Source organism: Podarcis bocagei, assembly GCF_964188305.1.
Source record: "Podarcis bocagei genome assembly, chromosome: 6".
NCBI classification, from domain to species: domain Eukaryota; kingdom Metazoa; phylum Chordata; class Lepidosauria; order Squamata; family Lacertidae; genus Podarcis; species Podarcis bocagei.
Genome location: NC_138130.1, coordinates 29759961 through 29904139, shown reverse-complemented (window position 1 = coordinate 29904139; position 144179 = coordinate 29759961). Strand labels below are relative to the sequence as shown.

Sequence of the window (144179 nt, the reverse complement as noted above, 5' to 3'; positions counted from 1 at the left end):
AGGTCACCTATCCCAACAGGCTGTTCACTTCAGCAGCAGTTACCACGGTGACAGCATGTCGCCGTTGCCCTGGTGTCCTTCTAGGTAAGGTGGAAACCAATGCATCACTGCCTTTGATGGATTTGTCAATAATACTTAGCAGGGGAGGGGAACCACTCACATAACATTGGCAGGGCCGCAGTCCCTAAGCAGTTTGGGGGTGATTTAATTGTTTGAAGGGATGTGTGCTTCTGCATATATGCAGGGGCTAAACAGCGTCCGTAGAAAGCAAGGGGTAGGCCATTTGAATGGCTGCCTTCTGAAACCTTGGGAAAACACGGGCCTGTCAGCAGCAGAAGTGGCCAGCCTGGTGGTACATTAACCAAGATGCCGCACAAGGGAGGTATAACCTGGAAATCTGTGGACTGCAAATTTATTATCTACAGAATTCTAATGCATTACTTATGAATGGCTGTGGTATTGTTTATTAACTCTCCAGGATCCGGGACAACATTTACTTACACCTTCTTATTTCCTGTCTGTCAGGCAAGAGGGTAACCAATTAAATGTCATCAGCAGACTTTAGTTCCTCTATTAGTTTTGACTTTCTATCACCTGCTAAAGATTGGCAGTTAAGGCGGCATCCCAAACATGCTTACCTGGAGTAAGTCTCCTTAAAATCAATGGGATTCCCCCCCCCAGTGTCATCTTTCACAAACAGACATGGTTTACTGCTTGACCAATGGCCAGTGGTCTTTACAATAATATGGGGAAAGTAAATAAAATACACCAGCAACAAAATGATAAAATCTTGTCCTATTAAAGCCTATTAAAACAAGTCTGATTCAGTCCCTCCGAGATGGTCTACCACCGTAGTCTTTGCAGGGCATTTCTCAGTTTTTCAGCAGCAAAAGCAAATTTGCTTTTCAAGTAAGCAGGTTTAAAATGGTGTGTTATGATTAATCTACATGGGTTTGGGGAAAGCATACACACACACACACCCGGAAGAAACCCTGACCACTGATTTGCAGTGGGATGAACTTTGCAGAGGGTGAATGAATTACCTGCTTTGGAATGTCACCTGGTCAAGCACCCATACGTTTGAGTTAGATATATTGCTGGTAAAAATTAGATATGTGTGAAGTTAGCTGGAATTCTGGAGAACCTCAAGCCCTGACCACAGACAACTGGTCTAGTAAGCTGCTGTGGACTGAATGTGCTCAGCACTGAGTAATTGTCAACTAATATGAGGCTCCTGAATTGGCCGCATCTGGTATCAATAGGAGACTGTCATACAGAGCAGTACTTCTTGCTTCGAGCTTTATGCAATATATATTTCAGGGATCCTAAGGTGGAGACCATTCTGGTCTAGATTTAGGTCTCACCATCCATGCTTCTGGTCTGGGCAGCTCAGTAATGGAGGGTTGAAGTTACTAGGGGACAATCCTATATCTGCCATGTTTGGGGTAACTAAAGACTCCAGGAAGAAAATGCAAAATTATATGTGGAAGAACTTTGAACTTACAAGCCATGTCTATGAAGCATTTTGTGTTCCCAAAGCTTACCTTAATGCAGCAATGAAGGTATTGTAGAGGAGAAGGAAGAATTATGACATATATGTGGATTCAGAACAAGCTCTCAAGAGATCAATACAATACTTGAAATCAGTGGTGGCTGGTGGCCATTGAAAGTGGACCACACACCTACCCGCCATGAATTTGTCTAAATATCTTTCAAAGTCTTCCCAATTTGGGGTCTTCATTGCATCTTGTTAGAGTGAATTTCATAGATCAGAATCGATACAGAAGTTTGTGGTGTTTAAATGAATAAGTAATAATAAAGCAGTAAGTAACCAATAAGACTTATGTGAAGAGAAGGACTAATTTTGTTTGTAGGGAGACAACACTTAATGTAACTAGATGGGAGCGTACCCAGGAAGTGTAAACAAGGGCATGAACCCAGGGGTGATTGGGTCTGCTGATATGGATTCCCCCCTCAAAAAAACCCCCATAATGTGTGAATTGGCACTTAGATAGGGTTGCCATACATCCGTAATCTCCTGGACATATCCAGAATACTGCAGTTGGCAGCAGTGTCTGGGCAGAAATTGGCAAAAATATCTGGGAAAATCCAGATGTATGGCAGCCCATGTCGGCAGTGCTGTTTTTGTCTGGATTTTCACTGTTTGAAATATGGCAACCCTAATTTAGGATGATAGTGATGTATGGAAGTGAGAGCTGGACCATAAAGAAGAATTGATGCTTTTGAATTATGATCGCCGAAGAATTGATGCTTTTGAATTATGGTGCTGGAGGAGACTCTTGAGAGACCCATGGACTGCAAGAAGATCAAACCTATCCATCCTTGAAGAAATCAGCCCTGAGTGCTCACTGGAAGGACAGATCCTGAAGCTGAAGCTCCAATACTTTGGCCACCTCATAAGAAGAGAAGACTCCCTGGGAAAGACCCTGATGTTGGGAAAGATTGAGGGCACAAGGAGAAGGGGGCGACAGAGGACAAGATGGTTGGACAGTGTTCTCAAAGCTACCAGCATGAGTTTGACCAAACTGTGGGAGGCAGTGGAAGACAGGAGTGCCTGGTGTGCTCTGGTCCATGGGGTCACGAAGAGTCGGACACGACTAAACAACTAAACAACAACAATTTTGGATGAATTTACACATGACAATCGCAGGACCTAGCAATTTCACTTATGTGACCACATAACACCGGTTCTGAGAGATCTGCATTGGCTCCCAGTACGTTTCCGAGCACAATTCAAAGTGTTGGTGCTGAACTTTAAAGCCCTAAACGGCCTCGGTCCAGGATACCTGAAGGAGCGTCTCCACCCCCATCGTTCAGCCCGGACACTGAGATCCAGCGCTGAGGGCCTTCTGGCGGTTCCCTCATTGGGAGAAGCCAAGTTACAGGGAACCAGGCAGAGGGCCTTCTCGGTAGTGGCGCCTGCCCTGTGGAACGCCCTCCCAGCAGATGTCAAAGCAATAAACAACTATTTTACTTTTAAAAGTCATCTGAAGGCAGCCTTCTTTAGGGAAGTTTTTAATGTTTGATGCTGTACTGTTTTTAATATTCAGTTGGAAGCCGCCCAGAGTGGCTGGGGAAACCCAGCCAGATGGGCGGGGTATAAATAAATTATTATTATTATTATTATTATTATTATTATTATTATTATTATTATTATGTGTGAAACAAGCCAATGCAGATCAACCACACCAGACGGAACTTTCATGCCCTCTTACATCACCTCCAACACGAAGCTTTTTTAGCTGGGATGGTTCACATATACATCAGCAGATCTATCAGTGACAAATCACCTACTGAGGGATATGCAACCTGGAGCTTAAAGAACTCTCCTATCCAAACGACCAGCAAAGTGGGTGTTCAAACAAAGCAATGCACTGCATCTCCTTAATTGCCCTGACTCTTTGCTCAGTTCCTCCAGCTATATTATGAGAGTCAGCCCCCCCTCCCCATCGCCGTTGCAGCCTTCTCATTGTTATTAATTGTATTCCTTTTTAAATGTAATGTCATATCGCTGCTGGCTGAACTAATGAAACATCCCCATATTACTAAAATAGGCATATTTCTTTTCTCCCTCTTTTTTCTCTCTCTACGGCACATTCTATCAGACCTGTCTGCTAAAGACATCCCGTTAAAGACCTTTTCAGAGAGTAATACAAAGAACATCTCAGGCACTCCAACATTTCTATTACACGATTATTAAAATGCCCAGGAGGACCAAACAATATGGTGTGAATTCAGCTAGACTTTAGAAAGATGGGTAATTCCTGCCATTGATTTTTAGGTTAATATTAATGCCCGATTACATTGCGAGGGCTCCCAAACACAGCAACCACATACCAGTTTGCACAAAAGGAGGCACTCAGCTCTGTTCAAGAGCCGCACTCCCCTGTTATAATGAAAATCTGAATTATTTATCTCAGCTTCTTCTATGGTAGGTCACTTGACCTGACTCCCCTTTTCTGCTCTGTGGTTCATCAGGCATGAAAACAGCATTTTCCACCACAAATATCACCAGTTCTGGGCTTTTTTTTCTTTCAAAAAAAAGAAAGAATAGTCAACATGTTTGCACTACGTCTCCCGCAGGCAAGGAGAAGAGAACCCAGAACCACCGGCTTGAACATCAAACACTGACATTGACCTGCTTTAAAACATCACTGATACAACAAGTACAAAACTGAATCATGGCAGCAACTGCCCACTTTTGATGATCCAAGAAAAAAACTAATAAACATGTATCTATGTAGAAAGAAATGTTTCAGGTCTAATCTGAAGCCAGAGTTTATGAAGAGTCAGTCATCAAATCTATTTCCAGTGTCTTAGTTCACCCTGAAAAGGAAATCCCCGCAGCAAGAGGTGGTCGAGGTCACTGGTATAAATGCTATTAAAAAGAATCGGAGAATAGGTCGATCGTAAGCGGCCAACAGCCTTATGTAGGGAATCTTTGGCCCACCAGATGTTGCTGAACTGGAACCCTGGCTGTTGGTGATGCTTTCTGGGGTTAATGGGAGTTGTAGTTCAGCAATATCTGGAAGGCCAGAGGTTCTCTACACCTGACTTACACAGATCCTTTTCGTATAGAGAAAGCCTGACCTAAATGAAGTTTGGAATGGGTGGGGTCTTCTCAACAGACCAGATGATTTACAGCTGGCTCCCTTATCTCTCCTCCAGAGAAAGCTGACAGCAGGAAATGGGAAATGCTGGGAGAGGCATTTCAGCCAGGAAGTTGGTGCTGCTGGTGCTTATCTTATTGCACTAGACTACCATTCCTATTCAGCCCTGATCACTGGCCATGCTGGCAAGTAGTGGGTGGGGAAGAATTTGCAATTGCAATTTGCATTTAAAGTGAAATAGATCAGACTTGCACTTTTCGAAACAATATGCAAACTGAAACACAACAAATCTTCAAAATTCGTACTTATCTGAATTTTGCGACGCAGCTCGGCAGCCAAACAATGCTTACAAAAATGCACGTATTACATAAAAATATGCATTTGTTAGGAGACATTTGCACTAAAAAGGATTTAAAAAATAAGTAAATCACAGATTACTACAGAGATGTGGAGAATTGAATTTAAGGTGGGGGGAAATGAGAAACTGTGAGAAGAGAAATTGATCAGTCCTTCCATCCCTCCTGGGTGGTCCTGATGGGAGTTGTAGTTCAACATCTGGAGCGCCACAGGTTCCCCATGCCCAACTATTGCTTAGCCTTTTCTTCTTCTTAGTGTTCATATGAACCCTGAGCGTTGGGTGACAGGGCAAATTAGAACTCTAAATCAATAATGACTCTTGACCTTGAGTTCAGAAATCACTTTGCATCTATCAAAATTGGTACGGTTTACTTCCTGCTATTTAAAACCACTTACCGTATTTTTCGCTCTATGAGACGCACCAGACCACAAGACGCACCTAGTTTTTGGAGGAGGAAAACAACAACAAAAATATTCTGAATCTCAGAATCCAGAACAGCAAGAGGGATCTCTGCACAGTGAAAGCAGCAATCCCTCTTGCTGTTCTGGCTTCTGGGATAGCTGCGCAGCCTGCATTCGCTCCATAAGACGCACACACATTTCCCCTTACTTTTTAGGAGGGAAAAAGTGAGTCTTATAGAGCAAAAAATACGGTATATCTTCGCTGGATAAGAAAGTGCAGCCTCAGCATTCAATTTAACAAAATCTAATTTCAAACACTGAAACATGGTTCACAATCTGAGTGATTTCAGATACATCTGGGAATATCAAAACACTATTACCCTCAAACTCAATCCTCATTTTTTTAAATTAAACATTCTTGTCCCATTTATGTACCTGAGAACTTAAAAGGCAGCAGAAGAGACAGCTGATTTTTTTTTTCTTTTTTAAAGTTAAGAATCTAATTAACTTACAGGACAGTTCTGTAAGGAAATGCAGTTAGTAACACGTTTGGGAACTACTGCCAAGGGCTCAGATTTGTCCTTTATTCTGTACTAGTGAGAGTTTAAATAAAAACTTTGCTGTTTTATCTTAGATTCATTCATTCATACTCGTCATCACATTAGATTTCAGGCTATTAAAAGAAACAACTGAATAAAACACACTATTTTCCAATTACAATTCTGCAAATCCAAGTTGTACAATTACAAGTGATTGGGCAATCTTGCACAACAAACCTGCTTCACATAAATTTTAGACTTTTGCAACAAGCTGATACGAAACTGCACTGAAACATGTGGGGTAACACTTGGTGGATGCAATGTTATCTAGCCTCCCCCTAAAATCAGGTTGAATGCCTGCTAAACAGCCAACATTGTTTAGCCTTAGAATCATAGAATCATAGAGTTGGAAGAGACCACAAGGGCCATCGAGTCCAACCCCCTGCCAAGCAGGAAACACCACCAGAGCACTCCTGACATATGGTTGTCAAGCCTCTGCTTAAAGACCTCCAAAGAAGGAGACTCCACCACACTCCTTGGCAGCAAATTCCACTGTCGAACAGCTCTTACTGTCAGGAAGTTCTTCCTAAAGTTTAGGTGGAATCTTCTTTCTTGTAGTTTGGATCCATTGATCCGTGTCCGCTTCTCTGGAACAGCAGAAAACAACTTTTCTCCCTCCTCTATGTGACATCCTTTTATATATTTGAACATGGCTATCATATCACCCCTTAACCTCCTCTTCTCCAGGCTAAACATGCCCAGCTCCCTTAGCCGTTCCTCATAAGGCATCGTTTCCACCAGGCCTTTGACCATTTTGGTTGCCCTACTCTGGACACGTTCCAGTTCCTTCTTGCAGACAAAATTGGATGAATGCTCCATAATCAGGTCATCTGGAAGAGCACCCACAGACCAAAAATAAAAACAATAGATAAACCTCAAAAACATAACAAGAACATGACTAGTACTATTCACTTTTGTTGTTGTTTAGTCGTTTAGTCGTGTCCGACTCTTCGTGACCCCATGGACCAGAGCACGCCAGGCATTCCTGTCTTCCACTGCCTCACGCAGTTTGGTCAGACTCATGTTTGTGGCTTCGAGAACACTGTCTAACCATCGCGTCCTCTGTCGTCCCCTTCTCCTTGTGCCCTCAATCTTTCCCAACAATAGGGTCTTTTCCAGGGAGTATTCTCTTCTCATGAGGTGGCCAAAGTATTGGAGCCTCAGCTTCATGGTCTGTCCTTCCAGTGACCACTCAGGGCTGATTTCCTTAAGAATGGATGCGTTTGATCTTCTTGCAGTCCATGGACTCTCAAGAGTTTCCTCCAGCACCATAATTCAAAAGCATCAATTATTTGGCGATCAGCCTTCTTTATGGTCCACCTCTCACTTCCATACATCACTACTGGGAAAACCATGGCTTTAACTATACGGACCTTTGTTGGCAAGGTGATGTCTCTCCTTTTTTGGATGCTGTCTAGGTTTGCCATCGCCTTTCTCCCAAGGAGCAGGCGTCTTTTACTTTCGTGACTGCTGTCACTATCTGCAGTGATCATGGCGCCCAAGAAAGTAAAATCTCTCACTGCCTCCATTTCTTCCCTTTCTATTTGCCAGGAGGTGATGGGCCCAGTGGCCATGATCTTCGTTTTTTTGATGTTGAGCTTCAGACCATATTTTGTGCTCTCCTCTTTCATCCTCATTAAAAGGTTCTTTAATTCCTCTTCACTTTCTGCCATCAAGGTTGTATCATCTGCATATCTGAGGTTGTTGATATTTCTTCTGGCAATCTTAATTCCGGCTTGGGATTCATCCAGCCCAGCCTTTCGCATGATTAATTCTGCATATAAGTTAAATAAGCAGGGAGACAATATACAGCCTTGCCGTACTCCTTTCCCAATTTTGAACCAATCAGTTGTTCCATATCCAGTTCTAACTGTAGCTTCTTGTCCCACATAGAGATTTCTCAGGAGACAGATGAGGTGATCAGGCACTCCCATTTCTTTCAGAACTTGCCATAGTTTGCTGTGGTCGACACAGTCAAAGGCTTTTGCATAGTCAATGAAGCAGAAGTAGATGTCTTTCTGGAACTCTCTAGCTTTCTCCATAATCCAGCGCATGTTTGCAGTTTGGTCTCTGGTTCCTCTGCCCCTTCGAAATCCAGCTTGCACTTCTGGGAGTTCTCGGTCCACAAATTGCTTAAGCCTGCCTTGTAGAATTTTAAGCATAACCTCGCTAGCATGTGAAATGAGTGCAATTGTGTGGTAGTTAGAGCATTCTTTGACACTGCCCTTCTTGGGGATTGGGATGTAGACTGATCTTCTCCAATCCTCTGGCCACTGCTGAGTTTTCCAAATTTTCTGGCATATTGAGTGTAGCACCTTAACAGCATCATCTTTTAAAATTTTAAATAGTTCAGCTGGAATATCATCACTTCCACTGGCCTTGTTATTAGCAGTGCTTTCTAAGGCCCATTTGACTTCACTCTCCAGGATGTCTGGCTCAAGTCAGCAACCACACTACCTGGGGTATACGAGATATCCATTTCTTTCTGGTATAATTCCTCTGTGTATTCTTGCCACCTCTTCTTGATGTCTTCTGCTTCTGTTAGGTCCTTTCCACTTTTGTCTTTTATTATGGTAATCTTTGTACGAAATGTTCCTTTCATATCTCCAATTTTCTTGAACAGATCTCTGGTTTTTCCCATTCTATTGTTTTTCTTTATTTCTTTGCATTGCTCATTTAAGAAGGCCTTCTTGTTTCTCCTTGCTATTTTTTGGAAATCTGCATTCAATTTCCTGTATCTTTCACTATCTCCCTCGCATTTTGCTTGCCTTCTCTCCCCCGCTATTTGTAAGGCCTCATTGGACAGCCACTTTGCTTTCTTGCATTTCCTTTTCATTGGGATGGTACTATTCACTTAAATATTAATAAAAACGCTACCATGACATAAAAGTGCATCTCATCCTAGTTTTTATTATTTTGAGGTGACTATCTTATTATTAGGGACGCGGGTGGCACTCTGGGTTACACCACAGAGCCTAGGACTTGCAGATCAGAAGGTCGGTGATTTGAATCCCCGCGACGGGGTGAGCTCCCGTTGCTCGGTCCCTGCTCCTGCCAACCTAGCAGTTCGAAAGCACGTCAAAGTGCAAGTAGATAAATAAGTACCACTCTGGCGGGAAGGTAAACGGCGTTTCCGTGTGCTGCTCTGGTTCGCCAGAAGCGACTTCGTCATGCTGGCCACATGACCCGGAAGCTGTACGCCGGCTCCCTCAGCCTATAAAGCGAGATGAGTGCCACAACCCCAGAGTCGGTCACAACTGGGCCTAATGATCAGGGGTCCCTTTACCTTTTTATCTTATTATTATATACACCTGCCCTGTGTTAAAAATGGCCATTTATATGAGCATTAATATGATGGGAACTACAGTGGTACCTCGGGTTACAGATGCTTCAGGTTATAGACCCTTCAGGTTGCAGACTCCGCTAACCCAGAAATAGTACTTTGGGTTAAGAACTTTGCTTCAGGATGAGAACAGAAATCGTGCAGCAGTGGCGCGGCAGCAGCAGAAGGCCCCATTACCTAAAGTGGTGCTTCAGGTTAAGAACAGTTTCAGGTTAAGAACAGACCTCCAGAACGAATTAAGTTCTTAATCCGAGGTACCACTGTAGATGCAATAATCATACTATTGCAGCCTCAATATTAAACATACTTCCTAGGGAATAGACTCCACTGAACATGGTTGGACTTACTTCAGAACAGAAGTGCATATTATTACACCATTGAAAGTAAGTCTGTGGTGCAGTAATAAGATTTGCATTGGCTCCCACACTTTTTCGTTAAGCTTTCGGCACAAATAAACAAATAAACCATCAAATATCTTGCATAATGTCATAATAGGAAAAGTCTGGTGATTGTCTTTCTTTCATCCACCTTAATCATATCAACCTGTGCGCTTGCTTGAGCGTAACCAATGCCAAAAAGCCTGCTGGCATCTCACTGCCTTGCCAGTTGGTATGGCCTGTATTTATGTCTGATTCCTTCCTGCCTAGGCAGCAAGGGATTTTGGGGAAGGCAGGCAGGGAGAATCCCTGGGGAGAAAAATGGAAGCAAGTTAACACGTTTTTGCTTGCTGAGGCGGACGGTGACCTCAGCTCTTGGGAGATGCGTTTAATCTTCGGAAACTTATTGCTATATTGAAGCCTCACCTCTGCAAAATCATCATGACTTCAGACAAATCTTGAGACACAGAGATTCAAGACACGTTGGAGGAAAAGCAGTCTCCATTTGAGTTGTGAATCCGGGTCCTCCTGAAGTTTTGGGCGCAATTTGGAGGCAAATAGAACTACAGACAGTACGCCTACAAGAACTATAACATTCTGCTTGCTATTTGAGGTAAATGGTGAACTGTGTCTGACAGTTCTAACTTCCACACAGAGGGAATTTTTTTTTTACCAGCGTTCTCTAGTCACAGGGTTGTGCCCAGCCAAGTCAGGCAAGGACTTCCGCTTCAACAACGGCACTTCCACTCCATCTTTCTCCCCGTGTGCTCCTCAAATATGTGTCTGCTGACTTGCCTACCAGAAGAGCTGACCCCCATGTACACTGTCTGCGTGCTAGTTGCAAGATTTCCAGGAAACCCCACAGGAAACTTCATGTATCTGGCACAAGGCAGATGGAGTTTCCTTTGGAGAGAGTCACACCCATTTGAGGTTCCTACCTAAAGTGTCAGCTGTCCCTCTGTGACCCCACATTTGGTGGGTTTTTCATAGTCACAAAACAGCTGATATGGGTGGGAGGGAGGTGCCAGGACTCCATACCAGTGAGTACCGCCACACACAAAAAGCCCTGCTCACCATCCCCAGAGGAAGTCCCTAAGTCCCACCTGATCCTGTGTAAGCCAATTTCCTTTTCCACCTCTAAGACAAGGGTGAATAACCTGTGACCCTCCAGATGTTGGTGGATTGGGGCACGCAGGGAAGGGGGCTGGTGCTTGTTGTTCCAACTAAAATTGCCTGACAGAAGCTGTTATTTAGCCCCGGGGGAGAAGATGCCATTGGAATAAAAACTCATTTTATCTAATAAGAAAGACAAAGAAGTTTAAAAGTTTGGCAAAGTTTTATTTTTTATATAAACACTGCTAACAATATCCAGACTGTTTGAGTGAGATATGCCAGCGTTTCAAAGGTTTGCTGCCTGCCAACTACCACTGATGACTGATGGTGAAATTTTAGATGCTGGACCTCCTGCTAAAACCTACAAAGAACAGAACTGGGGGTGGGGGGGGATACTTTATGGCAACAGCATATTGTTTCCCCAGCAGGGTGGTCATTGTTTCTTCTTTTTCTTTTCTTATTTTTTTTTTTGTTCTTTCTTTTCTGGTTACAGATATGCACATGTACCTATCTGTTGGTGGGAAATTAAATAAAAATATTACTCAATATATGAAAAAACCCTCACCTTTGATTCACTGGTGCTTGTGTGGGTGACAGTTTTTGAGAACCTGAAACCACTGGGAAGTTTAAATTTTGAACCTTGCCACACAAAAAACCCATAGGGGTAACTTGCGTTCATTGGGCAAACCAATGAACTCTTCTGGTAGGAGGTGGCTAAGCTGTGGTTCTCCAAAGGTTGCTGGACTCCAAATCCCATCAACCCCTGCCAGCATAGCCAATTGTCAGGAGTGCTGGGAATTGTAATCCACCAACATCTGGAGGGCTTCAGGCTCTATCCCTTCCCTAGTTGGTGGGATAAAGTTTGGCATTGGCATCTAGCTTAAATTCTCAACCATTTTTTTGAAGATCTGTATGGGGCAAAGGTCAATTGAAATGCTTAAAAATTTATTATTATTATTGGTTGTGTCAGATTATAAATGTGTGTTGTAAGATCTGCCCTACATAAGTCAGATCAAAAAGACACGTTCTAAGCACACACAGAAGGAATCTGGAATGTGGATAACTTCATGCCCGGTTTGTGTATGAGCTGCCAACACATCATAGACTAGAGACAAACTACAGGAAAAGAAGTGTTCAGAAGTGGGGAAATGAAGCAGCCGGGATATTTCCTTTTCATCCCCTAATATGCAAGAGACTCCTTTTTCCGCCTCCTGTTTCCTAGGGCTGCTGTGATCTTGTACGGCATCTGCAACCACTCGGAGCTGTTCTTACATGACTGTATTTATTATTAAGGTGCAAGCTGCACCTGAACAGTTAAGGCTGAGCAGAGAATATAATGGGGAATAAACGCAATGTTTTTGAAACCGCACGGGGAATATTCAATTCTCTTCACAGGGGAAGGGGGTTAGCTCTCTGATCTTTCAGAGCCAACCCTCCAGGTGTTTTGTGCAATATGTCCTTGATATAATAATAGTGTGCCAGTGGTGGGATTTATACTGGGCTATCCACAAACCACTCTACCTTATTGATACTGCAGTGTTCCCCCAGTATTACCACATTAAGGACCCCGGGACGGTTAAGTCCAGTCAAAGGCGACTATGGGGTTGCAGTGCTCATCTCGCTTTTCAGGCCAAGGGAGCTGGCATTTGTCCACAGATAGCTTTTCCGGGTCATGTGGCCAGCATGACTAAACTGCTTCTGGCGCAACTGGACACTGTGACGAGTGCCAGAGAACACGGAAACACCATTTACCTTCTTGCTGCAGTGATACCTATTTATCTGCTTGCACTTGCGTGCTTTTGAACTGCTAGGTTGGCAGGAGCTGGGACAGAGCAACGGGAGCTCACTCCGTCACAGGGATTTGAACCGCCAACCTTCTGATCAGCAAGCCCAAGAGGCTCAGTGGTTTAGACCATAGTGCCACCCGCCTCCACATTATTGCCACCTAGCAATCATAGCACAATGAAAGCAGGACAAATGAACAAAACCTGCCCCATAACTTCTGTGGAATGAAAAGTTACAGTATTTCAGCAGGAAGCTACAGGGCGTGAACTGAATGAAAACGAAGCATCATGCCCTTCCTGAAACCTCTGCAGGCACAAACAGTAGTGGAAGTGGGGATGTGTATAACTGCTCTGATACCATCATGTGCACAATTCATCATGGAGGCGCAATAAAAAGAACTTCTGGTGCTTCATTGGGAATGTACCAATCCAGGCTGCCGTTGGTGGAATGTATTGGTTAAATGCTCCTCAGTGAAAAGTGTCCCTGCAGATAGAAAATTATAATGTCTACTAGAGCTAGTGTTAGACCCTGACATTGGGTTAGTTAATCATGGGGTGGGGGATAAATTTGATTCAATTTGCAATTTTCATAGGAACCTGCCTAATTCACATTTCCCGAAACAATAATCAAACCAAAACACAGCGACTCTGGTATGTTCACACTTCCCTGCATTTTGTGATGCAGACCTCCACCCCAACAATCTATTTTTAAAAAGTATACGAAGGGAAAGCGTGCGTTAAATAAAATGCACATATTTGTGAAAATATCACACAAAACACATTATACAGCGGTAAAAGGTAAAGGTACCCCTACCCATACAGGCCAGTCGCAACCGACTCTGGGGTTGTGCACCCATCTCACTTAAGAGGCCGGGGGCCAGCGCTGTCCGGAGACACTTCCGGGTCACGTGGCCAGCGTGACGAAGCTGCTCTGGCGAGCCGGCACCAGCGCAGCACACGGAAACGCCGTTTACCTTCCCGCTATAAAGCGGTACCTATTTATCTACTTGCACTTAAGGGTGCTTTCGAACTGCTAGGTGGGCAGGAGCTGGAACCGAACGACGGGAGCTCACCCCGCCACGGGGATTCGAACCGCCGACCATACGATCGGCAAGTCCTAGGCGCTGAGTGCCACCCGCGTCCCCTATACAGTGGTACCTCAGGTTAAATACTTAATTCGTTCCGGAGGTCCATACTTAACCTGAAACTGTTCTTAACCTGAAGCACCACTTTATCTAATGGGGCCTCCTGCTGCTGCCGCGCCGCCGGAGCACAATTTCTGTTCTCATCCTGAAGCAAAGTTCTTAACCCGAGGTACTATTTCTGGGTTAGTGGAGTCTGTAAACTGAAACGTATGTAACCTGAAGCATATGTAACCTGAAGCATATGTAACCTGAAGCTTATGTAACCCGAGGTACCACTGTATTAGTCAAAACGGCTTACTAAAATGCTGGCGAATTTTCGTGAGAACATTTTTTAATTTTAAAAAAATTCGGAAATGGGTTGAGCGAAATTTAAGATCAGAAAAGTGAGAAACTGCAAGAAACTTAAACCAGCAGAATTATCCACCCCTGGCAACTACCAAGGTCCCAGCAGAGGCGGTTTAAGGGTAGTGTGACTAGTGTGGCTGCACCGGGAGTTGCTGGGCCCCCAAATTTTAGCATCGCACAAGGTGCTGCTAAAATTTGAGAGCCCCAACTCTGCCACTGTTCCCAGGGCCCTGGCAGGGTGCACTACTGATGTCTGTCCTGATGCCTGAATTCCGCCCACTGCCCTCAAGCAGCTTGAGATTGTCCACTGTGTCCTTGAGCCAGTACCACTCAGGGGCATTATGGGAAAGCAAGAGGGTGCTGCCATGTTGCCAGGTAAGTCCACCAGAGCCCACCATCAGAAGCGAGGACCCACCACTCTGCCTATAACCCCCTCAGACTTTGAGCCAGCTCTGCTGTCATAGAATCATAGAACTGTAGAGTTGGAAGGGACTCTGAAGAACATCTAGTTCTAGTTCAACCCTCTTCAATGCAGGAATATGCCATACAGGGATCGAACTTTCAACCTTGGCAGTGTCAGCACCGTGCTCTAACCAACTGAGCTATGCAGTCTGGCAATAAGAAGGACTGTGTGCTGAGCTTCTTCCCTGGCATGATCGATGGCTATGGGAGTTTTATGGGTCCGAGTACACACGATGCAGCATAAACCTTCCTTGTCCAGTGTGCGAGGGATGGGGGCAGTGGAGAGGAACATGCCAACTTCCAGCTCTCCTTTTTCCAAGCTGGAAAAATTGAGATCATGAGAAACATGGCAGCCGCAGAGAGCTGGCGGACACATTCTACGGGCATTGACATAGAAAGGTGTCTACCATCACTACGCTGCTTGTAATATACTCAACATTTGATGTGGCATCATCGCATTCTGACTTTCAGAGGCACACCCCTTGCTAAGAGTCACAACGTTGACAGGCTGGATGTGGAGAAACTACATCATGATAAAAACCACATCAGGTCAGCACATGCTTATTTATTTATTTAGACAACTCATCTGCCGCTTAATTTTGATCCACTCTGAGTGGTGTACAAGTTCCCCAACAATACACTAAAGACAAAATCTGTTATCAAACTATAAAATTGAAATTCAGTTAAAATGCCAGTTCTTTTTTTTTAAGTAAGGGACACAGGCAGCGCTGTGGGTTAAACCACAGAGCCTAGGACTTGCCGATCAGAAGGTCGGTGGTTCGAATCCCCGCGATGGGGTGAGCTCCCGTTGCTCATTCCCAGCTCCTGCCAACCTAGCAGTTCGAAAGCACGTCAAAGTGCAAGTAGATAAATAGGTACTGTTCTGGTGGGAAGGTAAACAGCGTTTCTGTGCGCTGCTCTGGTTCGCCAGAAGCAGCTTAATCATGCTGGCCACATGACCCGGAAGCTGCACGCCAGCTCCCTCGGCCAATAAAGCGAGATGTGCGCCGCAACCCCAGAGTCGGCCACGACTGGACCTAATGGTCAGGGTTCACTTTACCTTTACCTTTAAGTGAAGAAGTTGATGAGGTTGATGACCTAGAATCAGCTTATATTTAGATCCCCGTCCAAATGAAACTGCATCAATCTGAGTCTAACCTTACAATTCTCAATGAAAAGCACAAACTTCTCTCCCCCCCCCCCATATTCTTCAAACAATGCATCCCAAGATATCACGATGACCTCAAGGAGAAAACCCCAGATCTGTGAGGGTCATATCTGACTGTGATGAGTGAAGTTATTTTCTGTTTGTTTTTACTGAACCTTGAAAATTAGGTTTAAAACCAAACAGATACATATACCTATATGTTTGACTCTGTTTCCTCTTTACAGCAAATCCAAAATTGTCCCTGAGAGTGTTCAGAAAATTTCAAATTTTCACCCATATCAAACTTTAATCATTGTCTGCTATCAAGGAAAGGTACGGAAAGCAATATTTTCCCATCAGAGATGAGCAAAATGCAGTAAAGAGATGTCACTTCTCACATGATACACCATCTGCTGAAGTCCACAGGAGTTTAGCTACAATAGAAGCTGGGAGAAAAAAGATCCCATTTTAGCATTGAAAAATGTTATTAATTTTACCTTTCTCAAAGCAATTTCACTGACATGTGGGAGGGGGAGAGAATTTCCCTTTTTGCAGCTCTCTCTTTTCTGAGCTCAAAACATTTTATACTTTCATGAGTCTGTCTTCTAAGAGTGTGAAAAATCAAAAAGAGATGGACAGCGAGATAGTCTGGTTAAAAAGATGCGCCAACTTTATAAGAAAGTGTTTGCCTGCCTAAAGTTGTCTTTTATCATCACAATGACAATAATGTCTGCTCATATGCCTGGATTTGTAGAAGTGGTTTGCTTTTAATTCATTCACAAGATGATATCTGAAGGAGAAGGAGCTACGTCTGCCTTCTTCCCCAAAACAAAATAATATTACTAAACAATACATATTGCATATCGCTTCAGAATTCCAAACATGGTCACATATAAATAGATGGTTTAGAGCTAAACTCTCCCTGAAAAAAAAAAGTAATTAATTGGTGCAATACACAAAAGACTTTTTTTTGGTAACCAGCACAGCTTTAATTACAAGTAATTGTTCTCAAAACCCCGCTGTTCTCAAGTTCTACATTCTAGACAGTGATTATGCATCAAGACGCTAATCTATCACTTTCATTATTTTAGTCATCAGGGGTATGTTCATCAAAGTCCTGTGTGTAATCCAAACAAGAAGCCAGACACATCCCAAGCTCCTTTTTAAAATCTATCGGTTTTCAACCATTCTTAATGCTTATATAAACCAGATACCTTTGTTTTAAATGAAGACATTATGTTCAGTTCCCCTGTTCTTGATTTTTAGGGTCAATTTATTCATTTTTTAATATTGCCGTGTGTGTGTGTGTGTAAGACAATGAAGTCCTTTGGATTTCCCATGTATTCCACCTATACCCGAGTCATGTAAGTAGCACAAGATCTAATCCATCCATGTTTACTCTTGTGGGAGTAATCGCCATAGTTTAACTATGCGCTCTGTGAATAAGTACAGCGGTACCTCGGGTTACATACGCTTCAGGTTACATACACTTCAGATTACAGACTCTGCTAACCCAGAAATAGTACCTCAGGTTAAGAACTTTGCTTCAGGATGAGAACAGAAATCGTGTTCCGGTGGCACAGTGGCAGCAGGAGGCCCCATTAGCTAAAGTGGTGCTTCAGGTTAACAACAGATTCAGGTTAAGAACGGACCTCCGGAACGAATTAAGTACTTAACCCGAGGTACCACTGTACTTTATTTTGTTTGTCCCGCGTCGACCAATATTCCTATGGGGGAGGGCCCATAGGAGCCAACTCCTAGGAGCTGAGGTCCCTTTGGCCACCCTCAATAAAATTTGCCCCCAAATTGGATATTGCCATTCAAATGGTGTGGGTGTACCCTGTCATGTGATCGATTGTGAGAAGTGGGGCTTACCTGAGTGCCCCCTATTTTATTCAAGTTGGCACCCCTGGCTCCAAGATCTAGTATTATGAAAGAGGGGGAGAGAAAAATCTTTACCCACTTTTTCCATAACCTTATATACATCTATCATAACCCTATCTTACTCATATTTTTTTTTCTAAACCAAAAGCCCCAAACATTGTAAATACTGAAGGCTGGATCAGGGTGACATTTATGTCTTCCTTCAAAGATGTGAATTGTGGTGCCTCAGACAGAAAATCCATATGGGATACCAACCACTAAACTAGCACGAGGCCTAACCCTCTACAAGCCACATTCGAAGTAAAAAAATAGCTCCTGTTCCTTTCCATGGGGTTTGTGGAGAATAATTTCCTCATGGGTTGCGCCCCACAAATCAGATCTGCCTGTCTCATGCTCTGCTACCCTGAACGGCACCCCAAATCTGCCTTTTGAGGCAGAATGTAAAACTTCAAAGCTATGTTTGTAGGGGTGAACCGCATTCAGGGCATGGAAGCCAACTTTAGCTGAACTAAATTGTTTGTGCATGAGGTGTCTGTTAATTGATTCCATAGATAGCCTGATAACCCTTTTGATGTGAGTCAGAATTCATGGGCATGATACATCATCATCAGTCGTCATCAATAGTTTATTTGCATGCAGCTTTTCCATTGTAAAAACTATGCTCAAAGTGGTTCACGACAACATGCAGAAGAAAATATAACAACATTTCAACGTAATACAGGGATTGGTTGGAAGGATTCTTAAAACTGGTCCAATTCAGCAGAAAAAAAGAGGCAAGTGAGCAGTTCTGCCTGTCAGATCAGGTCCCAAATCCTAGATTGTCAATTAGGAATTATTTCTGAGTCCTAGGGTAGTAGCAAGAGAATGGGATTTTTCAATAGCAGCCCCTTGGTTGTAGAATGTTCTCCCCAAAGATACCCACTCAGTGCCCATCTTAATGTTTTTAGAGCATCAGATCTGCTCTGATGACACATTGCTGTGTGTTTGTTTCAGGAGGGTGTTGTGGACTCTAGACATCAGCCTAAGCTTCCTGAAGGTAGGGTGCAATACATAATGGAATCCATCATATTTTTGCCACTTTCTCTAGCTGTAGACTTGAGAGCACTTCTCAAATACACTGAAATCCAAATTACACACTCAGAAATATCAAAGAGTGCAGCCTTTCGTTGACTGTACCATTTCAGCCTACATACAGAAGATTGCATGCCTGAATTGCCAGTGCACTGGAAGAAGCAAAGATCACCAGTGTTGAAGGAATGATTCTTCAACATCAACTTTGTTGGACTGGTCATGTTGTGCGGATGCCTGATCATCATCTTCTAAAGCAACTACTCTATTCTAAACTTAAAAATGGAAAGTTTAATGCTGGTGGAAAACAAAAGAGGTTTAAAGATGCTCTCAAGGCAAATATTTTTAAAAATGCAGTATAAGCACACAAAAATGGGAAACACTGGCCTGCGAGTGCTCCAACTGGAGAACAGCCTTTACCAAAGGTGTCATGGACTTTGAAGACGCTCAAGCTCAGGATGAAAGGGAGAAATGTGCTAAGAGGAAGGTACACTTGGCAAACCCTCACCGTGATCAACTTCCGCCCGGAACCTATGTCCCCACTGTGGAAGGACGTGTGGATCCAGAATTGGCCTCCACAGTCACTTACAGACTCACAGTTAAGACTGTGTTCATGGAAGACAATCTTTCTTGGCTACGAGTGATCACCAAGAAGCATGCCTGAATTCTTTCCAAAGAGAAACCTCCCTGCTTGAGGAAAAGTAGCCTATCAGGAAAAGTGCTATTTGAAGTGCTAGAGCTTCAATTTGCAAGGAGGTTTACAGACTGGCCACTAGGTGACTGCACAAAGGACTATTTAACAAGTAGTGACCTCTCTCCTGCAGTTGGTGTTGAAACCCCATGGGGAGACAGTCCTCTCTAGCATCAGCAAGAGTGGCAAGGATTATATCATACACAGTCACCTTCGGTCTGAAATCTATAGGGAAGTGTGTGAGTGAATGCCACGAATGGCATGCCTTTCTCATGATTATGTCCAAATTATGGGGTAGTAAATGGTCAACTTCCGAGCCTTTTGGAGGAAGCTGGCAAGAAGGAGATCCTTGTTTCTTATATTAAGCAATAAGTCAGGGCTCCTGTGCCTTCAACACAGCTTCTTTCACCATCTTTTCATTTCGTCTTCTACATATATCTACGAAAAGCACAGGCTTTTCGTTTTGTGTGGATTCCAGTAACTTTACAGCCAAATGCCTATTTCACCGGCTACGCAATGTTACAAACAATGATTTAACAATGTCACACAATGTTACAAATGATGTGCTGAAAAAAGCAGTGTGGCAGACACTTGCCCCAAATGGAAAATTGGGATGTGGGGTGAATCTGTAGAGCAATTGTAGTCCATATCCAAACAGAGACATAGCAGCTGATTCCGACAGAAACTGGCTTGCCTAGCGATGCCCCAGAAAATGCATAGCCAATATGGCATAACTCCACTGGGCAAGCACCATTTCACTCTTCAAGCGCTCTCACTATAGTTCCAGAATCCCTCTATCAAGTGATTGTATGCCCTCCTCTATGACCTCCACACTCTAAGCCGACTTGCAGTACATCACAAGTCTTGAATCGTATCTCAATAGGAATGTCACTCATGTTTACAGCTCGGCATGGCATCTTTTACCGCTCACTAGCATTTTGTCAGACAAATATGAATAATCTGACATGTTTCTCACACTACAATAGAGCCCAAGCCGGTTCCTATTAAAATCAATAAAATGAGTACCGGGGAGGCGGGGTGACATGGGTCTCAGCCACTGTAAATGAGACACGAGTGCGGAGCAGGGAATTGTGTTGACTGCACAGTATGGATCCGACCTTCCGATGGTGTAAAAACATAAACATTATTGACCTCGTTGGGCTCTCTCAATTTGCAGTAGCTATCTGCACCTAGAGCTCTTTTCTTTTCCGTCGTTCAAAATGAGAACCATATGCTACAAAATAAAAGGAGATCTCTACACAACAAATTAAATTATTCACCCCACCCCACCCCCGCTCTGAAGTGCCAACCGTCTTTTATTATGGTTTACATAGCAGTTTGAGCAGGGCAAGCTCGGTGTAATTTTCAATTTCTGACATCATTTTAACCATTTCAAGAAGCTTTGCAGAATCTTCTGTGCAGAATCAATGTGTATTTTCAGAAATGAGTGCTGTGCGAAGCTGAGGGCTCCTCCAGATGGGCTCCTCACGATTTGTGCTCATGATGTTACCGGGCTGGTCAAACACAACCCCACTCTCAGAACCATTTGTGTCTGCAAAGGTTTCGGAGAGGCCATACGTCTTCATAGGTGGTAGCTGCACGTCCTGTAGTTTCCTGCTAAAAAACCTGTAACTTTTCATATCACAAAAGTTCCAGGGTTTGTCTGGGTTATTTTGTTCTGCTTTTGTTGCGCTGTGTCCCTCCACATGGCAAAAATGGGACAACATTTGGGAAGCATTACAGAGGAGACTCTTGAGAGTCCCATGGACTGCAAGAAAATCAAACCTATCCATTCTGAAGGAAATCAGCCCTGAGTGCTCACTGGAAGGACAGATCCTGAAGCTGAGGCTCCAATACTTTGGCCACCTCATGAGAAGAGAAGACTCCCTGGAAAAGACCCTGATGTTGGGAAAGATGGAGGGCACAAGGAGAAGGGGACGACAGAGGACGAGATGGTTGGACAGTGTCCTCGAAGCTACCAGCATGAGTTTGACCAAACTGTGGGAGGCAGTGGAAGACAGGAGTGCCTGGCGTGCTCTGGTCCATGGGGTCATGAAGAGTCGGACACGACTAAACGACTGAACAACAACAAAGCTCTAACAACTCTCAGCACCTTTAACAAACTACAGTTCCCAGGATTCATTGAGTGAAGCCATGAAAGTGGTATAAGAGAGTTTTAAATGTATGGTGTGGATGTGACCACAGACTCTCTTTGATAATGAAAGCACCAAATAGTCAGAGGAGACGTTGCTCCTGTCATTATTATTATTTTTTGTCATGATCCAATGTTCAAGATGCATGATATCCAGTGCAAGAAGAGAACCACCGCAGGTCAGAATAGCTTATTGATTCCTTCCAATGAAAGGAACTGATTTGTATGTGCATTCCTTACACACAGATCTACTTGCTCCACCAATGGAGACCTACTGTGCAGAGATTCATGAGCATGAATGAGCACTAACAGAACTGCAAATCAGGATGTCTGTGGTATATCTCAATCCCATACACAAAGCAGGGGTGGAACCGACGTCAAGAATCTTATTATTTCGGGTAAATGCAATTTTACAAGGTAGTTGATAACACATTTTTAAACTTCCTTTTCTGAGCACACGGAGAAGGGTGTGTGAAAATTGGACTGAGTGAACCCTCTGAGTTCTGTTGATAGTACTACAGTAGCTTATGTCTCATGGGGGAGAGATGGAAGGTGAGGAGAGGACTCTGAAATTAACACAGTTTGGACACATCCAATTTCATTTTCACACTTTAAAAACAACAACAATCGTTTCAAATTGCACAAATCTCAAAAAACATTAATTCATTATCAGAAGAGGGGGAGGACCCCCACCACAACCCAAAAGTGGCAAGTTGGATCTTATTAAAATGTTCAGCTAATTTAACAATTCACTTCAGGCATTTTGCAAGCTGTGAAAACAGAAGTGTTTTTAAGATAACAAATGCTGCATGTTTGTTAATGAAGTCCATATATACTTTTTTGCCATTTGTGTGGTGTGTTCTAATGGATGCTCGCACGTGATCCTTGTCAATTGATTTACCAGTCCCAAAAAGAGAAGGGATAACATATTTTCTCCACTGCACGTATAATTGCCTTTTATGCAGGTCTGGCAGATTATTGCTAGCTGTTTACAAATCCCACTTTAAAGACTTTGCAAGCAAAGGAGAGACACATACTTCCATTGTTTGCAAAATGACAGCTCTTAAAGGATCACATTAGCTTTCACACAAACGATGGAACCCTTCTCAGTAAATTATTATTATTTTTTTGTTCCCTTCTAGAATTTTGTTAGCTCTGGGATGTAGGTGCAAACTCCCGAGGAAACCTGAGCACACATTGAGGCTATTATAGATAATGTTTATTAAATAAGCCTCTGAGGATGTTTTTCTTGGGCCGCTCTCAAGCATTCTGAAGGAGTCATGTTCCATGTTTGAGGTCCCATGTTTCTTCCTCTCAAACTATGAGCAGCTGTAGCACATGACCTACTTCTGTAGATCTCTGTAATGATTTCCTTCCTTCAGTGGCTTCAGGAGTCCCTCTTTGCCCTGCAAAAAAAAGGGACAAATATTTTAATCCAAGCAAAATGCTAACGCAGGTTTTGTTGGTTTCAGGGAAGAAACTCAATACAGCTACATCACTGAGTGTAGGCCTCAAATTGGAACCATCTGGACTGCAGAAGCTCCACAAGTTCTTTAGGGAAAGGCATGGAGACTCCCCCACCTCTTGCCTTGGGCTGTAATTCCTACACCTGCGCGCACACACACACACACACACACACACACACACACACACACACAAAGGGTGGGGGAGGCTATAATGGCAGACAAGCTGGACTAATGCAGGAATTCAACCTTTCTCACACAACTAAAAAAGCAACAGTGGCTAAAGTGCAGAGGCTGAACGGATATATTTCATAAATGCAGGTTCCGTGCAGCGTGCTTGTCACAGAAAGTTTTGGATGAGTTAAGGTCATCCAAAAGATGACCTAAACTAAGCCCACGTCTTCTGGCCGTTCCTCACCAAAGCCACTGGGCCAACATGGAAGTCAAGGCAAAGGAAAGCTCATATGGGAACGTGCACAACCTAGGCAAGGAAATATTCTAGAGAACCCTTTTTTTAAACATATGAAGCTGTCATTGCTCCATCCTGCTCAGAATCATCTACACGGACTGGTAATGGCTCTCCAGAGTTCAGGCCAGAGTCTGTCCTAGCCCTGCCTATAGATGCTGGGGATTGAATCTGGAACCCCCTGGAACATACAAAGGATGTGCTCTACCACTGAACCACAACTCCAACCCATGAGGAGTCTGTTTCCTTAAAGGCTTTTGAGAATAGCAGCCCAATGGCACAAAGACGGAAAGATGCAGCCCTACCCACTATAGAGGAATGGCTGATAAAAATATTGGACTTGGCTGAGATGACAAAGTTAACATGCTTAATTAGAGAAAAATCATTATCGGCATTTATTCAGGACTGGAAACTTCCGACGGACTTTTTGCGTGAAAGAGAAAATGAACTTGTAATATTGGGATTTGAAGGTTGAAAAAATACTGGTTAACAGAGGTTGGATTTTAAGGAGCGAATACTATATTTAGCTGCGGGGCAGAGAACCAGAAATCCTTTTCTCTTCCTTTATCTCTTTTCTCTCCTTCTCTACTTTTGCTTTCTCTTTCTTTCGGTCTCTCTTTTCCTTTTCTTCTTTCTGCCTTTGTTCGTTTTAAAACTAAGCAGCTCTTTTATTTCAGTGTATTATAAAAAGATACTTTGTAATGGGTATGAACTTTTGTATATTTTTGAATAAGTATCAATAAATAATTTTTATATGTATATAAAAAAGAGAGAATAGCGGCCCAATGGTATTGCTGTGCTTTTTTGCTCTGGTGACTCAAAACCATACAAAGTTGCCCTTACCTTTCCCTCCCAAAGTTAAGTCACCATACAGAATCCTTTCCACACTTGGGGGCCTGAGTGTTTCTGAGACCCCTGCACTTTAATGAGCTAGAAATGGAATTATAACTGCGGTTCCACAGAACACTTAATACTTTCCTGTTCAAACTCTGCCCTTACAACAACAAAATCGGCATGGTTCTTTCTAATTATTATACTTGGTTCCTTCTAATTATTGTACTTTAATTTATACAACCGAGCTTCAGAACAAAACAAAGGCCAAATTATCCTAAGCTTCACTTGAAGGCCACAGGGACTGATTGGGTATATAAGGGATGAGAAAGTAATAAGAAAGATGGTGAGTTGCCTAACCCCAGATTGTCCCTCTAGCCCAGTATTGTATCTTTTATGGGCCACAGCCTCTCCAAGGTCTCACGCACCCGACTTACTACCTGATTCTTGTAAACAAGCTTCCACACTTGAGTGTGGCATCGCGAGGAATGGACAGACCTGTCCAGTTCATTTCTCTGTAGCTTTCATCCCCCCCCCTTTCCATCCATAAGTTGAGTTCTCCACATTTCCACAGCAATTTGCAATCTTAAAAAGAAGTCTCATGAAAATTTGTGAGCATATTAGTGTCAATTTCTCCCAATAAATATATATTTTTATGCAGTTTTGACTAATATACACCAATTTTGCAAGCAATTTCCCTGCTTTAGTGCATTTTGTCTGATATTTTCAATAATATGTGTTTTCAAACATGTTTTTCCCCAATATATGCATTTTCGTACATATTACTTGGCTGGAGAACTGCACCGCAAAATTCAGGGAAGTGAGAATTTCATAGGGTAGTTGTGTCTTGGTTTGCGTGTTGATTCAAGAAGTATGAATTAGGTAGTTTTTCATTAAATCGCAAAGAAAATTGAATTTCCCCTCCATCCCTTGTCTTGACCAATGCCTTGGCAATTCGAAACAAAAAGTGTATTGTGAACACTAGTACAGAAATAGCTTTTGCTTCGTTTTCATGAAATTCTAACAATTTCAGGCAAGGCTTTAGTGTCAAACAGGAAAGTGATGAGTGGGCAATATTAGTGTATGTAAACAAGTTTTTCTTGCACCACCATGGCCATTCTGACAGTCTGCTCCCAGAGGCTGCCAAGGACCATCATCAAAACAAATTTATACAAAGCTAACTAACTAACTAACAACAACAATGACATGTTCTTATAACAACCCTGTAAGAATACATGGGGTATTATCATTCCTCTTATGACAGATGTAGGACTGTAGTTGAGGAAAGTAGCCTATCTAGTGAGTTCATGGCTGAGGTGAGATTCTAACCAGCTTTTTGCAATTCACAGCGAAGGCTACAGTTCTAGACTCACTTGCCTGGGAGTAAGTCCCACTGAATTCAATGGTGCTTACATCTGAACCGACATTTAAAGAATTGCAGTTTAAGTCTCATGTACTGCAATCCTATGTACACTTACTCATAAGTAAATCCCCGAGGTGTCCAATGGGGCTTATTAACTAGCAAGGCGGCGGCGATGACAGAAGCAGCCTTTCCTACTATACCGCAGTAGTTAACATTTGTACTGTCCATTTTTTAAAAAAGCATTTATGCCTAAGCTATTCTTAACTCCCCTTCTTTCTCTATTCCACCAGTCCTCTTTTTCTCCCTCCTTGAAAAATAAGTCTGGGGTCCAGATGTTTCCCTTAATGTCTAGATATTTTCCTCTGACTTCCATCTCCACCCAGGTATAACTTTTGTTTGAGTAATTCTTTCAAGGGATATGTTTCATGAAGGCAAAGCTCTCTCTCTCTCACACACACACACACACACACACACACACATTATCCAAAGATTTCCCGCAGACTCCCTCTCCCCCCCCTTTTTTTCCTTTTGGTATAGTGTCATCCAAAGTAGTAAAGACAGCTTTCAGCTAAGAAGCAAGAAAGTGGTAATACACATAGCTGCTGCAGCGGGATTATCCTCCCTGCATTACGGAAGATTTGGTGGGCCCACGAACACTTTCTACCTGTTTTAAGATTTGTAACTGGGGGAGTTGAATGGATTACCTCGTGCACTTGATTTGCCTGCAATTCCTCTGAGCTCTGTTGACATGATTTATGTAAATCATAAAGCAAAAGCGGCGACCTCAATTGAGTTCTCACTTGATTTTTGTGTAATGTGGAAGGAGGAGGGGGAGGAATGCTACATACGGTGAGGTGCAGCGTTATTGTGCGGGCAGGCAAGATTCGCTTCACAACGAATGTGCTTTTCCACACAACTGGTTTACCGGCGTTGGCCTCCGATGTATGTTTTGCCTTCCCCCCTCCTTTTTGCTTTCGCCTTTCCTCTTCCGCCTTGCCCTTACTGTCAAGTGGACTTGTCAGCAACTCTCCTCTTCTCAGCAGGGGAGGAAGGGAGAGAGGTAGGGATGCAGGACAGCTACATTTGCTGCCATTTCCAGAACAATGCTTTGGCTAATGAACAAAGGAGCCTAACAAAGCAGAAGCCAGCTTTCTCCTCTGGCAGAAGCCGGATGTGTTATCCCTGCACTGTGCTTCTGATCTCCGTTCGAATAAGGGTGACGAGTCAGTTCCCTGGACATACGAATTCTGGCTGTTAGCACCGCTTACACCACCCCTGTTAGTCTTTGCAGATAATTTAATTTTGTTTTGTTGCTTATTTATCAGGGTTAAGGGATCTCAGACCTCTCGTTCCCCACCCCCTTTTGGTATTGATTATTAAAAGCAATGGGTTGTTGAATTCTGCACCCCCCTTCTCTTGAAGCCTTTTGATTGTATCCTTTCTTTGCAGGGGTCCATATGTTTGTGGCCTACAACTGGAACAAATTATTCGAAAGGAAAGTGGTCTGTGCTTTTCAAATGTGTTAGGTTTCTTTCCAGAAGCAACTTGCCTCTTCTCCTTCACATGTTGTTGCTATCCCCATGAAAAGGGAACAGGGGGCAGGCAGTTATGTAGGAGAGATTTATCGTCCTTCCTCAAATTTACTGAACTTTGCAATGTTTCGATTTAGCTTAGCAATACTTTCAAGGGTTCCAACAATGCGGTTCATCATGGATAAGTATGTCTTGTGTGTATGTATGCTGCCTTTCCCCCAAGAAAGACAAGAATTTGTAACAGACTTTTGCAGCAGGAATTTGGACCATTTCCAGACCACCATTCTATTTGGGTGGGATTCAGTCATGTATTGGCAAATTTGTGTTTGGCAACAGAAGCCGATTTGGAGATTTAGGTCAACAAATGGGCTTTCTGCAAGAAGGAAAGTAGTGGGGAAATGCTCTGGAAAGCGTAGGCTTAATACTTTCTTTAACTGAATGTCAGTTAACCTCTCCACACAAAAAATCAGAATGAAAGCTCATTAAATAGCCAACTTCATCTAATATCCCTGCAAACAAATCAGAATGATGAATGTTCAATAAACAGGTTGTCTGGAAATGCCCCTAGTCAAACAGCACTGTGGGGGCAGGAGAAACTTAGATCTCTCCAGAGGAGGAGTAAACACAGTAAGACTTTTAAAGATACCTTTGTACACTAACACATACTAAATAGGTCTTTTCCTCCTGGTACTCAAAGTTGATGTTGCTGCTGCTTCATCTTTATCTTCTTCACATTCCATAGAAATGGAGGCACTTTCTTTTATGCATATGTGTTTATTTATTTAAAATAGCTCTTTACAGAACTGAATGCTAGATATTTGCTCTGATCCAACAGAAAGCCACAACATTAGCAGGAGTAGGTCTCTCACGCCCCATTTACTTCTTTTATTAATTTATGGAAAATACTTTGAGGCTGCCTTTTAAGGGCAAAAGCCCTGTCAAACAGCCTACCAGATAAAAAATAATAATACGGCACAGCCACATGCAAAAGCCATGCTTAATAAAAACCAGTTACGTTTAAAAGATTAAAAAGAAAAACATGCCAGCCCCAAACCAATAGCTTTGCACACTTCCGACGCATCACACTCTTCAGAAATGTGCAGGATGAAGAAACACATGCAGAGATTTCACACCCACCTCAGAAGAAAAGGATAGAAATTTTGGAAGTGGAAGTAGGCAGATTCAGGCAGCAATTACATGAGAGGGAGCTCCACTTCACTCAGAGAGGCTAACTTCTGTAAAGGGTTGTAAGGTTGCACTGCTTGAAGGGGGGAAACCATTTTCACCCTAGGGGCTGCATTCCCTAATGGAGAACCTTTCGTGGCATTCCAGTGGTGGGTGGAGCCAGACACAAAAGTGGGTGGAGCAATGGATATGAACTTTGCCGTGCAAAAGCCAGATGTTCCAGGCAAGCAAGCAGCCTGATCACAACTCAGTTATTTATTTCTTTATTCAATCTAAAATCCACCCTTCCTCCTAAAGGTGCCCAGGACAGCAGTATACATTTGGGCAAAGCGAAAGCATGATGCTGGCAGGAAGCTGGCTGAGTGATGAGTGCAGCCTGGGAAGGAGAAATGTGGCCTGGGAAGGGCTGTGGTCTTAGGGCCAAACAGAGAAAAAGGTCACATCTGGCCCCCCGGGTCAGAGGTTCCACACCCCTTAGTGAGCTGGGAGAGTCTGTAGCAGAGAGAAACCCAGAATCAGAGGCAGAAGCTGAAGCAGAAAAGTGAGAGGAGGGAGGCCGAGAGGCAGAGGTGAGTTTGGTTGGTAAAGAGTCACAAGTATCTCCCCCTCCCGCTGTGACAAACTCCCCTCCCCTATTGTCTACCAGATCCAGAAGAGGCATGAAAAGGGCAGAGGAGCGGTTAGCTGCATGCAGGCGCAGTCTCCGCTTGCTTGGGGAAAGCCATGGAGAGGAGGGGACTGTGAGGAGGCAGGGACTTCTAGTCTCAGCAACTGATTCATGGGGCTACATGCTCTCCTCATTAGGTCTGACACTCAACCAAGTCTGTGGAGATCATGTTTTTGCTAATAAAGTGTTAACTCCAACTGTGAATGGTGTGATTTACTGCCAGCACATTCCTGTGGCAGCAGAGCGACAGAAAACAATTTTCCTCCACCTTCTACATGACAGCCCTTTCGGATATTCAAAGGCAGCTGCCATATCTCCTTTTGTACTTCCCTTCTCCGAACCAAGCACGGCCAACTCTTTCAACCATTCCTCATAGGGCTTGGTTTCCAGACACTTCCCCCCATCCTGGTCACCAGTTTGTCAACATTCTTCTTAACATGGGGTGCCACAGCTGGACACAGGAATCCAGATGTTGTCTGACCAGACTAGAATAGAATGGAACTATTTGTTCCTTTGCTGCATCAATTCACCACATGGATTGTGCAGGGACCTGAATCGCATGGAGAAATAGAGGAGACCCCTGCCCCTCACAGCAGACCTTTGCCTTCCAGCTTGTGAATGGCTGTAAAGGAAAGGAGACCCCTGACCATTAGGTCCAGTCGTGACCGACTCTGGGGTTGTGGCGCTCATCTCACTTTATTGGCCGAGGGAGCCGGCGTACAGCTTCCAGGTCATGTGGCCAGCATGACTAAGCTGCTTCTGGTGAACCAGAGCAGCCCATGGAGACACCGTTTGCCTTCCCGCCAGAGTGGTACCTATTTATCTACTTGCACTTTGACGTGCTTTTGAACTGCTAGGTTGGCAGGAGCAGGGACCGAACAACAGGAGCTCACCCCGTCGTGGGGATTCGAACCGCCGACCTTCTGATCGGCAAGTTCTAGGCTCTGTAGTTTAACCCACAGCGCCACCCGCGTCCCGGTGAATGGCTGTACACAGGAATAAAAGTGACATGCCAGAGGGGGTAGGGTTTGGCAGCATGCTCCCATTTCCCATCACATGACTGTTTACATGTGATTGCAGTGAGGGCCCAAATGGCTCATGATGCTCCGAGAAGCCCCCATCATTTTATTCCTTCCCTTCCCTCAGAAGTTTATTAAGATTATTTCCCCTAAAGTAAGGATAATCCAGATTTCCGTAGGATGAACAACAAAGGAACATAGATTTTAAAAACACACTAAAATTAACTTCCTCACCACAGAAAACACACCACAAATACATATTACATGTGTAGTTGGCTTGCTATTTTGCAAAAATTATGAGATCTGCACTCTGGCACTGGAGAGGAGGAGTATGTGTCCTTCAAAGAAGCTATGAAATAAAAATGAAAGCCAGAGCTTCACAGAAATTCAAGGCATTGCCACGATGGGAGGTGATCGCTTTAGAGGTTTCCCCCACTTCTGATCATATGTATCTTAAAAAGACCAAATGAATGCTTGTCAACTTCCCAGCGAATCCATCACTACTTCAGGCCAATTAAACATTCCTACCTGATGGTTAAGATCATCTTGTCTTAAGATGCCAGCATAAGGGAGCTTTCTGAGGTGCTGAGAAAACTAATTCTTTTGTGAAACTTACTTAAACATGGAAAGGAATTAGAAGATGTGGCATGAGCCTGTCTGTCCATGAAGATCATCTTGGGAAGCTGTTCTCCAGTTGCCTCAGCACCTCAAAGGTAGTGATGGGAAAATCTGTCAATTTCAGTTTCTCTCCGTTTCCAGTCTTCACTTCAGTACAGTGGTACCTCGGGTTAAGTATTTAATTCATTCTGGAGGTCTGTTCTTAACCTGAAACTGTTCTTAAAGCACCACTTTAGCTAATGGGGCCTTCTGCAGCAGCTGCGCCGCCGCTGCACGATTTCTGTTCTCATCCTGAAGTAAAGTTCTTAACCTGAGGTAATATTTCTGAGTTAGCGGAGTCTGTAACCTGAAGCGTATGTAACCTGAAGCGTATGTAACCCGAGGTACCACTGTACTCTACATTTTCAAAATAGTTTGTGAATCCCCCCCTTTTTTTAAGTCCTCATGAAAAATTGTCACTATTTTAAGTGCAAATTTCTCCCACGATACACATTTTTTCCCATACAATTTCCCCTAATATAATGCATTTTTTTAAAAAATGTTATTTTCATGAATATATACATTTAAAGCATGTTTCTTAGTTAAAGAACTGCATCGCAACATTCAGAGACACACGAATTTCAAAGGACGGTTAACGCTTCGGATCGCATACCGTTTCAGAGACTGCAAATTAGGTAAAGTCACCTTTAAATGAAGGCTGAATCTAATTCGTCCACACACACCCCTTGCCCATCCCTACTCAAAGATTAGACAGCTATTTCTAATGAGAAATTAGATTTTTAAAAATGAATTAATACTGCAGTTATTAATCAGCTACTGTTCTAGTCCTGTTTTATCTGATGGTGTAAAGCAGTCTGCCTTTCATGACTGTTCTGTGCCAGGAATATTTTGCACATGGGTGTCATGGCACTGCAATAGTACCCCTATCATATGACAGCAAGGGGAGTCCTCAGACCTTGTATTGCGCATGCTCAGAAGGAGGAAGAGTTGCTGAAAGAACACTCTTTCAGTGTTTATGTCTGCTGAGTGCTAGATCCATGAAATCCAATTCAGCTCTAGCTTTCTTGGTTGCACTGAATTTCAAAGCTTGAGAATCTGGGCAAAAATTGGGTTTTATTCCCTTTTCTCTCCCTCCCTCAATCTCTTTGGACACAGGCTTACCAAAACTTTCTACCTTAAGAACACTGTTTTACATTACCAGGTAAATTCCCTCCCACCTCTGCAAGTATGGAGAAACAGTGACATTCAGTGGTCAGTAAGATTTATGGCATCTTGGTTTTTTCCTTGCAAATCCCCGGGGTGTCAAATGCCCTGCGATAATCTTCTGTTTTGTTTTCAGCTCCTTTCATCTTTTGAGGAAGTGGGTGAAAAGGAAAGAGAATGAGAAGGAAATGCTTCGTGTTTCAGTAGTATAAAGTCACTCGAACATTAATTTCAGATTAGCTCAAATGTGTTTGTGTTGCATTTTTCAGGGGAATAAATGTAATGTAAGAAACGACACGCAAGAACAAAGAATCTCATGATGTTGCAATAAACCGCTTAGGCTTTCTTCTTGCCTGCTTCCAATCCCTTGTACTTGGAAGTAAAAAATGTATATTCAAGTCAAGGAAAGAATAAAACGCAGGGAATACTGTTTGGCTTTAGGCATTTCTATTGGGCTAAAAGAAAAAAGAGGCGCAATTATGCCAAAATGCAAGGAAGGGGAACAAATGTTCCCCAAAATGTTGTTCAACTCTGACTCCAATTAACCCCAGCCAACCTGGGCAATAAGAACAAAGGAAGTTGTCTCACACACTCAGACCATTAGTCCATCTAGTTCAGTATTCTTTACACCAAGCTTCCTCAAACTAGGCCCTCCAGATGTTTTTTGGCCTACAACTCCCATCATCCTTAGCTAGCAGGGCCAGTGGTCAGGGATGATGGGAACTGTAGTCTCAAAACATCTGGAGGGCTGAGGCTGATGAAGCCTGCTTTACACTGACTGGTCATGGCTCTCCAGGATTTCAGAGGCTGGGTCTTTCCTAGTCCTACTCTTACCAGGAGATATTGCGGATTGAACCTGGGTCCTTCTGCGTAAGAAGTGGATGCTCTGCAATTGAACTACAACCTTTCCCAGGAGAGTCCAATAGCGTCGAAAGGGCCACCTGTTCCACATCCCTGCCATTATTTATTTCTTTGCGGCATTTATACCACCTTCTCTAAGGAGCTCAAGGTGGCATACATAGTTCTCCGCCTCCTTCTTTAATCCCGCAACAACCCTGCAAGGTAGTTGAGGTGGAGAGGCAAGAAGGCCCATGGGCACCTATCGAGCTTCATGGCCAAGTGGGGATTTGACACACTAACCATTACACCACGCTGGCTCACAGTTAAGTATATATTAGCTGTAGGGGACGTTCCAGTCTCTGCCCTGTGCACTGCAATGCATGGGCTCAAATCGAAGCACATTCATGCAACTTTAGGCCTGCAAGTAACTTTGTGAGTGGAGGAGACATTAGTGGGGGGAAGAGATGCACTGCTGTGGAAGCAGTGTGTGTGTTTGTGTTTGTGTGTGTGTGTGTGTGTGTGTGCGTGCGTGCGTGCGTGTGTAGCACCACACATATGAGATAATGTCCCCTAAGTTTGCAGCTCTTTTCATTCTTAGTTGGAAATAAGGTGAACGATGACCAAATGAACTTGCTTCTGTGGAACGTGTTTAGGATAGATCTGTTGGGATATATATATATATATATATATATATATATATATATATATATATATATATGATGCTAAGAATGGCTTTTAGTCTATAATACATCATATGGTGAACATTATTAATGTGATCGAGAAAAATGGAGGAAAGCCATTTTGAAATTGGATATGCATTCCAATCAATGTAGTTTTTAATTCCACTTACAGATACAGGAAATGTTAAAAACAAAACAAAACGGTTTAAAGCATCATTTCTGAAGAGGCGTGGGCCAAACTGAAGACAGAAAATGATAGTATCGGCAAAGTATCCCCAGACAGACCAGATGAGGGGAAACAGAGTGGCTTAAGGCCCAGTCCTATGAGTCATACCAGTAAAATGGCAGTTACTGGATGCAATGGTCACTCAAATGGCAAAACATAACAAATTGATTCTCTGTCAGTAAAAAACTAGGACCTGATAACAGGTTCTCCATATTCTGGTTGTGTCTCAGTGACAGGGATGGCTCAAACTACAAACCTGTTCAAGTCTGGCCAAGTTGTGAGGGTGCTTCTGGAGCCATTACTGTCACTTGAGGCTCAGGTGGCCTCGGTGGCATGGGTTGCCTTCCATTAACTTTGACTGGTGCCCTAGCTGCAGCCCTGTCTTGACAGGGACAGCCTAATTTCTGTTGTATGTGCTCTAGTAACCACTAGGTTAGATTACTGTAATGTGTTATACATGGGGCTGCCCTTGAAGATGGCTTGGAAACGGCATCTGATGCAATATTCAGATTCCTGACCGTGGCAAGACATTCTGAGCATGTAAAGCCAAATCCGGCATGACTGCACTGCCTACAGATTAGTTTCCAAGCTCAGTTCAAAATGCTGGTTTTCGCCTATACAGGCGTAGGCAGCTCAGGGCCCTAATACCTCAAGGAACACCTCTTCCCACAGGAAGCAATCTGGGCTCTGCATTTGGCCTGTGTGTGGAGGATGGCAACATAAGAACTGTCTGAAGTGGGGAGTGTCCTGGATTTTTTGGGATTCCCTATGTGATTTGGGATGCGGGTGGCGCTGTGGGTTAAACCACAGAGCCTAGGACTTGTCAATCAGAAGGTCGGCAGTTCAAATCCACGTGACGGGGTGAGCTCCCGTTGCTCAGTCCCTGCTCCTGCCAACCTAGCAGTTTGAAAGCACGTCAAAGTGCAAGTAGATAAATAGGTACCGATCTGGCAAGAAGGCTAACGGTGTCTCCATGGGCTGCTCTGGTTCACCAGAAGCGGCTTAGTCATGCTGGCCACATGACCCGGAAGCTGTACGCCGGCTCCCTCGGCCAATAAAGTGAGATGAGCGCCGCAACCCCAGAGTCAGCCACGACTGGACCTAATGGTTGGGGGTCCCTTTACCTTTATGTGATTTGGAACCCAGGAAAACCAGGATTCTTAAATGCAAAGCCAGCCTCCAGGTGGAAGGAAAGCTCTCCTCTTCAGATTGTTGTACTCCTTGGGTTGGTGGACAATGAAAACAAGAAGGGCAGGGGGACAGAGCTAGCATGTTAGTTTCCACTGCCCTCCTCATATGTTTTCATAATGGTAGCGCCTGAAGAGGGCTATAATGGCCTTTGAATCTGGTTACAGCTACCGGTTGGAATGAAACTGACATAACGTGGCAAGACAGAACTGCTCCACTGCCTTTTAACAGAATGATGATGTAGCTATATTGATGCACTGTGGCAGCTATGCATATTTTTAGGATCTGGGTGCCAGAGCCATAACAGAGCGTTGACATATAGCTATAAAGGAACCTGCTTTGCTTAAACAGCAAAGAGCAAGTTCTGGAGTTTATGTTGTTCCTCTGTTTATTAAAAACGGATGGGAGCACTTGACAGAAAAATCAAACTTCTGGTCATGGCTCATTAATCTCGGTTGTATCTGTCAGATATGTGTGTTTAGAGTTTCAGCAAGGCTCAGAAATTAAGATTACTGCTGTGCTTTTGTGTTTGCTCTAATTCTGAATGGAGAGAAGCACTACCGATAGTTTAAAATGAGAGACAAGAAAAGGGGCATCTTATTAAACGAGATATAGCGAATGACATTTACAAGTTTAACTACGTTTGTCCTCAGTTTCAGAATCAGCTGGCACTTATGGCATATATTGACTGCAAATGGTGTTTGGGTAGATTAGGCTCTCTAAATATATAGCTATATCTCAAAAATTCATAATTGAAATGCATTCCTTTTTAGTAAGAATGTGATTTTCAATGACATTTCAGAAAGAGGTACCTGCATTTTCACTTCCTGCTTTCAACTATGATGCGGTCAATTATAAGCAATATTATTGGAAGACAACAGAGTTTCCCAAATAGAAACAGCATCATTATTGTTATCAGAGTTTTCAGGAGAGGTGGAAATAGCTTACTGGTGATGTTGCATTGCTAATAGGTAAAGGTAAAGGTACCCCTGCCCATACGGGCCAGTCTTGACAGACTCTAGGGTTGTGCGCTCATCTCACTCTAGAGGCCGGGAGCCAGCGCTGTCTGCAGACACTTCCGGGTCACGTGGCCAGCGTGACAAAGCTGCTCCGGCGAACCGGCACCAGAGCAGCACACGGAAACGTCGTTTACCTCCCCGCTATACAGCGGTACCTATTTATCTACTTGCACTTAAGGGTGCTTTCGAACTGCTAGGTGGGCAGGAGCTGGGACCGAACGACAGGAGCTCACCCCACCACGGGGATTCGAACCGCCAACCATGCGATCGGCAAGTCCTAGGCGCTGAGGTTTTACCCACAGCGCCACCCGCGTCCCTGCATTGCTAATAGTGGGAGCCTAATATTGAATGTGGAGAATATGAAAAGGCATGGGGCAAAAGGAAAAACATTGTGGAATTCCCCAAAACCTGTTTTATTCACCTTCTTCCCCCACTTTCTGGAATAATACTACAAGAATCTCAGAAAAATGCATAATCACTTTAATTACATAGGAGGCCACATTCAGGTACTTCCTCTACTAAAGAATCCATGCATTATTCCAAACAAATTATTTCCCCTTAGGAAGAAGACAGAAAGGTATGACACTATTCAGCCTCTGCCCCGAGCTGAGTTATATAGGAAACATTATTTCTCAGTGCTAACAATTTGTATGTTTGCCTGTTCTTAGGGAAATACCGAATGATTAGTGTTTATAGTGACTTTTTATCCTCCCATGGTAGAGAGTAGGATCCTGGCCAAATTGTGTCCCCTGCAATGACGCTATTCCTCAGATTGCCTCAGCCTCTTCAATGGATTGTATTTACCAGTGTGAAGGTGTTCAACTTACTTGCTGCTCAACTTAAAGCCTGCCGGCTATTTTCTTATTACAAGGTAAGTGGCATAATGGCCATATTGTCAACTGGAGGAAAATGCAGAATATTGAAGAAGGCCAATGTATGTTCCAGCCTTTGTATGTACATACCGGAAGAATGAGAAAGCAAAATTCATATGAAAAGGGTCTCAGAGCATGCTTGGCTGAGATAAACCACATAAACTATTGCCAGCTCACAAATACCCTTTTTCCATTCCAGTGGCATCCTCTAAACAAGAAGGAATAGGATATGACTTCATCCTCTCTTTGAATGTAATTCTAGGGTTCTTACATACTAACAGCAAACTCATTCGCTCAGTATGGATCCTTGCTCAAAATGGCACCAACCTTCCACATGAGGGAGGTGTCTGCAGGTTCAGGAGTGCCCCATGGTTTGTAGAAGTGTGAACAGAATATTATTTGGGAGGGGGGAGACACTCCAAAACAGCGCGCTTAATGAGCACAAAATGTTGCCTGATCATTGGAGGGAGGGAACTGAAAAATGGATGAGAAAGAAGAAGACAAAAGAGTGTCCTGGAAAAGGGAAAAACTGGCTGGCCGAAACACAGAACATTTTTGTGGCGGGTCCCATATGTACTTTGGAATGAGCCAGTCAAAAGAAGTGTGAAATTAGCACTTTTAACAGATTCTTTGGTGATCACTCGTAGCCAAGTAAGATTGTCTTCCATGAACACAGTCTTAACAGTGAGTCCGTAAGTGACTGTGGAGGCCAATTCTGGATCCACATGTCCTTTCACAGTGGGGACATAGGTTTCTGGGCAGGAGTTGACCATGGTGAGGGTTTGCCAAGCGTGCCTTCCTCTTAAGCACGTTTTTCCCTTTCGTCCTGAGTTTGAGCATCTTCAAAGTCCATGACACCTTTGGTAAAGGCTGTTCTCCAATTGGAGTACTCTGGAATGAATCAGTGTGGAATTGGCACTTTTATGGATGATACATACTTGCACTTACCAGCTCTCAAGATTAGTACACATTTTTGGATATAAGTGTTGAGAGGGGAGGAAGGTGAAGGAGGAGTTTGGGAACAAATATTTTTGCTAGAGCGTGTGCTCTAGCAGTGAGCTATTGCCCTTCCCTACAGTCCAGTACTGATAGGGCTAAAAGGAATAAAAGAGAGTTGTACTTCCTTCCCCTTTTGGTACCCATTCCTGGCAGGAAATACTGTAAGAAGCATCCTTCGTGCCCTGTGGTAACAGGGTCCTATTGGAAAACATCTCACTAGGAAACAGAAACAGCAACTGCAGTGGGCCTACCCTAGTTTTATTTGCTTTGACACTGCAAAATCCTCTTCAAAGTAACTCTAAATAAAATTTGTGGAGGTCGGCTAATGTATACCAGAAATGAAAATGGAATATTCTCTGAAATGTGTGAATACAGCTGATTTACATCTGGAAGCAAAGCAATTTTTTGCATCTCCCTTGTAATAGCCATGCATTTATATATATCAAAATGTGACAAACAGCAACAAAAAATTATAAACCTTGGCATGGTGAAAAAGAAAATCACAATAGGAATATTACCTAAAATGAAATAACATAAAACACCACACAATAAAACCCTGAATTTGTTTACCAGGGTGCAGACTTCTGATTGTTCTGACAATATGTATCTTTTTCTCCATGTCACATGACCTGGCTGAAGTAAGAACTTTGTTTTAAAAAAACAAAAACAAAATCTACCCCCAATTCATTTTTAACAAAATGAAAAAGCAAAGCATAAAATTTAAATGAATGCAAAAAGAAAGAAGAAAGAAAAATCAAAATATTTAATCCTTAAAATAGAGCCGGCCCAATACTATGAATATGTTTTGTTTTTATGCATTGATTTTATTATTTGCAAAGGTTCTCTTCATTTAACCCGAACACACACACAGATATGCTCAAAGGTAGAAGTTAGAAAATGGATGAGGGGGGGATATAGAGCAAAACATAATATAAGGAATTGTAGGGTCCAGAGTGATGCATAGATAAGGTTGAAGTAAGCCTGAAATCAAACCCCCTGACTGAAAACAAATGTCTTTCAGTGCAGCATTACTCAGAAGTCAATGGGTTTACTCTCAGGTAAGTAGGTACAGGACTGAAGCTTCACAGCTCATGTCTGGTTTCAACAAAGATGCATTTTGCATTCTTGCCAGCTGCATCCCCATTAAGTGTCCCAGACAGTTGAAATAATGTGGAAGCCTGCAAGCTACAGGGGCATAACGGACAGGGGAACCCACCACAGTCCGATGTCTGGGATAATGGGAGAAAATGAACTTTCAAACACCAGGACTGAATGACTAGCCTCTGCTGGTTCAGTAGATTTCACCTCCGCTCAGAGAGTTGCAGCAGAACTTATTAGCGCTGCACTTTGGACTAAAGAATGAGTTAGGCTGGTCTAAAAATCAGTTTGGGAACAGCAACAGGAAGAAAGAAGAACACTTTCCATGACTAAAAATACACGTGCCTAGAAATCATTTGCCAAGTAGCTAGCAGTCACTAAAGACATAGGCCCAACAGCTATGTTCCCCCGCCCCCTGGGTACAATTCCCTTTGAGAACAATGAGATGTCATTAAAAATTGCTCCCAGGGGATTTGCTCTATCCCATACAAAGTGGGCAAGAAAACCTGTGCTGTATCCACACTAGGCTGTGTGTGGCTGGATGACTTATTCTGAAGCTTTCTGAAAGGAAAACTTGAAAAAGAAAAAGACTCGGAAAATGCTGGAGCCCTTGGACCATCTCACTTCTAAAGTGAAGTGAAGTGGACTCATGGTCCTATGTGGGTCATGTTAATTTTTGTTAAATAAATAAGAAGTGGTGCACCTGGATCAAATCTGGCGAGTTTTGTGGATTCTTCCACCATTTCTAGTAACAATATAAAATGGAAATCTTCCATCAGCCTAGCACCCTGTAAGTGCTGCAACTTCTACTTTTGTCTACTTTTGTCAAAAAGTGAATGACTGGTTAGATAGATAGATAGATAGATAGATAGATAGATAGATAGATAGATATAGATAGATAGATAGATAGATAGATAGATAGATAGATAATTTATTATGGTTGGAGACCAGCTTATAAAACACACTTGGGGGTGCATTCCCAGAAAGAAAACAAACAGTTAAAACAATGTACAACAATAAATTTAAAATTTATAAATGCGATAAGCATATAGACACTTAAAACTTTAAGATAAGCTACCGCATAGAATGACTGGTTGAAAAACCATGTCCATCATCATGGCCTATGTACAATGGGTCAATGAGAGACAGAAGCACATGTACTCAACATAATATATACTGTACTTTCATGCGAGTCACCCTCCATGATATTGCTCCACCTCCAGATACCAAAGGACACCTTGGCAGAAAATGACACCACCCTATGGTTCAAAAGCTAGACTCTCCATAACACCACGCACAAATGAGCAAGATATCAAATTCTTCCTGGCTCCTGTTTCTCAATCCATTTTGTTGTACGCCTGTGGGCCTCCAACAGCAGAAGAGTTTGCATAGTTCAAGAGGTTATTTCAGGAGACCCTCAGTGTTGAAGCTGGGTCAAGAAGAGTCAACAACAAATTGGTTCCACTGTTCTAAAGGGGATGTTGCTTACCAGCCGAAAGAAATGACAAAAGTGACAATGTCAAATAAAAAAAACCTTCAAACTACCCATGATTCGCCAGGAGAAAGGTCATGTAGGAAGACAAGAGAAACTGCATCCTATGATTCTTAGAACAGCTGTAGGCCCCCTCTCTACTACAATGTTTATGACAATTGCAGGGGAAAGAGAGTGAAAATTTCCCCTGGTAGAACCAAATCATGCACCATCTGGCCACCACTGTCAGAGAAAACCCCATCAAGAAACTTCCAATGTAGTGTGAATAATCCCTCAGTCAGCATTCCAGATGCTCTTGCACCAAATTAATGATAATGGCTTATTGTAAACAGTGTTTAAATTTATATAAGGGGGGTGCCATTGAAATCCGTCCCCCCCAACTCAGGGCCTATAGAATATGCTGGCTAGGTGTCAACTTCTAGAATAGGAAGATTCTATTATACATGTGCTTGCACATGTTGGAAACTATTCTTGTTTAGCAGAAGATGATAATGCTAATTCACTAGTGATGAGGATGTGCTTTATGTGACTTATTATTTGAAATCACTTAGGTCAGAGGTAGTCAATATGGGGCTCTTCAGATGTTGTAGACTACAACTCCCATCATCCACAATCATGGGCTGATGGGAGTTGGACTCAACACAACATTTGGAGGGCACTACACTGACTACCCTTGATTTAGATGATTGCTCAGTTTATGTTCCAGCACCGTTGCATATTTCATGCTTAGAAAGGAATCCAAGACTTGGACTATATCTCTACTTCTATTATTTTATTCTGGTAGGACTGTGCTTTATGCACAATTTTTTTTCAGGGCAGCAATCTTATGCGGCACCCCAAAACACATGATTTGGACCACTGTGCCCGAAAAAAGTGCAGCCGGAAATTGTGTGAGATCACGACACCCATTTTTGCCACTGTCCTCTCACGAGAAAAAAATGGGATGTCCCATTTTCTCCGGGGCAGTTGAGGGGTATGTGACTCTTGGACCAGTTGCTGTCTCTCAGCTTAGCCTACCTCATGGTTTGTTGTGAGGGTGAAATGGGGAGGGGGGCCGAATCATGTATGCTTCTTTGACCTTTTTGGAGAAAAGGTGGGATATAAATCTAATAAATTAAATGCATAATTGGTAACATCATGGAAAGAGTTACCATACATCTTCAAAACTCCCTACACATTGAGAAAAGGAACTATTTCCCTTGCGGACCAACTCTTCCCTGAAATATCCTCAGACATTTTTTAATTATTATTATCCCATCACCTAAGAACCAATGCCATTATTTCAGCAAACACAGATTTGGGGACATGTAGTTTCCAGGATGTCTGGTAGTCTGAGGGGAAAATTAGGCATCAGTCGATATGCTGTTGTGTGGCCGTGGGTGGCTTGCAGTTATAAGGAGGGTGGAGAATCAAAAATCCATTATTTGGAGAGGTACTCACATGATACAATTTATCCCTAAAACTGATCCAAAATCTAGTTAAACATTATTTTTAAATGAAGGAGGAAGAGGAGGTAGCCGTTGTGCTTTGTGAATGTAGAGAATATTATCATGTGGACTAGTGTGCCTTGACTTTCCAACAACTAAACCATTGAGATCTATTTGTTTACTGTTATAGATATGAGCAGTATTACACATCAACATCGTGAGGGGTGAAGCATACACCTTCAAATCTCCCACTCCAAATCAAGAAAGAATGTAAATAAATCTATTCTTGTAAATAAATGATATTCTTGTAAAGAAGCTGGTAAAATGCGGTCTTGACTCTGCTACCACTCAGTGGATTTGTAACTGGCTGACTGACCGAACCCAAAGGGTGCTCATCAATGGTTCCTCTTCATCCTGGAGAAGAGTGACTAGTGGGGTGCCACAGGGTTCTGTCTTGGGCCCGGTCTTATTTAACATCTTTATCAACGACTTGGATGATGGACTCAAGGGCATCCTGATCAAATTTGCAGATGACACCAAACTGGGAGGGGTGGCTAACACCCCAGAGGACAGGATCACACTTCAAAACGACCTTGACAGATTAGAGAACTGGGCCAAAACAAACAAGATGAATTTTAACAGGGAGAAATGTAAAGTATTGCACTTGGGCAAAAAAAATGAGAGGCACAAATACAAGATGGGTGACACCTGGCTTGAGAGCAGTACATGTGAAAAGGATCTAGGAGTCTTGGTTGACCACAAACTTGACATGAGCCAACAGTGTGACGCGGCAGCTAAAAAAGCCAATGCAATTCTGGGCTGCATCAATAGGAGTATAGCATCTAGATCAAGGGAAGTAATAGTGCCACTGTATTCTGCTCTGGTCAGACCACACCTGGAGTACTGTGTCCAGTTCTGGGCACCACAATTCAAGAAGGACACTGACAAACTGGAACGTGTCCAGAGGAGGGCAACCAAAATGGTCAAAGGCCTGGAAACGATGCCTTATGAGGAACGGCTAAGGGAGCTGGGCATGTTTAGCCTGGAGAAGAGGAGGTTAAGGGGTGATATGATAGCCATGTTCAAATATATAAAAGGATGTCACATAGAGGAGGGAGAAAGGTTGTTTTCTGCTGCTCCAGAGAAGCGGACACGGAGCAATGGATCCAAACTACAAGAAAGAAGATTCCACCTAAACATTAGGAAGAACTTCCTGACAGTAAGAGCTGTTCGACAGTGGAATTTGCTGCCAAGGAGTGTGGTGGAGTCTCCTTCTTTGGAGGTCTTTAAGCAGAGGCTTGACAACCATATGTCAGGAGTGCTCTGATGGTGTTTCCTGCTTGGCAGGGGGTTGGACTCGATGGCCCTTGTGGTCTCTTCCAACTCTATGATTCTATGATTCTATGATTCTATGATTCTATGATTCTATGATTCTATTTTAATTACAGGTGATTAATTAAAGCAAGACACCAGAAAAACATTAGTTTTAAAGCTCAAAAGATATATCAGTCTAGAGACGGTCATTTTTGCCCTTTCGGAGGCTGCAGCATCAGCTCTTGAAGGTGATTAAAAGCTGTATTCCAAGATTAAAAGAATTTGTTAAAGGTATTTTATTGGGAGGGCTCTTATTTAAAGAGGTACTTCAGGAAGTAATCAGCTGTTTTACGGTTCCATTGAGAAAGCTATTTCTCTGTCAGTATAACCTCAAATAATAAGCATATAATCAGTCTAAGAAATGAGATGTGTATAATATTTCAGAACAAACTGTGTGGAAAGCATCTTGTAGAGCTGCATAATATGCCTGATTTTACACACACACACACACACACACACACACACACACACACTTGATTAACATCAGGAGTTAGAAAGCCATCACAATTTTTTCAGCAGCAAAAGACTACAGGGAAGGAATGTACAGCAAATAATATTGAATACAGAAAACATTAATTTCATGTTTCCTTTATATACATAATGTATAAGAAACAGGTTCTGATAGAGTTATCCACATTTATTTTTATACATACATATATTTTATAATTACTATGGTTGGGCAATATGTCCAAATATTTCATAGGAAAAATAGGCAGTTTTCATTCAAAATTAATCTGACTGGGTATCGGAGACATTACTGTTGCATTGCCTAAAGTGTAGAAAGCATAAGAGTGAAAGCCAAGGTCTTTAGGTTAGATAGATAGATAGGTTTGTATTACAAATCTTTAAACTTCTGCTGGAGAACTAAACAAACTGCAGTGACCTTCAAGATAAAGCTCATACTTATTTTGAGTAATGCTGATTCTAAGAATGCCATGCTATGTGATTCTGTAAATATGCATTTTGGATTTTCCATTCCATTCCATTCTGACCTGAGATGATTTTGCTAGACCGGTCCAGAAAAAACCATAGAGAGTCCTCTAATATTCTGGTGTAGCTTCCAGAAGCCAATATGAAGGCAGGCTCAGAAGTGCCAGAGAATTGGCAAAGGGTTAGTACCAGTGTAAACACTCGAAGGATTAAGTCACAGCTATGAGATCTGGACCTATGGCTTGTATGCTTCACTCCATTTCCCCCAGCAGGTAACAACAGCTTGGGTGTACATTAGAATGGGAAAATGGCACAGGGTATGTGTGGAATACTTTGGCCACCTCATGAGAAGAGAAGACTCCCTGGAAAAGACGCTGATGTTAGGAAAGATGGAGGGCACAAGGAGAAGGGGACGACAGAGGACCAGATGGTTGGACGGTGTTCTCGAAGCTACCAGCATGAGTTTGACCAAACTGCAGGAGGCAGTGGAAGACAGGAGTGTCTGGTGTGCTCTGGTCCATGGGGTCATGAAGAGTTGGACACGACTAAACGACTAAACAACAACATGTGTGGAATGGTTAAACCTATCTTTCTCCCCATACCCCCAATAATTGCTTAAGCAAACTGGCTGCCTACCAACAGTGGATGAACAAAAGGAAAATATTGGGAGATCTTATCATAGTTCTCCCACATCATGAGTGGTTTGGCTGTTAGACACCTTTCTGGAATGCAGCTTTAAACCCTATCAGATCACAAGACAAGTCTGGGTGCACAGTGGTTGCAATCCACAAATAAGCACTGAGGTAAGAGATTATCTGGAATTGCATCCTAAAAGCTCTATGGGATCTTAAGAAGAGTCCTCCTCAGGGACTCATGGTTACATTTCCAGTTCTCCTTCCCCTCTTTTATCTGAGAACTGCTGCTTGAAAATCGAAGTGATATATAGGTGAGGTTACAGAGGGCTTTCTCGGTAGTGGCACCTGCCCTGTGAAATGCCCTCCTGTCAGATAAATAATTATGCAACCTTCCATAGACATCTGAAGGCAGCCTTGTATCGGAGAAGCTTTTAACGTGAGATGTTCTGTTGTGGTTTTGTATATTCTGCTGGAAGCCGCCCAGAGTGGCTGGAGCAACCGGTCAAATGGGCGGGGTATAAATAACAAAATTATTATTATTAAAGGTAATCAGAAGCACAATCTACCTTTCCTAATGATTCAGAACAGGACTGGCAAAAAGAAGCACTTCTTCAAATAGCATATACAGTGGTACCTCGGGTTAAGTAGTTAATTCGTTCCGGAGGTCTGTTCTTAACCTGAAACTGTTCTTAACCTGAAGCACCACTTGGGGCCTCCTGCTGCCGCCGCGCCGCCAGAGCACGATTTCTGTTCTCATCCTGAAGCAAAGTTCTTAACCCGAGGTACTATTTCTGGGTTAGCGGAGTCTGTAACCTGAAGCGTATGTAACCTGAGGTACCACTGTAGTTAAGTTTTGGAATTTGCTGCCACGTGATGTAGTGCTAGCCACCAACGCGGGTAGCTTAAAAAGGGAGTTAGTGCAAATTCCTGAAGGATAAAGCTCTATGCCAGTATGCCTCTCAACACCAATTGCTGGGGAACTTGGGCAGAGAGAGTGCTATTGCATTCTGAAATATACTCGGAGTCGAGAGTGGATTCCATGCTCTTTATTCAGCTCATAGTGGTGAGGAGGAATGGAATTTCCCCCACAATATCTGCTTTATATGCATTATATACACAAGGGGCCCCATGTGATTGGCTAATTCCGGGATTCTCCTGTAGGCCATACAGGTTGCGGATTCACTTCCACCTGGAGCTGGATTGGGTGGCTCCTGCTGACCAATCAGACTGCTGCATTCTTAATCCTATTGTTCTAGGACCAATCAGACTGCTGCATTTTGGATCCTATTGTTCTAGGACCAATCAGACTGCTGCATTTTGGATCCTATTCAACTCAGTACATAACACATTCAGATCCTGCTTTTGGGTTGGCCACTTTGAAAACAGGATGCCAGACTAGATAAGCCTTTGGTTTCATACAGCAGGACTCATACAGCAGTTCTTAACGGCTCTGTCCTGTTGAAACGCCACATGCCTCCATGGCTCTATTACAGAAAAGACTAATTTGATCCAGGGAAGAAATGACACTATAAGAAAGTACTGCTATCATCCAATTTCTTATTTAGGAGTAAAGTACATGTCTCTGTTGTTGTTTTTTTATAAGGAAAATGCTGTAGCACTGTGAGCGGGGGAAAAGGAGATCATTATCAGGTGAAGATGAAGAAATGGCCCTGCCAAGATTGGAGGGGAAATTCCTGTATCAAGACAAGAGTAATAGGCCTATCAAGAAAAGTGGCAAAGAGACAATGGACGGAGATGTGGAAGGAATAGCCCCGCCAGAACCACCCTTCAGTCCCTCCTTATTCAAATGTCAAGAGAAAGCAGCAAAGGAAATCATAGGATTTCAGAGAACCAAAGTTACCGGTACAGATGGGGCATCCATACGACAGTATAACGTCATTATCAGAATCATACTGTTTTCAGAATGAGAGGCAAAAAGATTTGAGAATTGTGTGGGTTTATCATTTTGGCTTAGGATCTGTTTGGTAGAGAAGGGGCAAAGGCCAATCTACTCTATTTTTACTTCTCCGAACCTTTTTCTATAACAACATCTCCTACAACTCCCTTCATCCCTGACCATTGGCTTTGGCAGTTGCAGTTAAGAATCCACCAACACAGAAGCTGGAGGACCACAGGTCTTTCTCTCCTGCCGCTGTATGAGGTAGCTGACCTCTGAAATCAACAGTGACCTGCGGCTTCAGAATTCTAGAAGGGGCCAGGCACGGATTAGATCCAGAGAAGAAACTCGATGACCTCCAACACAAATTGGAGGTCACCCATCTCCACTGTTTTGTAGCCTAAACATCATGCAGGTTTTCTTTTATTCAGTGTCACAAGCTTGTAATGTTAGGTAAAGGTTAAGTGACTCCTGACCATTAGGTCCAGTCGTGACCGACTCTGGGGTTGCGGCGCTCATCTCGCTTTATTGGCCGAGGGAGCCGGTGTACAGCTTCCGGGTCATGTGGCCAGCATGACTAAGCCGCTTCTGGCGAACCAGAGCAGCACACGGAAACGCCGTTTACCTTCCCGCTGGAGTGGTACCTATTTATCTACTTGCACTTTGACGTGCTTTCGAATTGCTAGGTTGGCAGAAGCAGGGACCGAGCAACAGGAGCTCACTTTGTTGCGGGGAGTCAAACCGCTGACCTTCTGATTGGCAAGTCCTAGGCTCTGTGGTTTAACCCACAGCACCACCCGAATCCCTCTTGTAATGTTACATTTATGCAAAAATGATAAAACATTGTTCTTTTTCTGTGCCAAGCATATTTTTTAATTGTAATTGCTGTACACTTGAAACAGAAAGAAATCCTCTGATCCAGATATTGCATTCTTGATCATTAATTCTCTCTAGGCTTGCAATCCTAGTAGGGAAGAACCTGAAATTGAGGTCTGTAGAAAGGGCATTTGAGTAAACCAAAACCAGTGTACAGAGCTCACAGATAGGTGTGGTGTCATTTCTGAAAAGTCAAAAATATTCAAAGTAATCAAGGAAATTGCACATTGAATAAATGTTGATTTTTATCAGTGCATGCAAAAGAAATGGCAGTTTTTAAACTAACTACCTGCGTTTGAAATGTTTCCCATTAACACAGGCACATTTCAATTTGCAGCTGGCTTCCCTGGCAAGAGGGGCAGCCTATACAGCAATTGGAATGACGGAAGCGTTGCTGGATGTAATATGCGCTGGCCATTCTTTCTAACGGGAAAGAGGTTTGCACTCAACATCCCCAGACAGAGATTGTACACTACATTTAGCTGCAATTATGCAGTTAAGATGCCAACATCTTCTGGAAAAGGGAGAGTGAATATATTGGAAATGGTGACGTGGTATTTGGCTGTAGATTGGATAGCAACTGATTGTGGGGTTTTTAGATTTCATGTTACTGCTTCCCCATCTGTCTGTAGGTTATAAGGCATGTGCTCTCTGAGCCAGAGCCTTTGATTCATTATTTAACAGTGGTACCTCAGGTTACAGATGCTTCAGGTTACTGACCCTTCAGGTTCAGCTTAAGAACTTTGCTTCAGGATGAGAACAGAAATCGCATGGTGGTGTCGCGGCGGCAGCGGGAGGCCCCATTAGCTAAAGTGGTACCTCAGGTTAAGAACAGTTTCAGGTTAAGAACGGACCTCCAGAACTAATTAAATTCTTAATCCTAGGTACCACTGTATTTATTCAGTATATGCTGCTTTTCGACCTACAGGTTCCCAAAGCAGCTAAAGCCCAATAAAATTATTATTTTAAAAATCAAACAACTTAAATACATATGACGTCCCAGCAGATGGCACCATTTTCTGGAGGTCAAATCAGGCATTTGATTAACAGTCGCCACAACATTTTGGGCAGCATCTGACATGATTCATATACAGAGTAGATCTACTGAAATCAATGTTGGATGCCACTCATTGCAGAACTATGGATTCCAGAAGCATTTGTTCTTCACCTTGCTGCGGTTCCGTCTTGCAAACATGGATAAATCCAGGTCTTCTTAACATACCATCAGTGGTAAATTGTTTGAAGATTTTGTTTTTTGGAATTTTTTTGAAAATTTTGTTTTTTGCACTATACATTTACACACTATACACTGTACTATACACACTATACATGCAGTACTATACAAGCAATATTATACCACTTTATACAGTCATGGGTCCATCCATCCCCCTCAAATCCTGTAGTTTTTTAAGAGTGCAGAAAGTTGCTAGGGTCTCCCTCATCGCTCCACAGAGCCCCAATTCCCAGAGTTCCCTGAGCCGAAGGACTGACTGTTAGGAAGCAGTGTTGGTAATTAATGTTGAGTTACTATTAGTGGCTGTTTTTCCTTTTCAATGTTGCATCATGCAAAAAAAAAGAATTTCAACTAAGTGGGGAAAGATGCTGACCTCGTTACATTTGGGCATTTTCCCAGAATGCCAACTGTCCCCAAGAAGCACAAATGTTATGGTTCACGCAAATTTGCATTCTTTCTTGCACATTTCCAGGTTTAACTCAGTCCTATATTCCTAAGCAAGTGTGAATAAGACAGCAGCCTTAATTTACCTTTGTCCAGCCCCGAAACTACAGAGTGTGTATCCTAATAAAATGAACAATAGCAAGACATGAAGAAGCATTGGAAGCACGTTCCCCACCCCCTCAAAGAATTCTGGGAGCTGAAGTTCACCCTGCACAGAATTACAATTCCCAGCACTACTTAACAAACTACTGTACCTAGAAATCTTTGAGAAGGGGGGCAGAAAATGCGCTTTGAATGCGTTTTAAAGACACCGTGTGTAGGTAGACAAACCAGCCACCTGCAACCCTATCTACTTTTTTTATTGCAGAACTACTGAAGATCTAGTCGGTTGTCCATAGATGTCCCTTAATAATGCTGACTATCCTACGGTTGGGATACACAGCAGCCACTCATTATTTTTCTTCTAAACATCTGGCAACTGCGGACAATCCTGAAAAAATAGCAGCCTTTCCTCCTTCCTCGGGGTTTTGCGGCTCTCCGGGGTTCAAAACAGAAACAGGCAAGCAAAATATATGTACGCTGCTGCTCCCCTTCCCACTCAGACTTATGTTGCACGCGCCGCTACATAACTATTAATGGCTTTGCCGCTTGACAGCTCGAGAGTCACATGACTCCTCCTGAGGGCGGAGCGTCCTTTCTCCTTCCCTCCAACACTCCCCCCGCCCCCTCGCCGCGTTTTGCGGCCAATCAGGCGCGACGTCTCCGCCGTCGTGCTGCTGCGTGTGCGACAGTTGGAGGTCCGCTGAACGGAATACGGCAGATAGGGGAGGGGTCTCTCTCTGTCTGCCCCGCCCTCCTCTCCCTTAGCAAATATGGTAGTGGCGGCGGTTGGGCGCGTGCTGCTCGGGAGCCATGCGTGGAGCGGGGCGGTGAGGACGGGGAAGCGGTTGGCGGGGCCGAAGGTAAGAGAGAAGGGAGGGAGGAAGAGAGAGAGAGAGAGCGCGCGCGGGGAGGGGGGGGAGGGGATATGATTAGCCGCTTACGTAAAGAGCTGCCGGTTTCTGAGCGCTCGGCTGCGCATGCGCTGTGTTTTCTCTCCCATCCCACTCCCCCCCCCACCAAGTCCCATGTGAGGTAACTTCAGTCCCCGAAATCTTTGCTTCCTCAATGTTCAGAAAACGTTGCTCCGTAGCCCAAATCGCTTCTCTGCCTTCCCACCTTTCAATAGGGTTATGTGGCATGGCTGTGAAATCCCTGCGGTTGTACTTTGGCATTGAAGTCACTGCTCTCTCTACACAGACACACTGATACACACACTATATGTATGTGTATATATTATATACATATATATATATATATATACACACACACACACATTGTGTATGTGTACATACACACATATACATATATATATATATATATATATATATATACCATATATATATATATGTATATGTATGTATATGTATGTATATAGTCATACCTCATGTTTCGTTAGGTTCATGTTGCGTCTTTTAGGCTTGCGAACGTGGCAAGTGTATATTTCCGGGTTTTTCCACATGCGCAGAAACGTTCTGCGCACTTCGCACATGCGCAGAAGCACTATCGTGCTCCGCGCTTGCGCAGAAGTGCCGCTCTAGTTGAGGAGGTTTCGGGGTGCGAACGGCACCCCAGAACGGATCGTGTCCGCAGCTAGAGGTACCACTGTACACCCAGTCGGATGGGCGGGGTAAAAATAAATTATTCTTTACACACACACATACACATACATGGCTTCTGTGCTGTTAGGATAGGAGTTGGGTCTGCAGTCACATCTGGAAGACCATACGCCTCCCACGCCCATCATATTTTTATTTACAAATGTTGTGTAAATAAGGGATCCCTGTATTATTATTTTTTGTGCTGTGGAGCAACTTCTTCTTTATTTTATTTTATTTATACTTTTCAGATATATACATTTCCCTGATTTGACAGTCATTTTGACATTTTAAAACTTGACTTCCTTCCCCCATCTTTCTGCGGTTCCTTAAATTTATTTTTAATATCTTACGCATATCCAAATTAACTTATTTATTCACCTTCTTTAAATATATCCTCTTATGTAGCTGTAGGTTATTACAATAAGGATTATCGCAAGTGATTCCTGTAATTGTGCATTGCAACAATGTAAAATGATGAAATGCAATTAAACCATATAGGCTCATGCTAATGAGAGGAGGGTCACAGGCAGAAATGACACAGGTGAAGTTTGATCACTTTTTGACGATGTATTTAATAAATAATAATAATCCAACAACACTTGGATTCAGGAAAACTATTCTCAGTCCTAAATCAGGAGGGTTTGTGTGGTATAATGGGTAGGGTGTTGGATTATGACCAGAGAGACCCAGGTTCAAATCCCTGCCTAGCGATGAGCTCACTGGGCCACTGTCCTAATCTGCAAACCAAATGTTTTTTTTTTTTTTTTACATAAAATATTTATTAAGAATTTAAACAATAAAACACCATTCACATACACAACCCAAAAAAGAGAAAACACCATCACCGTCATTCAGTAAAGAAAGAAAGAAAGAAAAAAGAAACGAAAAAAGATATACAAAAAAAGACAAAGGACAAAAAATCATAAAAAAGGACATGAAAAATAGTTCAGTTTCATGAATAAAGTTTCCATAACCCTCTTTTCTGACTCCCTCACATCTCCCTTTTCTGTGTTCCCATTTACAAAATCTTATTCAGCAATGCTTCACCTTCTCTCAAAACTTATTTTAAATTATACGTTTCAGCTATTATGTCTCCAATTTTTCCCTTTGTTATCAAATATTTAAGCTTGACATAATATTATTCAAATTTCGCCTTTGTTCTTATAAATCAATTATTTCCATACTCCTTTCAGCTATGTCACTAATGCCATATTATCTTTATATCCTGCATCATTCTAACATTCATACAATTTACAATACTTTTGCAAATAGTCCTTAAATTTCTTCCAGTCCTCTTCCACTATCTCTTCTCCCAGGTCTCGGATTCTGCCAGTCATTTCTGCCAGTTCCATGTAGTCTATCAGTTGCATCTGCCATTCTTCCAGGGTGGGTGCAAACCAAATGTTTTTAAGGTATAAGGGCAAAGGTGTGTGCATGTTTAGCCCTGATTTAACTGGAAGAAGAATAAGGAGGGGAAACCATCATGAATCATAATGAATAATAAATGTGGTGGTTCTGTTTGTGAATATGTCTCAACTGTTTGAGTATACTTTGCTTCCAACTACAGATAAATTCTCAGCTGGGCTCTCCCATCAACCAGTTTCAGTTTTGCATAGTTCAACTGCCACCACACCGTTCCCTAGCAGGGTCAGGAGCCCCCTAGATCTAAAAAAAATTTAACTAATTAATGAATTATACCACCCTCTACCCGCAGGTCTCAGGGTGGTTCACAGAATAAAATCAAAATACAGTGGTACCTTGGGTTACATGCGCTTCAGGTTACATACGCTTCAGGTTACAGACTCCTCTAACCCAGAAATAGTGCTTCAGGTTAAGAACTTTGCTTCAGGATGAGAACAGAAATCGTACCACGGTGGCAGCAGGAGGCCCCATTAGCTAAAGTGGTGCTTCAGGTTAAGAACAGTTTCAGGTTAAGTACAGACCTCCGGAACAAATTAAGTACTTAACCCGAGGTACCACTGTATAAAACCATCAAATGCATAATCAAAATAGAAACAACAACCCAATAACCCCTCCCTCCCAAAACCCCCCCCACCACATTTTAAAAGGGCATAGGATCCATAAATCAACAAGCTGATTTGAGAAGAAAGTAGGGAAGAGTTGTAGGAGAGGAATCCCCAATAAGGTTCACACAAGAGCTATAACTAAACAACCAAATGGGTTTCCAGTAGTTATATGCAAAGGGTAAAGGTAAGGATAGAAAGTATAACCAAGAGTGGTCTCTTGAAAAAAGACTGAGTGCTGCCCTTCCAGTATAATAGGGCTTGTCCTGGATCTGCTGGCTCCTTTGAAAGCCGCCGCCACCACCTAGCCTTGCCAATTTCCAAAACAAGCTACCGTATTTTTTGCTCTATAACACGCACCCGACCATAAGATGCACGTAGTTTTTAGAGAAGGAAAATCCGTAGGCATGCCATCCGTAGGCATTCCCTCCATAACACGCACAGACATTTCCCCTTACTTTTTAGGAGGAAAAAAGTGAGTGTTATGGTGCAAAAAATACGGTAACTGCAGTTGAGAGCTGTGTTCTTCTCGTTTCCAGTCTATGTTGTAGAGGGAGCTTCCTTCTTGACAGGCAGCTCCTAAGGCCAAGCTCTCAAGCCTGCCAGAGTACTTCATTGCAACAGAGGAAGCATTTAATTGGAGCTATTGAGACATCTTTTTCTTTGGTTGGGGCTTTCTTAAATACAGGCTTCTGTCTCTTGTAACTGAAAAAGCAGGGGGGGACACCCATTTCAGGTTGCAGAAGGTGCAAGTGCAGGTCATGCCATTGCTCACCTGCACACCTGCTCCACTAGGCAGAGGAGAAGCCAGAATTATACCGCAAAGTACCAAGACCAAGTTTAGAAGCCAACTTTCCTTTGCTGCAATATATGGCGTCTATACAGCACAGAATAAACCTGGTTATCATTATGCAAAAAGGACTTGGGATAATCCAAGGTGTGAGACAGGAGGGCCTGTACTTGTATAGGGCACAATTGAACAACATGTATCATTATTTACAAAAATCACATTGCACAAAATAACAGCAATGAAAAACTATCTACTGTGTTAAAGATACGGGAATGTAATGAAGCCCACTATTTCACCTGATTTTAAATCAGACTTTGACATTTGATGCTGGAAAAACAACCTAATTAGATAGAAAGATTAATAAAAACCTGAAATATGATCAATTACTCAACAATTAAAAACTATTTGCATCCCGAGAATTTATTATGGTTTAAATACTTCATATACACTGTTGTTACATGACGTTTAAGAGATTCTTAAGAGATTTAAAATAATTTTATATTTAATAGGTTCTTAAGAGATTTAACAGTTTGAGGAGACTGTCCTAAAAAAGATAAAAATTGACTGTTTTGAATTTATTTTGTGAAACAGAGGTATGATTGTGAATGAGAACAGGTTGAGGATTACATGACTAAATGGGTGCGGGATACTGGAAATATGATCCCCATGGAAATCAGGAAATTGCTACAGCTCATTCTTTTTGTTAAATCAAACTATAAGAGAAAACTGCTTCAAAGTAATGTCAAGGTGGTATTTAACTTCAGTTGTACTAAGTGTGATGAATTAGGATAAGGAAGTTACTCACAATAACAATAACAGTTAGATGTTAATTTTGTAAATTTCTATGTTGTGAGTTCTTCTACTCTTGTTACTAAATTACACTTCAATCCGAAGAGAATATTTAGACTACAACTAATCTAGAGATGATCATTGCAGCAAGGATGTTGTTTTCCCAGAAACTGAAAACTCACCTATTGCCTCCTCAAATTAGAGACAGGATAAATAAGCTTTGGAAATTGGCTGTGATGTCAAAATTAAAATATTACTTAATATTGAAATAAACAGGATATGGACAAAACAATCTTTTTAAAGTTTGGTCCCCATTTTTACTGAATTGTCAAAGAAATTCTTGTCCCCCAACATTTCAGTATAGTTTTATATGTTTTAAGTTACGTATTAATGATAATGTAATTGTTCTGCTTAAAAATGATTTAAGAAGCTATATTATTTGAAATGTATGTTCAGAAGGATTGATAATGTTATTAATAGCATTATTGTTATCAGTATACTTCTCTTGTTGCGTTCTATGGCGCAAAAATGAGATGCTACTGTTCAGCCATTGCACAGCAAGTTCCCCCACCCTTACACGTGGGTGCTGAGGTGCTAGTGGAGAGCAGCCATGGGCAATATCAGGAAAATTGATGAAATGTAACAGTTCGCAAGGATGGGCTCTCCCAGTTTGCTACATGAAATGTTGCAGCCGTGTTCTGGTTTGAATTTAAACATTTAAGAACTCCTTAAGCTGGCAAATGGAATGTAACTCAGTACGTATTTCCCCTTGCTTGCTTTATTTAATTAATTTCTGTCCCAGAGCAGGGTCACCTAATGAAACAGAAACTTGTTGCATGCTGCTGTTGTATCACGTGGCCAACACTAAAATTCTCAGCATAGTAGTACCTAACTGTTCCTGCAAACACCACAATCAATACTGTCTGCACCTCCTCACAAGCCCTCCCTACCAAAAGCATCAACAAAGATATGAGCTTTTAACTGGTAGCTAAAACCAAATAAAATTGTTGTCCATCCCATTTGAGGTGGGTGGGAGGGAATTCCAAAACTCAAGTGCCACCACAGAAAGGCCACCACTTGTTTTTTACTTTTTTGTAATATGTATAGGCTTATATTGGTAGGATCTGTCTTATATTGAATCAGTCCATTGGTCCATCTAACTCAGTATTTAATAAAAATAATAATAATAATAAAATTTTATTTATATCCCACCCTCCCCAGCCAAAGCCGGGCTCAGAGCGGCTAACAACAATAAAAGTAACACAGCATTCTAAAATCAATTCATTTTAAAATCAGTTCAAAATCAAATTAATGGCAACCATTGGGCTAGAGTTCTGTGAGGATTACGAAAAGAGGGGGTCAGACTTTGCCTTGGCCAAAGGCCTGGTGGAACAGCTCTGTCTTGCAGGCCCTGCGGAAAGATGTTTGTCTGGGCTTTCTAACAGTGGGTCTCCAGGTGTCTTCACCAGCCTTACCTGGAGATGCCAGGGACTGATGCATGCAAAGCAGATGCTCTCCCACTCTGACTCTTCCCCCACTTAGATTTTGATTAATACAATTATGCCTTACATTAATGAATGGGTGCTTACAAATCTAGGAGCCATAACAATGCTCAAGACAATGCATTATACAAAACTGTACTACCAGGATGAACAGACGGGACACTGATCTTCAGTTGGTGGACTAGGACTTACTACTGGGTTGTGACTTGACCTAAAGTAGATTGCAACAGCAGTACTACCATCATACCAATATAGCCATATCCTAGGATTGCCACACGTCCGGATTTTCCTGGACATTACTGGGATTTCGGGGGGGGGCGCGGATTTCCGAAAGGCAGTGCTTTGTCCTGGATCTCAGGAGTCAATTGAAAAATCTTGGGTTTTGGCTCAAAAAAGCTCAACAACTTTGGGGTTTGTCTAAAAAAAAGCACAGCTACGCTGCTGATTTTCAACATAATTACCTGCAAATAATTAAGTAAACATCTCTTACTGTAAAATCCTATACTTGTCTACTCAAAAATAAGCCTCTTTGAGTTTGCTTCTGTTTGACTAAAAATTAATGTGTGTAGGTGGTTCCCTGTGTGGACAATTCACCTACAGGGGTCGGGTCTAAAAGCATGTGTGTGTATGACAGAGACAGAGCACTCTTTCTTGCCTATTCACCAGCTTCTAACAGTTTCAGTCTAGCTGGTGGAGCCTGTAGGGGGGAGCCACAGTTTATGCAAAATCTGCCTTGTGAAGGCAGATTGATCATCCTGCTAATGCTCTGCTTATATATTTCTAAGTAATGCAAATATTACAAATACACCATAAACCTCCAGTGCCCTTCTCATCCAAATCCCTGGTGTTCTGCCTCTTGAACACCTCATATCTTGGAACTAGGGAGCACATGACAATACTTAAAAGTAGCTGGGCAGGCTAATGTATTTATCTGTCATGGATGAAAAATACTATCCAGGTTAAAAGAGAAAAGCCAAGAAATCACTTTTCCCAGTACCATTTTCTATTCCTGGAAAGTGGGAAGAGCCCTGCCTCCCTAGGACTCATCATTGTCCTTGTTTCTGCAGTGGTTTTTAGGCCTTGAAAGCTCATACTTAACTACATAAAAGGTGACTGGGATATCACCAAAGAACTGCTCTTGTGTTGCATCAGGAGAGGATGCCATTGGTTCTATACCTGGGGCTTGCTTTTTATGACAGAGTGCTACTGGTAAGGGGTAATACAAGGAATTAAAGGAAGGACTCTTTATTTCTTTTGGCATGAGACCTTCGTTTGTTGCTGTTGAAAGGCCTGGATAGTTCAGATGGTTAGAGCGTGTTGCTGATAACACCAAAGTTGCAGCTTCAATGCCCATATGGGACAGCTGCATATTCTTGTGTTGTGGGGCATTGGACTAGATGATCCTTAGGGTCACTCCCAACTCTTAAAATTTTATGATTCTATGAAAGGCTATGGAAAATATTTCATATCTGAATTCAGCACTTCAGATATTGGACAGCAAAAAAGGCATCTCTTTCTTTGCCAGAAACTTTAGCTTGTGACTTGTTGGGAATAGGCTCTCTTTTGAAATCCTTGGGACTTTCTTTTGGGTAGATCTGTATAGCTAGACATGCAAGGCACAGAACTCAAACTGAAGTAAGAATATGTGTCACATTGTAGCCTAAAAGATTTGACCACTAGATGGCTAACTCCTTAAACTGCTCTCTAGCAAAACTGTTGAGTAGATCTACAAGATTTCACCTTCCAACTTCTTTTCCACACTCCCATTTCTTTTTCTTGTTTCTTTCCAGGGAGTCAACTCCAGTAATCTGTTTATGGAATAATTAGACTGCTGAGAAGCTTTGTTAATATGAACACAGGACAAATAAAGTAGTGCATAAGGATGGCTCTTTGCCAAGCTTGAGCCATTACTGCTTTGCCAGTGATTCTTCTGTTCCTTTGGCAGAGTGCTTGATTGAAATTACAGTTGTCTTACCCACTGATTATCTTGGTAAAAGAAAAACAAATCTGTCTAGCCATATCTTACAGGATTCCATAAAAGCCAGAAGATAACTGTCTTTTGGACCATTGTTTTGAGCAGAAATTGTATTCGCTAGTAGGCATTGATGGCAATCGCACTAGGGTTTTAAGAGGGAGGAAGTAAATTGCTCAGCCAAAACTGTCAGCCAGGCTTTTTAAATGGGCTGTCTTAGTCAATATGGTAGGCAAATATGCTAAAAAGCTTGGAGTCCTCATAATCTAAAGTTTTAAGAATTGGTCAACATTTACCAAGAACGGTGTAGAATTTCTTTAAAAATAAGTGTTTGCACGCATGCGTTCAATACAGTATAGGGTACTAAGACTGTAGTCTTGTAAATTAGTTACACTGAGTTCAGTGAGACTTATTCCAAGTAAAGGTGCTTATGAAATGCAACCTTAATATATTTTCAGTGCACTCAAGAAATATATATTTCTATCATCATTTTTTTTACATTTGTTAGCTAACACATGAAAGAGGATGTGAGCCAGATTGGATTTGAGTGTGTGAAATTTGGCCTCTTGGATGTCCTGAGTTTCACTCGCTTCTGAAAAACCAGGTGCATGAAAATATTGAAAATTAAGTAACCTGTTTTACTGAAGGTTTAGGCACATAGAATTCTAGAGGAGCGGACTCTCTTTACAGCTCCTTTTCTCTTCCTTCTTCCCATCCCACCCCTGTTTTATTTGCCAACACTTACCATAAGTGACCTAGACCTATCTTCCACCTTCTTTGTCTGTGTGCTTGCCAAAATATCATAGGAACACTTTACCTGATAAGTTATATTAGATGGGGATATGTAAATAAAATACGTCTTGTATGTTTAAAGGCAGGCATTTTGAAAAACAAACGATTGCTTGCTTCATTGTGACATCTGTCTCAGAAAACCAAGTTTCTTGGAAAACAATAGCCCCTAATGAGAATTTATTTACAGAGCAGATGCCAGATATTTACAGAGCAATAATTAATCTTGCCACGTCACTTCTTTTCTAGAATAGGGCTTTTCTTCTTCTTCATCTTCTTCTTCTAGAATAGGGATGTGCCCCTGCAGATGCTACTGGGCTATAAGTCCCATCATCTCTCCTGCTGGCCGATACTGGTGGGAATTGGAATCCAACATCTGGAGGATCACAAGTTTCCTACCACTATTTTAGAGCTTTATGTTTGAAAGGAACAATGGAATTTCACTCAGTTCATATTAATCACAAGCCCCAGATCCCTGGAAGTGTTCCAGTAGTATTTAATTGGAAAATCAAGTGGATTGTCTTATGTTAACATGTATTAAATTTTTAAATGTATTGGAGTTTAAGATGCATTTTAGCTCCACAGCAATAGCCCTGTGAGATGGGTTATGCAGATGGGACAGTATAATTTACCCAATAATTCAAGTGAGCTCACATCTGTATATGTGTTTTTCTACAGTTATATCCTGCCTATCTATCTTCTGTCAGTGAAATAAAGGTAGCATAAAAAGAGTTCCCTGGTAGTGTCTCAACCAGGCACTGAGGAGTCCAGACTGTCTTAGCTTTGGCACGGTTGCCGTATTCTGTGCCTTGATATAATATCCATGCTGTCCCTTTTATTTTGAGGTTTGTGATCTGTGTTTCCCTTCCCTAGACATTAAGACTGATCTGCACTACCACAACAGTGCAGAGGAAAAATGTTGCTGCTTCAGGACCTGAAAAGTACACAGAAGCTTTTATCAAAAAACAGACTGAAGATTTCAACATAGGAAAGAGACATTTAGCCAACATGATGGGAGAAGATCCAGAAACTTTTACCCAAGAGGATATTGATGTAAGTATGGTTGCTCAGTTGGAGAAGTAATTTACTGCAGGGTTTCAGAATTGAAAGCTCTTTGCTTCAGCATGAGCCCCTCAGCTCTCCGTGAATTTTAATCGAACTGTCAGCGTACAAGCGAATGCTACTATACATAGAAAACATTGCAACTGTGGCTCTGAATAGAGATTCTACCCCTACTACTGTGCGAGGTCAGACATCACACTGCAGAACTCTATACTATACCTTGCTAAAGCACAGCAGGTTCTTTTTAAAACTACTAATGGATAATCCCCTTGATCTGAGGTCGTAAGAACCACTATCAAGGTTTATATAGCATTTGGAAGCATTTACCCGTAATTTGACCTGCTGGGTATACTTATGCTGGGGTTTCATGTATGATACTATAACAGCTAGCATTGCAAGTGACCTTTTTCAACACTTAGGGCCAACACTTGGGTTGCAACTCTGCATGCTTAGTTTGGAGCAAGACCTACAGGAGGTTATTCAGAGTAAACATGCCTGTTCCGCTTTTGATTTGTGACTTCAAGTACATATTTGACATTGAGCTTTAATTCTTTCTGGTTGCCCCTGTGTTAGGTGCTTTGCTGATCAAATAAAATAAAATAAAAATTGTTGGAACTAATATTTCCTTCTTCCCTCCAATCTAATCTCTCCCACCCCACCACATTCTACCCTGTGTTATTTTTTTGATGGTATGGCACAAAATGTCCGCAGTTGTGAGCCATTGCAGTTTAATGTAACTTCCACATAAGGAAGCAGAATGTCTCTGAATACTGGGTGCTGCAACGAGCAAGATGGAAGCACATTGACTTACCTACAAATGTTGAAAAGCAGGCTGTGTAGGTGGCCATGTTAAAAACAAAATATTGCACAACTGTTCTGATCTAGCAGGGCAATTTTAATTCTCCTTGTTGTTTCAGTTTTAAAAAATAGTCTTATCTTCCCTTTTGGTCCTATCCTTTTTCCTGATTCTTTCCAGAATGGCACATGCACCTTGCTGGTTGGTTCTACAGTGTACAGCCAAAAGCTCTTGTGCTACTGGGACAAAGGGAGAGATTTATAATATGCCACCCCCCCCAGTGCAAATTTATTTATTAGACTGGTTCAAATTTTGACCTCCACATTGCATGCCTCAGCATGAAGCCATGTTTATATGGAGTTGCATTGATCTCTGAGCAGCTTTGATGTAAAGGCACACACTAGAGAGTCTGTGTCAGCATTAAAAACCTTATGATAAGCAAGTCAGTTCTTTAAGCTTGAATTACTTGCATTTCCTCATGTTTATTAACTTCGTTAAGGCTAACAGACCAATTCAATGCTTGTTGACCTCCCCTGAGATTGAAGGGAGATGGTTAAGATTTGGGGCACAAGCTCATGGCACAGATTTGGCTCTGGTCAATTGAAAATGGTGGGTGATTCTGTAAGCCCAGTGCCAAAAAATCTGGGACTCAAGACTCCTGTGCTACTCCTAACAATGCTGCTGGTTCAAAACACATACTGGGGTGCTTTTCTCTCTGATCCTAGGTAGCATGTGCCACAGCAGCCAGGAGGTGTTATTGATGTAGCCCAAACAAGTCAATGATGACTCCAACATTCTTTCTGCAGAAAGGAAGACTGGCTTGGAAATGAGGGTATAACAACTAATACGTAGGATGGAGAAGCTTTGATTTACACTAGCCAGGGGCAGTTACTCCAATTCATCCTGCAGTGGGAAATTTCAGCAGCTCAGACATAGTGATTGCCAGCATCCCTATCTGAATGCTGGGACTGGTAAAAATCAAAACAGAAAGTGTTACTTTCCCTTGTGTATTTGCAAAAACGGGATGAAGCAGTGGGCAAGAATGAGGCAGTTTAACTCATTCCTTGCCTGCTTTCTTCCCTCAGTCCCCTAACTTGGTTGCCTGCCTCTACCTCCCACCTTTGTAAGGGATAAGTTCTGATCTTGAAATCAGGCCAAGGAAAAAGCATTTGAGGAAGAGATCATTCATTCATTCATTCATTTTGCAGGGAGGAGGCATAGGTAGAGTGTGGAACTCTTTGCTCTTTTCTCTGCAAAAAATGATCTCCCCACCACGCTGCTGCTTTTATATGTATTTACTAGTGCCTTGTGTTTTAGAACACAGCTTGCCTCCAAACAGCCTAGTTAGATAGACTCTTAAACTCACACATGCCAGTTCTTCCCCAGCAGTTCCTTCCAATAATATTAGATGCTTTAAGGAGGGAAAAGTCACCTGACACTATATTGAGCCTTAATATGACATAATCTTAAGATCCTGAACCAAACCCCAACCTTGTGGCCAAGAAACACAGGAGGTTTTAGATACAACTTTGTGAATCAGGCGTTAGGCCCAAGTCTAGTTTATTGCAAACTACCTCCTCAAGAAAACTTTTCCTCGAGAAAAATTAGGTATATCCTGAAAAATCTCATTTTCTCCTTCTTGCAGATGTCAAGTATAAGACCAGTTCAACACGTTATCTTTTTTAAAAAAAGAGAAGACAACAAAGAACAACATTTTACTTAGCAAAGCATAGTACTTGTAATGCTTGTTCAAATAACATCAGGTGTTGTAAATACTTAGGCTGTATAACAGTGTCTGCTATGCATAATTAAATTTCTGTTATAAAAATATAAAAGCCGCTTAGCACTGGCAGCAGAATTATCAGGCTTTACACTTGGAATGGTAATAATTCCTTCTGATGAGTACTTATGCATCTCCTGTCGTCTACTGTTAATCAGTGTGTGTCGTACATTTCCAAAGTAGACATCCTAGGGTTCTTTTTCTTACTGGCATTTTGGATGTGTGTGTTTTGAAACAAGTCATACAGAGAAATATGTTAACGGGGTTGTCATTGCGTTCACGAGATTTTTTTTGCACAGAGTAGTGCTTTCCTGGTGGTTTTATTTTTCGGAAATAAAAAGTTAAGCTATAAATTACAACTGTGTGTCTTGGGGAGAGGCGGGGGGACTCCAGTAAATTGATATATAACTCTGCAGAAGTCTACCAATTGCTTTTTAATTGGTATTATAGACCGTGCTCTGAAATCCGGATGTTTTATTCTCCTATGTGTGAATATGCAGTATGAAGTTTCTCTAATTGATTCGCTTTGCCCATTCCATTTGATGTATCATTTTTCACAATATTTCATAATTTGTGCTCATTTCTAATGAACAGAGTCGTTAGGACAGGCATGTCTAAGTACAACTGACAGCTAACATTAGGTGCCAGATGCAGTTTATAAAGCTATGTAGAACTGTAGAGAACAGTTTAAATAAATTAGCACCTGTACATTAGTCTCACTTGCTGGTAATTTATAAGCGAATCAGTAGAGATGACATTTAGGTAAGTCATTGATCAAGTTAACAGCTGCATACCCGCTGCCCAGCTGGGATACCTAATTAATAGAGATTGCAGTCCTGACCTAGTGCTTTTCCCTGGGTTGAGAATGTAATCCTTTTATTTTGTGATTTCATTTTTAATGTATGGTGCAAACATACCTTAGCTTTGAACAGTTGGATGATATTAACATATAACCATTCAAAAAAAGGTAGCCCAACCAGTACCCAAGCCAACTTGGAATGATATTTTATGATCCATTAAATGCAGTCACATCATCCTGTTATTTATTTTGGACCTCTGTTGAAGACGGCTTCCTTGTTCAAAGCTTGATAAAGAAAGGTGAGAGTTGTTGGTATATGGGAGCGCTAAATAAGTTGGTGGGTATGGTAAGCCAAACGTCTGGATTGTACTGATTTGCAGACTGCCTGTAGCATTTCATGGAATCATAGAATTGTAGAGTTGGAAGAGACCACAAGGTTCATCTAGTCCAGTCCCCTTTTCGCCCATTGTGGGGCTAGAACCCACAACCTCATGCATATTGACCTAATGTCTAATGCATAAATGTAAAGCAAATGTTTTAAGAAACGAACTTCATTGACAAAAGGCATTTGCCTTTTTCCAAGAGGCAGAGCAGCGTAGTTCTCTCTGACGAATAATTTTATTGCGTAAAGCATATTTATTAAAAGGATTAAAAGGTGTAGGGAAAGCTTCCCTTGCTCCAAAAGAACATGTCTCTCCCCTGCCCCCCCCCTTTTTTGCTGCAAATCTACCAAGGGGGAGGTTTATGATACCTTGATTCTTATTACAAAATATAAAGTAGCTGTAGGTTGCTTTTGAATGGAGTTGGAAGAAAGTTGGAGGAGATGTTATAAAGCCTGTCAGCTAGAAAAGAATAAAACATCAGTTGAGAGACTCTTATAAGAAAGCAGGAAAATACTTAAATTTTTTATATATCGCCTATACATTTGGCTGGTAACATAACATCATTTTTTATACCCAGTTCTAAATAAAAAAATACTGGGGTTCATGCAGTTATGTCATGATATCACCTGGAAACAGAACATCATACCTAGTTTGTATTTGAAAACGAATTTTGTGTCTTCCTCTTGATAACATTTTCTTGAAGCCAAAGTATCTATTTTCTTTGCATGTGAGGCTATAGTAATTCCTGCTTCTTTCAGGGTCCATCAGAACATGTGATTGCAGCTCACTTAAAAAAGGGTGCCAAAGTCTACATTAATTTTATCCTTAACGTTTATCCAGAGTAACGTTTTTGTGTAATTTGGGTCCTGAATGTATGGGAATATATCACCTCCGCAGCAGTTTTACCTTACCTATTCATCTTTCTTTTCTGCTCATATTTGACTTGGCATGTATAGGTCCATTTCTCGAGATCCGCTTCAGCTCAATGTTCAGCATAGCATAAGCTGCTGTCTCCCCACCCCAATATCAAATTGGAATATAAATAATAATTATAAAGGAACACATTTTAATGAAACAAATCAAACACAAATTAGATGAGTACATATTACTAACTTTACAATAAAATAATATTGGGTCATTTAGAATTCTATAGCCCACCTTCAGACTTAAGATAAACTCTGCTGCTTGCACATTTTCCAAAGAAGAGACAGACAAGTAAAAAACAATCAGATTAATCAAAACTGAAAAACTGTGTTGCCATAGTTGCATACGAATCAAACTATTTTTTTTTTTAAATTGTGACTAGTATTGAATACATATGCGTTAAACATTTGGTAATTAATATTTTCAAGACACCTGTAATTTGGACTGGATGATTTCTTTCAGCTTCTTTAGTTGCTTGAACAGAATTATTTGAATGGTAGTCAACTAAGCCGTACTCAGTGTAGGCTGTTTCAATTTGTGTTAGCTGCCTTGAGTTCCAATGTGAGGAAAGGGTAGGATATAAATAAATAAAGTAATAAAATAAGAGAAATTACTGAACAAAGACTAAGTTAGGTCCATTAACAATAATAATATCTATTATTTATTTATACTCCACCCATCTTGCTCGGTTGCCCCGGCCACATTAATGGCAGTGGGATTACTTTGAGTAAATCTTAGTTGAATGCCACACCTTTTCTTTAAAGTCTCAATTAAAAAATAAATTAGAACTTTTTGGTGGAGAAGAAATGAGAGGTGAGTCATCAGGAGTTTGTTTCTTTTTCATAGAAGGAACAGACTTAAAAGTGTTATTTGTAAAGTGATGGTATGCATTGGTCAGCTCACCAGCACTGCTCTAGTAGTTTCAGGTTACTTTTTGGCACCTGTCTGCTACTGAAGTGCCGGCCTCTAACCTTGGCACAGGCACAGCGTATTTTGTCTCTTAGGACCCTAAGACACTTGGAGAAATACATGGGCCTCCAAAGATTTTCATCATATCAATACTGAACCACATTTGTAAAACAAAGCACCTTCTTAACTTGCGCTTGTGTGCCACAGTTTCTCTCTGATTTCATTCAGCATCAGTATCTTGCATTGCACCAAAGATCACAACTGAGGCTGCCCTGAGTTTAAGGAGTTAGCTGTGGTGAGCTGCTTCTGTAAAGCATGGTCTTCATATATACAGATGTCCACAAGAAATCAGGCTTTCTGCTGTGATTTTAAAAAACAAAAAAGTGTTGTGGTCTGAGGGCACCAATTGCAGTAGCTTTGCTGAAGCTAAGCTTCACCAGTGACTGGACTGCTTAAGTACCTTGGGCTTCATGACGAAACGACATGAATGAAAACATTAGAATTTTCATTGGAAGCCACATATTAAGATGAAAAGAGGTGTGGATCTGTAGAACAGTAACGGGGTTCTGACTTAAGATTTCAGCATCCTAATAGCACTGAGTCCTGATGTTGGCACATACTAGAGCAAGTTTTCTTATTCTAGCATTGCACAGTAAGTCACCTTTAGGTTGTTGTCCTTTAGAGTGCCATATGTTTGCATGCTAGATATGAGCAGCACTAGCAGCTGGATCTTCCTGTGCCTGCAGTCTAGATGAACATGTCCTCCTTGCTATCTCAGATCACCCCAAAAGTATTTTAAGGTTGCAGGTTAGCTCAGGATGAGCATGATAATTTTATTCTTTGAGCCCCATGTTGGGCAAAAGATTCCTGCATTGCAGAGGGGTTTGGACTAGATGACCCTCCTCTTCCCTTCCAACTCTACCATTCTATGATAAACCAACAGAAAGTTTTGCTGTTGTCGAATCTTTTTGATAGAAAATTTATTGGAAATTCCTTACTTGGAATTGCATGCACATGTGAATCCATTTTAGCCATTTGGTTTCAGTTCAGATTTTCAATGAGGGTCGAAGTGGATCTCTTACCATTCAGTGATGTGGGAATGCCACCAAGAAAGAAGCAGATCCTTGAAAAGTCTTGTGCAGAGCACTCATAGTTTGTGCTCATCATTGCCTTTGCCTCGTTTTCTACCTCTTTAGCATGTACACAGGCAATATTCTGTTCTACTTTAATTACAGATATGTAACAGTCAGTGTTTATGCTCTTGTAGCTGAAATTATTGTTTGAATCATCAAGCAGAAGCTGGCACTGAAGAGACTACTTAATAAGTATACATAGTCGGTCCCAGTATTCCATAATATATTCTTTTGATATGTTATTTTATATGGTGTTTAATATCCGTTGGCTTGCAGTGGGTTTTTCTATTGTCATTATAATTAATCCCCATTTGTTCACAAATGAATGTTCACCTACTCTGTATATGTACAATATCCCCATTGACTAACAAATGGGAATTCATCAAGTCACTAAGAGAATCAAAATACCATTCCAGAAAATCAAGTTAATCCTTTCTGTTTGCTGCTGAATTCTCAGAATTTCTGTTTGGAATGCCAATAGGGTATTAATAAAGTAATAGGTGAGGTCTTTATACACTCCACGCATATTAAGTGGGTTGATAGCGTTGACAAACCAATCTGTGTCCACAGAAAATATTATCAGTGTGTAATAGCCTTGAGTTAATGTAACCAGCAATACAACACAATTCTTCAGAGAGAGAAATATTAACTGCAGACTTCTTCTCATTGTAGACAAATTCTGCTTGCACTAGTATTTCTTTATGCAACAGTTCAAGGTTCAGAATCATAATGAATTTTATATAATTTTATGTAACCTCTGTGCTACGTTGTATCGCAGGTATGCTATATTAGATAGCTTTAAAATTATTAAGATGTCATACTGGATATCTTCCTGGCACACCAATGTAAACACATTAGACCAACTCAGAGCTTCATGCACTCTGCTGACATGGAGCTCAGAGCTATTACGGACTTCCTTGTTTGCTGAAAAGTTGGAAATAGCACTTGCAAGCGCTTTCACCTGCAGCCTGAACCAAGTGGGAAAAATGCATGCACGTGCATCAGACCTTATGCAGACTTGAGGTGTCACAGAGTTGGAGCTATTTTCTTACAAGTTGTTCTCAATGGGTTGGATCTAAACTGTTTGTGGATAGAACTCACTGGCAAAACCCACCTCCCACTCTTCATCTGGAGCCTCCACTGGTTCTGTGTGTCCTCCATGAAAAGACAATGTCTTTCCTATTTAAGGATGGGTGTCTGGACACAACACAGTGAAATGAGGTACTTCTTTCCAGAAGCACACACGCCAGTCTCTGAGCGGTGCGAGATTCCAGGGGTTCCTGGCGCTTACCCAGGATTTGGTTTCCTTGGAATGAGGGATAGCTGATACTGTGGTGTCTTTAAGATATAAGGTTTATTTACCTAAGCTTATGATGGAGGGGCTCACAGCATTAACATCCCAAGAGGGTCTTGCTTCTCTCATAGCTGCAGGCTTGGATTCAAACAGGAACCAGGCATGGTTCTGTCTCTCCCAGCTGCCTGGCCTGCAGAAGCTAGAAGCTTCTTGCTTCTAGCTCGAACACACAAATCCCAGCCCTGGCCTTTGCCTTTCTAACTACCAGTGAGTTGAGGGAGGGGGCTTGTCTGGCACAGAGCCACTTCCTTTGTTACCTTAATGGCCCATCCTTACTTAGATTTTAACCCTTGCTGGGTCCAGGAATTAGAAGGGACTGAGGCATATAGCCTCCCTCCCGCCCTGCAACTCACAACAATGCAAATCATAAAATTGGTGATGATAAAAATGGCAGCAGCCAGTAAGAGTGTATCAGGGCCAGTTATTTTGACCTGCTAGAGGTCACATGGTGATGATGTACTGATGTTTTAGAGCGGCGTCAGCAAATTTTTTCAGCAGGGACAGCAGTCCACTGTCCCTCAGACCTTGTGGGGAACCGGACTATATTTTGAAAAAAATAATGAACAAATTCCTATGCCCCACAAATAACCCAGAGATGCATTTTAGATAAAAGCACGCATTCTACTCATGTAAAAACACCAGGCAGGCCCCACAAATAACCCAGAGATGCATTTTAAATAAAAGGACACATTCTACTCATGTAAAAACACACTGATTCCCAGACCGTCCGCGGGCCAGATTGAGAAGGCGATTGGGCCACATTTGGCCCCCGGGCCTTAGTTTGCCTACCCATGCTTTAGAGAAAGTTGCCACTGATGTCAAGGCTCACGATAGGGCTCCTCTCTCTCTCTGGAAGCATAGGCCAAAGCAAAATAAGCTTGTCTGGCAAACTCCCGCTGGCTGTTGGTAAACGGCACTCTGTTCCCTTCTCCAGCATCCTAAAGCAAACAGAGGGTATTGGATTATACATGTTCCCAAATTATGAAGGTAGTGTATGAGTTTAACCTTGACAGTTAATATTATCTGAGTTGATGAATCGTAGGCAAATTTATGTGGCTGGCTGAAAAGAGACCATGATCTGCCAGTAGACCTCAGAGTGATTTGCAGCAGATTGACAAGGGTTTCTGTCTCCCAATCGCTGAACAATGGCAAGAACACAAAGGGTACTTTCCATCCAAAATAAGACTGCTGAAACAAAGAAGGCTTAGGAGGAAATCAGGAGTGAATTTGTGTGTGAAAGGACTGTGAGTTTTGTTCTGGGGCTTAGCATGTGCTCAGAGGCCTTGCTTCTTAATAAATACTGTATCTTGGTCCATCTGCCTCTCCACTGGTATTTTTTACCTACCTCAACTTGGAGATCTAGTAAAAAGAAAGTCAGAGGGTAGAGATCCCACAGGTATGAAGTCTACCCATCTCTGTGCTATATTTCCTGAGACGAGAGCTCTAATTTTTGACTCTTATGATCATCAATAAAGGTTTTTTGTTTAACAAAGTCTTATTTTTCTCTTCTTACAGAAAGCTATTGCCTATCTCTTTCCTTCTGGTCTGTTTGATAAAAGGGCCAGACCTGTAATGAAGGTAAGAACACAATTCAGTTCTGTTGATATAAAGAGAGTTTTTGTATCAGTTGTGCTAACATTTCTCTATTTTATTATATTTTTAAACAGCATCCCGAAGAAATGTTTCCAAAGCAAAGAGGTATGTGGAGGTAGACTGTGTATGTGAAACCACTTAAGTTGTTTTCTGTTATGTTCACATGCACATGAAAGTTGGGATACAAAAAGCTACTAAATGTGCATCTGGAATTTTGCCATGCCCACTGGGTTTTTATATGTTATATTTTTGCATAAATGTAACATTACAAGAGGGATTCGGGTGGCGCTGTGGGTTAAACCACGGAGCCTAGGACTTGCCGATCAGAAGGTCGACAGGTTTGAATCACCATGACAGGGTGAGCTCCCGTTACTCGGTCCCTGCTCCTGCCAAGCTAGCAGTTTGACACCACGTCAAAAGTGCAAGTAGATAAATCACTCCGGCGGGAACGTAAACGGCGTTTCCATGCGCTGCTCTGGTTCACCAGAAGCGGCTTAGTCATGCTGGCCACATGACCCGGAAGCTGTACGCCGGCTCCCTCGGCCAATAAAGCGAGATGAGCGCCGCAACCCCAGAGACGGCCACGACTGGACCTAATGGTCAGGGGTCCCTTCCTCACTAGGAAGCAAAGATACCCTTGACACATCACAGACTGCTTCGGAATACCTGTTTCAGAAGTGGCTTTCTGTGTGTCAGTGGGGGTTGAGGATATAGTAAAAATAATAAAACAAGTTCAATCCTCTTTGGGTATGCAGAATAATTTGCCAGGCCCTTTGGATCACAGGCCATATTTGTGTGATTCCTTTATTTGTTATTTTGCTCTTCTTTTAATCTTCTATGGTCATTTCTCACTTGACCAAAGAGATCGTGAAATTTATTGGCGATCACAATGAAAATGTAATATTGGGACAGTGGAATCGCACAACTTTTTACCTTGCAGGTGGTGGTTAAAGCTTTCTGCAGCCACTAATTACAGTGTTTATATTTTATCCTTAAGGTTCACAAATCTTGGTCCTTAAATATCTTGACTTTTTAGAAAGAGAGGAACGGTATATGTTTTTAAAAGAGCTGACCACAGCCTGTTGCCTTAGTTACAGCTCTATATTGCTGGTATATCTTTATCTAATCTGGAGCCGCACTTTTCATACCAGTTCATTCTTGTTGGTTTTTCTTCTGTGTGTGCTTTGCTATAATTCCCTGTGTAAATGTGCCTGGTGCCAACTTGAGGTTGCAATGCAGAGCATGAACACTTGGAAGCAAGTTCTATTTAGATCAGTGGGAGCTAGTATTGGGCTATATTATAAAAATAAGCATATTTAACTGCAAATAGATAAGGCTGAGGTAGTATGTGCCTTTTTAATATGCTAAATATTTCTATAAATGCTTAGTTTCTGTGACCAGTAAGACCAGGCTGAGAGGTAATAAGCTTAGAGTGAAGAACTGTCACATATTAGACAGGATCATAACCTTAGCATGGTTAAGCAGTGGGATAAATTATTAGTTGAGATTGTGGTGCCAACGTTGTCTTTTTATAAAAAATTAACAGCAGAGAATATCCTGGCATTCTCTGAACAGGGTGGGCATTCTCTGAACAGGGTTCTGGGTGCTGCATGGGGTTTTATTATTCCTGTTTAAACTATAGTTTGTGTTTTAGACTTCTGTAATTACCATTACATTTGCTTCCTTGTTTCTTTTCCTTCAGCAATCCAGTGGGACAAAAATGGCCGCCCATTTCACTTTCTCTTTTACACTGGCAAGCAGTCCTATTATTCTGTAATGCATGTAAGTTATCTAATGGCTTTTTCCTAGTGGACCAAAATAATGGTCACTTATTACATAATGTGTATGTTTGTCGTAATTTTCTTAGGGCAAACTTGTTACCAAAGGAAGGAATGACTATTAGCTTTGGTTTCCCCCATAGTTACTAAACCGGTCTTGCTACAAAAGAATTTCAGACTGTGATAAGTAAAATACTAACCAAAGATGACCAGAGGCAAATTCGTATGGTAATCCTTTTTAAAATGTACAGTATTCTTGAAGGAAAGGAAAGTTGCAGAAGGCAGCTAGATGTTTCTTATTGACGGCCATATTAGATAATGTGTGAAGCAGGTTTAAAGCTTTAACTTACATTTCCTTGTAATAGCTAAACATTTGAGCACACAGGAAATTTGCAAGAGGCCAGTGCTGTGTTTTGACTGGCAGCTATCCTATCCTTTCAAACATGAGAATTGGTGTGCGTTCCACTGGAGTTCACATTGCTTTGTTTAAAATCGGGGCCATGAGTAAAGCACTAGCCTCAACCACTTTTACGCTTTTTTACTCGGAGGCTACAAAGAACAGCCTCTCCATAGAGCATGGGTACTTCGTGGCTCTCAATTATTTAAATCCACTTTGACACTGACTTGGTGCTGGTACAAATCTGAGTAGAGAATGTGGGAGCTACCCACATGCTGTTGCCCACTACTGCATTGTGTTAGGACGTGAACATTGGTAGTGGTAGAAATCCTAAGCCTCATGCCTGATCATTGTGGTTGTTGTGTTAGTCCTTAGCTTGTCCTTTCTTTCTTTTTTTTCTGCTGCCTTTGCACATCTCACTTCACACATTAGGTGGTCACTAAACAAGTGAGCTGATTTCCCATCTGACTTGTTTTGTTTGCTAAGCTGTAAGAAATCTAGCTTTAATTTTATGCAATTGTCCTGCATCAGTATGGTGAAGAAAGTCTGTAGCTGCCTATTTTTTCTTTTTCTTTTAAGAACAGGCATTTCTGAACTTACAGACAAGTTCCTTCCCCAGGTCCAAAAGAAAATGACACCTCTGAAGTGTGGGCATGGGATTAACAGAAAGGCTTTTTTGTGAAATTTACCAGCAGTTGTAAAAATTAGTAGGTAGATTAAAAGTCTGTTCAAGTATTGTCCAACACTACCCAGTAAGGTACAGGAGGAAACATCTCTCCATGCCTATTATCTGTAATCGCTAGGCATCAGACATCCATGTTAAGAAACACTATGTCTGTCTAGCTTGCCACAGCTGAATTTCTGGATTAGATGTAATTTTGGTCAGTCCAGCATGGCAGTTCTTAGTTGAGCCCATACTGTGATTTCTAGTGACTCCTACATAACAATCCACTAAAGCGTGGGTAGCTAATACAGTGCCCTTCAGATATAGCAGGACTACATTTCCTATCATTCCTGACCATTGACCATGCAAGTTGTAGCTGATGGGAGTTGGAGTCCAAGAATATCCGAAGGCCATCACTAAAGAATCTTTGAACCTATTTCCTACAGAAGGAACATATTGATAGTATTTGATGCATGTTGTCTATTTGTAGAACTTGATTCGCTGACTTTGTGGAAGAATCTAGTACAGTCATACCTTGGGTTACAGACGCTTCAGGTTGTGCCTTTTCGGGTTGTGCACCGCGCCAAACCCGGAAGTGCCGGAGTTACTTCGGGGGTTACTTCGGGGTTTCGGCGATCGCGCATATGCAGAAGCGCTAAATCGCAATATGCACATGTGCAGAAGCACTAAATTGCAACCCGCGCGTGCGCAGACACGGCGCTGCAGGTTGTGAACACTGCGGGTTGCGAACGTGCCTCCCACACAGATCACATTCGCAACCCATGCATCCACTGTAGAATGAATTGTGTACTGAAGTTCAGTTATAGAAATATATATATATTTTTGTAATCTGATTGATAACTTTTCAGCCTGGTGATGCCACTGAACTCTTGTTTCCCTTGGTATCTACTTCTGGTTGCAGTACCATTTAGAGGACTTCCTCTGTAAAAACAAAAACAAAAAACACCATGGCTTTACTGTGCATTTTAGAATTATCTGGTGTGTGTTTGTACTCCACACACCCAAAGGACAAAATCCCCACTTGTCAGGTACATTTATTTCTGTAGAAGGAGAAGAGAGGAATTATTTTTTCTTTTGGTTGACCTTGGGCAAATGAGCTTCTTGCCCTGGCAGAAATGAAATGAATGATAAATGTAGAGTGTGTCTTTGCTGAGTAATGGAGCTGCAGCGTAGGCTTTCCAGAGAGGTTTTCTCCTGCACAGCCTGAGGCAGCCTGAGGACCCCTACTGTTCATTTAAATAGGTATGTCAAATCTGCCTCGAAACGCTGCTGGTTTGATCTGTGGTAATATTTGTGAAGCTTCCATATGGACTTGAGCCCCCTGCAGTGCTAAGAAATAATGTACAACGCTTCATGGTGCAGACGCAAATTTTCTCTGAAAAGGGATGCAGCGCTGCGTTTTAGCTGTCGGAGAGGATGATGGAGCTGACGCGCTAGGCCTGTCAACTTGTTACACGGATGGGTTGCACGCAGAGAGGCTGTGGAAAATCTGTGCCTTTTAGCTTTTCTACTTAATCACGGTTGTAGCATTGCCTTTAGACTGTATGCTACATTAATTCTCTTCCTGCCTTCTGCCTTTCATCCCAAGTTTCACGGGAAAAAGTAAAGCATGCAGGTCTTGTCGAGGAGCCTTATCAAGCAGCTGTCATCTGACAGGCCATTTGCATTTGTTTTGGCTGAAACAGAGCAAGCCAAGGGCAAGATGTTTTGTTGCATTCCATCATAATGAAGAAATTAAAAAAAAATATTACAAGGCACCCAACTTTTTTTTTTTTTTACCCATTGCTTGCCTTTTGAAAGCGGCATGTGAGGTTTTCCTGAGACACACGGCCTTTTCAAAGAATAGCTGTGCTCACCACTTGATTAAAATCTTCCTGCACACGAAATCCTTTTGACAAACAGAAATGCAATCATTGTAGAATATTTGTAAATTTACTTAAGTCGTGTCAGGGCGTTTAGAGATGTCTTCATTAAAAAGAGTGATATAAATCATTTCATTAAACAGGATTCATCCCATCTTCTGCTCAGGAAATGTGAAATATGTGTAAGGGTGTTAAAGATGAGAATCATAGGCTAATGGAAATTAGAGAGATACTTGTTAAGTGCCAAACTGTCACTTTAAAAAGTAAATGTAAAATAATTTCACTTTTGTACTGCATCTTGTGCTCATAGCCTTTTATAATTTGCAATATTTAAAATTTTTATAAAATACATTTTGCCTACATGTGTCTATTACCATTTGCTTTACTGTCATATTTCAGTTATTGATTTCAGTTGAGCCAACCACCCTGCCATTTATATAGGTTACTGGATGCAATATGAATAGGCTTCCTTGTAGCATTTACATTGACCACCATCCATCTTGTATATTCCATTTCATATGCTGCTTACATGTTAAAGCTTATCACTGCTTTAGCATTTCTATTCCCATTTTCATCTTTGTGTCTCTGTTTGTTGAAAAGAGTTTGGCTTAGGACGTAAAATGTTTCCTTAGTTGCAAATTCAACTGCGTCCTGAAATGTCTTAACCCCTTAAATTCTTAAATTTGTGCGAACCACCAATTGGGAACCGCTGTACTAGAAGTCTTCAGAATATCATTCATCTTTTACAAGGTTGCATCATTGGCTTGTTTAAAATGGCATTGGAAACCCATGTGCAGCTATATGTAACAAATTAAGAAACAGAATACAAAAACAGACCAGAAGGATGTTTTCCAACTAACAGCAACTTGCAGAATCTGTGTCTGGCATTTTAAGATATTGGTTGCGTATGAACTCCACCTATTTCCTCTCTCCAGTGCTTCTGAGCCCGGGGGCAAGAGAACTAAGTCTAAATGTATTGATGATGTTGATAACCTACTGTGTTTGTTTAAGATATACCGGTATTTCAAAGATTCAGTAGCCTGGTGCTTGCTCTTAACTTACTATTCAGCAACAGCTTTGTTTAAAACTGTCTGTCTTGTTAATTGACAAGATCGAGGATGCGGTCCTCCTGTTTTATGACAATATATATATGGCTCACAAGTATCTTATAAAATCTACTGCATAATGGCCACATTTGTAAGGGATATAGGCATGTATATTTATGACTTTGCTGTTGCCTCTGGAAACTGTTAGTTAAATCTTCACCTATCCGTTCTGAAGAAGCAAGAATTCCTTTCTGAAATGTTTCAGATGTGAGCGTTTGCCGAGTGACATGCTTCTCAGATTCTTATGCCATTGCAAGATAGCATGCATCATTATCCTGTCCATTGATTTGTTATCCTGCAAATAATTTTGCACATGCCTTCCTTTATAGCTATGCACATCAATAAAATTTAAGAACAGCCAGAGTGTTTTGAGGAATGAAGGAAATGGGATCTGAAATGAGCAAGTAAAACTTCCCATGTCACAATGTACCCTTGTCAGTAGATAAAAACTCTTTAGGTTATCTTTTTTCCCCCCCATGTAGACTGTATTTGAGAAAAATAAGTGAGGGTGGTGAAATACATTTAGCCAAAGGTGAACTGAAAATGCCCATCCTTTGAGGAGCTATACAGTATCTTGTGGGCTTTTATGACCTAGCCACATTCACACAGCATTATAACAGGGCCGGGAGAAGGGATTTTTTTGCCAGTGTTCAGGAAGACAGCATGGTTATCAAGGTTGTGTTTGCATTGCATGCACCATTGGCTGTGAGTCTGGTGCACAGCTTGACTCTTTTTAAAAGTTTGCAGTCCTTGAATTCACAGAGAAACTTGAAAATGTCCAGGCATAGTAAGCTGAAGACTCTGAAACTAGAGAGATTATTTGGTAAGGGCTCCAAAAACATATTGGTGTGCAAATGTCTAAAGGTTTCAGTCTGAGAAACTACAAGACAGATCCCAAGTGTAGGTAACCGTTTGTTCACTGCATGGCTACAAATGGGAAACGAGCAATTCACCACGTGGTTAGAATCATAATGGAGTAAAAGTGGCCATGTAGCTTTATGAACGAACTATAATTCCAGATAACACAATAAGTGAAGCAACATCTTCCTCTTCTTCCATCCATGTAGAGCATCATTACCAATCTCAAGAGTGAAGGACCTCGCAAGGATAATGGGACATAGCAACCTGTAATCTTCCCCCATAGGCTTGAAGGAAGTTTTTAGAGCCTGCTATCAGATTGTTATAGAGAAGAATAGAGATGAATGTGCCAGTGTGCACTGTAATTTTTATGGTTTGGCTAGCTTCATGTGACAAGCTTCCATTTTAAAAGGGTAGTCAGCAGTGTTGTATTTCTTCCATGGGCAAGACCATCTCTTATCCCACCCTCTTCCAAAGGTCCTGAATTGCCTGGGATGCTGGTACGTAGAGAAGAATGTAATAGAAATTATATCAGTTCCTGGAACCTGATTCAAAGGTGAAATCTACACACACACAAAAAAATTGTGAAAATGCTTTTTTTAAAGTGTTTTTAAAAATACAATGAATTTTTCATAAGGCTTTCCATCGCCATCTAGTGTCACATTGTATATTGCACTTAAAACACACTTAAAACGTTTTATTGGCAGCTGTATAGCTGAGTCCAAATGCTGAATAATTTTCTTATGAGCCAAGAAATTTAGTGAGACAGGCCTGCCCCTGTTGACATAACCTTTCTTGATTGGGTTTTCACAAACTCAGGCCTGCTTTACACATACAGTGGTGCCTCGCAAGATGAAAAGAATCCGTTCTGTGATTCTCTTCGTCTAGCGGTTTTTTCATCTTGCGAAGCAAGCCCATTGACGGATTAGCGCTATTAGCCGCTTTTAGCGGCTTATCGGATCAGCTGATAAGCGGCTTAGGGGCTTAGAAAAAGGGGGGAAAGGGGAAAAAACCAGCAGGAACTCGCAAGACATTGTCGTCTTGCGAAGCAAGCCCATAGGAAATTCGTCTTGCGAGGCATTCGTCTTGCGGGGCACCACTGTAACATTAAAATTTAAACCATAATTAAAAATAAATCAGTAAACTATGGTTTTATATGATTGAGCAGCATGCTGCTTTATAGTGTGCTACTCCCTGGCTCTTGCTATTGCTGTGCCAGGAGGAAGCAAACCAACAGCTGATTTACCATTATGTGCAACTTGGACTTGTGGTTTGTTTCTCTCCAAACAAACCACAATTGGAAGGCAAGGTTTGTTATCAGCTTATCACTTATGGTTTGTTTAGAGACAAATACACCATTGTCGAGTGCTCAATCAGAACCTCTTTTTAGGAAGTTGTAATCAGATAAATGTCCTTGTAATCGGATAAATGTCCTTATTCTTTTGTGTTCTGGCTTAAATGGGGTGATTCCACAGCTAAAGAGCCTGGATTGTTTGAAGAATTACATTGTTATTACTACAGACAACCACTGGTCACAATGGTTTATCATAACTGAAATTAGTTAAGGTGTGTGCTATGCCCCTTTGTACCACAGTTTTGGGGGGGGGGAATATGGGAGTTATGGTACTGTATTCTTGTGGTTGAACTTCTAACACAGAGAGACACAAAATTACTGTTTTTATTAAGGATTTTCTTGGGTTACAAAAGCACGTACATTGTTTCCATTTTCAGGTAATAGAGTCCTTTCTACAGATTAGTTACATTAATTGCGAGACATTAATGCTGAACTTCTAACTGATATTTGATGCCAAAATTTTCAGCAGAAGGTTATAAGTGGAGCTCACCCTTGTATCTATTCTAGGAATTGTATGGTAAGCTACTTCGTATTGAGGAACGCCAAGAACGAATGCATGCTCAAGGATTATTACCGCCTGAGAAGAAATCCCAGTTGTAAGTTGTCTCTTTGTGATCACAATGAAAGTATGTTGGGGATGAGGGATGCAGATGCAGTTCTCATACAAGATTTTCAAGATATATCATGCTATGTGGTATTATTAGCCTAGGCCAGCCTTTCTCAGCTTGGGTCCCCAGATGTTCTTGGACTACAACTTCCATCATTCCTAGCTAGCAGGACCAGTGGTGAGAGGAGATGGTGTCAATGCAAAATGGTCTGAAATAGGTGAGAATTGGGAGGTAAGCAAAGGAGACTATTGAGGAGTCGAGAGTTGATAGGTGGTTGTTGTTTAGGCGTTTAGGCGTGTCCGACTCTTCGTGACCCCATGGACCAGAGCATGCCAGGCACTTCTGTCTTCCACTGCCTCCCGCAGTTTAGTCAAACTCATGCTGGTAGCTTCGAGAACATTATCCAACCATCTCATCCTCTGTCGTCCCCTTCTCCTTGTGCCCTCCATCTTTCCCAGCATCAGGGTCTTTTCCAGGGAGTCTTCTCTTCTCATGAGGTGGCCAAAGTATTGGAGCCTCAGCTTCAGGATCTGTCCTTCCAGTGAGCACTCAGGGCTGATTTCCTTAAGAATGGAGAGGTTTGATCCTCTTGCAGTCCATGGGACTCTCAAGAGTCTCCTCCAGCACCATAATTCAAAAGCATCAATTCCTCAGCGATCAGCCTTCTTTATGGTCCAGCTCTCACTTCCCTACATCACTACTGGGAAAACCTTAGCTTTAACTATACGGACCTTTGTTGGCAAGGTGATGTCTCTGCTTTTTAAGATGCTGTCTAGGTTTGTCATACTCTGGCTTTATTGTGTTTCTAATGTAAGCTTTTCAGTGGTATATGAGGGAGACGGATGAAGTGAAAGATTTTAGGAATGAGTCAAAGTTAAAGCAGAGATCGCTCAGACAGTGAGTGATAAGAGTCTGTGGGAAAAGAGTATAATAACTGCCTAGCTTGGAAAAAGAGCAGAACTTAGAGCAAGAATGAAGAGCAAACACAGTGTTGACAGTGAGACTTGCCTTTCACCTCCTTGATTAAGAGTTGAAACTGCACATGTCACTTTTGCTAGTATCCCTGTAGCGAATGTAGCAGCCCCAAAAGAGATTCTCCACAGTCTTTGCTTTGCTTTCACATTTAGAAATGATTTCCTCATGGAGGACAGCCTCCTCTGTATGCCTTCCCTCTTTGCCTTGGATTGATCGTCTTCCAAATGATTGTGTGCAGAGCCAAGATATGTCAGAATGAATTGGCACTGGGACACCTTCAGGAAACTAATCGTTTGCTGAGGAGAACCAGCTGGTACCAAAGGATGAGCCATTACTTGGAGTGGTGGTGTAAGGAAGACTTATCCAAGGTGTGGATTAGGAAGGCCAAAAGAAAATGAAATTGGGGGAGGAAGTTGAAGCCGAGCACTGGAAAAACAGTGACTATGGAAATCCCTGACAAGAAGGTTAAAAGACCTCCAAAAAACAGCAGCAGCACCCCTTGTTAGGACTAGGCTTGGGCTGCATTTAAAGCAAACCCACCCCAAGAATTCTGAAAGCTGTAGCTTGTTAAGGGTGCCAGAAACTATAGCTCTCTGCAGGTTAAACTGCAGCTCCCAACCATTTTTTGATTGTTTTCCTTTGAGTGGGTGTTTTAAATGTATGGTGTGTACATAGCCTTGGTGAAAGGTAAGGTTTCAATAGGTTTCAACTGGAGGGAAAGGTTAGCATGAAGAGACAGAATTCTTCTTGAAAAATGAAGCGAAGAGGTAGAATGAGGGATAAAAAATAAAGCCGTTCAGGAAAAGTAAGCATGAGAAGAACAGAAGGAAAGTAAACAGCCTAAAGGGCAGAGGAACAAGCTGATAAATGAATGGCACCAAGCCCAGGGGGCGCTCATCTTTCCGCTGTCCACCGTGTGGTGATATACAAGATGTATGAAACAAACAACACCAGAGAATGCCTGGTTTCTCTTTTGCCTGCAGCACATGGCAAGACAGTAAGATAGTTATTTTTGTTTTCAAATTGTGGCTAATCCAATCCTATGCTGCCCCTACTGTGTTTTACCACAGCTCTTTTTGATGCACGTCATCCCTTCAGGAACTGAGTGTTCTGCAATTGGCCAGCAACTGGTCGGTCTGTCTTGCACCAGAGCTGATCTAGATAAGGTGTTGAAATCCCAGAAGACTTTGTATTCCCTTTCTACCTCAGTGCTTCACACCCTGAAATTACCTCTAGATAGAAGGGAAGAGTTATAGGGAAGACAAAATACTATTTCTTGCTATGTTTGCGGTCTTTTGTGTTGTGTTTTTTGAAATCTTGTGTATTAAATTTCATTCTGGTACAGCTGATTTACATACGCATTAGAATGCTGCTGAAAGTTGCCTTTAAACTAAACCGATGCCCGGACTTTTAACTCTCAACCACTTTAGAAATATTACTTGTTAATAAAGTAAAATTATGACACTGGAGCTACTGCTCTTTGCTTTTGGGAATAGAAAGTTTGTAAATGTAACTTGCACTTTCTCAAAGTAAAAGACAAGTATATTTCCAAATGAAGTGTGACTGTATGTGTGGCCCTTTGCAATCTTAGTCTAATTGCATGATTAGTTAAAAAGAGAATATATGTGATATTTTAAACAGAAACCTGATTGGCAGCAGATGGCTGATTAAAGAGGAATTGGAAGAAATGATAGTGGAAAAACTGTCAGATCAAGATGTGAGTAATTAATCTCCTTTATTTAATGAACCTTGTATTTTAACGGAACAGCTACATGGGTTTTTCTTTAAGGATTCTGAAAAAATATTTTCCTTGGAGACAGGAATTATTCATGTTCTTGGTCTCTTTCATGCACATAAACACACATATTGAAGAATCTGTATTGATTCCTATACAAATTACGTCAGCCACATTTGGACAACTTGTTCACTAAAATTGTGAGAGACTGAACGGATTCTCTCAAAGCAGCACTCCTCTTTAGTTAAATCTGTCTGACAGGAACCCAAGAGGAGATCCTTCCAATTTAACTTCTTCCCCTGTTTGAAAGTGATAATTGTCCCAAGCATCCATCTGCAAAAGTTTCCTGTCTATTTGACCTGCTTCCTGGTGTCCCGGTTCTCTTCCTCATTGGTTGGCCTTTCCCTATCCAACCTTCTGCCACCCAAGGTGTTTCTTTTAATTTTCTTTGGCGTCATTGAAACATCTCAAAGAGTCATGCATATGCCAGGCATGCAAGCTGAACTTCCTAGCATGCTCAAAGTGCAAGGCTAGCTAGATCCTAAGTTTGTTTTAATTTTAATATGCATTCTTCCTAATCGCTTTTTTTTTTTCTTAAATGAACTCTGTTATTTGGAAAATGGGAGGATTGGCTAGTCGCTTTACTTCACTGCTTTATCTCCCATGAGCCTGGCCACTCTGGCAACAGGCTTGTGGAAGCAGGGAATATGAAGAGAGGATGTGGGTGGTTTCCTAAATCCCAAGATAAGCGCTTAAAGGCTGTGAGCTTGCCTGCTGACTTGGAAACTTAAAAACAAGGTGGGGGCAGTACTACCTAAAGGTTGGAGACCTGGAAGACACTTCTCACAGCGTTGGTGCAGCAGGGAACCCCATAACAAAGAGTTTATTTGTTAAGAGAAACATAAAATCAACAAGAACACTGCAGAAATAATATAATAATGGCTCGTAATGTGCTAGCCCTATATAATCTCTTGCATGTTGTGGTGGTGTTAAGCAAATGTCCAACTGTGTGTGTAAGTGTGTAATATTAAGAATATTTTGGGGAACCTAGGATAACCTTTTCATTTGTTAGTCTCCATGTGATGGTACTTGTGTGAAGAGAGCATGCAGGGCTGCACCCCTGACCCCACTATTGGGTCCCCTGCTGGTCCTGCCTTCCCCACGGCTCACACTTTAGGGCAGCGGTTCTCGACCTGTGGGTCCCCAGATGTTGTTGGACTACAACTCCCATCATCCCTGAGCTCTGGCCTTGCTAGCTAGGGATGATGGGAGTTGTAGTCCAACAACATCTGGGCACCCACAGGTTGAGAACCCTGCTTTAGGGGGAATGGTTGTAAAGGGAAAGCCTATTGTGCACGCAGGCTCTCCCCACTTGGTGGGAAGTGTTTATGGGCGTTCAGCAGGCTTCTCTTTAACAACATTCTCCAAAATATGTAGAGAGCAGGAAGGGGCAAGGATGGTGTGGCCCCAAAGGCAGCGGGTGCAGCCCCATGTGCACTCTCCATGTGATTATAATTGTGTGGAGAGGAACAAGTGAAGAGGGCTTATGCCAAACAAATCCTGCTACGTCTGCCAATTGGATTACTTGTAATAAAAAGGCGATGATGAGAGATCAGGTACTCTGTACAAAGAATTACCTGCATCTTCATTATGTCACCTCTGTTGCTCTCCCCCCCCCCCCATTAATTCTGTTCTTTATTTCTGTCTTTTGTGTGTGTGCACTAAACAGGTATTTAAGATCTGTGGTCATCAATACAACATTTGCCATCGACACAAACATGTGTGCCAGTGTGTGAAAGACTTTATACTTACAGCCGCTTCTTAAATTTTTTGTTGCCACGAGGCCTTCAGATAAGCCTTAATACAAGACCATGTACTAGCAGTGCGGCGTTTTACTTTCTAATCACATGTTCACGATGTAGGGAGCGAAGCACACAGTAGCAAAGGATAATTTATTTCAAGAGGTTGCCCTTTAAGTCAAGTATCTCTTGAATTTTTAAGAAGCTTGATTGTTTGGTTTAAAAAGAAAATTATAAACATTTAAAGTAACTCCCGACTGAACAGCCAGTGGCATAGATACACATTTTCCGTATGTATTATGAAATATAATCACCTAAGAAGTGGCGTTTAGGAAAATAAAATTATTTCCATTTAAATGTACATATCAACTTGTTTGAAATGAGTTGGGAAGCTTACCTCTTGCCACTCTTCATCAAAGAACTGGATTCTGTTTTGAGGCCTGCAAAATATTTCTTTGAAAATTAAGATGAACTTCATTTTAATGTGGTAATCCCGTCTTACAAAGAGGTTGGTTGTATTTTGTTGAATTCTGGATTCATTTGTTGCTAGGGTTAAAAAAAAGAGAAAGGATTAGGTATCTTTATTCGCATAGAAAATGATACATCTGCATGTTGTTTTGAAAGCAGCATGCAAATGCAGAGGTGTCATCCTGTCAAAAGTTATCAATAAGAGCAGAACTGGAAAGATCAAGCATGTAAAAATAGAAGTTGTTGGCAAATGCAATTACACTTGCACCCCCAACCCCTTAATGATATTTTTTATTGTCTACAGTATTCACGGTGTATTCAGCTGCTAGAAAAACTGGTCGCAATGCCGGGCCATGAGATTGAAGATGATTATGTGCAAAAATTCCGTAAGCAATTACCTATGCAATCCAAAAAGCAGAACATAGAACCCTTACAGTATGATGAGCGGGGCCTGGCCTTCAGTGCCGCAGAAGGTAACTTTATGTTCTTGTTTTTCCTTTGTAGAGAGAGGGGCAGTTCCTGGTAGACCTGAGAAATCAAAGATGTTCTAGTATTTTCCTGGTTGTCCATTCACAAGCATGGAAAGGGCCATAGCTCAGGGCTAGAGCATTTGCATTGTGTACAGAAGGACACAGAGGGACGCGGGTGGCGCTGTGGGTTAAACCACAGAGCCCAGGGCTTGCCAATCAGAAGGTCAGCGGTTCGAATCCCTGCGACGGGGTGAGCTCCCGTTGCTCGGTCCCAGCTCCTGCCAACCTAGCAGTTTGAAAGCACGTCAAAGTACAAGTAGATAAATAGGTACCGCTCCAGCGGGAAAGTAAACGCCGTTTCCGTGCGCTGCTCTGGTTTGCCAGAAGTGGCTTAGTCATGCTGGCTGTACGCCAGCTCCCTTGGGCCAATAAAGTGAGATGAGTGCCGCAACCCCAGAGTCGGCCACGACTGGACCTAACGGTCAGGGGTCCCTTTACCTTACAGAAGGACACAGGTTCAAATTCCCCAGCGTTTCCAGATAGTGCAGTGAGCACCTCTTGCCTTAAACTCTGAAGGGCAGCTGCCAATCAATGTGTAGACAATACTGTGTAAGATGGATTAGAGGTCAGTGCAAGATGGATCATAAGGCAGCTTCCTATTCTCCTATGACTTTGAACCAAGATTTGTGGTGAAATGTGATCTAGAACCTATGTTGTCATACTTGTTTCATGAAATTGTTTTGCTAGGGCATAAGGACCCATTAGCAGCTTTCTTTGGGTGGGCAGATAACAATTTGGCAGACGTATGCGGAAAAATGGCACATTGAAGTCACTGGGCTTTACTTCTGAGTAAACACACAGGCTTACGATCAGGCTGTATTCACCCCTGGTTTCATGATAAAAGAATACAATGCATGATGACTGTATCTATTAAGCAGTGTTTCTCATTTATGTGGTTTTTTTTTAACCTGACAGTTCATTTGGGCTAGTTCAGTACCTTATTTTCTTAACAAGCAAAGCTGTTCAAATTTCACCTGTTGTTAACCCAGTTTTCACAACACCACAGTGACTCGGATTGATAAGATTCTGGGCTTGTGTGTGTGTGTTAATTCTTCCATTTAATATTACTGTCTGCTGAGAAAGATTATAGACTATGGCTGAATCTTCTAAACATGCTGGTGATATTTTCATACCAACGAGACTTAATCAAACAAATACGGGTATTTGTTGAAAAGCATAATCTTTTGTTTAAAGATTTTCAGTATCCTATGTGTAAAGATTATCTGAAACCTCTACAGAATAGTAAGGAATTCGTTTTTGAAAGCATTCTTTCCCCCTCACTCCCCTGAGTGAGTGCTTGTGGGCCCTGCTTTTGCCACTTACCATCTGGCTTGGGGCGGGGCCTGGGGCCTCATAAGGACTGCGTGCTGCTTGCGGCCTGCTGCCCAGGAAGACTCCCTGAGTGAGTGCTTGTGGGCCCTGCTTTTGCCACTTACCATCTGGCCTGGGGCGGGGCCTGAAGCCTCACAAGGACTGCGTGCTGCTTGCTGCCTGCTGCCCAGGAAGACTCCCTGAGTGAGTGCCTGAGGGCCCTGCTTTTGCCACTTACCATCTGGCTTGGGGCGGGGCCTGGGGCCTCATAAGGACTGCGTGCTGCTTGCGGCCTGCTGCCCAGGAAGACTCCCTGAGTGAGTGCTTGTGGGCCCTGCTTTTGCCACTTACCATCTGGCCTGGGGCGGGGCCTGAAGCCTCACAAGGACTGCGTGCTGCTTGCTGCCTGCTGCCCAGGAAGACTCCCTGAGTGAGTGCTTGTGGGCCCTGCTTTTGCCACTTACCATCTGGCTTGGGGCGGGGCCTGGGGCCTCATAAGGACTGCGTGCTGCTTGCGGCCTGCTGCCCAGGAAGACTCCCTGAGTGAGTGCTTGTGGGCCCTGCTTTTGCCACTTACCATCTGGCCTGGGGCGGGGCCTGGGGCCTCATAAGGACTGCGTGCTGCTTGCGGCCTGCTGCCCAGGAAGACTCCCTGAGTGAGTGCTTGTGGGCCCTGCTTTTGCCACTTACCATCTGGCCTGGGGCGGGGCCTGAAGCCTCACAAGGACTGCGTGCTGCTTGCTGCCTGCTGCCCAGGAAGACTCCCTGAGTGAGTGCTTGTGGGCCCTGCTTTTGCCACTTACCATCTGGCTTGGGGCGGGGCCTGGGGCCTCATAAGGACTGCGTGCTGCTTGCTGCCTGCTGCCCAGGAAGACTCCCTGAGTGAGTGCTTGTGGGCCCTGCTCTTGCCACTTACCATCTGGCTTGGGGCGGGGCCTGGGGCCTCATAAGGACTGCGTGCTGCTTGCTGCCTGCTGCCCAGGAAGACTCCCTGAGTGAGTGCTTGTGGGCCCTGCTCTTGCCACTTACCATCTGGCTTGGGGCGGGGCCTGAAGCCTCACAAGGACTGCGTGCTGCTTGCTGCCTGCTGCCCAGGAGGAGTCCCCTGAGTGAGTGCTTGAGGGCCCTGCTCCTCCCTGCCACTTACCACCTGGCCCGGGGCGGGGCCTGACAGGCCTCACTAGGACAGTTGTTACTGCCGGAGAGGCACAGAGTGTTTTTAAAATGTTTTTTTAAAAATTTTCTTTGGATTTTTGTATGTGGGGGTGGGGGTGGGATGGATGTTTGGTTGGGCTTGGGGAATTATTTTTTTTTTTATTTTGATGTTTTTGTAATTTTTATATTTTTTTTGTTTGTATTGTTTTATTGGTTTTGTTTGTTTGTTTAAGGTGTTATTTTGTTTTTAGGGGGAGGGGTCAGGGCTGCCGGGGAGTGGGCCCCAGCCCACAAAATGGCTGGGGCATGTTCCACAGGGGGGGATGCACTGGGACAACCGATCTCAGTGATCACGGGTAGGAGGAGGAGTTACGCTAAGACCAGACCATGTCATTACAGAGGAGGCAGGTTTAGTCGTTGTCTGAGGACTATCCCTGCCTCCGGGTCTGGTCCTGTCCGAATGGATACTAGAATCAGCAAGGGATACCCACGTGACCTGAAGGTGCTGCTGTGCAATGCCAGGTCAATGATTCGTAAGACCACTGCCATCCATGACTTGATCATGGATGGAGGATTTGACCTGGCATGTGTAACAGAGACTTGGTTGGATGAAGCAGATGGGCCTGTCCTTGCCGCTGCTTGTCCACCAGGTTTCTCTTACGCACAGCAACCCAGGTCACGTGGGCGGGGAGGGGGGGTTGCAGTGATTTTTAGGAAGTCATTAGTTTGCACCAGGCGTCCTATTGGGAAGACCCAGTTTTCTGAGTGCATGTTCTGGAAGTTGGGCAATAGGGGCAGTACAGGATTCCTTTTGGTGTACCGACCTCCCCGCTGCACCAAGGATTCCCTGCCCGAGCTGCTTCAGGTTGTGGCGGATGTTCTCCTGGAGACACCTAGCCTGGTCGTCCTAGGGGATTTTAACATCCATGCCGACACGACCTTACAAGGGGCCGCTCGGGACTTCGTGGAAAGCATGGCCTCCATGGGGCTGTCCCTGAATAAGTCTGGCCCAACCCATAGCCGTGGACATGCCTTGGACCTGGTGTTTACCTCTATGGATGTTGGTGATCTGACACTAAGTAAAAGCGAAATGAAAGAAGTGCCATGGTCAGATCACTTCCTGGTGCAACTGGACTTCTCTGTGACCCATCCCCTCTGCAGGGAGGTGGGACCAATTCGGATGGTCCGCCCCCGCCACTTAATGGATCCAAATGGTTTCCAGAGAGTGGTAGGGGATGCTTTATCCCATGTTGATGGCCTTTCAGCCGATTCCCTGGTGGCCCGCTGGAATGTGGAGTTAACCAGGGCTATTGACTGTTTGGCTCCGAAGCGCCCTCTCCGATTGCATGGAGCCCGGACAGCCCCGTGGTTTTCCACGGATCTGAGGGCAATGAAACAATCATTGAGACGGCTAGAGCGCCGGTGGCGGATAACTCATTCCGAATCTGACCGGACACAGGTTAGAGCTCAACGTCGAGCCTACCAAGTGGCGATAGCGACGGCAAAGAAGAATTTCTTCACCGCCTCTATTGCATCTGCAGAAAACAGCAGCAGGAGACTTTTTCAGGTGGTTCACAATTTAGCGGAACCACCTGCAACATCGGGGCCCAGTACGGGCCACATGTTCTCCTGCAATGATTTTGCAAAGTTTTTTGCAGATAAAATCGCCCAGATTCGGGAAGAAGTAGACTCCACCGTGGGAGCAGGGCCGGGGCGGGAGAGTGCTAGAGTTCTGTCTAGTCAAGTTGAGTGGGATCAATTTCAATCTGTTACCTCCGAGGATGTGGACAGGCTGCTTGGACGAGTGAAACCAACCACCTGTCTCCTGGATCCTTGCCCATCCTGGCTTATAAAAGCTAGCCGGGAAGGACTGGGCGATGGGCTTCGTGGGGTGGTGAATGCTTCCCTCCGTGAGGGAGCCTTCCCAGACCCGCTGAAAGAGGCGGTTATTAAACCGCTTCTTAAAAAACCATCTTTAGATGCGGCCACGATGGCCAACTATCGCCCAGTCTCAAATCTTCCATTCCTGGGCAAGGTGATTGAGCGAGTGGTTGCTGAACAACTCCAGGCACGCCTGGAAGAAGCGGACCATTTGGATCCCTTCCAGTCGGGATTCAGGCCTCATCATGGGACTGAAACTGCCTTGGTCGCACTGGTTGATGATCTCCGGCGGGCTAGGGACAAAGGTGAGAGCTGTTTCCTAGTTCTGCTGGATCTCTCAGCGGCGTTTGATACCATCGACCATAGCATCCTTCTGGACCGTCTTGAGGGGCTGGGAGCTGGGGGCACTGTTATACAGTGGTTCCGCTCCTTCCTCCTGGGCCGTGTTCAGAAAGTGGTGGTGGGGGATGAGTGTTCAGACCCTTGGGCCCTCACTTGTGGGGTGCCTCAGGGTTCTGTCCTCTCCCCCATGCTTTTTAACATCTATATGAAGCCGCTGGGAGAGATCATCAGGAGGTTTGGGCTGGGTGTTCATCAGTATGCGGATGACACCCAGCTCTACCTCTCTTTTAAATCAGAACCAGTGAAGGCGGTGAAGGTCCTGTGTGAGTGTCTGGAGGCGGTTGGAGGATGGATGGCGGCTAACAGATTGAGGTTGAATCCTGACAAGACAGAAGTACTGTTTTTGGGGGACACGAGGCGGGCAGGTGTGGAGGATTCCCTGGTCCTGAATGGGGTAACTGTGCCCCTGAAGGACCAGGTGCGCAGCCTGGGAGTCATTTTGGACTCACAGCTGTCCATGGAGGCACAGGTCAAATCTGTGTCCAGGGCAGCTGTTTACCAGCTCCATCTGGTACGTAGGCTGAGACCCTATCTGCCTGCGGACTGTCTCGCCAGAGTGGTGCATGCTCTGGTTATCTCCCGCTTGGACTACTGCAATGCGCTCTACGTGGGGCTACCTTTGAAGGTGACGCGGAAACTACAACTAATCCAGAATGCGGCAGCTAGACTGGTGACTGGGAGCGGCCGCCGAGACCATATAACACCGGTCTTGAAAGACCTGCATTGGCTCCCAGTACGTTTCCGAGCACAATTCAAAGTGTTGGTGCTGACCTTTAAAGCCCTAAACGGCCTCGGTCCAGTATACCTGAAGGAGCGTCTCCACCCCCATCAGTCTGCCCGGACGCTGAGGTCCAGCGCCGAGGGCCTTCTGGCGGTTCCCTCACTGCGAGAAGCAAAGCTACAGGGAACCAGGCAGAGGGCCTTCTCGGTAGTGGCGCCCGCCCTGTGGAACGCCCTTCCAGCAGATGTCAAAGCGATAAACAACTACCTGACATTCAGGAGACATCTTAAGGCAGCCCTGTTCAGGGAAGTTTTTAACGTGTGACATGTTACTGTATTTTTGGTTTTTATGGAAGCCGCCCAGAGTGGCTGGGGAGGCCCAGCCAGATGGGCGGGGTATAAATAATAAATTATTATTATTATTATTATTATCAGTAGTAGATTGCATCATTTTATTTTCTTACATCCCTAAATGCATAATGGGCATGATCAAAACAATTTGTAACTGAGTTCAGTGGGACTTACTCCCAGGAAAGTGAATATGGGATTGCAGTCTTAAAAACATAGACATAGTCCCATGTATGACCTGTTCACATGCCATAGTAAGCCGCAATTACTGTTTTACTGTGAACACAGAGATTACTCCCACATTGCTCATCCCATACCAAGAGCAACATACCACAATCTCTAACTTAACAATACATCTGAACTGGGGATTGTAACAAGCTGTGTTTGTTTGACTCCAAACTATGATCTGAAGCCAAGAAAAAACTTGGCTTCAAATCAGGGTTGGTTTGGAGTTGAACAAACCATGATCCCTAGTTTGGAAGTAATGCTAAGTCGGGGATAGTGATTTGGTGCTCCTTTTCACCATAGCGGAAGGGTGTTGTGTGTGCATCTGCACATTCACAGTAAACCATTAGCTATAAATTACCACGATGTATGAACACAGCCATTGATTGCGCTGATGTGCTGTTTCTTCGTTGATAAATGTTCTTCCCAGTTCGCAACAAGCTGCCTTAAGGTTCAGGTCCATCACTTCTTCATACTTATTATTTAAAATACTTTTATCCTACCATTCCATTGCATTTGCTATTCTCAATGCTGCTTACGACAGTTTTAAAAACCTGTAAAATCAAACAGAAATTAATCATCAATAATCAACAGCTGGGGAAATCTCACTGCCCTAAAATCTTGCAGTGGCACATTGAGCTAACCTTAAAAATCACTTTATCTGAAGTCCTATGGCTTTAAGCATATCTTATTTCATTTGAAGTAAATGAGACGAGCTGCTAAGTATTTATGCTTAAACAGAGTTTTCGGTCATTATTAATGAATAATTCTCCATGTATGTTGCAAAGGTCTGAATCTAACTAACTATTTATCTTGTCAAAATCCAGTTTCTCTGTTGAAGATGCTGGCTGCCATTTTGAATTCTCAGAGTATGCTTCCCTCTGCTGGAGGAAAAAAAGAAATATTCATAGCAATGGCGGCAATATGAATATTTTATCCACCATGTCCCATTTTTCTTTAATGGGATGAGACATTTTTGTTCTTTCTGTTTATCCCTTTTTTCAATTTATTCAAATCTTTTCAGTATTTTTATAACAACTACTTGCACGGATGGAGAGAGATTATGTGTAAAGCCTTTGTTGTCGAAAGATGCTAGTGTTTCTGCCATAAGACAATAATACTAATCTCAGGGCTTAGCCATACCACTTGGGTTTCCCAGCAGCTAAATAATAAATAATAATGATGATGCAAATTCCCTTGGTATCATTTTAGCAACCACAGATAAACAGGAAGCATCAGAACCTACTCAGTGGCCAATACCTAGAATAACAGTCCCTATTTATTGGCTATGAGATGGACTCTCTGTTGTTTCCATTACCTGAACAATTGAGGCAGCTTCACCCATACGGAAGTGTCAAAAGGCAGGCAACTCAAGCCTTTCCTATTCCGGAACAAATTTAGGCGCTAAATCAGTATTGGGCCTCAGGATGGATAAAATAGCTTTTGTTACATTACAAATAGAAACTTTGCCTCATAGGAAGAAAATACATGGGCAGTACTGCAATTGGCCAGGAAAGAATGCTGTGTGATGAACTTGGAATAAATAATATTTATTATGAGAGAATTTCACTTTTGCTAGGATTTTCCCATGATGAGCATGCCACGTGTGATTTTTGAGATGCTAAGTATAAACGTGTGTTATTTTTTCAAGGCTGGAGAAAGACAGCAAAAGCAACCGTTAAGGTTTATGACAATGGAAGTGGGAAAATTACTATAAATGGAGATGATTATATACTTTACTTTCCAGTGTTGCAGGACAGGTGAGTGAACTAAGTCAGTGTTTACTGTAGATGGTTATTTTATTTAGAATTTTTCCAAGGGGATATGTTGCTGAAACAAAGACTATAGCCAGTCTAGTCTTAGCAAAGACTGCTGCCCTGGGTGACTTCGAGAGGAAGGTAGGGATATGAATTGAATAGGTTTCTTAGTTTCTTCAGTTTTCATTTTTGTTTAAAGATTGAGGTTGCATTACATGTGCACACCACCCTACCATCAATACTTACAAAAAATTGGGAGCGTCTTATTTCTTGCCATTGTTTAACCAAAGTCGCAAATGTCTGAGGAAGATGATGGACTAAAGAGATCTCACCTGGAGACTCTTCCATGCCACCGGATAAAACCTGGGATCCCCGATTGCAGGATTGCACTGAAAAACACCAAAGTCAAAAGCATTTGTAAACAATTAGACTATGGCTGAACGAGTGGCATAAATACTGTATATTAAAAATAGAAAATGTTTCTCTCCTGGGCTAAACTATTTCCTTCTATACTGTGTTTTTGTTTCTTGCACTCAAACTGGATAAGAAGTCTACATGACCTTACTTTTGTCATAGCACCTAATACAAGTTGGAATCCTGGGGCCACCTTGAAACTGATCTGAAGCTCTGTGTTTGTTCATCTTCTCACCAAGTGGATTGTTCCACTTGAGAAAATGTTCCATCCAACGTGAGAGAGTGATGATGCAAATCCATTTTTCAAGCCAGGATTTCAGAGATATAATGCACCTAGTCTAGTTAATCTTGGGCACAGATTGGAACAGAGGGGTATCCTAGGTGCCATTTATGCAAGAGCCCTACCAGATGGGACCAAAGGCTTCCTGTTTGTAACCAGGGCTAGATTAATGCATTTAAACTCACAGGAAGGCTGCAGTTTCCTTATTGGAAACTGATCTTTAGAGGCCTGCATACGTTGTTCCCCACCAAGCCAAATGCAGCCTTCTAGAATCTTAACAAAACTCTCATGTTTGTTTGTGGCACTGCAAAAGAGAGGGGGAGGGTTATCTTGGTTATCTTTCTTTCTTTGCAAATGAGCATGTTCTAGATATTTGCCTTGGTAGTTTTAATTTGACATGGTTTTATATTAACATCATTTTGCTGGCAACCGTGCTATGTTTGCCATTAAAGGCAAAGACTCTCCTCCCTGCAAGAGAGGGGAGTGGTTGTGGCCGGGAGCCGGACTCCGCCTCAAGCAGGGGGCGTTTGCCCCCTGCCCCCCACTCACCTGGCTGGCGCCAACGCCCACGGGCAGGCACCCAACCAGGTGCCTTCAGGGGGGGGCGTGTACAGCAGCCTAAATTGCTGCGGCGCCAGCCTCCAGCCCTCACTTTTCGTTGTCCTGTCGCGAGTCACCCACCCTCCACTCCCTTAGAGCAGGGTTCCAGTTTTCTTTTGGCCTTGCTAGTGACCTTAGGTTGGTCGTCCTGGTTGTTCGGGGGGCCTGGTAGGAATTTTTCCATTTGGCATTAGGCTTTTTGGTTTTTTCGCCTACCTCATAGCAATCGTCACAACTTTCGTGGTATTGGTGGGTAGGTTAGGCATTGGAATAATGTGTTGTGGTGTGTCGAAGGGCTAGGTGTGGCCATCGCCTATGCCTTCAATTTTTGGGTATTCCGTTAAAGGAATCCGGCGGACATGTATTCTGTCCGATGCCTGCGTGGCGGGAGGCCATGGCACGACCCTCGGTGACATCAGGGGAGAGCTTATAGTTGGATTAGCATCAACAGGCTCCACCTACTGGTGAATAAACCTCCCTGTTTTAGACTCGCCCCTCTCCAAGTGGGTGGAGTCAGCTGACGTAATCCAATGCCTAAGCCAATACCTTTTCACTTGCTGTAATCAATAAAGTTGTGGCCTTTTCTTGCCCATTAACCTTATATCACGTGTCCTTGTGTTTCATTCCACTGCGCGGGGTACGGGTCCTTGAACCACAAGCTGAATTTTATGGACTGTATATATGCAACATAAAAGAAGTGAAAGGATAACAGTTGATACAATGGGGGGGGGGGGAATAATCAAGCGGTCCACCCAGACCCTCCACAATTTTGTGGGGAAAGATCAGGAACCACTGATCTAGATCATTTCCACCTGTCTCCCTGATTGCTGGTGTTACAACTAGACTACGCGAGCCAATAATGCTGGGTGCATTTGTATGTTTTTCAGAGAACAGCTGATGTTCCCCTTCCAGTTTCTCGATCGCCTGGAGCAGCACGACATGGTCTGCTCTGTTTCTGGGGGAGGAAGAGCCGCACAGGCCGGAGCGATCCGCTTAGCTTCCGCAAGAGCGTTGTGTAGCTTCGTCACCGAAAACGAGGTGGAGTCCATGAGGCAAGGTATAAATCATGAAGAAGAAAGTTGCCCTGGCTCATCTGTGCGTTTTGCATTAGAAAAGTTTGGGCTGAATCCAGCATTGCTTAAGTGGACATCCATTCACACAGCAGGACTTCACCCTTCTTTCCTCTTCCATCCCCAGCAATCCCTTTGTACCATCCCCCTCCAAATTGCTCCAGAAGGTCCACCGTCCATCCAGAGCAGATGAGGGGGAGGGGGAGACAAAGGAATTCTTGCTGCCTGAACAGAAATCTATTCCTTGAGGCATGGAATCCATTGGCTGCAACTCTTATGAAACCCACTCATGAAAAGTGGTTGTACTTCATATTTTTATTTTTTATTAAATTTTATTTAACATAATTATTGCAAAATACATACATACATATATTTTTCAGATAAGCACACATATATAAAAAAGAAAACGGGGGAAAATAAGAAGAAAAATTTGAAAAAGGAGAAAAATTGGAAGAATTTCCACCAAATTCACTCCACAAATATCTCAACAATAAAACTTCATTGATTGACTTCCAGCGCTTACACTGCACTTCTATATACATTTTAAGCAAATTGTATCTGTTATTTCCTATTTTTCCCATACAGTCTCATACAAATATTCTAATCAGTAAGTTTTCTAAATCTTTCATAAATCTATTCTAAACACAATCAATACCTTATGCTTAATCCTTGTCTACATAAATAATCATTTAAACAAAAACCAAAAAATATAATCCAGAAACAATGGAAACGTACTTCATATTTTTAAGTGTACAATCTCATCATTAGCTTATCTCATCCCTCTGGGCTTCACCTTGCACCTTCCCGTTTTCTTCTCCCAGGTTCAGCTGCTGTTCTGAGTGTAGTATGGAAGCACCGTGACTGAACTTCTTCTAACCTTTCTCTCGCCCCTGCAGCTGGTCTCCTAGCAGTTGATCCACGTGTGAGAGAGCGGAAGAAGCCCGGCCAAGCGGGATCCCGCAAAAAGTTCACCTGGCAGAAGCGCTAAATTCAGAAGTGAAACAAAGTGCATTGCAGCTGTTGCAATGGATAAATTTTAGACATGTGGATGCGTGTAAATATATATCTATATATTTGTAATTAAATTGTTTCTCTCCCACCCACCCCCAATTCCCGTTCATGTTTTTTCTTCTTTTACGAAAAGGACAAAACAAAAAGAGGTATCAGTTGGACTTGCTTGATATCAAAGTTGCTTTCCTACTGAATGAGCAGCGGGAACTAACTTTAATAAACGTGGGGACAGGGTAGAGCAGAACAGAACAGAGGCAGCTAGACATGGAAGGAAGTACAGAACGAGGCAGCAGTTGTAGGACGAATGGGGAGGCAATGTGAGTTGCTCTTCGAGAGCTCTGCCATTTGTTGTTAAAGCAGAAGGTACAAAGGTATTGAGCCTTCAGTATGAAAAAGCAAGACAATGAATTATTTCTTCCTTGGTGAAACTATTAGGAATCCTCTTTCTGAAAACAGCATGATTGGTCTATGTTCTGTCATCATATGCAAGTCATATTTAGAATCTGTGATGCCCCAAGTCACTGTTTGCATGAAAAATGTATACCTTCTTTGCAGCTTTTAATCCACACACAAACTATTTTAATCAGTTTTTAAAATTGAATTTAATTCTGGCTGTCAGTACAACTTTTTTACCACAAGATGGAGCTGTTTACAGTCTACCTTACAAAATTACATAGGTTTCCAAAGGGGGCAAAAATAAGGAAATGTGGAGATTGTGTAGAATTGCATCAGACTTTTTAACACACACATGCTTATGAAACTATTTAAATCATGAGCTCAGTTATTGTTAGAGCCCAGGCTGTTTTACACAATACTCTTTTTTTTGGCATTGCTGCCTAATTAGTGTAAGTAAGGTCACTAATTTGGAGGGTTTTTAATTGCTTGAACATTGTGAGGGTTGCAATAATTAGTTGATTGGTTAGAGTAATCAATTTGCAAACCTTTTGATAAACTAAAAAGGTGTCCCTGTTAATCAGGCAGCCTGTGTTTAATACAAGTCATTACAAAAACCCCAGGAAGCAGATAGCATCTTAAGAGACATCTTCTCTAAAATAATTTGTGCTTCAACACCTGTATGCATTATCTAAAAGTGAAGAATGATTTTTGTCTCTCTCCAGAATTATTTTATTCGTATGCAGATTTATGCAATTATCATACAGTTAATGTACTATGATTATCTTAATTACTAGCCCTAACAATTATTATTTGGGAGGGGAGGAATGCTGTGGGAGACTTAAGTTAATGTCAAAGACCCACTGAGGATAGAGGAATAATTGTGTGAGCTATACAGGAACAGATACGGTGAATTCAGGCAGTAGGTAAATAACATGGCTCTGTATTGGTTTCATTGCATGATCATTATCTCTTCCCATTGTAAACAACAGCCTGGATAGCTCAGTTGGTTAGAGTGTTGTGCTGATCACGCCAAGGTTGCAAGTTTGATCCCTGTATGGGTCGGCTGCACAGTCCTGCACTGCAGGGGTTTGGACTGGATGATCCCTTCCAACTCTACAATTCTCTGATTCTAAAACAGTGTTGATAAATTCAATTACCAGCTGTTACGGAAAAATCTAGGTGCGAGGCTGCTCAGTCACCCAGCTCGTCGGGCAGAGCCCATGGGTCCCTGCGGAATAAAGGATGGAGTTCAGTCGGAGCAAATAGCTGTAGACCAAAGTTTATTGCGCAGCAGGTTCAAAGAGGAATTTTGAACCCCGAGGATGGGGTGACAAGGACTTTTAAAAGTTTCTGTTTTATCCCAGCATACAGTTCATTAAGCATCATCACTACATCATTGCTATATCAGAAAAGGGGAGGGTTATACATGATTAAGGGACATGGGTGGCACAGAGCCTAGGACTTGCCGATCAGAAGGTCGGCTTTTCGAATCCCCGCCACAGGATGAGCTCCCATTGCTCGATCCCTGCTTCTGCCAACCTAGCAGTTTGAAAACATGTCAAAGTGCAAGTAGATAAATAGGTATCGCTCTGGCGGGAAGGTAAACGGAGTTTCTGTGTGCTGCTCTGGTTCCGCAGAAGCGGCTTAGTCATGCTGGCCACATGACCCGGAAGCTGTACGCCAGCTCCCTCGGCCAATAAAGCGAGATGAGCACCGCAACCCCAGAGTCAGCCACGACTGGACCTAATGGTCAGGGGTCCCTTTACCTTTACCTTTATACTTGATTATCATAGAAGGAATGTGTTGGGGCAACAGGCAGATACAGGATATGTATTGGGAAGTACATTCTAAGCACCTACTACAAAGGGACAATAGAACTTTGGTTTGCATAGTCTGCCACCTGGGCAAGTCCGGAGGAGTGCCTTTGCCCAGCGATTGACACCTATGAGTGAGTACTCCTGTGAGTACGTGACCTCCCACTTGAAGGATTATGGCGGGGACCGAGTGGTTTCCAAGTCCTTGGCCGATGAAGCAAATTGGCGGCGGAATGAAGGAAACTAGCAAAGGAGTTGATTTTATATGATTTTTAAAGCTAAGTAATTTCCTTGTCAAGTCGAAAGGATACATTTATGCATAGTATTTGTAACATTTAACAACTTTAAAGATGTGCCCCCCACCCTGGTAATTTCCATAACAAGCTTTTCTATGGACAGTGGCTTTCTATAGAGCTTAGCCTGTGAAAGGCTAGGCAGCAGCTCCAGCATCATGGAACCACGGCCTATACTGGTGACAATGCAGTAGTTGCAAGAAAAGAAGCTGGATAGTGCATTGTGGGTAACCAGTTTTGTTGTCGTTGCATCTCCTGTAAGGATGCCCAGAGACAGCAGCTGCCTACCCTCCCAATGTAAATAATGTACTTAAAGGTGCAAGAGGAAAGCAGGTTCTGAAAAGAGGAAATCAAGGCATTCCTCTCTGAGAAGCCAGCAGCACCAATATATTGACAAGCTATTCAGAGCAGCATGTCTGAACCGAACCAAAGAACACCCAACCCTTGAAATTTTAATTTGCACCAGAGGATTTTGCAGAGAAGCCAGCTGGAACACAACTTTTTTTCTGACCATTGTGGGGAAGATGCTTCCACGCCACGTGCTTAGAGTGGAATTGCCATTCTTCACTTACTCTTTATGAGGTATCTGCACGACGCCATCATCCAATCATTGTCATCCTGTTTTTCCCCAATGGCTCTTCTGCCAAAAAGTGAATTTTCAGAAGAATGAAAGAGTAACACAGGCTTGACACCTGTACGATGCCTTTAGCTTTACTCTTCCATCTTTTTTTAAAAAAGTATCCCCCCCTTAGAATATTGTATTTATTGAATTAAATTTAAAAGTATTTCAAAACCACTTAATGTTTTAAACGTTTCCAAGTGGTGTGCAATAGTATGAATCAACATAAAAACACTTAAATCAGTATCAAAACAGAAGCCCATTGATTCAGAGATCAGGGAAAGCTGCCACAAACAGATACATCTGAAGATATCTGAAGCAAATTATTGTTGCTTCATGTCTGGCAGAGTGAAAGGCATTCCAAAGTGATGTAGCAGCAGCAGAAAATTTCCATTTTAGAGCTATCATCCTATGTTCTGTAGAGTGGTGCCATGAGTACCGTTTTCCTGTGTGATCTTAGAAGTCTGTATTGAGATGAGTACCCTGCCCCCAAGTTTTTGTGGGCTTTATAATGTTAATAAACATTTACATGGCCCTGTGACTAGTCAGTAGTCAGGGGCCATTCCCTCAACATAAAGGTAATAGCTGCATGTCCAGGTATTCCTCTCAACAATCACTGCAGGGTTCTGGAGCGGCTGCAGCCTGTCTTAAAGGGATGGACACAAAAAACTGCAGTATTCCTGATAGTGTGGACAAATCTGCTTGTAGATTATCGCTATCGTAGCACTAGCAAGAACCCTGTAAGGTAAGTCAGTAGAATGGAAAGCGAAATACTGATGGACTACAAAAAGAGGTTTCAATACACCCTCAAGGTAAATCTTTAAAAATGCAGTTATAAGCACAGAAAATTGGGAAACACTGGCCTGGGAGCGCTCCTAGTTGGGGAGCCTTTACCAAAGGCATCAGGGACTTTGAAGAAGCACGAACTCAGGACAAAAAGGAGAAACGAGCTAAGAGGAAGGCACGCTTGGCAAATCCTCAATGTGATCAGCTGCCCGGAAACCTATGTCCCCACTATGGCCTCCACAATTACTTCCGGACTCACTGTTAAGACTGTGTTCATGGAAGACAATCTTACTCGGTTATGAGTGATCACCAAAGAAGAAGGTCAGTAGTCATGGTGACTCTAAGCAATAATAATTAGAGTCACCATCACTACTGACCTCCTTTGGTGATCACTCATAACTGAGTAGGATTGTCTTCCATGAATAATTTGGATCTAACTATTGGAGGACCCCAAAATTGCCCTTTCATGTATGGTGGTTGTCAAATCACCTCTGGGTTGCCCTTTAAAAAAGGAATGTTCACTCTTGGGATATATGTTCCTGATCAATCTTGTTTTCTTCATTTTGAAGAAAGCTTCTTAAAGATCTCTGTTGTTAGGGCCCCTTTTATGCAAACATCATGAATAAATGCTCCAAAACATTTTATAAACAGACATCTCTTGAATCATAGCCTTCCTGACTTTGGTTCTTGTGATTAGATGTTTTCCCTCTCTCCCTTGTGGACCATTCTTCCCCACCTAAGCTGCTCTTGAAGCTTGACTTTCATTCCAGTGGATAATTAGCAATCTATTATGTTTTATGAAGATGATAATGTCAAGAAGAAAGTGGCACAATTACAGTTTACATACAGATGCAAGCTCCTTACTCTGTGTGCTTTGGGAGTGGCTCTAAATGTTCTGCAGATGTAGTTTTTGTTGTCTTTAGTTCCATTTGCTCACTTCATTGCTTTCTATTTATCGGTTGGTGATAAGGAGAGGGAGAGGGAAATGGGGAAATGTTCCATGCGAGCCACATAGTTTTCTCTTGACTGATAACTCAGTTGGTAGATCAGGATGCTTTTGCATTAGCAGCGCTGAAGTGACCTCCCTGGGACACAAACTTGGGCACTGTATGGAAGTCCTGGGCTTCCAGACAAGACCTCGCTGAAGTGGTCCAAAGGAAAGCAGAGCAATATGTTTGGCACCAGGAGTTGCCAGAAGGAAGGTGTACAGAGCACCATCCAACCATCTTAGGGACTGCACTCTGGATTTATGTAGGGTTCACTCCTTAGCCCTTTCTTCTCCCAAAGATATCCCACAAGGCAGTGGAGGTTTAGGATCAGTGTTTTCCTTCTCCTAGATGGGCTACCTTCCCAGGTGAACAAGCCCAAAAGCACCTTCTTGACTGTTGCACCCACTATTGATCTCCTCTGTTCAATCCACTGGAGCCTGCCTTTGCATGCAGGTTCAGCCGGCCAGACAAAGCCATTTCCTGGGGTGTGGCCACTATCACATGCTGACAACTTCTAGGAGCCACAAGAGAGAACTGGGTCCCAGGGTCATCTAGTCCAACCCCCTGCAATGCAGAAATCTCAACTAAAGCATCCATGACAGACGGCCACCCAGCCTTAGCACTTCCAATGAAGCAGAGCCCACCACTTCTTGAGGGAATGCTTTCCATTGTGGAACAGTTCTGACTTACGGTCAGAAAGTTCTTCCTGGGATTTAGTTGGAATCTTCTTTCTGGTAACTTGAAGCCATTGGTTCGAGTCCAACCCTGCGGAGCTGGAGAAAAGAAGCTTGTTCCATCTTGTTCTTTTGTATAATAATAATAATAATAATAATAATAATAATAATAATAATAATAATAATAATAATAATGTCTGTATAGGTAAAGCTATGGTTTTCCCAGTAGTGATGTATGGAAGTGAGAGCTGGACCATAAAGAAGGCTGATCACTGAAGAATTGATGCTTTTGAATTACGGTGCTGGAGAAGACTCTTGAGAGTCCCATGGACTGCAAGATCAAACCTCTCCATTCTGAACGAAATCAGCCCTGAGTGCTCACTGGAAGGACAGATCGTGAAGCTGAGGCTCCAATACTTTGGCCCCCTCATGAGAAGAGAAGACTCCCTGGAAAAGACCCTGATGTTGGGAAAGATGGAGGGCACAAGGAGAAGGGGACGACAGAGGACGAGATGGTTGGATAGTGTTGTCGAAGCTACTAGCATAAGTTTGACCAAACTGCAGGAGGCATTGGAAGACAGGAGTGCCTGGCGTGCTCTGGTCCATGGGGTCACGAGGAGTCGGACACGACTAAACGACTAAACAACAACAAATAATAATTTAATAATAATAATAATAGCCGCTGGGGAAGGGAATGGTTAGCGGTATAAAGACATGTATCTATTTTTGTTTCCGAAAAAGAGCGGGCCCTCGCTTGTCGGTTGTAGACCGCGGGGGAGCGCCTGTAGAGGGGGCGCTTTCCCCTTCATCGTCCTCGGCCGCCTCCGAGCCCTGGAGCCGCTTGGGCGCGGATGGGCGCTCGGCGGGAGCGCAGAGTGCGCGCTGGATGGAGCGCGCCGGGGTCGCCGTCTCGGGGGCGCAGCCGGCAGGGCGCATTGCTCGCTTCTCCGCGGCTGCCTGCTTCCTTGCAGCGGAAACGAGGTACGTGGCTCGGATGCGCGCACGCGTTGTCTGGAGGGGCGAGCTACCGGATTTTTATTTTTTTAAGGGTTTGCGGGGAGTGGAGAAACCTCCTGCTACCTTTTAACTATGCATATTCATCTGGCCTGAATTAAACTCTCAGCAACCGGGGATCATCATGCATAGCATAAAAAAGAGGGGGTGGGGAGCCGTGCATTTCCCGGTGCTGCAAGAAACTGAAGCCCGGGCTGGCTGTTTGCATGGCGCTGCCTGCAGTCGCTGTCTAGCGCCAAGGTGCAGCGGTTTGGTCTGTCTGGGAGCTCTGATGGTGCGCTTCGCTATCCTGCCGGTTTTCTTGGCAGCAGCCTGTCTCTCTTGACAGGCATTTTTCCAAATACTCCTCCACCACCACCACTAAATCGGGGTGTTGCACCGATCCCTGCAAAATGCTACGGTAAGCGAGGTGCAGGAGAGGAAGCTAAACGTCTTATGTAACTAGCCGGCACTTAGTTTTCTGCCTCATCATCTTTTCTTTAATTGCACTTCACAGCATGTGCAGCGTAGAAAAGAACGGTCAAAGCTGGTAAGGAAACACGGCTTGTATGCAGGGTCCTTATGAAGGGATATGGTCAAAAATTTTAATGAGAGCGGGAACTTCGCTAAAATAATGGCTCACTTGGAAAGTCAACAGTCCCTTGTGGGGAAACCCTGTTTTTTTATTGCAGTGGTTCCCGGTTTTCTCTCCTTCCTTGGAAGTTTTCAAGCAGAGGTTGGATGGCCATCTGTCATGGATGCTTTGGTTGGGATTCCTGCATTGCAGGGGTTTGGACCAGAATGACCCTCGGGGTCCCTTGGCAACTCTGCAATTCTATTTTTCTGAGTTGGATAGACAGAGTCCCCTTCATTTAAGACCATTCCCAGGCCATTCTGCTGCAAGGTGGTTGTCCGCAGAAGGGTGACACACCCACCCCACTGCCCCCTGAAGCATGGCTCAAAAACAGACCCAGTTCGCCTCCTGAAGGAATTCCTAATTGAGGAGGTGAATCACGGTCACAGAAGGATCTTGCCCCTTCTGGGGGTTCCAGACATGCCTCACTACTAAAGAGAAGGCTATCGCTCCAACGGTTGCTCTCTGCCTTCAGTGTCAGAGGTAGTATTGCTCCTGAATACCATTTGCTGGAAACCACAGAATAGGAGAGTGACCTCGTGCTTGAAGGTTTCCCACAGGCATCAGGGTGGTTGCTGTGACAACAGGATCTTGCACTAGATCAGGCTTCCTCAACCTCGGCCCTCCAGATGTTTTGAGACTACAATTCCCAGCATCCCCGACCACTGGTCCCGCTTGCTAAGGATCATGGGAATTGTAGGCCAAAAACATCTGGAGGGCCGAGGTTGAGGAAGCCTGCACTAGATAATCGGCCTTCTGGTCTGGTGCCTGGTTTATACCTCACCTGATCCACAATTTCCAAAGATCCTGTGCACCTGGGCGTGAACTTGAGATGCTGACTTTGAAGTAAGTGCATAGAAGATTGTTCAGTACAGTGGTACCTCGGGTTAAGAACTTAATTCGTTCTGGAGGTCCGTTCTTAACCTGAAACTGTTCTTAACCTGAGGTACTACTATAGCAAATGGGGCCTCCCACTGCTGCTGCGCTGCTGCCATGCAATTTCTGTTGTCATCCTGAAGCAAAGTTCTTAACCCGAGGTACTATTTCTGGGTGAGCGGAGTCTGTAACCTGAAGCATCTGTAACCTGAAGCATCTATAACCCGAGGTACCACTGTATGGTGCTAATGGTTGTGTATTGTTGTACTGCATGTTGTCTTCATGGCGGTTTGCCCAAAGGAAGCTATTTGTCTGAGTGGCTCTTACTTCAGGCATCTGATGTACAGCTTCATTGCAGAGCAAGTAATTCACCTCTGGTATCTCACAGACAAATTGCCCTAGAATCATAGAATTGTAGAGTTGGGAGGGACCCCAAGGGACCTTGAAATGCAGGAATCGCAGCTAAGGCATCCATGATGGCAGCAGAGCCCGTTTCTCCTAAATGCAGGTCTCTCCCAATTACCTATGAAACGAGGCCAGGGATCCTTTTATTTTATTATAAATAATATTTCTAAGGAGATTGAACAAAACCTTCTGGCATCGTAAACGTGACGTATAAGACGACAAAGAGAAAAAATGGGGAACACAACACATAGACATAGTAGCTCAGTCAGTGGAGCATGAGACTCAAGCCCACATTGTCAAAATTTGATGACCCTCGTGGTCCCTTCCAGTTCTTTGATACTGTGAGTCTGATTCTAATACATATGCAATTAGGAAAAGTTTTTTTAAAAAGCTTAAAATTTTGTAACATAGAAAAATAAGTGACCACACAATACCTTGATTTTTATTATTCTGGGCACAGAGATCAAGATCTTTCTGTGTTTTCTCAAATTAGCTTTCCTTAATAGTGCTGTTTGCTGTTAGTAATGCTTCTTGAGCCAAACTGAAGAGGAATAAATTTTGAGAGTGAAAGGAATGTGTAGGTCAGAAGTTCTGAGTCTTCCTAACTTACCCACGGCTTAGAGGCTCGCTCTCTGTTTGATGAGGCACTTTCCCCCCACTGGAGTTCACTTCAAAGGTTGGAGCCTAACCGAGAAGAAAATGATTACTGGGAAATAGACTGTCGAGAGAGGTAAGCCTCAAATGGATGAGGGATTTTTGAGGGGAAATTTACTGAGACCTTTCATGAATGCTACAGGAGTTCTGTGTGGGCGCCAAGTTGGGAACCCCTGAGTTAAGCAGTTACCTCTTTCCCCCTGACCCCAATAACTGGTACACTCTTTACTGAACACACTTTTCCTCAAGTTTATATAATATATAGGTTTTTAAATCTCAGGAGAATTGCCTCATCTGCAAAATAACAATAATTATAATGCAGCAGTTTGATGTTTTTGTTTTTCTGTTTATTTCATATTTTAGTGTGTCCTGTGTATTTATTGACCAGATTTCCAGAGTTTTGAAACCTTTCCATTTTCAGTGCTCATAACTTTGCTTCTTTCTCCCTTTCTGCCGCCCCAAGTTCCTAATATTTTTACAAAACAGCTGAGCCTCTCTGGGGCAATAACAGATGGAACAGCTGTTTCCTACTCCTGTTTGAAGTGGATCTCTCTAAAACATCTTCCAGCTCGGCGTCATCTCTTAAAATGCCTTTAGTTAAAAAAATAGATCCTTGACTTCCTTAGCCTAGTAACCTAGCTGAACCAAGCAGGCTGGCGTTTTAACTCACTGCGCCAATGATTCCACCAAGGTCCTGCACAGTATTTGGGTAAATCTATTCTTCAGACTAGGATGTGGGTGGCGCTGTGGGTTAAACAACAGAGCCTAGGACTTGCCGACCAGTAGGTCGGCGGTTCGAATCCCCGTGATGGGGTGAGCTCCCGTTGTTTGGTCCCTGCTCCTTCCAACCTAGCAGTTCGAAAGCACGTCAAAGTGCAAATAGATAAATAGGTACTGCTCCAGCGGGAAGGTAAACGGCGTTTCCGTGCGCTGCTCTGGTTCGCCAGAAGCGGTTTAATCATTCTGGCCACATGATCCGGAAGCTGTACGCCAGCTCCCTTGGCCAGTAGAGCGAGATGAGCACCGCAACCCCACAGTCGGCCATGACTGGACCTAATGGTCAGGGGTCCCTTTACCTTTATTCTTCAGACTTAAGCCAGTTTAAGAGTTGTTCTTTCTCCTAAAGATTCCTGGGAACTGTCATTGCAGGGTGTGGTGTAGTTCTGGCCTGCCCTCAGCCTTTCTCTCCAAAAACCTACAGTTCAGTCAGCTTCTGTTTCCTAAGGATGGACAGACCATGCAGTCCAATGCACCAGCTTAGCATCTCTCAGGGAAGCCTTGCAAATCTGGCACTAGTTATCACCATGACAGCCCACCTCTTCTACAACTTTCCAAAAATGACCCTTTCCTGAAGTACATCTCAATCACTAGCATGCTCTAGTTATCTCCCACTTGGACTACTGCAATGAGCTCTACGTGGGGCTACCTTTGAAAGTGACCCGGAAACTGCAACTAATCCAGAATGCGGCAGCTAGACTGGTGACTGGGACCATATAACAACAGTCCTGAAAGACCTAAATTGGCTCCCAGTACGTTTCCAAGCACAATTCACAGTGTTGATGCTGACCTTTAAAGCCCTAAACGGCCTTGGTCCAGTATACCTGAGGGAGCGTCTCTACCCCTATCGTTCAGCCCAGACGCGGAGGTCCAGCTCTGAGGGCCTTCTGGCAGTTTCCTCCCTGTGAGAAGTGAGGTTACAGGGAACCAGGCAGAGGGCCTTCACGGTAATGGCGCCTGCCCTGTGGAACGCCCTCCCATCAGATGTCAAGGAAATAAATGACTATCCGACTTTTAGAAGACATCTGAAGGCAGCCCTGTTTAGGGAAGTTTTTAATGTTTGATGTTTTATTCTGTTTTTAATCTGTTGGGAGCCACCCAGAGTAGCTGGGGAAACCCAGCCAGATGGGCAGGGTAGAAATTGTTATTAATAATAATAATAATAATAATAATAATAATAATAATAATAATAATAATAATACTGGAAGCTGCCTGGGCAAAAGGAGCACACACCCTCATCTTGCAACTGACACCAGAAGCTTCTCATTTTCAGACGAGACCATTAAGAGTAAATTTTCCTATGCTAACTTTTCCCCAGTGTAGGGTCAGATGTGTCAGGAGCTTATCCTACACTCGAATAATAGCAATAATGCAAGAACATTGGACAGATGGGTGAGGTGTAAATAATAAAATTATTATTATTATTACAGGGGTACCTCGGGTTACAGACGCTTCAGGTTACAGACGCTTCAGGTTACAGATTCAGCTAACCCAGAAATAGTACCTCGGGTTAAGAACTTTGCTTCAGGATGAGAACAGAAATTGCATGGCGGTGGCAGCGGGAGGCCCCATTAGCTAAAGTGGTACCTCAGGTTAAGAACAGTTTCAGGTTAAGAACGGACCTCCAGAATGAATTAAGTTCTTAACCTGAGGTAACACTGGATTATTATTATGCAAGAACGTAGGGCAGATTCATTCCTACTGAGCTATAACTGATTGCACGTTGAACACTGCAGGTAAACTTCTCATTGTGGGAAGCCATCCACTTAAATAAGCCAAGATTGTGAGACCCAACCTTGCCTGGCTGGTCCTTGTTTCTGGAAGTGTTCTGGTCTCATCCAGCCCAGTCACACTTCTACTTTAGGGTGCTTCTCTCCTCCCCCCGCCCCCCCAGTTTGTTTTCTAATTCCTCCCCAAGTTGTCAGTTTGCTTCAAATATGCGCTATTCTCCCTTGGTTACGATGGATCGCTCGCTAATTTACCACCGAGGTCGTGTCTCCTTTTCAAGTGAGGGATTGCCATGGTGACACATAGACGGATATGAATGCTGTTTCCTTGCCTGATGAGATCCGAGTCAGCCGGCTAATGGAGCCCCGCTGAAGTCTTGCGTGGGGGAGAATGGCATGCACAGCTCTGTGCCATTCACAAAGAGCTACCTTGCTGCGACAGTTCATTGATCAGAGATAGCCCTTATCGCAAGGTTCAAGTTGGAAGCCTTGCTTTTGTCCAATATTTAACAAAGCACATTTATTTAAAGACCAATGTTTCGTTTCAACGGGAAGCATTTGGAACTGTCGGGTTAAGTGGCTCATTTAAATATTGCCCATGCATCTCTGTCGCGTCAATTTCTTTTTTTAAAAAAAAATGGGGCAATTTTTCACTACAAGGTCTGACAGGCAACGGGTTACAATGACAACAGATTGGGGGGTAGGTTGTTCCACGATATCCTTTTTGAAACTTCTTTCTCAAATATTATTATTATTATTATTATTATTTATTTCAGAGAAAACTCAGGGAAATATTTAATGGGGGGAAACCAGTGTATCTTTTGTTGGGAATAAATTAAAGCAAACTTCTGGAAGAACAAATCAGCTGGTGAGGTATAATGATGATGATGTGAACAGGCTTTACAGTGGTACCTCAGGTTAAGTACTTAATTTGTTCCGGAGGTCCGTGCTTAACCTGAAACTGTTCTTAACCTGAAGCACCACTTTAGCTAATGGGGCCTGTTGCTGCCTCTGCACCGCCGGAGCACGATTCCTGTTCTCATCCTGAAGCAAAGTTCTTAACCTGAGGTACTATTTCTGGGTTAGCGGAGTCTGTAACCTGAAGCATATGTAACCTGAAGTGTATGTAACCCGAGGTACCACTGTATTTTATATTTCTTTCACAACTACTTTAGATCGTGGGTCCAGATCCAAGAGTTAATGTTCTGATACCTCAGGAGGTTAGCGGTGGGGAGCTAAAAAAGGCAATGCACAGGAAATTTATCCCTCCTTGATATTGCAGATGGTGAACTGCTAGCCTGCAGGCCGGATGTAGCTCATTGCATCTTTGGGTCAGACTTCTAACCCCACAGCTGCACCCAGCCACTGCGCATGGTTGCTGCATGAGGCAAGTTTGACGAGGCTGAGAGCACATGGAGGGGAGAGTGAACACTGAACGAGAACTGCAGGAAGCAGGTCCTAGACTCAGCGCTTGTTCTGAAGGGCTAGCTCAACATTCCTCAAATCTGCCTGTGGATGAAGGCAAGAATCAGTTGACCCTTGATTATTTTGCTGAATCAGGAGCTCGTCATCTTTGCCCTCCAGTGGTTGCTGAACTGCGGCAGCTACCAACCCTCAAAAGTGTGGCCAGTGGCTAGGGATGATGGGAGTTGTGGTCCAGCAAGCTCTGGAGGACCAAAGGTCCCTCACTCCTGGGTGAAATCAACCCACCTGAACAAATCCAAACCTGCAAGTGAATGCACTGACCATCCCCCCCCCCTGCAGTGTTGGAAGCCGGGGGCTACATATGAGTTGCATTTGTGTGTGTGTGTGTTAACTTCTTAATCGTAGCAGAGCAATATTGGGGGGGGGGGGACAAGGGATTTAGAGCAAACATGCTTTAAGGCAGCCTAGGACCCTACAAGAGAACTTACTCATGCCTAGGAGACAACGGGAGGTGCTTGTTTGCTGCTTGTGGAGAGAACATTGTGCAGAAAAAGAACATCTTGTTATTGCTGAGCTGATGGTTCTGCAGAAGGGAACACTGCTGTTCCAAGGCACTTTTTCCTGCTTTTGTTACTTCCGATTTCTGATGTTCCGAATTGCATTACTGAATGGACTGCATTACCTGAGCGGCCGCAATACAGTTATGTGTATAAGTGTTTCAGTTGGTTTGTATTGACAGGTAGGTCGCCGTGTTGGTCTGCCGTAGTCGAAACAAAATGAAAAAATTCCTTCCAGTAGCACCTTAGAGACCAACTAAGTTTGTTATTGCTATGAGCTTTTGTGTGCATGCACACTTCTTCGGATACCTGATGCATGCACACGAAAGCTCATAGCAATAACAAATTTAGTTGGTCTCTAAGGTGCTACTATGGGACGCAGATGGTGCTGTGGGTTAAACCACAGAGCCTAGGACTTGCTGATCAGAAGGTCGGTGGTTTGAATCCCCGCGACGGGGTGAGCTCCCGTTGCTCGGTCCCTGCTCCTGCCAACCTAGCAGTTCGAAAGCACGTCAAAGTGCAAGTAAATAAATAGGTACCGCTCCAGTGGGAAGGTAAACGGTGTTTCCATGCACTGCTCTGGTTCGCCAGAAGCGGCTTAGTCATGCTGGCCACATGACCTGGAAGCTGTACGCCGGCTCCCTTGGCCAATAAAGCGAGATGAGCGCCACAACCCCACAGTTGGCCACGGCAACCTAATGGTCAGGGGTCCTTAAGGTGCTACTGGAAGGAATTTTTTTATTTTGTATTTATTTGTTACACCTAGGGCAGCCATATGTGCGTGTTTAATTCACGTGCCTGCTTTGTTCACATACAGAGAGGGAAATCCATTCTTTACAACAGGAGTGAGGAACTTGTGGCTCCCCTAGGTTGTTGAACTCCCATTGGACCCAGCCAGAATGGCCAAGGGTCAGGCATAAAGGAAGTTGTACTCCAGCAAAGATCTGGCTGGTCACAGGCCACCAGACCCTGCTCTACATGAAAGAGAGCAAAACATGCTCCCTTCTTCATCTTAGGTTGCTCCATGCTGCTATTTTAAGCATATATATTTTTCGCAGGCTGATTCCTGTATCAGAGAAAGTCCTGTCCCAGCAAGGGGATTGGCTTCTGAATACAGAGTGGGATCAGCAGTTAGAGCAGCATTCAGGCCTCTGGTACAGAGTGTGTTCGCTGTAGCCGTCAGCAGCCATGAAACCTGATCCCACAGTAATGAAACTAATATAATTGGCACACTGTGGTGGTAATCACAAGGTGCCAATATTTTTCATATAATGCTGAACCATATTACAACTCAGAAGCTTGCTTTTGAGTCATGTTTGTCCATGCAATTTTGATTTGAATATTTCAATAAGATCGTTTAGAAATACTATAAACAAAAAGGTTTTAAGGTTCATGCCGGAAGGAAGCTATTAAATGGCCAGGCAACCAGTTTCCAAGGTTTTCCCAGTCACTGAATAAGTGGCTTACCAAAGTAAAAGATCTAAATGTAAGTTTTAATATAGAAGTTAGATGTTGTAAACCAAGAAGTGGCACTTTGTTGTATGATACAGTGGTACCTTGGGTTACATATGCTTCAGGTTACATACACTTCAGGTTACAGACTCTAACCCAGAAATAGTACCTCGGGTTAAGAACTTTGCTTCAGGATGAGAACAGAAATCGCACAGCGACGGCGTGGCAGCAGCAGGCGTCCCCATTAGCTAAAGTGGTGCTTCAGGTTAAGAACAGTTTCAGGTTAAGAACGGACCTCCGGAACGAATTAAGTACTTAACCCGAGGTACCACTGTACTGAGTATTCAGTACCTTGCCCATACTTTTTCAATGGAAAGGAAACCATCAATGTAGACATATTACTAAAAAACCAATAAATGAGTTACCACCATATTTCTTTTCTCTGATTTTCCAGAGCCACGTCTCTGAAGATACGCACTTGATAATGGCCACGCTTCCATCTGGGAGCTGCAGAAGCCCGTGCTTCTCTAAAATTGCTGCAATCTGCTTTGTCAACGCTTGCTGAAGAAACATTTTTTCAGACAGACTTAGCCACAGACTAACACCTGCTTTGAGTTTGTATGGCCGATAAGATGGGAAAATGGCTGCCGCCATTGAGTTAGCAGGAAGAGGGTTTGGCATCTCGGATGCCGGCGTTTTGCACTGTGATGGCATGCAACCAGACTCCTGCAGACTTCTTTGTCGCTCTGAATGTAAGCACCTGGCTCACAGACCCCCGTTACACAGTGCTCCCAACCCCGCTCAGGATACTGCTGGCCATTATCATGCTATTCATGATTGCTGTTGGATTTTTGGGCAATGCCGTCGTCTGCCTGATTGTCTACCAGAAACCAGCCATGCGTTCGGCGATCAACCTGCTTTTAGCTACCTTGGCTTTTTCGGATATCATGCTGTCGTTGTTCTGCATGCCTTTCACCGCCGTCACTGTTCTGACAGTGAGCTGGAACTTCGGGGCTCGCTTCTGCCGAATATCTGCCATGCTGTACTGGTTCTTCGTCTTGGAAGGCGTCTCGATACTCTTGATCATTAGCGTCGACCGATTCCTCATCATCGTCCAGCGCCAAGACAAACTCAACCCCCAGCGCGCCAAAGTCATGATCGCGGTTTCTTGGGCCTTTTCCTTCTGCATCTCTTTCCCTTCAGTGGCTGGGTGGATGTTCGTAGAAGTCCCGAGCCGCGCTCCCCAGTGTGTCCTGGGCTACACAGAATGCCCTGCAGACCGAGCCTACGCCGTGATGCTCCTTGTGACTGCTTTCTTCGTCCCGTTCAGCATCATGCTGTACTCTTACCTCTGCATCCTGAACACTGTCCGCCGCAACACCGTCAGAATCCACAACCACGCCGAGAGCGTCTGCTTGAGTCAGGTGAGCAAACTAGGCCTCACCGGGCTGCAGAAGCCTCACCAGATGAACGTCGACATGAGCTTCAAGACCAGGGCCTTCACGACTATCCTCATCCTTTTCGTCGGCTTCTCTCTGTGCTGGCTTCCGCACACGGTGTTTAGCCTGATGTCAGTGTTTAGCAGAAATTTCTACTACAGCCCTTCTTTCTACATCACCAGTACCTGTGTGTTGTGGCTGAGTTACCTCAAATCCGTATTCAACCCTGTCATCTATTGTTGGAGGATCAAGAAGTTCCGCGAGGCCTGTCTGGAGTTCATGCCAAAAACATTCAAGATCTTCCCCAAAGTGCCTGGACGAACGAAAAGGAGAATAAGGCCAAGCACAATATATGTCTGTAGCGAGCACCAATCCGCAGTTTAGGAACCGTAAAAAGAAAAAATACTGAGCAGCTTGTATCTTCCGTCACTGCCCTCACAGCACCATGCTGTTTTCTTTAATGTGTTGATTGTAACCCATAAAACTTAGGGAGTTTTGTTCTTGTTATCCATTAAATTGAAGCACTTCCCACACTAGTCTCATTGTCAGGTTAAACAAGTGTTGTGGTCTTACCAAATACACTGCCAAATAAAATATACTGCCTGTATTTTCTTCTATTTTCTTCTGCTTAGGAAAAAGCATCACCAACAGCCAAGCGCACACGGTGAAATAATCGGTATCGGATTTTAGCTCCATGACTCCCCATTATATTATTTAGGTTTGTCCTGCGAAGAGCAACACGCGGCAACAAATTGGCAGTGTGGAGCCCGACAAAACACAATGAGGCAGAAATCTTCCCTTGTGTTTTATCTATCATTTTGCACAATCTAGCAAAAGTGGGTTGTGATTTAAAACATTTAATTTCATGGAAGAGCCCAGGTTATGTATGTGCTGTTAAATGCAAGATCGCATTTTGTTCTTTCTAGGTTTATTCTCTTAAAAATAACAGTAAGAGAGAGAGAGAGAGAGAGAGAGAGAGAGAGAGAGAGAGAGAGATCAGTTTTGGGACCACAGAGGCTGCAGGAGATGAGCCCAACCCCCTGGCTGCTATACTGATGAAGGACCACCACCCACCATCAGTTTCGTGAACAAAGTTTCCAATGGCCACTGGAGAGAGGACCTCTCAGGAATGGCACCCCAGTTGTGGAATACCCTTACCTGAGAGGCTCATCTGGCGCCTTTAGGTGCCAGGAGGATGTTTAATTCTCTTACACCCTTTGTGATTTTAACATCTCAGCTATAATCCACTGTTTTATGTCATGTATCTTGTTTACGGTGTGAAAACTAGTTCTCCAATATATAATTTTTGGCTGCGATTGTTTCTGTATTTATTTAATAATGTTTTAAATGGTCTTTTTTCTAGTTTCCTGCTTGTTTGCTGGTCGTAGGAGGTTATTAGGCAGCCATGATAAATAATGCTGCACCTAGTCTGACCCTTAAGTCTAAAACTCCCATCATCCCTAGCTAGCAGGACCAGTGGTCAGCGATGGTGGGAATTATAGTCCAAAAGCAGCTGGAGACCCAAGTTTGGGAAACCCTGCTTTAAACAATTGGTTCTATTCAGTCCCTAGCTAAGCACAAGAGTTGACCGAGACTTCTGGGAGGAGAAACCTCTTGAAACATTCATGGTGCACCAATGCAACTCTGCAGCCACTCTGCCCATTTCCGTTCCAAGGACTTTTGCTTCAGGTGCAAAGTACAAAAGCCTGTGTCAGGTGTGGGGGACCTTTGACCTTCCTGATACTGCTGAACTGCTCTCCCTGCCCACCATCAGTCCCAGAGAGCAGGGGACGAAGGGAGTTGTTCAGCTGCATCACACCTGCATTATATGGTGCAGAAAAGCAACCAAAGCTTGCTTTGGGTTTTCTGGAGGAATAGCACAGCCTCCCCAAAATAAATGTACAGTGGTGCCCCGCAAGACGAATGCCTCGCAAGACGGGAAACTCGCTAGACGAAAGGGTTTTCCGTTTTGGAGGTGCTTCGCAAAACAAATCTCCTATGGGCTTGCTTCGCAAGATGAAAATGTCTTGCGAGTTCCTGCGGGGGTTTTTCCCTTCCCCCCTTTTTTCTAAGCCGCTAAGCCGCTTATCAGCTGATCCGATAAGCCGATAAGCCGCTAAAAGCCGCTAATAGCGCTAATCCGCTAATCCGTCAATGGGCTTGCTTCGCAAGACAAAAAAACCGCTAGACGAAGAGAATCACAGAACGGATTCTTTTCGTCTTGTGAGGCACCACTGTAAAGGTTTCACTCAAAGAGGCAGCACTGCTTTTCCAATCTTTTAAACTGAATAAATTGGTACCTCGGGTTACATATGCTTCAGGTTACAGGCTCCGCTAACCCAGAAATAGTACCTCGGGTTAAGAACTTTGCTTCAGGTTGAGAACAGAAATTGTGCTCCAGCAGCGCAGCGGCAGCAGGAGGCCCCATTAGCTAAAGCGGTGCTTCAGGTTAAGAACAGTTTCAGGTTAAGAATGGACCTCTGGAACGAATTAAGTATTTAACCCGAGGTACCACTGTGTTAGGAGTGACACAGAGCAACACAGATGGGTGTGTATGTTTGTATGTACAAATAATGTAGTAAAACAGCACATTACCTACACACAGTGGTGTCTTTTCAAAAAAAAAAGTTTGGCACGCTATACTTCCGTATCCACAGAGCATTTATTAAGTGTTATCAAGCTTACTGCGCACCATCGCGATGCAACCACGGACGTTGGGGTGACTGCATCCCTTAATCCCTTTGAATGAACCCATTCTTGCAAAGGAGCTCAGAACCGCAGATTATTTCTTCACATAACCTCACTTGTAGACTCTTCAAAAGCTATACCTGGAATTACCGGTTACATGTGTTTGCTCTAGGGGAATGCCGATATAAAAACCATTTCATTCAACTGTATTTACAGAACATCTGTATGATAATAAATAAGTCGTTACAGTTATTAAAGACTCTTCCTTCCCACCCACCTACCCACACCCACCTCCGGTCGATGGTTTATGAATCCAGGTGGCAGACCCTGGTGGTTTCGCTGCAATTAGTAGTGTCAGAAACTGTGGCTTTTTCACAGCATGGTGATCCTGTCATCTTGCCTCCTCTCATTCCCTCCCCGGTTGAGCAGGAGCTCCCATGGGGTCCTAGCGCTTCGAAGAGGTTTTGTAACAAATGGACTTGCATGGCAGAGAATAAAGGACAAAGGCTCAAAAGTGCAACAAATCGTTTTTGTTTTTTTACAAAAAAAAAACAGTATCAAGAGCACAGAACAAGTTCATGACGCTGTCCCGGCAGGCAAAATTTAGACCCGGCAGAGAACATAATGCAGGCTATGCTCTACTCTCAAGAGAAAAGTGCTCCTTCATGCCACTTATTCAAGAGACAGAATCGGTTTTCTGGGGAAGAGATATTTTTGCTCATCAGCCCCTCTCCTTCCTAGACCACTTGATCACCGAATTCAGTGCACGTTTTAATATAGGTATATGTATTTTTAAAAAGCTTTTCCGTTCCCCACCCCCTCCCCAGCACCCTTACTGTGAGGAAAGTATTTGTTCGTTATATAAACACCTGCAATTTCTTGTGCTGCCTACATTCATAAGAGATCAGCAGTTTAAGAGGCCGTGTTTGACCAAAAGTCCTCCTCCATCAACCCCAGGGCAAACTCCTCTCTCCTCGACTTATTTTTGTTCTTTCGCCCAGCAGAGTCCCCTTCGGTTACTCTAAGGAGTTAACCAACGCAGCGTCTGGCACTACCTTGGGCATATTTCATGTCCGTCCACTGGGGCTGGAGAGATGGTGGTTTGTGCTGGAATTCACATGTCGGTTCGCAGCGCAGTGTGTGTGGACCACGCTGCCGTTTGGGTACCTGACGAACGCAGGCTCGCTGAAAGGGCTTTGACACATCTGGCAGACCTTTCTGTCCGAGAGAACCGTTGCGATCCCTTTTAGCTTCACCTGCAAAGCGGGAGAAACAAGCCAAAGAGCCGCTGAAAACATGAACTGATGAGGGTGCTTAAGAGGCTGCCATTTTGTCAGAGACTATTGCTACTCTGAATGGTATTCAGTGCTAGAGTGGACCCATTGAAGTGAATGGACAGGAGTCATTTAGGTTCATTAATTTCAAAGGGTGCTACTCGTGAGTTGGGCTTAGCTGAGTGAGACCCTCTGCGTACTTCACTAGTGGCATATGCCGTCTACTAGAATTGGTGCAATGATCATTCCCTTTTTGGTAAACTAATCAAGCTACAATTCCAAAGTTTCTTTCTGGAAGCCCTGACAGTAAGGGGTATTAAAAAGCTCTTTAGGGGTGCAGCCATGTAGTTCATCTGTACATGAATGCAAAATTCCATATGTAGGATGTAGACGTGTGCTTTAATCTGCTTTTGGTTTATGGCCAATTTAAAATTTTAAAGAACATTTAAATAGTCGTTTTAATGAGAATTCTATTGCTCTGTTTGTTTTTAAAACTGCTTTGAGGTTTGGTTGCTTTTACAGTCAAGCAGGGTATCAACTTTATGAGACAAATAAGGTCTATGGAAGGCGGTGGTAGGGCTTATAATTCACTATTTTATATATTATATTCTGGTAAAGATGCAAATACTCCCCTCTTCCCAACTCTGCTTCCTTCTCCTAGGGCAGCTTTGGGAGAACATCCATCGCACCGGTTCTGTGTGTGTGTACAGCAGAGGTAGCCAATCTCATACCTTCTTGATGCTGCTGAACTTGAAATTCCTATCAGCTCCAACCAGCCTGGCCAAGAGGCAAGGATGATGAGAGCTGCAGTTCAACAACATCTGGAGGACCGCAGGTTCCCCACTCCAATGTCGAGGGCTCCTTGCACCATGTCTATGAAGGCTTGCCTCTTTCCCGTGGCTTATTACCTTCTGACACAGCTGAAAGCCTGCCTTAGGAAGCTGCCTCCCTGTGCCCTGGCACTAAAATGGTTTTGCCACGTTGATAACAACAGCAAAATTGGCATACAGTGGACCCTCTAGTTATGAACCACTCAGGATACGTAACTTTCAGGTTACAAACGTGGCAAAACCATTTTAGTGCAAGGGCACGGGGAGGCAGCTCCCTAAGGGAGCCAATTTGATTCCCTTCCCCTCTTTCTTTTTCCTTTCTCCTCCTGTGATGAGGCTGCATTTTAATATTTTGATGTTGTATTTTAATCTTGTTTTCAAGTTGTATTCAGTCAACTTGTTTTTATTATTGCTTGTTAGCTGCCCTGAACCCGGCCTTGGCTGGGGAGGGCAGGCTATAAATAAAAATTATTATTATTATTATTTAAATGTGGCAAATACTTCCAGGTTTTGCCACGCGCGCATGTGCCGAAGCACTCTGCACACCTCGTGCATGCACAGAAGCGGCGCCTCTGCCTACGGACTTTTCGGGTTGCGGACGGACCCCCGGAACGAATTTAATTCGTAACTGGAGGGTCCACTGTACTCACCTTCTCGTGTGTGTAAGTGAGGTTCTCCGCTTTTGCTAAGCCCAGTGCGATCTGCGTCATTCTTTGTGCATGGATGCTTTCCCGCATGGAGCCGCAGAGAAACGAGGAGAGGAGCTGCACCGACCAGGTGTCCGGTATGAGCTGCAAAACGCAGGCCGCGTCAAACTCGGCCGCGTGGTTGTTTAGGAGGTCTACAGCCGCCATGGCCAGCTGGTGCTCCGATGTGCTGGAATTTAGATACTCCGAAAGGAGCATGTGGAAAAGCTTCTTCCTGTAAGGAAGGTCTTTGCTCTCCGAATTCCACACGCAGTACTCCTCCGCCGCAGCAAAGTCCTTCAGTTCATGGACCAGGATATGCAAAGCTTTGTCGTGCTGTTCCAGTTTCCCAAAGAGTATTGCACACTCCATGTGAAGATCTGTGCCGCTGATTTTATCTGCCGGATGTAACGTTTTAAGCAGAGGCCTTGTTAGAGTGCAAGAGAAAGCTACATTCCTCAGATAAGCTAGCTGCCTTCAAAGAACAACGGAAAACGAAGAGCAAGCAGAATGATAAAACCAAGAACAAAAATTCCCTCCCAACACTTGGCAGGGCAGTTACATGTAGAATTCTGGGTTCATCGTTATGTTTCTGAATACAGTGGTACCTCGGGTTAAGTACTTAATTCGTTCCGGAGGTCCGTTCTTAACCTGAAACTGTTCTTAACCTGAAGCACCACTTTAGTTAATGGGGCCTCCTGCTGCCACTGCGCCTCCAGAGCACGATTTCTGTTCTCATCCTGAAGCAAAGTTCTTAACCTGAGGTAATATTTCTGGGTTAGCAGAGTCTGTAACCTGAAGCGTATGTAACCTGAAGCATATGTAACCTGAGGTACCACTGCACAATGAGCAGGGTGGAAATAAGACTCATTCGCAAACAGAAGACGTTCCCTTTCCGATGCAGGGCTGCCATCCCACTGAACGCAGCTGTTTTACTCATCACTCTGCAGGATTCCCCCCGTTCTCAGAGACAGCTTTTGGGGAGCTACGAGGAAATGCAGCAGAAAGCAGAGCCCCGGGGAAGACCCTGGTGCAAGCCTGCTACTGGGATCCCTGCTGATATTTACCTTATTTTTGGCAGTGCGGTTGCATTTAACGCAGCATTAAACACACAGTTTAAAAGACCTATGTTCGTATGCCACTAAAGCCACTTCTTAGAATTCACACGTTGCTGGCTGGGTTCATTCGTTGCCATACTGGAGCAGGGCACAGACCCACACGCATGCCAAAATGACCTAATACAGTGGTGCCCCGCAAGACGAATGCCTCGCAAGACGGAAAACTCGCTAGACGAGAGAGTTTTCCGTTTTGGAGGTGCTTCGCAAAACGAATTTCCTATGGGCTTGCTTCGCAAGACGACAATGTCTTGCGAGTTCCTGCTGGTTTTTTTTCCTTCCCCCCCTTTTTCTAAGCTGCTAAGCCGCTTATCAGCTGATCCGATCAGCAGATAAGCCGCTAAAAGCCGCTAATAGCGCTAATCCGTCAATGGGCTTGCTTCGCAAGACGAAAAAACCGCTAGACGAAGAGAATCACAGAACGGATTCTTTTCGTCTTGCGAGGCACCACTGTATGGGCTATGTCCAGTTGCCCAGGACCCCTCACTTCAGAAAGTTATAGTGGAAGGATTGTGGCAATCAGGCACGTTATGCCGATGCCTGCATCAAATTCTGGAATACACTGAATTGCAGGGAGCTGCTCCTGGATCCCCCAGCAAGTTGAACTAGGCCCGAGTCATCCTCACACTGTAATGATGCAACAGGAACCGGCATCAACCCAAAGCATTTAACGTTATCCCTCAGACAACTTGAGTTCAAATTACCCTTGTGCAATTCAAATGTTCTTTTCCTTTTCTCTGCCTGTGTAGCTGGTTAAAAAACAACAACAACACACCCTTCATCAGAAGCATATAAAATATAATTTCAGTTCTCTTACCTAAAATAAAACGAATTCTATAAAGGTCTGATTTCTGCAGAAGACTGCGTAGCTTCGCCTGCGATTTGCTCAATTCCTCACTCTTCTCTGCGGCCAGTGATTTCAGACGCTGGACTTCCTCCAGGTAAAGGACTACCAGATGGGTGTGGAATTTTTCCTTCTGCCAGTATAAAAGAAAATATTTTAACTCCAACAATTTTTCAAAAACAACAAAATGTTAAAAAAGATAACAAAACCATTTCAAAAGGACTGGGCACCTGTGCTCTGACAAATTCAGAAGTTTGAAATTCCACGTGCGTTGCAAGAGCAAAGGAATTCCAGAGCAGCACTTAAATAGAAATAATTCATTTGCCTTTCAAAATATGATCACCATTAGCAATAACTCAAGGAGCACGAATCCTATTATCTATCAATTCACATGCCACTTTTACCTTATCACAATTTTGTCACTCTTTCCTCCCATTTGCATCTCACCCATTCAAATTCAGCCGGCTTACCTAAGCCCAGAGTCCTTCTCGCTTTCGGTAAAACAATTATTATATAAAATCGTGCTTCTAAAGCATTTGAAGTTATGCAAAAAATTCTAATCTTGGAATTACTTCTTCCTAACCACCCACTGACTGGCTTTTAAAAAAGAGAAAAAAAGGGGGGGGGGGAGCTCATCTTTGTAACAGCCTAATTCCACATTCTAGAGATCCTACACTCCTAGTGCAAGGAGATAAGGAAGCTTTTGCCCTGTTACTGCAGGAGCAGTTGGGAGACACCAGTCATGCTGGAACACTCAACACCCCAGAGAAAACACTTCATCAGACAGGGGAGATTTGGGCAGGGGTGGGGGGCCCTTTGCAGCCCAAGGGCCACATTTACTTGTGGGGAACCTTCCAGGGGCCGCATGGCAGCGATTGGTGGGGGCAGGCAAAAGGAATGAAGCATTTTTATTTTTTATTTTTTTACAGGATACATTCCAGCCATGCGAAGAGTCAGGCACCCACCCACCCACAAGCAAGAGGCACCACCACAATTTAAGGAAAGAAACAAACCAATTAAAAGCACTTGCAAGTAGCAATGAGGGATGCGGCCTGGGGGTGGGAAGAGTCTTGAAGGTCAGACAGAGGTCAGGAGGGGCCTGAGGTCCCCCGTCCTTGATGTGAAGCGGTGTTTCCCAAACTTGGGTCTTGAACTACAACTCCCATCATCCCTAGCTAGCAGGACCAGTGGTCAGGGATGATGGGAACTGTAATAATAATAATAAAACATAAAAACTTCCCTAAACAGGGCTGCCTTCAGATGTCTTTTAAAAGTAAGATAGTTGCTTATTGCCTTGACATCTGATGGGAGGGCGTTCCGCAGGGTGGGCACCACTACCAAGAAGGCCCTCTTCCTGGTTCCCTGTAGCCTCACTTCTTGTGTCCCCCATAAGGGAATAAGGGCAGATTTTGTTTATTACACAGGTCATCCCATCAGGGCTCGGTCCCTTATCTGGAACCTTCCAGCAAAATGCCAGCAAAACACTTTTAAAAGTAAGATAGTTGCTTATTGCCTTGACATCTAATGGGAGGGCGTTCCACAGGGCGGGTGCCACTATCGAGAAGGCCCTCTGCCTGGTTCCCTGTAACTTCAATTCTCGCAGTGAGGGAACTGCCAGAAGGCCCTCGGAGCTGGACCTCTCAGTGTAGAACAGGCATAGGCAAAGTCGGTCCTCCAGCTGTTTTGGGACTACAATTCCCACCATCCCTGACCACTGGTCCTGTTAGCTAGGGATCATGGGAGTTGTAGTCCCAAAACATCTGGAGGGCCGACTTTGCCTATGCCTGGTGCAGAGGGACATTGTACCTTTGCCTTAGAAGCTGACCAAGAGCCCCTTTCTGGAATGGGGGGGGGGGGAAACACACACACGCATTTAGGGCTGCTCAAAAGCAGCCAGAGAAGGGAGCAGGATTCTACAGGAGGCATTTCCTCCTCTGCTTACGCTGCAACAGTAAACAGAACTGGGCTTCCAAGAGCAACTAATGTAAAGGGCAATTCTTGTTTTTCCGTTGCTCCCATAGATAAGCAAAAGGGTCACCTTATGTGTGTACTTTGTGCCATAATTACCTCCTGGTGTTAAATTATCCAGCTTGGTAATGGACCTACTTAGAGTCTCAATAAGCAAGCAGAATGCAATAGGAGAAGTAGTTTAAAGCTGCAAGTTACCATGGTTGCCCTGCAGCAATCTAGAGAACTAAAAGAACAACCTGGATTTATTTTTGAGCTTCAGCCATAAACTGAACATCGCAACAGACGCACACCAGTTTTTATGCTACCGGATCCAACTATCGCCACTTACTTTCACTCTTCTTTCTAGAACCAAGAACTCTAGATATTTTACTAGTGATACGGGATATTTGTTAAGGCAGCTGATGACGTCGTCTGGATTAAAGCTGTTCTTCTGTTCTTCTTCCAAGGGTCTTCTAGTGAAGATGTACACACCAACCTAAAGCAAGATGCATAAAAAAAAAATTAAGATTTGCAAAGTTTACATAAATGGCTGACGCCACACACAAGTCTCTGGTGCCAGGTTATCAATTCCTGTTGCCTCATACTTGTTAAAAGAGACTGAAAATATCTGACCTTTTCTAGTGCTAATAAAATCGATGAAAACATGACACAAGTTGGCAGGGTGCAACAACGGATGTTTGAGGGATGTTTGAGCTGTGCTGCTGCCTCTCTCTTTAAAATGTATTTTTAATTTGAAATTATATCATGAGGCGGCCCATTGCACCTGGATCCGGGAGTGGATGACATTAAGAAATACAGATTTGTTAGACCTGGAAGGTTTTGACAACCAATATGGATGGCACACCTACCTAGGGGTTGGACTAGATGACTCTTGGGGTCCCTGCCGATGCTACGAGTCTATGATACTCAAATATCCCAAGCAACAGCAATTTCAAAAACCTCACCCCACAAATACCCAGCCACAAACCTCTTCGCTTCGCTGCAGGACCCACTCTGCATACTTCCACACCAATTCATGGTCTGCGCAGGACGTAAGGAAGTCGACGATATACTCGTAAAGATCTGTGCGTGTTGAGTCCTGGATGTCACCGTTAACGATTTTCACCCATAACTGAAGCCGAAAAGAAGCATGAAACAATCAGGTTCAGGTTTAACCCCATGGCAATAAAGCCAGCTGCTATTTTTCTTCAGGCTGTTAGTTAATATAAATTTACCCAAACCAACAGACTTAGCACACCAATGCCAAAGACTTGTGTAACAGCACCAACAGGAGCTGAGCACGGGTGCAAAGTGCAGGTCTTTCCCCTTGCCTCTGCGCTGGACTCCTAGAGCAAAAGTAAACATTCGACACAGGGCTGCCACCAAAAAGGGGACCCCGTGTCAAAATCCTTCCCTGCCCATCATCCTGGCAACAATTGGGCACGCTTACCCATGCTGTGCCATCTCCCCGATGTGATCTTCCCCGTCTACACTCCAAATCACTGCCTGCCTTCTTTCTTTTTGTATGTACAAATCTCTCTACCCCCTTTTTATTCACCCGGTTCTTAATAAGTGAACCTGCTCCCAGCTTCTCATGTTTTGGCCTGTAAGTGCAAAGATCTCAGGGAGACCACAAGCCCTCCAAAGCGGATTAAAATTAGGTAGCTACTATTTCACACTGACTTATGAACCTTCCCCCACCTGCAGAGAGGCAAAAGGGACTTGTCCTGAGCTGATCTTAGATGAGCTATTGTGGTTTTAACCTCATACAATAAGCACTTTGTTGTTGTTTTTTTACTGCTGCAAGATAGGCAAACCAGAAATGTCTACAGAAATGTCCAGAACGGCTAGACAAGAAATAGAGACAGAAGCCAGGGGACAACTAGATGATACACCTGGCTGGGATGATGGGTGACCAGCCACCTGAATAGCGTGCCTGACCTTCAACTGATATTGCCACCCGGCTGCCGCCACCCTGTTGCCCAGATATGCTGAAAGAGCTGAAAGGTAGCAAGAAAAAGGGAGCAACACAGAGAGACCAGGAATTCTGTTCCCCTTTCATCGGCTCAGCTCTCTACCTGGAGAGCAACAACAATAGCTTTAAATGCACGAACATGCATGACAATTGCCTAATGGCCAGAACGGGAAATGAAACATGAGTTGAAACGGTTTGGTTCGCCATGAAAAGTTTACGTGTTGCTTTGATTTCCTTGGAGACATGGTTGCGCTCTAACCTGCAGTGCCGCTGCGTCTTGACCGTTTGCGTGATACAGGAGTCCAAGCGCGAAGAACCTGTGTAAGGAGCAGTATTGTTTAAAAAAAGGCAAATGAGTATTTGGCATTCTATGTGATAAACGGGCTTAATGATTTAATTATTGAGCCTGATTTGTGGTCGTAATAAAGACCGGCCGGATTGGATTAATTCTTGCAAAGTTTCTGTGAGCTGGGTCTATTTATTCCCACTTTACATGTGAAAGAGGTCGCATTTCTTCCCCCTATTTGCTACTTTGGGGTGAGGTTGTAGCCCTGATTCCAGAACACAACAGAGCCAGCATCTGGAGAGCACGCACACCAGGACCAGGTGGGCCACTGGTCTGATTCATCAGACCGTTCTCACGTTCCCTTGAAAGAGAGCCCGATAGCCTTCTGCCCTCTTCTCAGCTGAAGCAGGAACAAGTCAGTGGGAAGGACTGACATAGGTGGTCCTTCAAGCCCTTGCTCAGCCATAGAGTTCAGGCTCCTACAGTTACGCAACAAGCACGGCTGCATTCGGATGCCACAGTTACACAACAGCTAACAGTTCTTATGTGGGTGACTCAAGATCCTTCGGAAGAAAAGGAACATTTCTCGAAAGTTAGGCTCTCTTTTCGAGCTATGCTGATGCTAAAAGGCAAAAAGGGGAAGTCACTTAGGGGTTATGAGGAAAAAATGTTTATTTTAGGAAGGTGCAGTGCTTTTCTTTGAGAAAAACGGTGCCAGGACTCACCATGAAGTTGCCACACTTTTAACCAGTGCTTTTCTTTGAGAGAAAATCAGGTGCCACTACTGCCTACCCTTGAGCACCTCCAGAAAAAAAGCACCACGAATGTGTATTGTGCCTCAGCTTGCTTTTCCCTCCTCCCTCCCACTCCGTTTTTCCTCACGTGCCATGACTTTTTGGACCAACACCCTGAGGGCAGGTACCATCTTTTGCAAGCCGCTCTAAAATCCCTTTTTTCAACAAACAGTATTAAATAATCTTACACACACACACGGGAGTCTCGGGAGTTGGCACTAGGGGACTTAGAACGCTATTTTGCTGCTTGCATTTTTAAAATTAAAAACGGTTATGGAGAAAAATTAGTTGCTCGCTGGAGGCCTCACATCATTCAAAATGGAACATGGGCATCTAGTTGAAAGATATTTTTAAAAAAGAAAACCCCAGAAAATAATTAGGGTAGTGACTGGGCATTTCTCCTTTCACTTTGAGCACTACTGGGGGTTAGGAAATGTCACCCAGAGGCTTACTTTTTGTGCTTTTCCAACCACGCGGCGCTATCCGCGAGAAGGCAGAAATTCTCGGAGACCAGCAGATCTAGAAGGCTTTCGTGACCAGACTCTGCGTAGAGCTTGAGCAGCGCCGTGTCCACGTCCTCCTTGTAGCCGTTGGCCACGTCGGTGCTGCGCACTTCGTTCAGGTAGCTCATGAGGAACTGCTTGCACTTGGCCATCTTCTCCTGGTCCCCCTGTGTCAGCTGGTTCAAGTCCGCATACTCGTGGAGGGGAGGGTGAGTCCGCATGAAGGAAGAGGAAGAAGGCAGCAGGAAGGGGTAGAGAGAGATCAGCTCCCGGACATCCAGCTGGCCGCCTCTGCAATTACAGTGTCAAACTAAATGAAGCAAAAAGAAAGGGGAAAGTATACAGAGGAGCATGCGCATGCACGCGCGCACACACACACACACACACACACACACAGAGGACACTTAGCTTGGTACAGTCATACCTCGGGATAAATATGCTTCATGATAAGTATTTTCGGGTTGTGCTCCGCGGTGACCCGGAAGTAACAGAGCGCATTGCTTCCAGGTCTCGCCGCTCACGCATGCGCAGACGGTCAAAATGACGTCACGCGCATGCGCAGAAGCAGCAAAATGCAGCCACAGACGCGCAGTCATGTCTTACGCTCTATTCAGGATGCAAACGGGGCTCCGGAACGGATACCGTTCGCATCCCGAGGTACCACTGTAGATACTTCAAGCAGTGCAGAATTCAGCAGCTAGGTTGTTCACCAGAGCAAGACGGTTTGAGCACGTTACACCTATCCTGGTCCAACTGTACTGGCTACCAGTTAGTTTCCAGGCCCAATTCAAAGTGCCGGTTTTGACCTATAAAGCCTTAAATGGCTCAGGACGACGCAATACCACCTCTTTCCATATGAAGCTACCCCTGAGACCATCTTCGGAAGCCCTTCTTCGTGTGGCAGCTCCTTGTGAGATCTGGAAGGTGGCAACACGAGAATGGGGCCTTTTCTGCACTGGCTCCCCGTCTGTGGAATGCTCTCCCCACGGAGCAAAAACGTTCCCTATCAACTAGGCCTTTGACTGATTTGACATCTGATACCCTTTAAAAATGTGTTTGGGGGGGCAGTTATTGGGTTGTTGTTTTTTTTGTTTTTATTATATATTTTGCGTTTTTATTTTGTGATTTTCTGTTGTAACCACCCTGAGACTGAGTATAGGGCGGTATACAAATTGATAAATAATAATAGGGAACTGTGGACACTTGTTACAGCTGCCCATAACTTAGCATTAAGAAATCTAGATCAGAACCGAAGCAGGGGACAAAGGGTTAAAGCACTGCAAGCCCCCTCCTAGTGTCCCACTAGGACCCACGATTGGGCACCCCATGCGGGTGAACGTATATGGGGAAACCCTCTCTCCCTCCTTCGATGCTCCAGGTTGCTTCCCCTGCACAAGAAGCTCTAGACTTCTCCTGCCAACTCATCCTCACTCATAAGGCAGGATCCTGCTCTTTTCTTCCTTGTTTCCCTTTCCTGAGGGGCAACTAGGAGTGTTGGCATCCTGGAAAGCAAGGCTGCAGCTGCGCTGCCCTCTTCCCTTCGTTTGAATGCCTGCAGCTCATGTGGGGAATGGCAGAGGGCAGGGCCACCGGAAGCCAAGGAAATTAATGCACACCACCAAAGTTAATATTTACTTGTTTGTTTGTTTGTTAATTAATTATACCCTGCCCATCTGGCTGGGCCTCTCCAGCCACTCTGGGAGGCTTCCAACAAAATATTAAAATACTATAATGCATCGAACATTAAAAGCTCCCCTAAACAGGGCTGCCTTCAGATCTCTTCTAAAAGCCTTGTAGTTGTTTTTCTCTTTGACATCTGGTGGGAGGGCATTCCACTACCGAGAAGGCCCTCTGCCTGGTTCCCTGTAACCTCACTTCTCGCAGTGAGGGAACCACCAGAAGGCCCTCGGCGCTGGACCTCAGTGTCCGGGCTGAACGACTGGGGTGGAGACGCTCCTTCAGGTATACAGGACCAACGCCGTTTAGGGCTTTAAAGGTCAGCACCAACACTTTGAATTGTGCTCAGAAACTTTAGGGCAGGCAGGGGGTTTTGGAGGGTGCCCAAGAGGCAGTGGGTGTCATGGTGCCTGTGGGTGCTGTGTTGGTAATCCCAGATCTAAGCTACGTTACAAACAGAACTCTATTTCCATATTTACCATCGCTTCCGTTGTATGTGCAACAGCAAACTGAAAAGCTCAGTTCCCAGAAGCTATGCAGTTTGCCGGCACGCATACACACACAGTACCAGTCAGAATGCCTATACAGTGGTACCTGGGGTTACAGACGCTTCAGGTTACAGACTCCGCTAACCCAGAAATAGTACCTCGGGTTAAGAACTTTGCTTCAGGATGAGAACAGAAATTGCACAGCAGCGGCAGGCCGCAGTGGCGTAGCGTGGGGGGTGCAGGGGGGGCCGGCCGCACCGGGCGCAACATCTGGGGGTTAGGGTTAGGGGGCGCAAATCCACAGGTTAGGGGGCGCAAATTACTTGCCTTGCCCCGGGTGCTGACAACCCACGCTACGCCACTGGCAGGCCGCATTAGCTAAAGTGGTGCTTCAGGTTAAGAACAGTTTCAGGTTAAGAACGGACCTCCAGAACGAATTAAGTTCTTAACCCAAGGTACCACTGTACCAATATTAAGGGGAAAGCCAAGGCAATTGTTGCAAATACCCAGCTGATTCAAAATCAAACCTGGTACATCAGCTGTTGCCTGGATGCAAGCAAGACAGGGGCCTGGGGGCAGAAGAGACGAGCACTATCTCATGGCCCTTTAACAGTTTCAGTATACAGCAATCAGAAGGACTTGGGAACATGTCAGAGAGTTTCGTCACTAATCAGCCACCACCGAATCAAAAAAGAACAACCCCAAATTTGCTTTGGTCCGCAATCCTAAATCTTTTGCCTTCTAAGTGTTTCATTTCTGCCTCATGACAATGTTTCAGAACTCAGAAGCCTTTAAAGCCAAGCACAAGTATTCAATCGGTTGCCGAGTAACACTCAAAAAGTGTTCTTCGCCCCACATGAGGGATTACCTGAAGAGTTCTTTTGCTTCTAGGAACTGAAGCTGTGCAAACTGTATAAATCCCGCTTGCTGCAATATTCGTTTGTACATAACCTAAATGGGAAACAAAGAGGGTAAAATATCACCCGTTTAGGAAACCGATGAAAGAAAAATATATATAGCGTGGCTCATACACTAGTTGTGTCATGCTGAAATGAGGGCTAAGCCAGAATCTGACTTGATTTAAAGCTCATAACTGCATGCAATTTGTACGACTTTCACAATATGGAGAATCAGAGAGTTGGGTAAGGCTACAAGTCCACCCTGAGACTCCGAAGCATAGCTATCCAGCTATCAGTTTCCCGGCAAATCCTCTGGGGACTGCGAAAGGGTGCCAGTTGCAACAGAGAAAGAAGCACACAAGAGAAACTTCTTCAGATGACTCCAGCAATGTCTGTGCTGAGAACCTACAGGCACTTCCAAGTCAATGAGATTCCCAGAGCTGATCAATCCCATGAAGGAAACAGCATAAGAACATGTGGATTGTGTGCATACAAAGTAGCAATGTAATGTGCACACCGCAAAATGCACGTACGTGCAAGTTGCAACTGGGTTGCATGCTCTCACAGATGTGGAAACTGTTCCAAACAGTTTTCATACCCGAAGCAAGCGTTATGTGGCAGTAGAACAGTCTGCAAGCCAACTACTTTGAATCGAGATGCAATGTTTTCAAAATCCACAAGTAGCACACCTATTTTCACCTGTTCCCTCCTTTCACTGATTTGAGCAGAAGCTAAACCTGGCAAGCTCATAGTGTATTCTAGACCTATTGCAATCTTTCCAAAGCGCTCTCCTGAGATGCAGCTGGACCTTGGGGAAATCATTCTCAGACTAAACTACCTCGCAGGACCACTGCAAGCACAGAAGGGTGTGTATGTGTGAGAGACAGAGTGAGAGAGTGTCTGTGGAGAATCACGTAACGGTGCCTCAAGCTCCTTGGAAGAAGGATGAGATATAAACGCGCCAGCAATAAATATACAAAAACATGTGAAGACGAGCGCTGGCACAAAGCGAAAGGAGATGAAACAAGAGGACTCAACTGTGGCTAATGAAATAATGCTCTACGGTGAAAAGAATCTGATGTTTTAATTTGTCTTCTAAACTTTCCTGTAATTTAATTAAATTTATCTAGCCTCAAGCAATACAAAATTACACGGGGGGGGGGGGAGGGGAATCCATGGACATTAAATAAGCTCTGGTATTAGAGTCAAGTTATCCATCTGAAGAGAGTTCAAGCTAAAGTGATTTGAAGGCAAAGCAAGAAGGTGAGTGGGTAAGGAGACTGCGAAGCCCCCCACCCTTGGGTAGACTTTATGAAGGGCTGCTGGGTCAAGAAAGTTCGAACGGTGATCCTATATCCAAGAAAGCCTAAACTGTTTCAGAGAGCTGGTACAGCATAATAGCTAAGAGAAGATCTAATCCATTTATTTTATTTATAGCCCACCTCGCCTTCCAAGGAGCTTGAGGTGGTATTGTGCATCTTCTCTTTCCCCCGTTTTATCTTCACAACACCCCTGTGAGGGAGGTTAGGCCAAAATATTTCAACTGCCCCAGAGTCGACCATGGATTTCATGGCTGAGTGGGAATTTGAACCCTGATCTCCCAGGTCCTAGCCCAGTGCTTATGAGCACAGTGCCTATGCGAGTTACTCCCACCCTCAGAGATGCAACAAAGAGATAAGGATGCCAACGAACACGGATATTTACATTCCACAATGCCTGTCACCACCTTTTACGCTTGCTCAACTACTACTTCCGCCTGGAAGCAAGATCTGTTGAAGAAGAAGAAGAGTTTGGATTTGGTATCCCGCTTTATCACTACCTGAAGGAGTCTCAAAGCGGCTAACATTCTCCTTTCCCTTCCTCCCCCACAACAAACAATCTGTGAGGTGAGTGGGGCTGAGAGACTTCAGAGAAGTGTGACTAGCCCAAGGTCACCCAGCAGCTGCATGTGGAGGAGCGGGGAAGCGAACCCGGTTCACCAGATTACGAGTCCACTGCTCCTAACCACTACACCACACTGGCTCTTTACTTCTGTTGAAGTAAATGAAACTTGCTTTTCCACAAGAAATAGTTTAAGATTAAAGTTAGTCAGCTCAAAAGGTGGCACACGGCCTTTTTATTCCAGTTGCAAATTACAGGGATGTTCATCACTCAGAAAACGGAACAATCTTAACTCTCAACACACCCAATCCAACTAAGCACTACAGCTTCCTAATATCTCCTAGCTTAAAGACGGCATCCTGGAAGCAGCTCTGAGAATGGCGCCCTCTCTCTCTTGCGATACCAGCATGTAAATGGCTCCAGTTTCTAGATACTTCAAAATAAGACTTCCAGCTTTTCAAAGCTTGCCTGCAATTCTGCTTGCCTTCACATGCCCAGATGCATTCAAAAAATACCAACAGACCTGAAATTTCTCTTTCGGAATATTTCTTCGGGCTCCCTTTGCTAAGACTAATGCCTCTTCGACTCTGTGGCTGGCCAACAGATCCTGAATCTGTGTTTCCAGAGGTAGTGGGACCAAGATATAGACCCCTTTGGTGGTAGCCACAATTACTCTGCCTGGGGGAAAAGAATGAAAAGAAGATGTCCATTTTACATGATCGCAAATGACTTAAAAAAACACACCACAAAATATATATAGAAAAGTCACTGAGATGCATAAACTAAATGCAACTTAAAGAGGAAATACATTTTGAGGAGGAGATTTGATTTTGAATTGATTTTAGAATGAATTGATTTAGAATGTATTTCAATTAATTGATTGTGATTTTATGTAAACTGTGTTACTTTTATTGTTGTTAGCCACTCTGAGCCCGGCTTCGGCTGGGGAGGGCGGGATATAAATAAATTTATTATTATTATTATTATTATTATTATTATTATTATTATTATTATTATTATTATTATTATTATTATTGCTGCAAATCCAGCGCAATGCAAACACAGCAATATATCAGATAATGGCAAAGTTAGGAAGGCACCTGGCCTTGCAAAAATGTAGTTACCATTGGGATCAAGTATCTTTGCTGACATTTTAGTGATGGAACATGGATTCAAGTTACAAGTACACAAATGGTCACTGATGGTTCTACAAGCACGTTTTCTTCCTCCATTTTAAAATGAAGAAATGAAACTCCACATCAGTTCGGTTTAGCTAGTGTCTGCCAGTTTATTTTTAGAATATGCCAGTTGTATTTCCACATAAAAAGGAGCTTGAAGCAACACTTGTACAAACAACATTAAGAGTGCTGCACTTGCACAATCTCAAATCATGCTCATGCTTTCCAAAAGTGCCAAACGAACGCTGTCAACCGCTTTATTTTTTGAGTCTCTACGATCTTCCATAGGAAGTACTTCCATGTCACCCCCACAGGAGAGATATTTTGTGTCCGATGGCAATAAATATCTTTCACGTTGGTCAACAGAGTCTTATTACAGGAAGTGCACCCTCTTGAATCAACCAGCTATTTACAGCCAGCGGCCATTTTGTGTACATCCAAGTGACACACAAATGTGCCAACATGTGCGCCAATTTTGGCCCAAGAAGGGGGAGGAACTAGGCGGGGACACGACAGGTTGACATGGACAATGACCTGGAAAGCGACCCCTTTCGTGGGTTTGCCCATATATGCATTTTTCAATCACTGTAAGCACATTCAAAGTGTGGGTTTCCTTAACTCCAGAGCATGATCGTTCCTCAGAACAGGGATGAGGAACTCCAACTTCCATCAACCCTAGCATGGCTAAATGTCAGTGTTGATGTGTAGCAACACCTAGAGAGTCACAGATTATACGCCCTTTCCTTAAGAGTGTGATCAGTCCTGAGAATATACAATAAAAGCTATTCAGCTCATTAGCTCCTTAGGGCATGTTTTGCGGCTACACGTAGAAGAAGAGTAGAAGAGTTTGGATTTGATATCCCCCTTTATCACTACCCGAAGGAGTCTCAAAGCGGCTAACATTCTCCTTTCCCTTCCTCCCCCACAACAAACACTCTGTGAGGTGAGTGGGGCTGAGAGACTTCAGAGAAGTGTGACTGGCCCAAGGTCACCCAGCAGCTGCATGTGGAGGAGCAGGGAATCGAACCCGGTTCACCAGATTACGAGTCTACCTCTCTTAACCACTACACCACACGTAGGCTGAGCAGTACGGATAACCCGGGAATGTAATACAATACTTAATATTTTGAGTGAGAAATGCTGAGGACTAAGATGGGGAACCAGATTGCTGATGGACCACAGCTCCCATCATCCTTGACAACTGGCCACGCTGGCTGGGGCCTGTTGGGAGTTCAAAAACATTGGAGGACCACAGGTTCTTCATCCTTGGCTTAAGAAAAGCAGTTCAGTGGTTTGCTCTTGAGCCAGTCCCTGCCTTTTATGTTTTTTTAAAGACTAAGAAAAACACTTAGATCTCCCCCAAAGTATTTCACCACACACACACACACACACACACACACACACACACACACACACAATTAGGTACCTTCAAAGTCTTGCAGGATATGACCATCCTTAAAGGGTAGTGTTTGTTTTTGCTGCTGGTCTAGCATACTATGCACCGTAATGAACTCCTCGTCCAGTGCAACTACGTAAGGAAAGCAGAGGGCAGCACCAACCACGTTTTCTGACCAGTGAACAGGAGCACGCTGGGAGATGCCGTCAACAGTTGCAAACATGCCTGCCGGTTTAGAAAGGGAGCAATGAGTTAGAAGTCTGATCGGACAACCAACTGATCACCCAGCTTCTACACAGTTATCTGCATAAAGCTACACTTTTTTAAACTGTGTTAACCAGTTTGGAACATTCCGTCACACAAGTGAGTTTTAGAAACAAATAGATAAAAGGATAGGTTGTGCGAGAATCAGTTGTGCGGACTGTTGTGACGCTCCGAAGACCGACGAGAGAGATGGTCGGCTGGAGCCTGCCCTACCTGGCTCTCACTCCGCCCCACCCCCAGCTGGCAGCTGATTGGCTAGGTGGGGAGGGGGTGAAGTGATGGCCAGTAAGCAAAGGGGGTGTCACCCAGGCACAGGAAGCCCGTGCCAGGTTGCAAACCCCGCCCACTGCTTTGAAGAGTGAGCGGTCATTGTGCAAGAATCAGTTGTACGGACGGTGATTTCAACCAGACGTTCGATGTCTCAGTTGCATTTAATGTTAGAAAGAACGTTGCATGACATTTCCGTTTGGTCATCAGTGATGTTCTGTCCTTCACCATACAGTAGAACGAACGGACACCTTGTGGAACAACAGTCAGGTACATTTGTTTGAAAGAAAGGTCCATAGTGTTCAGTGGTATAATAATTTAATAATAATAATTTATTATTTATACCCTGCCCATCTGGCTGGGCTTCCCCAGCCACTCTGGGCGGCTTCCAACAAAATATTAAAATACAGTAATGCATCAAACATTAAAAGCTTCCCTAAAGAGGGCTGCCTTCAGATGTCTTCTAAAAGTCTGGTAGTTGTTGTTCTCTTTGACATCTGGTGGGAGGGCGTTCCACAGGGAGGGCACCACTACTGAGAAGGCCCTCTGCCTGGTTCCCTGTAACTTGGCTTCTCGCAGTGAGGGAACCGCCAGAAGGCCCTCGGTGCTGGACCTCAGTGTCCGGGTAGAATGATGGGGGTGCAGACGCTCCTTCAGACATACTGGACGGACGCCGTTTAGGGCTTTAAAGGTCAGCACAATTGTGCTCGGAAATGTACTGGGAGCCAATGTAGGTCTTTCAAGACCGGTGTTATGTGGTCTTGGCGGCCGCTCCCAGTCACCAGTCTAGCTGCCGTATTCTGGATTAGTTGTAGTTTCCGAGTCACCTTCAAAGGTAGCCCCACATAGAGAGCATTGCAGTAGTCCAAGTGGGAGATAACCAGAGCACGCACCACTCTGGCGAGGTGGTAGATACATGCCCACTGAACTATCTACAGCTACAGTGCGGTTCTCCGCAGTAGACGTGCCCCTCTGCTGGCAAAGATCTTGCTCACTGGTGGAGAGTCCCCTCTGCTCCGTTCCTCGCCTCCTGCAGCCTGTGGATCTAGGACTTAGGGATTGCTCCATGTGCTATCAAGCCTAACAACAGTACACAGATGTTTCCTCCAGAAACGAATAGCCACCTGCCCTCTCCGTAAGAACAGAAGGCTCCACTTATTAAGGAAAGCAAGAGCGGACTCTCATCTTTAACAAGCTATTTACGCCATGTAGGATTCACCTTATCTCAGGCAAAGCTGGGGGTCTTATACTGAGCTATGGCTGAGCCATAAATGCTTACGGATAGCAGCTGTACAAAAACAACCTTAATTCTACAACCTGCAAAAGGAATCCAAGTGCGTTAGAAAAGAGGACAATAAATAAATATTAGCAAGGAGGTTGCGATTCCCCCCAGAGAATGCAGTTTGAATCTTGAAGCAGCACCATTGACTTCAGTGTTGGCTTAACAAAGTTACCCTGCATCACTTACTTCGTTTGTTTCTTACAGTAGGAAAGTCCTGGCACAATTCTGTTTACAATTCAAGCCCTGCATTGGATGAGTCAAGTAAGTGACATGGGAGGCACCCGAAATGCCAAAAAACATCAGAATTCAATTTTAGTGGAATGCCACTAACAGCCTGATCCTACAGTGAGCAAAGCAAACCCAATCTCATTGATTTCAATGGGCTCAAGCATGCCTAGCACTGATTAGGATCAGGCAGTAAGGAAGCATGAATTTCCAAGATCAGACTACTCATTCGTCTTTTCCAATATGCTACTTTTTAAAAAACAAAACAAGATTTATCAGCAGTTGCTAGAGTCTTGGGACCTTTCCACACAATTGGCTTTTAGTACAATATGCAGCACATCTCCCTCCGGACTGTGATTTTATAGCGTTTTCTCAAGTTAGAAAACAGAACCCTGGTGGGATGCAGCCTTTTACCCTGCCAGTTCAGTGCATTCATTCCTATTACAACTGTTGCCTGGGATGTGCCTGCACAATTGTCATAAGCATTTTATGGGCATCTTTAAATGCAGCACTCCAGCCACATGCAGTCCACAACAGCATGTCAACTTTTGCTTTTTACTTCCTTATTTCTTTTGTCGTTGCATGCTCTCCTGCTGTGAAATCACAGCTCGTTGCACAGAAATTAGGTATTGGTACGACCGGATAGCATAGCACCAAGGAACAAATTCAACTGGATCAAGATTTGACATATCATGGGAGGACCAAACCCTTTCTAAGCACAGACCCAAAATCCTTTCAACAGGAAGCAGAGAACATTGCGACCTTACCTAATCCTCCGGGTCCCGCCAACAGAAATTCTTGCCTGCCTACTCTTTTCACAATGGGCCGTCTCTCTTCGCTAGAGTAAGGAAAGAGGTCCTGGGAAACGCCAGTGTCGTAGTTCAGAATAATGTACTGGGTGGTGAGAGCGAGGCATAAATAGTGGCCGTCTATAGCCACGGCACAAGGCTGCTCCGGGGTGAGAAGCTCCTTCACAATCTGAACGCGGTCCTCATAGACCAAGAAGAGCTGGATGGTCCTGCGCTTGACCGAAACGATACAAACCTCAACGCAGAAAGGATCCCCGCTCATGGGGTTCTCGTTCAACGTGAACATCGTCGCTCCCTTGATCCTGGCCCCTGTGGGGATGGGCTCTAAGTTCATCATGTTCATCAGTGTTATGGTGTTGTCACAAAGCACCAGGAGCCGATTGAGCGCCGACGCGGCTTTCAGCTCCCCCACGGGCTTCCGAAAACTCAGGTATTTGTGCAGCTGTTTGGAGACGGAAAAGGACGTTTTCTCAGCTGGCGAGTTCTTTTCTTCCAGCAGGAAGTAGTAGATGGAACAGTCATTGGTTCCGATATACAGGTTCTTCCCGCAGCACTCGATGCATTCGATGTTGATCCGAGCTTTGTCGCCCATCAGCAAGTCCCGCTCCACCGCGGGGACGAGCCTGAAGGCCTTGACACTCATCGCGCTTTCCAGATGGCCTGCCGCGGAAAAGGAGAAGAGAGGCTTATTTTTATCCACACCCAAGCAGCAGGGAGAACAAACAGAACGTTTAAAGGGAATCAACCCAGACCTTCAGTTTGTTAACAGCGCCTGTAAACAGGTGCCCTTTCTGACGCGACACTAGAAATGGTACATCTGTTAACTTGTCTCCGTACGTGGCTAGCCTGAAGCTAATATAAGGCAAGCAGACTGGCGCAGATCGGCTCAAAATCTGCAGTCTATAACTTTATCGGCTCCAGGCAGACAGCAGGAAGAGGAAAAGCACCTCCCTTGGTTTACTGGGCATACAGGTTGCATGTATGTTTGTCCAAGAAACCTTTTCCACCACAGACCACTTTAAAAACTGTTGAGAGTCTTGTCAGAGCACCTAATGATTTTTCTGCCCATTGCAACAATTGTAATGTGCTGTGCTAGACGCTATATGATTTTTTAATTGTTTCCACTGCTTTTTAATTCTTGGATCTGGAATTCCATAGAATTGAAATTGTAATACAGCAGACCCACAACTTACTTGGGGGTTATGTTCCAGGAACAGCGCATGAGGCCATCATTGCATATAGTCAAAACACAATGCAATGGTGGGTGGGATTGCCAAAGTCCCCTCCACACACACACATCCCCTTTTAAAGTATTATTATTATTATTAGCACGTAAAGCTAAATGCACACAAGTTAAATGTGCATAAGTTGTAGGTGTACTTTACAATAAAATACAAATACAAATAACCACCTGAATGTAGCTCACAGGTCCTGGTCGTCCACAGACCAGTTTGGGAACCCCTGCTTTAGGAAGATGTATGTAATTCACTTCTCTTTGATTTAGTACACTTTTGTTGCTTTCTTTTTTCCAAAGCAGCACACCTGGCGTCCCCAGGCATTCCCCAATCCAGACACTGCAATATAGCTTCCTGTGCCCTGAGACCGTGTCCCTGCACAGCCGTGGCTTCCCCCTCTCCTTTCACAGCTTCAGAAATACTGTACTCACATTACCTATACACCCAGCTGCGAGGGAGTCACTTTCACTTTAATCCTGACATAAAACTGAGTATACCCTCAAAACCTTTCAAGAAAGCAAGACGGCTTCTAGATCTTCCCAATTTTTTGTATCCTAAATAGTGCCGCTATCCAATTTTCTGACTTCCTAAAGCCATCATAAGGGTTGGGAATACTTTTTGGAATTAAGTGCTCACTCCCAGTGGCTCAGCAGAGAATGTGCGGCGTGTAATCTGACTGCATCATATTCTCCTTCTGCCACACATATTGCAGTGGTTAGAGTGTTGGACTAGGGCCTGGGAGACTAGGGTTCGATTCTCCACTCAGCCATGAAGCTCAATGGGTGGCCTTAGGCCAGTCACTGCCTCTCAGCCCAGCCTACCTTGAAGTGTTGTGGTGGGGATTAAATGAGGAGGGGAGAGAATAATGAAAGCCACTTTGAGCTCTATGGAGGAAAAGGAGGGATAGAAATGCAACAAATAATACAAGGTGGTATAAGAGAAGTGTGGGGAACTTCAGGCCCAGCGGACTCTCCTTTATACCCAAGCCATGCCCCTCCATTGACCCTCTTATTGAATGCTTTTGCGTGGCTGGAAAAAGCCCTCAAACTGCCTTTCACTTTCCTATATGGAGAGATGTGCAGGCACGTTCCTTCGATGGGAAATGGAGAGGTGTGTTGGTGTAGACACCTCTGGCTTGTGTGTGTGGCTGGAATTTAACCTGTTGCTCCACCTGCTTTTGCCTGTGGACCTGCCTACCACTGGCACGAGACACGCCCCCCCCCCAAGGAAGCCCAAGAAAAAATGCAGCCCTCAAGCTGAAAAAAGGTTCCCCACCTCTGATATAAGCAGTGGCTTTAAGAGGCGCGTGCCTCAGTTTCATTTGCTGAGAACACCGGTTGCCATCTTGCCTCTGGGCTTGCTAGGAGCATCTTGTTGGCCACTGTGGGGAAAAAGGTGAAAGACTAGTCACTAGGCAGGACTTTTTTCTCCCCCAGCATAGTTCTTTCCCCCCGATGTTTTGCTGAGCAATTGCCAGTTTTCATCCCATTGCATGTTGTAGCTATTTAACCGTGTATTAAGTGTGGCGATAACAACAGAGGTATACAAGGTACAGTGGTACCTTGGGTTACATACGCTTCAAGTTACATACGCTTCAGGTTACAGACTCTGCTAACCCAAAAATAGTACCTCGGGTTAAGAACTTTGCTTCAGGATGAGAACAGAAATTGTGCTCCAGCGGTGTGGCAGCAGCAGGAGGCCCCATTAGCTAAAGTGGTGCTTCAGGTTAAGAACAGTTTCAGGTTAAGAACGGACCTCCGGAACGAATTAAGTACTTAACCCGAGGTACCACTGTATAACAATAATAGTTTACATGAGATATCATTTCTCACCTTTCTCTCAATTCTACTGATCTTAATTCTACTGCTATAAGGAGACTTATTAAGATTTTTCTATAATGCGAGGTCTCATTGTAGATTGTCATTTTCTTACATGTAAATTATGCCTTAAAACTTTGGATTCGTGGTTTTGCATATTTTCAAGACGCACAGAGGCTGTCGAGTAGGCGACACACAAATTTAATAAATGACAATGATGAGTATTCTGGGCTGACTAATGTGCTCTCGAGTGCCGAGGAGTTCATAGAATAAATACAACAACAGAAGGCTCAGCCACGCCAACCCACAACTGAATATTGCAACAGACGGATGACACAGTAGTCCACCTGCAATTGTGAAATGCAACACACCTGTGCTTCCTTGCCTGGATTTTGATAACCAGAATGACTCTATGGCACCTTCCTTTTATAGATTACCTGTGTCCGCTCTATTAAGACATCAACAACATGACACACCACAGAACCCCAGCAGGTGATGTTGTAAGGCTTTCTAACACCACTGCTTACGAAGAGTGTGGAACTGCTCAACTAACATCTGGGGACAGTGTGACTTCCATGAAACCTGCCTACAACCAGCGTTTTTTCTACTGCCATTCTGTCCCTGCTCCAAGGGAGTACGGAAGAAGCAGCTTGTGTGTGGAGGCCGGGTCAGTTCTTGACCTTTTCTTTCTTTAGGCATGGAATATGGCCGTCATTACTTTTTGAAACTGCACAGAGGCAATCAGCCCAGCCCAGCCCAGCCCCTATACCTAGTGAGAACTGGTTAGCCGAAAGCCTCGCTGGTAAACAAACACACAGAGAGAGCCTTGAAGTAAGGTAAAGGTAAAGGACCCCTGGACAGTTAACTCCAGTCAAAGGTGACTACGGGGTTGCGGCACTCATCTCACTTTTCAGGCCGAGGGAGCCGGCGTTTGTCCACAGACAGCTTTCCAGGTCATGCGGTCAGCATGACTAAACCTTGAAGTATAAGCAATGGGAAGATAGTAAGAACGAAGTAAAGAAAGAAACGTGCAGCGGAATAAGTACTGTGCATAAGGCAGCAGGTAATTGGAGGGGGTGGGGATTTCCTCCACCAGCTGCAATTACCTGCCGCCTTATGCACAGTACTTATTCTGCTGCCAAGAATGTAAGAATGGGAAGCTGAATTGCTAAGAAATTTGTGTAAATTGCATGAAGTTTATCAAGCCTATATATATATATATATATTGGTCGGTTTCCAACCAATGAAAACACAACAGGGCATCAAACGTATCAGGGCATCATTTAACAAACTTGCCTACACAGGGCTGCCTTCTAAACACCGTATATAATATACATGAGCCTAATGGTGCCTAGATGGTGTCTCTGCACCATTCTTACCAAGATGCAGGGAGGAGCTCTGGCTGCTGCAACCCAGCCCAGCCCACTATCCACCAGCCTCGCCCCTCCTTCCTTTCCCCCCCCCACCCCAATTAAAAAAACCCGTCCACTTGCTACACACGAGTAGTACTTACTAACCCTCCCAGATACGGAAAGGGAAACTGCGCTTTGTATCAAGCAACGCACCAGGCCAGGCGAGCAGTCTTGGGCTGGCAGCAGCGACACCCCCAGCACCCAAGGGCACCACGCCCACCCCGGGGCGGGCGCGGGGCTGACCCCCTGCCAGCAAAGGGTGCCGGACCGAGGCAGAGGCAGGGAGACCCGGGAAGGGGCCGGGAAGGAGGAGGGGGGCGAGGAAGGCGCGGGCGTGGCGTCTTTTTTTACCCAGCCCCTGTTGACCGTCCGCGCCGAGGCCTCTGCTGCGAGCCGAGCCCGCTCCTCCTTCCAGGCCCCGCGGTTCTCCCGCCGCCGCGGTGGCGAACCAGCGGCAGCTGAGTCTCTCCCTCCGGGGGCGGCGGCGGCGCCGCGGCCCTTCCGGTCACAAGGCGAGGCTGACAGGCGGAGGCTCCTCCCGCTGGAAGGGAGGGAGCAGAGGGAGGGAGGGAGGCGGGAAGGACATCTAGTCCAACCCCCTGCCGTGGGGCAGGGAGACGCAGCTGCCCCCGACGGGGATCGAACTTGCGGGCTCGGCGCCCCCCGACGCCGCGTTCCAACCGACGGAGCTGTTCCAGGCTGGACCGGAGGAGAGGGATCCTCCCAAAAGGATGTTCCTCTGGTCGCAGTCCTGCCCGAAAGGTGCCTCCAGGTGCCAGGGACAAGGGAGGAGGGGGAAAGACGGATGTTCAAGGAAATAAAACAACTCTCTGGTTTTTAGAAGACGTCTGAAGGCAGCCCTGGACGGGGAAGTTTTAAATGTTGGGTGCCCTATTGTGTTTTCATGGGTTGGGAGCCGACCGAAGTGCCTGGGGCAACCCAGCCAACCCAATAATAAAGTCGTCTTCTTCTTCTTCTTTAGTCAACCCATAAGTCGTCTTCTTCAGTAGTTAACGCAATAAGAAAGTCTTCTTCCTCTTCTCCTTCTGTCAACCCAATAATAAAGTCTTCTTCCTCCTCTCCTCTCCTCTTCTCCTTCAGTCAACCCAATAATAAAGTCGGCTGCTTCTTCTTCTTCACCAGGAAGAACTTTCTGGAGGTAACAGCTGCTTGACGGTGGGACAGGTGCCCTTGGAAGGTGGTAGATTGCACTTTCCTTGGGAGGTTTTTAAAGCAAAGGCCACCCGTGCTTGGTACTTCAGTTGAGATTCCTCCATTCTTGTTTATTTACTCTTATTATTTAAATTTGTATACCTCCCTATACCTGCAGCTCTCAGGTATGTCTCAACATAAAAACACGAAATACGTATAATAGAAATAAAAACAAGAGCAACCCAATAATGTCCCCCAACACATTTTAAAAGGGCATTGGGTGCGTGGCAGCGGGTTGGGCTAGAAGACCCCCTCCCCGGTCCCTTCCAACTCTACGATTCTGCAATCTACGTTGGGATCTGCTGCCCCTGTGGCAATCGCCTTACCTGGCCTCATGGGTGGGCCCAGCCCTGGTTGCAGTCCTAAGGTGGGGATGGAGCCCGATGCCCAGGCATGTTGGCGGCAAAGTGATTTTTGAGGATGTGGTCAATGGGGCTTGCTCTCTGGTAAGTGTGTCCTGAGATGTCGGTCAGACTAGGAAGTGATTTTAGTATCCGTAGCACCTTAGAGAAGTTGAGCCTTTTCACCAGGTGTAATGGTGGCGAGTGCACTTCAGTGGTGTCATAGCCCAAAGTGGGTGGGACACCCTTTCCAGTCTTTTGGTGCCACCATTCCCCTGTTGCTTGACCACTATATGAAATTTGGCTGGGGACTAGTTCCCCACTCCTCTCTTAAAGTTTTATTATGGTATCTATTAACACATGACATGTGTGGTGTTAGCAGATTTATTATGGTATAAGCGTTTCCGCACTACAGATGCATGACGTCTTACGCTATGTTGGCAGATTTTATATATATTTATGGATATTTGAATTGTAAAGCAATGAGTCCAGTCCAGAATTATGTTGAAACTTAAATAGCAGTAGTTACAAACAAAGGTCAAGGAGCATTTCCATTATGTTGAAACAGATTTAAACTTACAAAGGAGTATGTCAAAAAACACTAAAAACTGTACAATGGATTTTCAGTTGTAATATTTTTTTCCTGGTCTTAATTTCATAAAATAATTTCATAAAATAAAAAAATACATTTATGAAGACAAGGACCCAAAAGCTACAAGGAAGTAGGGAAACCCCAATAAAACAATGTGGACTTAAAACTGTCTGGCCACACAGCAATCACTGAGATTCGGTAACAACTGCAATACCAAATGTGTTATGATGATTCCCCTTCAGCTTACTCCAGCTACTCCCATTTAACTGGGCTAGGCAGGATCAAAAAGCAGAGTCAAACATTAACAACCAGTACAGCAAGTTTCTACGTTAATTATTTTCTTTGTGGTGATGCATCAGGTAGTTGTATGAAGTCTCCCAAGTCCTCTGAAGGATAGAGTGAAGCAGACCATGTCTTAGATGTAACTGTCCCAAAATTCTCATACACAGCATAAGCTCTTTATGCAAATGGTATATTAGAATGGCACCATCTAATACCTTAAAGGCTGCAATTCTAGACCCATTTACAGTATCTGGAAATAAGCTCCATTGAAAGAACTGGAATCCATGTGGTTTTTAACAGCAGAACTAAGATACGTGCAAGTCTTTCGATACTGAGGTGATTTAAAAACTACTCACAATAACCAGAAATATAGAGCCAGTCCACACTTTTGAAAGCTGCCTATTTTCCTTCTGTGCAGTGATGCAGATTGTGCCCAGAAGGTCAGAGCAAGCATATGGGAAGCAGTAAAGTGGAAAGGTAGGACTACTCAGAGACAGGACTTCTTGAAAACATTGTTGTCCAAGGGCTGAGCAAAACCACCTGAGTTGACACTGCTTTTTTATTTCTTAATACACAAATTTGTTGATAAGCTGTCCAGTTACGCCACTCCCATGCAGTTGCATAGACACAACACGTGTTGTTTAAGCACAATTATCTGTGTACACATTCTTTTTTCCTTTTAATCGCCCAAAGACCAGTTGGGAGTTTGTAGCAAAACCCAGGAATGAAGAGGAAACCTGCAAGCAGCATGAGCTAATCAAATAAAAATAGTGATTATTGCAAGGGCAGAATCTGTGCAATCAACCACTCCTATAGACTTGACCTTCTAACAATTTAAATATTAACAGTGCAATCTTATACATATATACATACTCAGAAATAAACCCCATTGCATTCAATGGAACTTAACTCCCAGATAATGCTGCATAGAACTACAGCCTAGCAGTGCACTATATATATATATATATATATATATATATATATATATATATATATATGTACAAGTTCATATATATACAAGTTCATTTAAGTACCAAGGTGCTTGCTTGCAGGTGAAACATACTTCTGAGCAGATACACTTTGATTACACTGTTAAATATATTTGTTAGGAAAATAAGGATAATGAAATGTGAATTGGTTATTTCACAAAGCCAGCCTTGAAGTGGTTTTCAAACTGCTGTACTAACATGCATATACAAACTAGTCAAAAATATTAAAATCGTAGCCATTTCTATCATTATCCAGCCCAAGAGGTCCTTCTTGATGGTGTGTGTTCATAGTTCCATCCAATGCTTTTTTTTCTAAAAAAAAATGTTTAGGGGTACTCTCATTTTGACTCAAGAAAACAACTGTTTTATACTTCAAATCAGGAAAAATAAATACAATGTACAAAAGTACAAATATTCACAAAATGTTTAGGAGTATGCGTACCCCCAGAAAAAAGCACTGGTTCGATCCTTCACACATCAATGACAAAGTAATAAGCCTCATCATATTCAAAATCTAATCCATGTACTGCCAATTTTATCCACAATATATTATTTTTGATGGCAACATCTTCAGGTAGTGTTTCTATGGCTTCAACAGGCGGAGGTAACTAACAAGAAAATTCAAACTCCAGCCAGGCAGCAGTGGTGCGACAAAGCGGCAGTCAATGCCACACCCACAGCTCAGTTGCTCCCACTGGAGCAGAAGGTGGGAAGGCAATTCACTGCACCAGCCTGGCACTGGCACAGCAATCAAACCCAAATTGGGTTTGATTCTATTCAGTGACAGCAGGGGGATCCCCTCAGGATCCAGTGCATCCCAGGCTGGCCAAACCCTTCCACAACAGCCTGTTCGAGGGCTGAGGGCTCCTGGCAGCACTTGTACCCACACATTTGGCAGGTGGGAAACACGCCTCTCTCTATGCCAGCAGGGTTGGGTAGAGGGACACCACCCACCTTCCTGGAACAAAGGGGTGTGTAGATTTCCAGCCCAATTCTGCAATCTGGTGCAGACTTACCTGGAAAGAAGACCCACACAGTAGGCCTTACTTTTTAAGTATATACAGTACAGTGGTACCTCGGGTTAGGAACTTAATTTGTTCTGAAGGTTCGTTCTGGAGGTACCACTTTAGCTAATGGGGCCTCCTGCTGCCGCTGCGCCGCCACCACCACGCGATTTCTGTTCTCATCCTGAAGCAAAGGGTTTTTTTGTTAAATTGTTTTTATTAATTTTCCAATAAAAACATCCAATTAACATATCAAATCATAATCCAATTAAAATAAAAAAATTCATAACCCAAGGTACTATTTCTGGGTTAGCAGAGTCTGTAACCTGAAGCGTCTGTAACCCGAGGTGCCACTGTATGCACAAGTTTGCATGATAAAAGAAATATGTGGAGTTTTCCCCCGCTGTGGGAAGCAAGTTAATAATAAAGACAAAAGATTTTTCTAGCTGATTTCTGCCAGCCGCGCAGCAGAACTGCAGACAGGACGTTTACGATCAGTTTACAAATCAAATAGTTAAAAATAAATACATTCTGGTTTGCATCAAGATTATGAGTGTGAATTAGCCACCCTTTAGCACATCCCAATTGCCATAAAACAAAAACACGCACAGAAACCAATCCTTCTAAAAGATGCGTGGCGAGCTTCAAGCGAATATTCAATAGGGAACAAATTTTAATAATCATAATGCAGCATTGTGATCAAGAATACAGAAGCCTCCCCAACTGCACTCTCTCGGCACACGTAAACAGAGTTCTCCAAACACGGAT

The 144179-nt window shown here is 43.7% G+C and overlaps 3 protein-coding genes and 1 long non-coding RNA gene across 8 annotated transcripts; 2 read left to right on the top strand and 2 right to left on the bottom strand.

Moving 5' to 3' along the window:
* Window positions 1-49881: 49881 nt before the first annotated feature.
* On the top strand, window positions 49882-94796 carry MRPS9 (mitochondrial ribosomal protein S9). The gene is made up of 11 exons (XM_081198560.1): window positions 49882-50040; window positions 59518-59697; window positions 69300-69362; window positions 69452-69482; window positions 71080-71159; window positions 77925-78013; window positions 80642-80717; window positions 83307-83475; window positions 91226-91334; window positions 93513-93682; window positions 94592-94796. Exons 1-11 carry the CDS (start codon window positions 49951-49953, stop codon window positions 94681-94683), a joined length of 1149 nt encoding a protein of 382 aa, XP_081054686.1. The 5' UTR covers window positions 49882-49950; the 3' UTR covers window positions 94684-94796.
* Window positions 94008-94639, bottom strand: LOC308589543. The gene is made up of 2 exons (XR_014009372.1): window positions 94552-94639; window positions 94008-94495 (listed from the first exon to the last, which is right to left on the bottom strand). It is a non-coding gene; the product is annotated as an uncharacterized lncRNA (long non-coding RNA).
* A 15665-nt stretch (window positions 94797-110461) lies between the features above and the next one.
* Window positions 110462-112530, top strand: GPR45 (G protein-coupled receptor 45). The gene has a single exon (XM_081198568.1). It carries the CDS (start codon window positions 110464-110466, stop codon window positions 111598-111600), a length of 1137 nt encoding a protein of 378 aa, XP_081054694.1. The 5' UTR covers window positions 110462-110463; the 3' UTR covers window positions 111601-112530.
* A 1329-nt stretch (window positions 112531-113859) lies between these two features.
* Window positions 113860-139422, bottom strand: TGFBRAP1 (transforming growth factor beta receptor associated protein 1). Of its 5 annotated transcripts, none has more exons than XM_081198324.1 (13): window positions 139343-139396; window positions 137038-137143; window positions 134486-135187; window positions 131711-131905; window positions 129630-129784; window positions 127195-127277; window positions 124111-124452; window positions 122838-122895; window positions 121592-121735; window positions 120953-121099; window positions 118627-118786; window positions 116659-117092; window positions 113860-115160 (listed from the first exon to the last, which is right to left on the bottom strand). In XM_081198324.1, the coding sequence occupies exons 2-13, from the start codon at window positions 137081-137083 to the stop codon at window positions 114972-114974; spliced, it is 2655 nt and encodes an 884-aa protein (XP_081054450.1). In that variant the 5' UTR covers window positions 137084-137143; window positions 139343-139396; the 3' UTR covers window positions 113860-114971. The 5 variants fall into 5 exon arrangements, with proteins under 5 accessions (XP_081054450.1, XP_081054449.1, XP_081054448.1 ...); XM_081198323.1 differs by lacking the exon at window positions 139343-139396 and adding an exon at window positions 139097-139232; XM_081198322.1 differs by lacking the exon at window positions 139343-139396 and adding an exon at window positions 139093-139218.
* Window positions 139423-144179: the final 4757 nt, after the last annotated feature.

Bases quoted from the DNA above. Each gene is read 5' to 3' on its own strand.
- TGFBRAP1 (XM_081198324.1), bottom strand. From the start codon at position 137,083: ATGAAACTGAGGCACGCGCCTCTTAAAGCCACTGCTTATATCAGAG. The intron at 121,736-122,837 runs GTTAGAGCGCAA...TTTCGGCTTCAG, and splicing joins AAGACGCAGCGGCACTGCAG to TTATGGGTGAAAATCGTTAA. The intron at 115,161-116,658 runs GTGAGTACAGTG...CCCGCTTTGCAG, and splicing joins TCACTTACACACACGAGAAG to GTGAAGCTAAAAGGGATCGC.
- GPR45 (XM_081198568.1), top strand. From the start codon at position 110,464: ATGCCGGCGTTTTGCACTGTGATGGCATGCAACCAGACTCCTGCAGAC.
- MRPS9 (XM_081198560.1), top strand. From the start codon at position 49,951: ATGGTAGTGGCGGCGGTTGGGCGCGTGCTGCTCGGGAGCCATGCGTGG. The intron at 71,160-77,924 runs GTAAGTTATCTA...TATCTATTCTAG, and splicing joins CCTATTATTCTGTAATGCAT to GAATTGTATGGTAAGCTACT. The intron at 78,014-80,641 runs GTAAGTTGTCTC...TATTTTAAACAG, and splicing joins CCTGAGAAGAAATCCCAGTT to AAACCTGATTGGCAGCAGAT.